Source organism: Vidua chalybeata, chromosome 19 (assembly GCF_026979565.1).
Source record: "Vidua chalybeata isolate OUT-0048 chromosome 19, bVidCha1 merged haplotype, whole genome shotgun sequence".
Classification (NCBI taxonomy): Eukaryota; Metazoa; Chordata; class Aves; order Passeriformes; family Viduidae; genus Vidua; species Vidua chalybeata.
In genome coordinates this window covers 8,758,696-8,877,095 of record NC_071548.1, presented here as the reverse complement: position 1 = coordinate 8,877,095, position 118,400 = coordinate 8,758,696, and the positions used below count along the sequence as shown (strand labels likewise).

The window sequence follows — 118,400 nt, the reverse complement described above, 5'->3', positions numbered from 1 at the left end:
GCTGAGTTAACCAGCTGGAACACAGGGCTGCAGGGCTCGGGGATGAGAAGGAGCACAGCGAGGCCATGGAGCTAAAAGAGCAGCAGGGACAGCACAGAAATCCTCGTGGCAATGTGATTTATGGCACAGTGAGGGTGTCTCTCACTTCCAGTGGCAGATGCCTCACGGTACGTGACATTTAAGCAGGGTGAGAGAGGTTTCACTGCAGGAAAAAAGCTCTGTCTGCCAGGGGGGCGCTGGGCTGAGCTGGTTTGTGGTGGCTGCTCTCGCAGCCGGGGAGGGAATTTTCTAAATCAGATTTTTATGAGGTGTCTAATTGACTCATCATCCCTGCCCCCCCTCTGTGCACAAACATTTGCTCTGCCCTGAAATGTGAGATGAGCAAGGCTGGCGAGAAATGTCTGCGTACAGCAGGGGAGCAGAGGAGGGTGAGGAAAGAGAGAATTCCTCCCTTGCCAATCTTTAAAACAAGACTGTAAAAAATCCCATGTAAAAATAACAACAAAAGAAAGAGCTTGTGGTTTCCTAAGCCAGTTTGCATTTCTGGAAGTTGATGACCCCCTGGATTACTGTTGTTTTTTTAGACCTCTTAATTTTTTTTTTTTTTTTTTTTTTTAGGATAGTTTGTCTGCAGTGTGGCTGTGTGTGGGTAGAGAACTGGAAATATGCAGAGGGAAAAAAAAGCTAAAAATGGGCAGGAAAAGGAGGACTGCATATGCTTTTTTCTCCTTATATATATTAAAAAAAAATAAAAAGAGCTTGAAGTTGCTAAAGATTTGGGTTTGTAGGGGTGGAGCACAGGCAGACGAAGCTGATCCTGAAGACCACGAATAACACAGGATTTTTTTTTTTTTGCATCCCTCCTTGACTGCAGGAGAGCTGTGTCTCAGTTTGCAGAATGACCTCTCCAAACTTCTGATTTACGTCCCTTGGAAGCTGCAGAGAGAAGAGGGGATGCAGCCAAGCCATCCCAGGGAGCTGGATGGTGTGTGTGGGCCTGCAGCTCTTGTACTGCTGCCGCCAGGAAATTGGTTCTTTTTTTTGCTGTCCAGCTTTTGGTGTCACATCTCAGTTGGGCGTTTTTGCTCCGAAAACAGTCTGATCCTCCAGAAATATTTCTCTTTTCTCTGTGGTGCTCGTGCATGTGCTGAGCTGAGCCCTGCTGGTCTCCTTGGGATGGGGCTGTTTTGCAGGAACTCCAAAAAATGGGAAATTCTGTCCCCGAGTGGGACAGAGGGAAAGTGGGATCTGAGGGCCAAGGGCTGCTCCCATCACCGTGTGCAACAGCCAGAGCACGTCCTGCCCATTCTGCTGCTCTCCTGCTCTGGATTTTCATTGCTTGCACTGCAAGAGGGTCCAGGAGGGACCTGTGGAGGGAAATTAGAACAGAAAACCAGACGTTGTATCCTTGTCTGGAGGTGATAAATGCCACTTCCCACTCTGCAGGGTGCGAGTGGCTCCTGGGGACATGGCTCTGTGCTGGCAGGGGTTGGCTCGGGCACCAGTGCCCATTAAATTTTCATTCCAAGCCCTTCTCCACCCCGAAGCTCTGGAGACGTGCCAAGGAAGCTTTTTTTTTTTTTGTTTTATATTTTCCCACTCACCAGCCAGAGTATCCACCTGACTTATTCTGTGCCCATTGCTCCTTTCCAGCACTGAAAGGTTTTATTTGGAAAGTTCAGTTCTGCTCTCTCCCTTTGTTTCCCTTGGCTGGAAGCTTCCCTTTAAAACATTAATATCCCTATTATTTTTTTTTTTCCCCAGCAGGTTAATTAATACTTGATTCGTCACCTTGAAAGCTAATCCAGATCCTGAAGGCAATGAATGCCTGCTATAAATAAATCCCCCCATCACTGACAGCCCATCTTTATTGATTCTCCTTCAGGAAGCCACCTCTGCTTGGCTCTAAAGGAGTTAATCCCAAACTTCTCCCAGGCTTAGTTTGGGATTGGCCTGGCTCCGTGTTTTCCTGCTTGAGCTTTGCTGTGCAAACATGGTGCCTTTTAATGAGGGAAAAGAGCAGATTTTGTGGAGAGAAACCCAGACAGCTCAGCAGGATCACTCCAGCCTGGGTCAGCAAAAGCCACTGGAGATTGTGGGTGTATTTATGGGCTGGCTCTCTCTGAAATATTATTTCGTTTCGGCTCCTGGAAAGCCTTTTCCAAGCTCTCATCTGCTTCAAATCAATGGTGTTTATCATCTTTGTCTCCAGCCATTGTCATCGGTGACCTTAATTAGGTCATATTAAAAATAATGTTGAGTTTGTCACTCATGTAGAATTTAAAAAGTCATTATTTACTTCTGCTGTTAACTCACTCGTTCCTCCTGGGTGCTGCTCTGTCCCCACGAGAGTGTTGGGCTGCTGTCACCTCAGCAGTGACACTTGTCCTGAGGCAGGATTAGAGGAGCCAAACGAGCTCGTCCCTCCCCTGTGGCTCAGAATTGGTGTTTTCCCCATAAGTGAGGCCATTTTTGGGGCTCAGAATTGGGTTTTCCCCATAAGTGAGGCCACTTTTGGGGCTGCCCCCCAGGAAACTCCAGCCTCTGGAATCCCATGATTGCATAACATTCTCTGTTTTTGTACATTTCTCCACCCTTCATGGAAGTGTCAAGCCCAAAGGAGCAGCCAGACATTTTTTATGATTATTTTAAAATCTGTGCTTCTCTGGATGATGAACTTCTTTTTTTTTTTTTTTTTTTTTTTTTTTTTTTTTTTTTTTTTTTTTTTTTTTTTCCAGGGACACTGGCTCATAAATTTTTAATTCTTGATCTTGGCAGTGCTGGTTGAATTAGAAACAGAACAACTGATTTTAATGAGTGCAAGATTAATGCAGATGAGCTTGGCTGGGACTGCGATCCAGCTGAGGTGAGGTGTGTCTCCCCCAGCTCCTTGGTGGACTGGCACATCCCAGCACCACTGGAGCAGGGAATATTCTCATCTCAGCCCTTCACCTGCAGAAGAGATGCTCATTAACCAGGTTCACTCAGGATATTTTGCTCATTAACCCCTGGCGGCTGCTCTGGACCACCCCCAGCCCTGCAAGGTGCAAGGGGAGGAAGGTGAGGATGATGTGCATGGGCAGAGGAGGAACCTCCCTCTGGATGGGAAGGGGAAGATTTTGGCTGTTGTGTGAGGCCACCACAGCTCCAGGAATGGTTGTGATCCACACCTGTTGCCTGTCCCTCTGTGGAGAGATGCTGTTTTATTTTTGGGTCATATAAACAGCAGTTAGTGATAAGAGAGAGCCCAGGACATCCCTCACTGGGCTGAGCTCTCCCACTGCCCCACAGGAGCTCCAGGACTTGCTTTCCCACAAAAAATCCCATATTTGCAGAGTGAGTGGTTTTATTGCCAAGGAAAAATGGAGAAGGCTGAGCTGAACTAATTCCATTTGATTCTGTGGGCAACTGGCAATTTTTTATCCCAGTTTTATTTTTTAATGTGTTCTAATCAGGTGGTACTTGCAGAGATCACAGCACTGCAGGTTCAGCCTGGGCTGTCGGGTGGATTTGTGTCTTAGCTTGGAAATGGAATCTGTCAGAGCTGGGGCAGGTATCTTCTGTTCATTGGGCAGTTTTCTTTGTCTCTTCCACAGCCAATCCTTCCTCCAGGAGATATCTCCTGTTAATGGGCTATTAATTGTTAATTATCTTCTGTTCATGGGCCAGTGAAAATTCCATCATCCCATGGGGAGATGCTCTGCCCAGGGGGAGGAGCCAAGCATTCCTACCTGGATACAATCTGACCTTGGAACAGCACAGCAGCCTTTGCCCACTGCATTCCCAGAGGAGCAGCTTTCTGCCCCACTGCATTCCAAGAGGAGCAGCTTTCTGCCCCACTGCATTCCCAGAGGGAGCCCAGGCCCATCTCCAGCAGCCCTGGAGCTTCAGAGGAAAACTGCAGCCTTGTCCAGGATCCTGCTCCAGCAGAAGCACAGCTGGCACTGCAGGAGGGCTGAGCCCCCATGGAATGGCACTGCTGACACCACCCTGACCCACAGCCTGCCAGGGCCTGCTCTGACTCTGGCACTGGTTTGTTTTTCTTTCTTTTGTACTATTGCATTTGTATTTTAATTTTCCTAGTAAAGAACTGTTATTCCTATTCCCATATCTTTGCCTGAGAGACCCTTAATTTCAAAATTATAATAATTCAGAGGGAGGGGTTTTGCATTTTCCATTTTCAGGGGAGGCTCCTGCCTTCCTTAGCAGACACCTGTGTGCTCAAACCAAAACAGGTGGGCAGGAGCTGAGTGGGATAAATAATGAGGATTCTCCCAGGAAAGCAGCAGGGAACTGGGGAGGAAAAGGCTGGAGCAGCAGCTGGCGAGGTCACCCAGTGATTTGTGTCCAGCTTTACACGGACCTGCCTGACCCATGGCATTGTGACCATAGAAAAGGCACGGATGGCATCATCTCCTGCTTCAATACCCGCCCCCCCCCGAGAGTGGAAGGAGAAGCTGTGACAGATGCATTGGTGTCCCCACACCCTAGGGTTTCATGGTGCCTGCGGGACCCTCTGCATCCTGTGGGGATTAAAAGAGGGGACAAAGCAGTGGGAAGTGGAGGCAGATGGAGAGGATGTTGCTATGGGTCTGTTTAGCATCCACAGGTGTTCAGATCCTCGAGGTCTGATGGATTCTTTGCTTCTTTACGCCAAGGTCAGGATTAAATGTGCCAGAGGGTATTTCTTGTTGGGACTCAGATGTTTGTTAGTTCTGATCTCTGTCACAGTCTCACAAACCCTGAGTTCTGCAGGACTTCGCTCTGACAAACTAAAAATGGAGCCTGGTCTCTCTCTCTAAAGGCCTTTTAAGGATAAACTGTCCAATTAAGAAATGACACCTACATTTTTTTTCACTTTTAACCCAATAACCAACCACCTGTGGTCCACAATGAGGACTTTTTAATCCAATTACACAAAACCACCCAAACCCATGGAGAAGGAAGTGAAGGAGAAGGAGCAACTTCCACCCTAAAACCTCCACCTTGCTTTCTATCTATTCCTGTATTCTAAACCCCAGACTCTGAGTTTTGCCCCCTGTGACATCACACACTTCTATCCAAACTCCACCCCCACAATCCCAGTTCTGTCATTCCATTTTGGAAGCTTGTCCACGGCCTCAGGTCAGTGCAGTGTTCTCCTGGGGGTCAGTGCCTCAAATTCTCAGCATTATCCAGGGTTCCAACAGAGCTCCAGTGGGAAAATCTGTGAGGGAAAAGGGGTACCTGGGCTAAAAGGCATTTTGTCTGGATCTGAGAGCTGGCCACGTCCAGCTCTGTAGGAGCAGCATTGTCAGGATGGGGAGAATCCACCTCAGAGTGCAGTGGTTCCATCTGCGCCTTTTGGAGGCCTGATTCCCAAATATCAGCTCCCCCTCTGTGCTCACAGCCAGGACCCAACCATGGCCAGTGCTGGGGATGAGGTCTGGCTCTGGTGCCTTGGGCTCCACCCCTGTGTACCCCAAAAATGCCTGCCACAATCCCCTTCCATGGCTGGACGATTCAGGGCTTGGAATCACCAAACCCACAGCTTTTTCCTCAGCTCTGTCCTCAGCATCCCCCCAGCCTGGCTGGGGCCACTTCTGTGCTGCTGACCTGGCCAGGTGGAGATGTCAAGAGAAGTCTTTTTTTTTTTTTTTTGGCTTTTTTTTTTTTTTTTGCTTTTTCCCATTTTCAGCTTGTTACAAACCGTTGTTGCCTTCCCATCTGCCAGCTCAGGACAGGAGCGCTGCTGTAGCTCGGTGTCGCCAAGGAGAGCTTAAATATTGTCATTAAAAAAATTCCAGCCTTGCATCATCTTCTCAGACAAACAGCAAGAAACCTTTGCAATTAAATTCCCTGTGCTCCAGCAGGAGGGCAGAAGTGCCTCCTTTTTTTTTTTTTTTTTCCCTTTTCTTTGATGATGATATTCTGGGATTTTAGAGCAGCAGGGGGAAAAAAAACCCCCAAAACTGTTTGATTTTCCTCATTATGTTAAGCTAGGTTTTACTTTCTGATTGCCAAAGCATGATAAATGGAACACAGATTACCCAGAGATTTTCAAAGATTTGCTTTCAATTTGATTTTTCCTGAGCCTTATTAAGCCTGCAGGTTTTATCTACACTTTGTTCTTCCAGTGGGGTAACATTACCATGTATTAGTAGCCATATTTTTTTTTCCCCGTTTGAAATTCAAACCAGACAGAGGCTTCTCATGCTTTGCTTTCAAATCCTATTTTAAAAAATACTGATCATGTGTGTATGTTGTTTTTCCTTTCCCTCTGACCCTGCTGGCTCTATAAAGGACTTTCCCCAGGGAAATGCTTCCAGTCGTGGATCTCTGGGCATTGCTGGGTGCAGCTTTGTGGATTAAGGGATGCATTTTAGAAGGTGTAATGCAGAGATGATTAAAAAAAAAAAGTGGCTTCCAACAGAAAGGCAGGTAAGAAAAGTAAGATTTAAAAGCAGGAGCTGTAAAATCAGGCAGTTCAGAGGAGCTTAGGGAGGGTAAGGTAACCCTTGATGTGCTCAGGTGCATCTTGCAGGAGTTGATGCCGTTGGAAGGGCTTGTCCTCCATTATTTTAGGAGAAACAGCCCCAAATCCATGGCTTTAGGAGAAAAGGCACAGCCTGAGTGCTGCTCTCTGGGAGAGGCTTGGAGGGTGGCAGGGACATGGGAACAACGCAGGACACACAGACAACAGCCACCCTGACACACCTGGTGTGCTCCTTCTGCTGGAGCCAGGAAACTTGACCCACCTTCGGGGCTTTCCAGGGTGGCTTTCAGGCCAGGGAGGATTCCAGTGCATCCTCCTCTGTCTGTGCCCAGCCAGAGGTCTCAGGGCAGCTTAAAGAGGTGATGGAAAATCTCCCTGCACCTGGTGTGGGAAGCAGCTTCCTCGTGTGCAGGGTGACAGGAGCTGGCTGTGTCCAGGGCATAGAACACCCAAGGCAAGCTGCTCTGCTGATGGCCTGAGCAGGAAACGCAGGGGTGAGAACAGAGCATCCTTGGGGTGCCCCAGCCACGGAGCTGGGGCAGGGGTGAAGCCCTCATTCCCAGAGCTGTCTCCACGAGCTGAGGAGCTTCTGGGGATGTTCTCCTCCAGACACGAGCCCAGGAGCCATGCTTGAACTGGAGACAGCTCTTCTGGAGAGGTTCCCTGCCATTCCTCCAGCCCCACTCGATGAACTTGAATTATCACTCACTATTTCTATTTATAAACCAGAGCAGCACCGAGGAGCTCCCAGTGCTCCCAGCCCAGCCCAGCCCAGCCCAGCCCAGCCCAGCCTATCCCAGCCCAGCCCAGCCTATCCCAGCCTATCCCAGCCTCTCTCCCTCTGCCACAGAACTCTTCATCTCCACTGCCCTTCCAGAGCCTCATCCTGCACATTTCCCAGTCTTCTTTCCATTGGATACACGCACGTGGGGTTTTTTTCCACTTGTTTACAAGAGAACGTTTTCTTTTTAAGAACAGGGATTGTTTTTGCAGCAGCTCCAGCCCCACCTCATAAACCAAACATTGCCCAAGCAGTCCACGGCTCAGGATGACGTTGTTGCTGCTGGAATGCCAGTGCTGAATACCCAAAATGTGTTTCTTGGTGGAGCCTGGGGGGTTTTGTGCTCTGTGTCTCCAGATGTGACACAGAGGAGCAGTGGGTCCTTGTGGCTGAGCCAGGGGGATGTGGCTGGACTCGGGGAAGGATTTGTGTTTATTTTAACACAATAACCCAAGGCCAGCTCTCACCACCCTGCAGCAGGGGAGCATCCCCTCCACTTCTGCTGGGTCAGCTCAGGCTGGAGCTGGTCCCAGTGTGACAGGGACCAGACTTTGCTGCTGGTTCTGGTTTTACCTCAGCGTTGCCTCAGTCCCCCTTCCAACAGCATCAAGCACCTGCACTTCTGAGAGAATCCAGAGAGTTTTTCCCCAGAACATCCTCTCACTATCACCACTCCATGCAGGATGCCAGATTTGATGAAAATGCTCTGATCTGTTCTGACAAATCCGCTGTTCCTAAGTAGATAATAACCAGAAAATCTTCCTAAATAAATCCTGGTTTTGGATCTGTGCCCACACTTTGTTATTCTTTCCATACCAATTAACTGCTGCCACTTGCCCTGAACTGGGAGCATCCTCAGCCCCTCCAGGGGCAAAGGAGACACAGGTTTATAGAACTCGGTGTGGGACTGGAAGGAGAGTTATGGCTGCAAAGAAACGAGAGTCTGATTTGGCAGCACGGAGGCACGACTGACCAGAACTTCTCAGCTGAGCAGGGATTAAAGGTTGCACATAGCAATAATCCCAAACTGCAGCAGGAAGGGCTGGGATACCTTCCCATGATCCAGAATCAAAGAGTGGCTTGGGTTTGGATGAAAATCACCTAATTCCAAACACCCTGGCCATGGGCATAGCAACATTTCAGGGAAGCTGGCACTGGAGGAGAGACAGGGATATATTGGAATAACACCCGTTTATTTTCCCCTCTCTTCCTTCAGCATCAAGGGGATATATCTGATATTGATTTCCCTTTGGGCAAAGGGAATCCCAGGACCCTGCTCCCAAAACTCTGATGTCTGCCTCCAAAACTCTGATGCCACTAGTGAGGTCAGAGCTCCACAGGCTGAAGAAGTGAACATCCCTGCTGCTGCCGGTGGCTGCTGCACTCCCGTGGCCGCCAGCCGCATCCACAGCACCTGTGGGGCAGCTTCAGACCTCCCCCTTCCCTCGGCCTGGACCCAAAGCCCCCCAGCGGCGGCACCGAGCTGCCGAAAAGGCCTGGGAATAAAAGTTGGGCTGGCTCAGTTGGGTAACAAAACCAGAAAGTCCTGGCGATGCAGACCGGGGGAGGGGGGCTGGGTTTTGGGCAGGGATGCAGGGATGAGGGGATGCAGGGGATGCAGGGAATGCAGGGATGTGGGGATGCAGGGATGAGGGGATGCAGGGAATGCAGGGATGAGGGGATGTAGGGTTGCAGGGATGCAGGGATGTGGGGATAAGGAGATGTAGGGATGCAGGGATGCAGGGATGAGGTGATGTGGGCATATGGGGATGCGGGGAGGCAGGGATGTAGGGATGAGGGGATGCTGGGATGTGGGGATGCAGGGATGCAGGGATGCAGGGATATGGGGATGAGGGGATGCAGGAATGTGGGGACGCGGGGATGCAGGGTTGCAGGGATGAGGGGAGGCAGGGATGTGGGGATGTGGAGCTGCAGTGATACAGGGACATAGGGATGCGGGGATGCACCGATGCAGGGATGTGGGGATGCAGAGACACAGGGATGCGAGGATGTGGGGACACAGAGATGCAGGGTTGCAGTGATGCAGGGACATAGGGATGCGAGGATGCGGGGACACGGGGATGCAGGGTTGCAGTGATGCAGTGATGCAGGGACACAGGGATGCAGGGATGCAGGGACGCAGGGATGCAGGTTTGCAAGTGATGCAGGGACACGGGGATGCAGGGTTGCAGTGATGCAGTGATGCAGGGTTGCAGTGATGCAGTACGGGGATGCAGGGTTGCAGTGATGCAGGGACACGGGGATGCAGGGATGAGGGGACGCGGGGATGCAGGGTTGCAGTGATGCAGTGATGCAGGGACACGGGGATGCAGGGACGCAGGGATGTAGGTTTGCAGTGATGCAGTGATGCAGGGACACGGGGACGCAGGGATGCAGGGATGCACCGCCCGCTGTCACCAGGAGGTGGCACAGCCCGAGCGCGGATGTCGCACCGGGTCGCGCCTCTCCGCCGCCGGGACCCCCAAAAAAGGAGCGAGGTGATTCATCGCTTCCAGGAATGCCAAGGAGAAGTCTCGCATCATTTTTCTGGGAAAGCCTTTGTTCGGAATTATTTTCGCGTGGAAAACAAACGGACAAATAAAAAGGCACAAACTCTGTTTTGATTGGAGAGAAGGGAAAAACGAGCCCGCAGCTGTCGGGACACCCTCTGTCTGTGTCCCCGCAGAGCCAGAGCCTCTGCTGGCTCCTGTTCCCTCCCCGCTGCCCTCATTCCCTGCTCCCACATCCCAGCTGTGTGGATTTTCCGTGCGGAAGCTGCACCCACGGCTCGTGTCAGCAGCAGCAGCTCGCAGAGGTTTTCCCTGCAGGAGCAGATCCAGCAGCACAAAAAGCAGGAGGGATCCGTGGCAGAGCACGGACGAGGTGGCCCTGAGCATCCCGCCCGCAGTCTCCATCTCTTCCCAGGTGGGATCAGGTGCATTTTCCCCACGGGACACGTTCAGCCCACCTGCCCTTGTGGGAGAGCTCCACAGGCAGCTGTGGCTGAGGTGAGACAGCTGCAAATGGCAAATCAAGTCTTTGTTTTTTTTTTTGCCTCAAAAATGGCAATTTTGCCTTTCTAACAAAGGAAGAGAGGCTGCAAGAGATCAGCCAGCAATGGCTGGGCTTGATCTTAGAGGCTTTTCCCAACCTTATGATGACAGAGCAAAATGTTTGCTTGGGAGGAAGCGCTGACCTGCAGCCCCGCAGCTGGAAAGGCTGCAGCTCAAGAAAATCATTGTTTCACTTGAAGGGATGATTTTGAAGTGCATTGCTATTGCTGGTAAAACACAGAATCCCAGAATGGTTTGGGTTGGAAAGGACCTTAAAATTCCTCTCAGTCCACCCCCTGCCATGGGCAGGGACACCTCCCACTATCCCAGGGTGCTCAGAGCCACATCCAGCCTGGCCTTGGTCACTTGGCCATCACACACTGTGCTACTTTGTGCCCGTGCCCAGTTTTTAATAAAATAAAGGTGATTTCTTCCCCCCCCAAAAAAAGAGTTCCTTCACTCCCAGTTTTCCCTTCTTGGGTTTCCACATCCAAAGTTAACTAAAATCTGTTAATTCCCATCTGTTTGCCCTGTAAGTGCTCTGCCTCAGCTTCCAGGACAGCCCCAGGACAGGGGACGGATGTTCTGCAAACACAAGGAATCAGATGGAGGAGGTGTTGTGCAATCATTTCCTTGTCAGAGCTCATTTCTTGCTCCTCAGTCCTTTGTGAGAGGCAACCACAAATCCTTGTGTGAAATGGGGTGGAGGCCTTGACACGACGTTGGCAGGAGGCTTCTGTCCTCTCCTGAGAAGGAAACACATGGCAGGTTCAAAGCCAGTTATTCCCCAAATTACACAAAAAAAAAAAAAAATTAAACATTCCCCCCACTTTGCTTCTTTTTGTTATTCTTTCTGAATTCCTCCTTAGCATCCTAAGCACCCTTGAGGGATTTACATCTGGAACATAAAATGAATTTCTCACAATGAGACCAAAGAAAACCAAGGTCTGTGGGTGGAGGAAGCTGTGGCTGCACCAGAAGGAAAGGAAAGGAAAGGAAAGGAAAGGAAAGGAAAGGAAAGGAAAAAGGAAAGGAAAGGAAAAGGAAAGGAAAGGAAAAAGGAAAGGAAAGGAAAGGAAAAAGGAAAAAAGGAAAGGAAAAAGGAAAAAGGAAAGGAAAGGAAAAGGAAAGGAAAGGAAAGGAAAGGAAAGGAAAAAGGAAAGGAAAGGAAAGGAAAAGGAAAAAGGAAAGGAAAGGAAAGGAAAGGAAAGGAAAGGAAAGGAAAGGAAAGGAAAGGAAAGGAAAGGAAAGGAAAGGAAAGGAAAGGAAAGGAAAGGAAAGGAAGGAAAGGAAAGGAAAGGAAAGGAAAGGAAAGGAAAGGAAAGGAAAGGAAAGGAAAGGAAAGGAAAGGAAAGGAAAGGAAAGGAAAGGAAAGGAAAGGAAAGGAAAGGAAAGGAAAGGAAAGGAAAGGAAAGGAAAGGAAAGGAAAGGAAAGGAAAGGAAAGGAAAGGAAAGGAAAGGAAAGGAAAGGAAAGGAAAGGAAAGGAAAGGAAAGGAAAGGAAAGGAAAGGAAAGGAAAGGAAAGGAAAGGAAAGGAAAGGAAAGGAAAGGAAAGGAAAGGAAAGGAAAGGAAAGGAAAGGAAAGGAAAGGAAAGGAAAGGAATAAAGTTAGTTTCAAAGCAAGGGCCAAGCTGCTGTGGCCACCTGCAAGAGCAGATTATTTACAGGCATTAGGCAGAAACAGGGACATGACAGCAGTGACAACTCTTGCAGCAAGCCTGTGATATTTCACAGGCACAGTAACCCAGGGGAAGCTGTTCCAGCAAGGCCCAAACCCATGGGAATGGTTTGCCTTTGGCACCCAGTGTGCTGCTGACATCCATCCACCACCTCTGAGCCGAGCCAGCAGCTCTCCAGGGAAATGATGGCCGGTCGTGGTAAGGCATCCCCAGCCAGGTAAAAATTAGCACTGATTCTGTGTGTTACAGAAGGCTGATCAATAATAATCTTTATTAAGAAACCCATTGCTTTTATAGACAGTTATGAGACAGGTTGACCTAATTGGTCCTCCAATCCAAGCACCATCACCACTGGCTGATTAAGAAACCACCCTTTGGTAAACAAATCTCCATAACACATTCCTCATGTTCACAATACCAGGTGCAGCAGGTTTAGATGGGAATTGCTTCTCATTCTTTTCTCTGATTGTCTCACAGCCTTTCCCAGGATGATGCCTGGGAAAGCTGTGTTTCTCTCTGTGGCCAGAGAGCTGCTGCCACACTGGCCCAGATGGTTTCTGGCATTTTCAAACAGGCAAAACTCATCCTGAAAAGCACAAGGCCCTGCACGAGGGGTGGATCCATCCTCCTGCCAGTGCTCTCCACTCCACCATGGACACTCAGGGGTGTTCCTGGCTCAGCTGATGCACAGCCCACGTCCTCCCTCACCTGCCCATAAAACCATCTGATGTCTGTGCCAGGATGGAGATGCCCAGGAACAAATCAAACATTTCCACTCTGCCTAGAACACGAGTTCATGAACTGCTGCTATCATTCAGGACTGTTCTAATTGAAACATCATGTCTTACACAATCATCCCCTTCTCTATCCCCTTTCACTCTTTCAGAAACCATTTCCTGCTTTTCCCAGCTGGACATGCTGTCCTTCCTCCTGCTTTGAAGCAAATATTTTGTTGGGTTTGGCTGCTACCACAGCCACACATTGTCTTCTGCCTGATATTTGAGCCATCTGCTGCTAAAGAGAATATCTGGGGCTGGAAGTCTCCAAAGGGGTTTGAGGTGCTGAGATGAATCAGGAAGCAGCAGAGCAGGAGGAAAATCCTTCTCAGCTTCACCTGCAGAGTAATTCAAACCGAAATGCTTTAAAAAATAAAAGCTGAGAGATGCTTTTCTAACAGCTGGTACTCCCAGGCTGAGGAGCTGATCCACCCTGCTCCCCTCCACACGTGGACATGGAATCCAACCCCCATTTCCTCTTTTGTCTCAAGTGGATGGAAAAAGAGAATTGGCCTCTGAGCTGTGGAGGTTGCCAGCATCTGCCTTGCCTCATTTCTGCTGCTTGGAGTGATGCCTCAGGTTTAGCTTTTATATTTTCTGTGCTGCTTCAGTGTGTGGGTCTGAGCTTCACATGAGGGGATGCTGAGCTCTGTGCACAGAGCAGGGAGACAAAACAATTCCTGCTCCAGCTGGGCACCAAGGACAAATGATCCAAAGCTCAGGCCCAGGAGCACAAACAGCGTGGGCTGGAGAGAGAAAAACAAGCAGGATGGGAGTGCATGGGCTGGAGCTGGAATGGGACAATGAACTGCAAGGTGCAAATGGAGCAGAGCTGATCCCAGTGAGAGCCCCCGGGAGCGCTCGTGCATTTTGGGACCATTTTGGGTTGTGCTGCCCAAGGTAGATCCATTGAGGCCTCCTAGTAAACCCCTACTTTATTCTCAAGCTCTGTCTAGTCTCTGTTCCAGCGCAGCCTTCTGAAGGCATCAGGAGAATATCTGGCTCTGCTCTGGGACAGAGCAGAGGTGCTGCAGGGACAGGAGCTGTGTGCTGAAGGGACTGGAGGTGCCCAGAGCAGGTGACACCCCCTGCTCAGGCTCAGGGTGCTTTTCCTGCCAGGACACACACAGGGAGCTTTCTCCTTGGTGTCACTCCTGTCTCCTGTCGTTTTGGGTTTATTTTTCCCCTGGGTTGCTTTGAACAAAGGGTGGTTTTGTCCAGCTGAACTCCAAGATCTGGAGGTGCCTGCAGGGGGATGCAGGGGGGTCTGAGAGGAGCTGCACAGGCCTGGGGGATGTGACAGGCACCTGCACAGGACACAAAGTCACAGCCCCACCACGGGATTCCTCTGCAGGACACCAGCCCTGGGCTTGGCTTCCCAAACCTCCCCCTCCTCCCACGCCTCAGGATTCTGCCTCAGCTGCTTTGGAACTTGCATCACTGCTTTTTGGGAAGCTTCTTGGACTTCTCAGAAGCACCACTTTTTGCTGGGTTTGCTTCCTTGCACTTCAGGGGTGTTGCTTAATTAGCATTTAATGTTGATTTCCTTCACAGCTTTGAGGAGACCTGGAAAACCCCAATACTCCCGTCCAGACATCAAACACCTCTTTGCTCCCCAAATCTCACAGGGTCAAACACTGTCCCCAAGCTCCCAAACCTTGAGCACACACATGCCTGTCTCTCTTGGTCCTCAATGCTCAAGAAAACACCAACAGGGTGAGTTTTTCTCACCTAGCCTGGAAGGCTTGGGCTGCTCCTCGCTGTCACTCCAGGGGCACAATTTGGGACACGGCGCCTGGGGATGGGTGCTGGAGGCAGCTGCTGAATGGTCCTTTGTGTGCTTTGTCCCCTTGCTGGATAAAGAGGGCATTATTAAATGAGAAATGAGAATCTCCCTGGTGGTCAGCCCGAGTTCTTGCTGGGTCCCTGCGGGGAGCAGCGGGAGCTGCCTCCCCGTGCCGTGCTGGGAATCACAGGATCACAGAATCACAGGATCACAGGATCACAGAATCACAGGATCACAGAATTCACAGAATCACAGAATGACCAGGTTGGAAGAGACCTCCAAGCCCATCGAGTCCAGCCCAGCCCCAACCCCTCAACTCAACCCTGGCACCCAGTGCCACATCCAGGCTTTGTTAAACACACCCAGGGATGGTGACTGCACCACCTCCCCGGGCCATTCCAGAACTTTATCTCCTTTTTTTAAAACACTTTTTCCTGGTATCCAACCCTTGGTGCAGCTTGAGGCTGTGTCCTCTGGTTCTGTCAGTTCCTGGAGAAAGAGCCCGACCCCAGCTGGCCACAGCCACCTTTCAGGAGATGTGGAGTGATAAGAGAGGATGGATTCACCCCCAGGCACGGCCAGCGGGCTCTGCTCCAGCCTTATCAACAAAGGAGGCTCCTGCTGGGCTGGGAAATGGGGAGAATAATGCGAGTTAGGGCAGTTCTGGGGCTGGTTTTCTGCTGGAGCAGGGAACATCCCAGCGGGATCTGCCAGCCCCTCCTCTCACATGTAGAGCTCCTGGGGATGTTTCTCCTCCCTCAGCCTTTCAGCTCAAGGGGGAGAGGCAAATTCCAAAGGGAATATTTAAGGAATCAGTTAATTTCCAGGAAATCCTTCTCTTGTTCTTTCTTCTTTTTTTTTTTTTTTTTTTTTTTTTTTTCCCAATGGAAAAGTCAAGTCCTTGTGAACTTTTTGAAAACTTTTGTTTGTTCCCTCTTGCCAGCTAAACTCTGCTCTGTGCTGGTGACAGAACCCTTTTCTCCCAGTGCTGGCCGCCTGGAACTGTCCCCTGTGTGCTGGCAATGCCACTAGCCCTGTCCCCCTTCCCTCCAGGCTGAGGCAAAGCCCCAGCTCCAGCCAGCTCCTCTTTGGGGTCTCTCTGGGGGTCTTTTCCCTTCTCCTCCTTGTGCATGAGGTGATGGAGTGAGCTCTGCTTGCTTCACCTTCCTCTGCAATGGAAAATGTCAAATATCAGGGGGAATAATCAGTCAGACCTGTGGGAGGGAAGGGTGGTGGTTCCTGGAAGAAACAGCAGCACAAGCGGTGTCAGAAGGAATTCCTCTTTCCCCCTCCAGCTCCAGAGATGCTCTCTCTGGAACAGGACTTGTTTGCTGGGGATTTTGGTGCTGTTTGATTCTTTACATCACACAAAGGTCTGCAAAGGGAGCAGGTCCCATCACGCTGGGTGGCCAAAGGAAGATTTCCCAGATTTCTGCGTGTCACAGCCGGGCACAGAGGGCAGAGCAGAGGGGAGCCGGTGGATTTCACAAACCCACTCAAAGCCCCACCAGCAGCAGCATCTGCAGAGGCACAAACCACAAAATGCTGAGGAAAATAAAAGATCCAACAGCAACGGATCACATAAATGGTATTTATCTCTGGAGGCTCGTGGCTTGATTTCTCCACTGCTACTGATGCCCCCAGAGCAGCAAATTAAACTCTTCCCTGTCAGAGAATCTCCATTTCCCGGGGCTGAGTGTGTGAACAAAGGCTCACTCAAGGGTGACACAAATGTTTGGTGACTTCACTTACCCATTTCTCAGGGTGCAGAGTAAGAAGGGAGAGCTGTTGTGCAAGCAGGAGGGAAACAACCAGAGTGTCCCTGAAGATGTGTCCTCCAACTACCAAAATGTGTTTTGGAGCTGGGTGTGGGACGTGCACAAGCAATGATTGCAACACAGCCACCACTGGAGAGAACTGAGTATTTCCTGGGAGAGTTTTAACCTTTGCAAACGAGCTGGGCACAGGGATAAAAGGAGGGAAGTCATTGAATAATTTGGGTTGGAAGGGACCATTAAAGGTCTCCCAATCCAACCCCTCTGCAGCGAGCAGGGTCACTTTTAACTAGAGCAGGTTATTCCAAACCAAATCCAACCTGGCTTTGAATGTTTCCAGGGATGGGGCAGCCACAGCTCCTCTGGGCACCCTGTGCCAGGGTCTCGCCTCCCTCTCAGGGAAGAATTTTTTCCCAATAGTCAATCTAAACCTGCTCTCTGTCTGCTTGAAACCATCCCCTCTTGTGCTATCACTCCACACCCTTGTAAAAAGTCCCTCTCCAGCTCTCTTCAGCTACTGGAAGGAGCTCTTAGGAATCCCTGGAACCTTCTCTTCTCCACATGGGTGGTTTCCAGGGAAAAGACCAACAATTACTGACCCCAGAGCGGAGGGAGGGCAGGGCAGAGCATTTGCTGAGCCAAGTAAAAACATCTCCCTGCCCTCTGCAGCATCCCCATCCCCAGGGGACGGGGCTGGAGCTGTTCCTCGGGGTCCCCAGCAATGATGACAGATGAGGATGGAACTGCAGTTTCTCTAGAGACATTTTATTGGAAGGGTATAAAGATGGAGTGCAAATTCCAGTAAGAACACGTCGTAGGCAGGCAGTCCCAGACTGGTGGGAGAGGAACCCAGGAGGGCAGTGCATGTCCAGATTCCCTGATGCACCCAGATCCAGAGAGATTTCACCCCCAGAGATGGATTAGGACCCTTCTTTCTGCAAAGCTTTCAGTCCTTCTGCTTCACCCTGCCTGGCTTGGCAAGAGCAGGCGGTGTTTGGTCAGGCAGCCTTTGGAAGTGCAGCCTGGAGCAGGGCTGAGAGCTCTGCAGAGTGCAGGTGAAACATCTGCATCAGAGAGGAGCCTGTTCCCCTCTCCGTGGGACACTGAGAGTGGCAGTAAATATGTGCAGTTTGGTTAATACTGAGCAATGCATAAATGAGTGTTTAACAGTCCTCTTGCTGCAGCTGTTTCCAGTCAAAAGTCCCATCCAAAGTCAGATCAAAATTTTCCTTTTCCTGCTCTCGGCAGAGCTCCAGAAACACCTGGAATGGGCAAGGTAATGCTTGGGTTATTTCTCTGTGATGCTCCTTTGCAGGAGGCACAGCTCTGCAGCCCTGGGAGAGGTGTGGAGAGGCTTTCTGGGGGGAGCAGGGGAGCAGGAGCTGAGCCTCCTGTGCTCTCTGGAGTAACCACACAGGCATCCCCTGCCTGTAGGTATTTCCATACAGGTTTTCCCCACCAAAGGACTGACTTAAACATTCCTCATCTTTGCCACCAGCCGTGTACAAGCAGCAATAAATAATCTGCTGTTTCCAGGACACCCAGAGGGGCTGGCCATGGGCAGCTCCATCCTTGGGTGTGCTGTGTGCCCTTCTTGGCCAAGTGGGGTCTGAGACTTCAGCCAGACTTGTTCCCACCATGAAAAGTTCCAGCAGTAAAAAAAGCCAAACCATTTTCCACCACTTTGCCAGTAGAGAACCCCTCACCCACCACCCTCAGGCAGTTTTTTGGTGGAGCTGCCTTTTGCCTCTGCACCAGCCTGGGTTTGGCTGCAGCTTTTGGCCCTGCTCCTGCCTTTACAGCACAAATAAAAATCACCTGCCTGAGTCAGAGTATTCAAGGAGAAGCTGTACTCCTCGAGGCTGCAGCTTCGTTTGGCTGTGGAGAAATGGGAAGAGGGTTGAAAACGAGCAGTTGCTGTTCTGCCTTTTGAAAAAGTCACCTGGTTTTGCTCTTACCTTCCTCCAGCTTGGAGAAGGACTGGGACAGGGGCAGGGCATCTTTCATTGGGACCTTGTAGACAAGCAAAGAGGGGAACCTTGAGGAAACAGAAGAAAAGGTGATTCTTGCTCTGCACTGAGGTTCTGGGGTCAAACCTTTATGGATGTCCTGCTGCTGGGATCTCAGGAGGGCTGGATGTGGTGACATTATGAAATCAGATCCCCCTGCAGGGAGCTGTTCATGCCTCTCCAGCTGAGATCCTGTGTCTGGCCAGCCCACCAGGGATGTTTTCAGGGATGAGGCAGTGTTGAAACCACTCCTCATCCCGTGTTTTACAGTTACCTCTCCTGGCGGGCTGCACCCGGGAATATCTTCAGAATCTCAGCGTGCAGAGCATCAGTGCTCTCTGGATCCTTGACCTTGATTTCCAGGAGATATCCGTTGCCAAACTTGTTCTTCAGGTACTGGATGGAGCCAATGCACCTGCAGGGCAGGGAGGAAAGGCGATGACAGTGAAATCATTGTCACCTCAGCTCCTGCTCCTTCCTGAGAAGGAGACCATGGCACATTTCATAAAAGCCGTGGCAGGTGAGGCTGGAGGAGCAGCTGGGGTAGTTCCAGCTCAGCCAGGCGCTGTCACCCACCGCAGCTGCCCGGACACCAGGATGGCCACGCGGTCACACACGGCCTCTGCCTCCTCCATGTACTGCGTGCTCAGGATGGCTCCTGACTCCTTGCTTTTCAGGGCATCCTGGATTGTTTTCCTGGGCATCAGAGTGAAAAAAAATAAATCTAAAATAAAATCTAACACTCCCCAGAAATATCATTGTTCTTTGTCCATCCAAATGCCTTTCCCCTAAAATGAGAAGAAAATTTTCACGTGCAGCAAATTTAGATTAATGAGCACATGGTAATGCTTTGAAATAGTGACAAAAAATACTTCTGAGTTTCTTTATGAATTCTCCCAAATCCCATTTAGGACTGTCCTAAATCTTGCAAAAAGGATGAAGGTAAAATAGTTTTTCTCTCTCCTTGCTCATCCCTGAGATAGACAGAGACAAGAAATGTATTTTCCAACAGAACGATTGCAACGTGAGGGACAGCACCATCTGTGGATGGGGAAAAACCCTTTTCATGTAACTTCAAGCATCTCCTTTTGGCTTCCCATCCCTTTCCCATGGGGGTGGCCCTGTGCCCACCAATTTCATGTAGTGGTTTTGGTTTGCTGATTGGAGATTTCTCCAATTTTGAGATTTTCTGGCTAATGTACTGATGAGTGTGGTGGGTTCAGTGCCGGTTAATTCCTAATGCACTCACTTCCTGCTGTGAGGTAGGATTAGGAGAAAGGCAAAGTAGCCTCAAAACTTTAAAAGGGTGCAAAGAAAAATGTATTAGCAGTAACTAAAAGGAAGAGGAATAAGAATCAGAACAAAACTTTGAGAACACTTCTTTTCTCTCTGTAATTGTTGCTGCTCACCAGACACAGCGCTGCCCGTTGGGATCCATGCCGGTGGAGGGCTCGTCCAGGAGCAGCACGGAGGGATTGCCCAGCAAGGACAGTGCCACGCACAGCTGTGACATGGAGAAGGGACTCAGCCAAGCCTCCTGGCACTGTGCCCACACAGAGCTGTGGACAGCACCTCCTCATTTATGGCAGTTGTGATTTATGAAACGCGGGTTTGGGAAAGGCTCATTTCCACCACCCCGCCCAACACGAGGCTCTCCCGCATAACTCAGGGCACAGCTGGGTCCCTCCACTCAGAAAGGGGAGTTTTAATTAGTGCTTGAGCTCATTGTAGGTGACCCAAAACACACCTTTCTGGTTATCCCAGCAGGTAATTTTCTGACTTTTTTGTTTAAGTAGTCTTGAAGCTGCAGAGCATGCACAATTCTGTGGGGAAAATGAAGAAAGAACATCTTTATTACTCCAAATCAATACTCTCATCAAGTGTTCCCAAAATGACAAGAAAAAGGAACATTTCTCCCCTTGCTCTTGACTCCTGCTTGTTCTCATTGAACATTTATTGTGTCACTAAAAGGCAGTGACTATTTGAAGCAGAGTGCACTGAAGAAGCCACAAGCTCTTTTCTAAACCCATCACCAGTGTCAAAAGCATTAGGAATCCATTCCCCCTTGCCAGTGTCAGCTCAGCACCCTTTCTTGTGGTGCCAAAGAGATTTCAGAAAAGCTGCCTAAAGATAACATTAAAAGGGCATTATGGTAAATTTATCCCCACCAAACACACTTAGGAAAATTGGAGGTTTCCTTCACCCACTCACTAAACCACAGCACAAAAGCATATTGCAGCTGAGTTTCCTGCGTTTCCTTCCAGGTTTCCTCTGTGAATTTTGGCTCTCTGGTCCCCTCCCCATGCCTGAGGGGTGGAACATGGGCCATCCCAACCCTCCATCTGTACCTGTGGACAGCAGCAGCCGTGTCCTCCTGGTGCAGCCCCTTCACGGCCGCGTAGACCCTCAGGTGCTGCTGCGGGGTGAGGTCCAGCCAGAGGGGGTTGTCCTGGGGGCAGTATCCCAGGAATGCAGGAGCCTGCTCCAGGGGGCCTCCTCCATCTCCCCTCTTCATCAGCACCTGCACAACCAGGCTGGGCATTGTCCTCCCACACAGTACAAGGGTGTGTCGGGGTTTTGCAGGAACAGGATGGGATTCTGGGATAAGTTCCTTGAGCTTTTATGGCAGCATCAGCCTCACTACATGGTTGAGACAATTGGAAGATGGCAAAGCTCACATACAGCCAGCAGCAGCCAAAGATTTCTTTGTTACAGGGCATTTAAAAAACTTCCTAGCCCATAGCATGTTGCTGAAGCTTACAGACAATTGTTCAGCCAATCACTAAAAGCACACCTAGCCCTGCTGCACACAATGCTGGCTTGCCTTCTCTCTATTAACAACACACAATACTTCATTATTAAACTTAAAACCTTCTACTCTCTTGCTAGGCATATTTTTCTGCAGCCTTAAGGTCTATCTCAGCCGAGCCTAAAACTCAAACTATTGTTTCATGTCCTTGCTTGCTGTACTATTGTAACTTTACTACTTTCAGACTCTGCAGCTGTAGCTAGCTCTGAGTTCTTTTACTCTTTCTGTTTCTGAGCCTGCTGTCACAGCTTTCTGAAAGTCTTCTTAATTTTACTATTTTTTCCCACCCAATGGGTGGTTTAAGGGAAGATTATGGGGTCTAGGTGAGGAAATTCACAGGGAGAGAGTGATTTCACACTGTTCTTAAATATAAACATGGCAATTAGGGCAGATGCATCAGCTTATCAAAATTAGAAGTAGCTCACCATCACCTTATTAATACATTATTTAATAATAGCACGATGAACTCAATTAAAACCCTGATCACTAATAATGCTCTGACAAAAATTGCAGCCTTGATAAAAATGATAGCTTAGCCTGGGTGCAAGGTTTGGATTTTTGTCATGGGTCCATCCCTTGTCTCCAGGTGTCTCCTACCTGCCCAGCAGTCAGGGATGTCTCTCCAGTGATCATTTTGATAGTTGTGCTTTTCCCAGCTCCGTTGGGCCCCAGAAGTCCTAACACTTCTCCTGCAACCAATACACAGAATTTCTTAGGACTATTCCCCATTCAAGAAATGTATCATACATATACAAGAATAATCATCAATATACAAGAAATAGATCAATATATACAGTCCCACAAAAGAAAAAATAGAAAAGGCAGCATACTAATATCAAAGATCATATAAAATAAATGGTTTTATTGTATAAAATACACCCTCAGGGAGCTCATAAGATTTCAACTTAAAGTGATGCTGTGAATTGCTCCCAGGAGCCACTGCTAAAGTGGTCCCCTCTCCCCAGGATCTTTATTTTATCTTTATTTTAGATAGTGGACAGTCACAGACCATTAATAAGATGCACCATTAACACATCAAGCCCAGACTGAAGGTGCTTTAGCAACAGAACAAATAGATTTGACCTTTCTGTCCTGGCTCAGGTAACTCAGAATTAACTTGGGGTTCAACACGGGTTGGGGAGCACAATCCCAGTTCTCACCTTTTTTAACACAGAAGGAAAGGTTTTTGGTGGCTGTTTTCTTCTTCTTCTTAAAAAGTGAGCCAGCTTGCTTTATTTTATATTCCTTGCACAGATTGCTGACTATAATGACTGATTTCTGAAAGTGAGGAGGAAGGAGCAAGATTAATTTATTATCTTGGCTAGCATCCATCCTTCAGTTACTTTTTTCCATTAAAAAGGCAGAAAACCTTCTGAAGATCTTTGTTTTATAGTTCACCACTAATATGAGGTGCGACAGGACCCTTTATTGTCCAGGTTCCTCCTAAGAGCTTTCTTCTCCTGAGGGAACCCTCAGACAAAGACTTTTGTAATTTTGATTTTCCCAGTGAGAACAACACCGACCTGCACTGGTTTGTGTTTTACCAGGTAGAAAATCAAACAAAACAAGAAGGACAACACTCAGGGGTACCTCCTCCTGACTGGGAGCCATCACAGCATTTCTCACTGCTTCCCTTTCAGCTCTGACATCTTCATCTTCCTCCTCCAGCTCCTTGCGGTGCTGCTGGCTGCTTTCTTTTCTTGGGGAAATCCTGAAAACCCACCAGGTTTAGCTTAGGATTTTGTTCTTTACCTCTGTTCACCACCAGTGCATTTTGGATAAACCAAGAGGGAATTTCCCTGGGGTTGAATTTATACAGTATTATAATGATTACTATAAAAATCGTCATCATTATTGTTATTGTTGGGGATGATGATGATAATGATTTATAATCATCATTTATAAGACATCTATAATCTTTGTTTTGTACCAAAAAAGAAGCTGGTACATCCCACAGCACAGGCAGCATCCTATGGAGGCACTACGTAACTTAAAAGCTGTTTTATATTATCACACCACTGCAGTATTTAAGGGGCTATTTAAGTCATCAAAAGATCACCAGTATTAAAAAAAAAAATTAAAAATAGGAACACAGATGCAATGTCTTCCAGAAGAAGCAGTGGGGCAGGAGTTTAGATCTCATATGTGCATGTGTGTTTATACAAACCTAAAGATGGGGTCCTGTCTCAGCACTGCTTTTCCGTATTTTAACTCCAGAAAGCGAAGAAGAAGGATGAACACCACAGAATGGATGTAAGGCTGAAAGCCAGAGGTTGCCACATTAACAGCCTTGCCTTGCCTCCCACCACAGCTGGCACTGAGGTGGTGGCAGTGCTATAAAATACGTGGGGGAAACAGAACATGTGAAAACGGCCCATTAACACTGAAACTCAGGGTAATCAACACTGCAGAAAGCACTAAGGGCAGAAAAAACCCCGGTTCATGAAATAACAGGACAGCATGAGGTGGTCTGGGTTTACTTCATTTTGCTTTTCCTATTTCAAAGGCTTGAAATTATTTTAGCACAGTGGGTAAAATGTCATCCAGACCCACCCAGATCCTCCTCCTGCTTCCTCATACCCGAGGAGGAGCTTTAGGGGACCCACACTCCTAAATAAAAGCAATGTTAAATGTTTTCTTACTGCGAAGACAGCAATCAGTACATGATTGCCTGAAGCCGCACCAAATGGCTCAGTGTCCTGTACTAAAATCTGTAAGAATAAAAGAAAATACTCAGTGAGGACATGTAATTCTTTAGTATCATTCTGGTTAATGCAGTAATGTTCAAAACTGCTTTGAAAAGCTGCAAAACTTCTGATTTTCCCCAGACACTCAGCATACAGATGAACAGATACAGATGTTTGGCTTTGGGAACCCTCGTCCTACACCAGAACATGTCACAGCTCTCAGTACAGACTCTCCTTCCAGATGTCCTGTCCCAGGAAAACCTCTCTGCTTTGGGTCCCAGTGGAGAAGAGGTGAGTGGGACAGGACAGAGGAGACTTCACCCCTCAGTAATTTATCATTTATCAACAGTGCTGCACATAGCTGGGGGGTTTTGTTAAATTCTCAGCTGACTTTCCACCACCCCCATCAGCTGAAATGGAGTGAAGCCTCTTGTGAGTATTCTAAATTTTAACTCAGGTTTCTTTCCATGCAAAGGTAGATCCATGGCTTCAGATTTTCTCTTAGGATTGGTCAAGTTGATTGACTTTGTGGCTGCTCCATCCTTGGCATTGGGCAAGGCCAGCTTGGATGTGGCTTGCAGCAACCTGGTCTAGTGGAAGGTGTCCCCTCACATGGTGGGGGGTGGGACGAGATGAGCTTTAAGGTCCCTTCCAAACCAAACCATTCCACGATTCTATTCTATGACTCTGCATGGAAAGAATTGAGAGTTTTTACCTAATCCGCAGTCACAGCTGCACAAGAAGTCACCCCCAGCCCTAATGAACAGCTGGGAAAATGAGATCTGAGCTGAAAGAGTCGCTTAACGACCCACTCTGGAAAATCCCTTGCAGGATAAGCCTTCCCAGACTGCAGCGTGCATTTACTACCAGACTTTGGGGCAGTTACCCCCAGACTTTGGGACAGTTATCCCCAGATTTTGGGGCAGTTATCCCCAGAATTTTGGACAGTTACCACCAAGACTTTGGGAAAGTTACCGCCAGACTTTGGGGCAGTTGCCCCAGATTTTGCTGCATTTACCACCAGATTTTGCTGCAGTTACCCCCAGATTTTGGGTGCAGTTACCCCCAGATTTTGGGTGCAGTTACCCCAAGATTTTTGTGCAGTTATCGCCAGACTTTGGGGCAGTTATCACCAGACTTCGGTCACAAGGACCAGGGGTTGTGTTTTAGGCCTCTCCTTGCCCAGAAGCAGCACTCACAAAATTGATCGCAAAACCCATCAGGGGGCACACAGGAACCAAGAGGGACAAAGTGTAGAGGGAGGCGAGCCTGTCCAGGTTTTTGATGATTCTGCCGATGAAAAGAGAAATAAAGCACACCTGAAAATAAAACAAGAGGGTAACTCAGCTGATGGGAAGGGTTACTCACTGCTCCTTACAATTGTGTGGGTCTAGCTCTGCAATTCCTTGTTGAATTTATAAAAATGGACAAAAATTGAGAAAGATGAGAGACAGGGCTCAGGAGATCCTCAGCTGTCTCTGTCTGAGGGTTGGCTGCTGCTTTGGGCCAGCTGGGGAGACCTCTTCCTAGGGACAGGGCTGCTTCAGGCAGAAAAGTCAAACATGGGATCCCATCCTATTTATTCCCATCCCAGTCCATGCCAATAATCCACCTCCTTCCAGGTCAGGCTTGGATGATCAGTGTCTAGCCTGATGGTTCCTGTCCCAGCATTTTACATCTCTTGGATGTGGGGTGTAAGCAGAGGGAATGACTCAAAATGTAGCAGGGAGAGAACCTCAGATCCCAACTGCTCAAAATTCATTTTTTGTCTCCATTCCTGCACCAGTTCAGGTTGGATCCAGGTATTCTCCCATGTCACAGCAGGATTGTGGCAAGAGAACACAGTGACACAAATTTAATACAGAACTGGCTGCTATGAATCACACCCAGCTTTATGCTCCACATCTCTGCTTGGTGTTTAGACATCTAGCTCCTCCACAAGATCTCAGAATGTCTGCAATCCCTGCAGTGCATTATCCAACCACGTGCTCACCACTATCAGGATAAAAGACCAAAGATCACAGTTCCATCCTTTGCGAGAGTTGAAGGAGATCAGGTAGATTAAGAGAACGAGGGAAATTCCATAACCAAACATCCCCGTGACCTACAGGGGAAAAAAAAGCTTTTGTTGGAGGAAATGGAGTGAGGTAAACCACCAGAAACCCATCTATAGCAACGGGGAGCAGTGGAAATGATCACAGAGTAAGATCAGGGCATTTAGAAATTACCACAATTTTACTTTGAGGTGTAAAGGAATACATTAAGGCAAGATTTATTGCCTTTTATTTCCAGATGGAGAAACCCAAAGGACAGGAGGTGAAACAAGAAGGTCAGTAAGAGGACCAAGAGTGTTTCAGCACCATCTGCACCCACAGTGTCTCAGCTGCCCCCACACAAAATATTTTCCCTCAATCCCTTCCAAGCAAACCAGCAAGGACCAGAATGGGATGTACCAGCAAGAGGGTGATGCTGGTGTTGCTAGAAATCTTGTTGCTCATGACAAACTGGAGCCCAAGCATGGAGAAGAGCAGGATCCAGCAGAGTGGGATGTCCACCAGTGCCTGGCCACACCAGTAGGCCGAGGGAAAGAGCCCCGAGATCCGCAGCTGGGCACGAGCTCCTGCCTGGGAAGGCACAATTTTAAAGGGTGGTTTATTGCCCCTGCCTGGTTGGCCAACTGCACCCATGGGAATGGCCCCAGGGAATAAAATCAGTCACCGTTGTGATTCTGGGGTAAAATTTGACCTCCATTTGCCTTTCAATATTTTGTGCTGGCTGCAAAATTTCTCATGGGTCGAAACACCCCAAGCTGCCAATCATAGGGCTGGGCTCAGTTACCTCAGAGGTGTTTTCCAACCTAAATGAATCCATGATTCTCTACTCAAACATCCTTCTGGCAGTGCAGTTGTGATCCCTTCTGCCCACCCCAAACCTGCTCCATTCCAAGGAATTTACCTGGCAATCCTGCGTGTAGCCCATCGCAAAGTGAGGAGGAAAACCAGGGAATAACAGCAGCATATACATGAGGTAAATGGGCATAATATAATCCCAGTATCCTGGATTGAGCAGCTGAAAACAGAAGAACAGAGCATTTGTGGAAAATGCCTACAATTCATTTTACCATTCATTTTACTGCATTTCTCATGGATTACAGGGCAGTATGAGCAAAAAGAGAGCTTTGACACAAATCTGGGGAGGTTTTCCCAAAGCAGAGCCATGCAAAGTGCTTGCTGGTGAGGAGAGATGGGTGGTGCAGGTCCCACTCCTCCATCCCAGATTCATGAGGAGCTCTCTCTTCCATCAACTGATGGGCCAAAGCTTGAATAATGTGCTGGAGAGAATAAGGAACCTCCTGGAGAAACCCTCCTATCCACCCTCTCCACCCACCAGCCCTTGAGACCCACATGGGAAAAATCCGGTTTTCCTGAAGTCAAACGTGGTAGTTCCAGAGGCACCGTGAAGGAAGGTGGATTTACATTTTCATTTACAAGGCTCCCCACTAAAATCTGATGGATTAGTGAGACCTTGAACGGTTTTCTGGCAGCTTCTGGCTTCACTTACAGAGAAGAAGGGGTGGCTCCAGACCTGGATGTGCCTGGTGGAGTTGAGGGATCTCAGCAGGGCGTTGCTGATGATGTTCACCAGCACTGGGAAGCAGTTGACAGCCTCCAAGTGGCACAGCACGGTGAACCTGTAGCTCTTCAAAGAGCAGGAAAACAAGGTGAGAACTCCTGGCTTTTCTCATCTGCAGGGAAGCAGCAGAAAAGGAGCACACCAGGAAAATCCAGGCCTGAAATAGATTTGCTTATGCCTTGTTTGCTAAAAAAAACAAATGACGAGGTATTGGAGGTCTGTATTGCTGTGCTAAAAATGTACATTTTTAGGTGGAAGGTCAGGGAGATAAGGCCTCCTCTAGAATGGACTTTACTGCTCAAAACACTTTCTAATTTTTATACCTTACAAATAGTCAACAGGGCCACCCCATGGGGAGAGCTGATGGAGGTACCTTGCTGAATTATTCAATTGTTGTGAGGAGACTGGAGGGAGGGGAGAAAAATCCTCACCTGACCTTCGCGGAACAACCGTAGAGCACCGTTGTGTTCTAGATCCTCTATGATATTTTCCTCCTTTGCTATTTCCACTTGAATATCCTGGCTCTGGACCACATGGATGAAGTCGTCAATGTCTGTGCCTGGTGTGAGGACCAAAACCAGAGGAATTATAACACTGGAAAACAAAAGAGTCTTTGACAATTTGATTTTTATTTTTATTTTTAAATCCATGACCACCAAGCAAAAACAGAAGAAATCTAATAACGATGGGGATCAGCCAGCACACGTGTGCTGGATCACTGCATGTTAGTTTTCAGGAAGTTAATGGATTTCAGACTGAATTTTTGCATTGTCCTTTTTTTCCCCCTAGCCTCTTCCGAAGTGCTACAAAATAAATTTTCCTTTGGGACCGTCTGATGAAGATACCAGTGTCATTCTCTGGCTGAATAACATGAAACATCATCCACTCATGGGAATGTTGAAGGTGAAACTCTCAAGCAGCTCATCAATTTGACTCAGCATGAGTGAGCCTGGAGTGTGGTGCCTGCTTTGAAATCTGAAATTGCTTGGATAGAGACCTGGATTTGTGGATTTGTGGCAGGAAGAGAACCCTGTCCCCACCTTACCTCACCTGCTCTGATACCCTTTTGCACATCTCTCATCAGGGTCTCACCAGCTGCTGAAACCACAGTTCACAACCCTCTAAAGACAATCCCTCCTCCCTCGTTAAAGCCTTCATCCCCCTTGGATCCTCTACATCTACACCCATCTGCTCTCTCCTGCATTTCCTTTGGAGCAGCAAGAACCCAGAACTGGGAAGGATGAGGAGAAGCTTCTTCCCCTCACCTGTGTGGTTGTAGACCAGGAGGGCGGTGGTGTCCAGGTAGGATGTCTTCCCCAGGGGCAAGAAGTACCGTGCAGGAGAGAGCTGCCAGGCACTCACGCTCTGCCAGCCAGCCACCACGCACAGTTGCAACACCAGAGGAAGCAGAAAAACCACGTAGAGCAGCAAACTGTGTTAAGAAAGAGATGAATAAACACTCTGAAAAGAGATATTCAGCAGAAGTGTGTTCAGAATGCATTTGTGTGCTGGAAATTGTGGATGATATTCAGATTACCCAATGCTCTGTTAAAAACCTTTGGCAATTTTCATAGAATGTCCTGAATATTTCATGGAATACCCTGACTTGGAAGGGATCCACAATGAACCAACTCATGGCCCCTGACAACCCAACAACCCCACCCTGGGTATCCCTGGCAGTGCTGTCCAAACGCTCCTGGAGCTCTGGCAGTTCCTGGGCTGTGCCCATTCCCTGGAGAGCCTGGGCAGTGCCCAGCACCCTCTGGGGGAAGAACCTTTTCCTGATATCCAACCTAAACCTCTCCTGACACAGCTCCAGCCATACCCTCAGGCCCTGTCACCAATGACCAGAGAGAATTTTATTTCCAGAAGTATCAAACCTTGATCATTCACCAAATGACTCAAAATGTAGCAGGGAGAGAACCTCAGATCCCGACTGCTCAACTTTTTAGGGCCATTGAATGCCTTTCAGACTTCCATTAGCTACAAGGTTTTCATAAATCAGCACCTTCTAAACATTGTAGGGGCATGAAATACCTTTCAGACTTCCTTTAGATACAAGTTACTCATAAATCAACACCTTCTTTTAGTTCCTTGTGCCCCACCAGGAACTCCAGCTTGAACACCAGTGGGGCCAAATGAGTTCAAACACTGGCAACATGAGAGAATAAAAAAAAAAAAAAAGAAAACAGCAGAGGAAGCCTGAAAGTACTCTCTGTACACACTGACTTATTTTAAATCTTCCTCCAATTGACATGGAAGTATTTCTAAATGATGCTTTTATTTGGAAATAAAATGGATTTCTTTTGCATAAATTATTCAGCACAGAAATGAAAATGCACAAAAGGGAGATTTTGTGTTACTGGCACTGCAAAGCAGAAAACTTTCCCCTCCTCTGAGTCCAGATGACCAAGATCATTCCTAGCCAAGACCTCATATCAATTAATCCAAACTCATTGAAACAGAGGTGTGGAAATTGTCCCCCCTGGTGTGACCGTGTCCACTTCCAGACCTCCAGGAGATAACCCTGTAGCAATGGGTTTGAACAGCCTGGGCTGTGGCATGCTCCAGCTGAACCATTTTTTGGTTGTTCTTGTCAGAGCCCTCTGGAATTTGTCAAGGTTACTGGGACAAAAATTGACAAAAATCTTCTTTCTTTTTTTCTAAATAAAGAAAGAAGAGGCTGAGAATCAAAATGCCAAGACCACAAGAACTAGATAAAGGCCGTGAAAAAGGTGAAAGTCCATGAAGCACTGGACTGTAACCAATCACATATCCTGAAAAGTGCGTGCAGAACCTGTGGACAAGGCAGAGGCACCAATCAAGAAATGCGTGATGGCGTGTGCAGTAGTGTTAGAGTGTATAAACAGAGCAGGATGTAAACAATAAAGTGGCTTCTGCTTAATCACATTGATTAGCTGTCCAGGAGTCCTGCTCGCCCACGGAGCCCCGTTGGCACTTACATGGACCGCAGGTTCTTCACCGAGCTCTTGAGCTTCAAGAAGTGCAGCCATGCCATGGCAGAGACCTGCTGCCTCCAGAGGGCCAGGCCCTGCACCGACACCGTGCCGGTGTCCGAGAGCAGCAGGGAGCCTGGCCTTGCCTCCTCAGGGCTTCCTGGTCCTGCTTCTCCCCACTCCTCCCCAGGGACGGGCTCACCTGCAGAGAGTTTCCACGCGCACATTTATGTCTCAGACCGGCTTCTAGGTGGGGATTCATGAAAGTTTAAGAGGCACCTTTGGAGGTTACTGTAGAGGAGCTGATCTCTTTGGCTGTGGATTGTAAATTGTACCTTCTTGATCAGCTGTGGCTTCCCCCTCCAGCTGCAGGAACACGTCCTCCAGGGTTGTCATGCTGACTCCATAGTTGATAATTCCCTGCTCAGAGCAGCTGTCGAGGCCACTGAACAAATCTGGAGGACAGAGGTAAAATAAAGGCGTAAGCACAGATACCCAGACCACTCTGGCTCAGCTGAGCCAGCCTGACTGCAGCATCTCCAGTGACAGAGAACGCAGCAAAGCAATGAACTGCCAGGACACAAAGGTGTGGAGGAACACAAAACTGCCAGACCCATCCCTCATGGAAGGTGTTTTTCTGCTTAGCACTGACATTTCAGGCTGTTTTCACCCTCTGTGGGATGGTCAGGCTGAAGTGATGGGCACGGTGAGTGAGAAATGGGCAGGGAGCAGCGCAGGTTGTGTGGAGTTTTCTCTTATTGTCTGCCTTTTCATTTAACAGAAAGAGAACTGAACTCTCAGTAACACACATGGCCCAGTTTAGCCTGCAGGGTTTGTCACTGCAAACAGTAGAAAAGCATTTGTTGCACAGTTTGATCTTAAATGTATGATAAAATTGTGGGGAAAACCCAAAATGCAATGGTTTTGAAGTCCTGATGTGACTCCTGTAAAAAATCTCCCTTTGCATTTCTGCTTCAAAATATTTGTCATTATTTTTTTTCCCTATGAATAATCCCCAATTATTTTCATATACATTACCTGGGAATTTATTCATGTTTTCTAAAGGCAGTTTATATCTCAGTTCATACTGGGTGTGTCCTGAGAACGTGGCATTGGGGATGTATCCTTTCACCAGGGATGTCAGATTCTCCAGGTCACAAGACTCACTGACATGGATCCTGTTGTGTGGGAAAAAACACAGATGCTTATGTTTGGAATAAAAACAACCCAAGCCCACCCAGGAAAACAACATCCACCATTTTATGGATGCATAAAAAGAAAACTCCAATATTCTTTATTCATTCCCTGCTCTGGATTAACTAACCCTAACCCTAAATCTTACTGCTTTTTCAGTTAATGGAGCTGGTTTTTAATGCAGGTAATTTGTTTGTTTTGATGACATCTGCTCTGGGCTTTCATTAATTCTGGTGTTTCCTTGTATTTGCATGTTGCCAGGTGTTGTTGGGGCTTAAGGAGATACCTTAAATGATAGCAAATCCCCCATTTTTTCTTCAGGAACAGAGAAGAGCCAACACACTTCAGCCTCCCGTGCGAGATAAAAGCCTTGCGGTCTGGAGAAAGGAAAAGCCAAAGGAATTGCCAGTGCAGAGCAGTCGTTGCCATCTTCTGGGGCTTTATGCCGCGGGGTTTTCCCGCGGGGATGCCCCAGCCAGAGCCAGGATGTCGGCCCCACTCACCTGCCAGGATGTCGGCCTCTTCCATGAGCTGGGTGCTGAACAGGATCACCCTCCCCGCCTGCTGCTCCCGCAGGAGGCTCCACACCCGGTGCCTGGAGAGAGGATCCAGCCCCGCCGTGGGCTCGTCCAGGAACAAAACCTGCAGGAAGGATGGGATCAGACATTCCCCGTTGCCGGAGCGGTTGCACTTTATTGTAAATGCAGGTGAAGCTGGTGGGAAGAAATGCTGATGTGTGACTCCAGTTGAGAAGGCTGAATGATTTCTTTATTAGAACTATGCTAGAATACATTAATATACTATTTAAAGGAGATACTAAACTACAAACCCACTTGTTCTAACTCCCATCTCTAACTCACCCACAACTCGTGACCCTCTCTGAGAGTCCAGACTCAGGTGGGTTGGATTGGATTGGACTGGATTGGATTGGATTGGATTGGATGGGACTGGATTGGACTGGATTGGACTGGACTGGATTGGACTGGACTGGATTGGACTGGATTGGATTGGACTGGATTGGATTGGATTGGACTGGATTGGATTGGACTGGATTGCATTGGATTGGATTGGATTGGATTGGATTGGATTGGATTGGATTGGACTGGATTGGCCACCAGGCTTAAACAATCCTCACCAGAATCCAACCAAGCAATCCCCCCAGGTAAACAATTCTCCAAACACATTCCACATGAGAAAAACAAGGAGCAGAAACAGAAATTGTTTTCTCTTTCTTTCCTCTGTGCTCGTCTATGAAAAATCCTGAAAGTGAGAAGAATGTCCCTGCCAGAGCGCGTCTTTGGGGTTTGGTGTTCTGAAGGCAAGAGACCCAGGGCATCTTTCAGACAAAGGCAGCTGTTCTGGGAGCTGAGAGAACTCAGGGAATTCTGCCTGCTTCAAAACTTGGCTGGCAAGGTGGGTTATGAATTTAAAAAACAAACAAAATGATGAAATTTATTCATTCTAATTATAAGCACTTTAAAGAAGTCTGTTATCCTAGAGCCAAATACATGCCCAAGGTTTTAATTATGCTGGACCTGAGTCTTTCCTACATCACAGAGCCATGCCTGCTGCTTTACCTGGGGGTTTCCAAGCATGGCTATTCCAATGGATAACTTCCTTTTCTGTCCACCACTCAGTTTTTCAGCTTGAGTGTCTTGAATGTTGCTGATATCCAGCAGTTCCAGAATGTTTTGCACCTAGAACAGCACAAGGATGTCCATTCTCAGCAGCCATTGTCCTTCCATCCTTTATTAGGGTAGATTTAGATTTAAATTAGCCATCAGAAGGAAATTATTCCCTGTGAGGGAGGTGAGGCACAGGGTGCCTGGAGAAGGTGTGGCTGCCCCTGGATCCCTGGAAGTGTCCAAGTCCAGGCTGGACGGGACTTGGAGCTTCAATTTTCAGAAGATCCAGGTGGATTCTTTGAGCTTTCCAGTGCAAAAGGAGGCTCTGTGGAATGGTGGGGAACACACACTCACCTCTCGCTCCACCTCTTTGGACTTGATGCCCTTGATTTCCGCAAAAGTTTTCAGGTTTTCTTTCACCGTCAGGACCTCAAACTGCGTGTTGAACTGCGGGCAAATCCCGATCATCCCCCTGATCTCCTCCCTGTCTCCCATTTCAGACAGTTTGTAGTTGTATATGGTGGCAGAGCCTGTTCACGGGGATAAATGGGTGTCTTAGGTTGGAAATGCAAGATGTGGATGGGGCCAGCAATATTCTGGCCATATTCTATTGCCATCTGTCAGAGCTGGGGCAGGTATCTTCTGTTCATTGGGCAGTTTTCTTCATCTCTTCCACAGCCAATCCTCCCTCCAGGAGATATCTCCTGTTAATGGGCTATTAATTATTAATTATCTCCTGTTAATGGGCCAGTGAGTGTCCCTGCATGGCTGATGAAATTCCATCATCCCATGGGGAGAGGCTCCGCCCAGGGGAGGAGCCAAGCATTCCTACCTGGATACAATCTGACCTTGGAACAGCACAGCAGCCTTTTCCCACTGCATTCCCAGAGGAGCAGCTTTCTTCTCCCCTGCATTCCCAGAGGAGCCCAGGCCCATCCACACCAGCCCTGGAGCTTCAGAGGAAAACTCCAGCCTTGTCCAGGATCCTGCTCCAGCAGAAGCAGAGCTGGCACTGCAGGAGGGCTGAGCCCCCATGGAATGGCACTGCTGACACCACCCTGACCAGGGCATTTCTGACTCTGTCAGTGTTGTTTTGTATTACAGCTTTTTTTTTTTTTTCCTAGTAAAGAACTGTTATTCCTGCTCCCATATCTTTGCCTGAGAGCCCCTTAATTTCAAAATTACAACAATTCAGAGGGAGGGGGTTTGCATTTTCTGTTTCAAGGGAGGCTCCAGCCTTCCTTAGCAGAAACCTGGCTTTTCAAACCAAGACAATGGGATGAGGGGGAATTAATTGATCTTTAGAGCTTTTGGCTCCAGGCCACCCCATCCCAGCCTGCTCCTACCTTCCGAAGGGAAGCTGAGTCCACTGAGCACGTTCAGCAGTGTTGTCTTTCCAGCCCCACTGTGGCCCAGCAAGGCGGTGATCTGGCCCTCATAAATGTTTAAAGACAGACCTAGAACAAAAATAACATCAAGTCTGGGGAGAAATGAGGTTTGAATTGCCCTCCTTCACTGTCAGAGGCAGGAGAAGTCAAAAAGTACAAGAATTAAGTGATAATAATTTGCCAAAAGAGCACTGAGTGGGGCAAAGATCTGCAAACCTTTAAGTAAAGGCATAAAGAGTTGGTCTGTATTTAGCAGAAAAGACAAAAATAAAACACTTTTAAAAAACTAAAATCTTTCTTCTCTTTAGTCTTATAAAAACCAGCAAATCAGTAAAAACGTAACGAAATAGTGATCAGTCACATCAGTAATGTTTGACATGAATTTTCAAGCAATGCAAGTGTTTTTTTTTCATTGACTGACTGTTTGCACAACGGTGTCTCCTTGTCTTTAGCAGGAATCAGTCTTTCATACCTCTTAAAGCTTCTGTCTTCTTGTCCTTTTTCTTATAGGCTTTTTTAATATTGTGGAGCCTAAAAGGAAGGTAAGGAGGTTATTATTTGAGGATTTCTGTAAATGCTTTTCCCTGCTGCCCTTTTACATTTTTATGGACCTTAAGTTACAATGACAGAAATGGCATGAAGGAAATAAAAGGTGCTAAGAAACAAAGCTGAGATTTACAGGTTTGACAGGCTCTGTGCCCAGGTGTGAACATCCCAACCTGGCACCAAAAATGGGGCACCAAGACTGGTAAAGGCAAGGCCAAGCCCATTGCAACACTTTTACAATGGGTTAACCTCTTCATTCTCCCTTTTGTCCCTAAAGGACATAGAAAGTCCACCAAAAAAAAAAAAAAAGTTATTTTTAAATCTAATTTTCCCTAAATTTCACCTTTCGTGACCAGTCTGAATTATCATTTTTATGTCTTATTTTTCTCTGTGAAACGAATGTTTTGCAAGAGCCTCACGAACATGAAAACCGCCTAGAAAAGTCCAGCCCAAGCTGATGGAAGGAGTGGGGAGCACTAAACCAGACACAAGCAATGCCTTCTCTCTGAACCTGATGGCCTCTTTCCCCAGGAATTCGGGGGGCACAGGCTCCACATCATCCCCAAGGAGCTCCTCAGGGTTTGCTGTGGCTCTGGGCACGTCCCTGGCGGAGCCTCTCCTGCTCCTCATCCAGTACGAGGCCTTCAGGAAGAACAAAGGAGGGTCTGGGATCCCATATTTGCCTGCCAGGAAAGCAAAAAGAGGGCCTGACATCAACCAAAGGCACAGCCAAGACACCGTCCTAGACTAAACTTTTGGGAGTTTCAAATAAGTACAAAATTGGAACTTCTTTCCAGTCAACCCCCCGCCAGGTTTGAGGCAGAAGTAGAGGAGACAAGAAGGGTGGCTTCAGGGAATTATGTCATGAATTCAGTGCTTTTTGTAATGAATTGAAGTATTGTCCTACATGTATAATCTCCTAATTAGAAAGAAAAAATATTAAATTAAAAAATGTTAAATGCTTTGTTGTCATTGATTCTCTGAATCTGACGTGTGCCAGAAACAGAAAAGTCACTCCATGACATCATAAATTTCTTTTAGTCCAAACCTTATTTTGGTTGAGTCCAAGAAAGGAGCAGCCCATCATTTCCTTGATATAGCCCATGCAATCCATGCAAGTAAAAATAAATCATTCCCACCTGGCAGAATTTTGTCGAAATACAGAGCCAGCAGCATGTACAAGACTGAGTCAAACACCAGCAGTATGTATGTTGAAAATAAAAAGTATGCTTCCCCCATAAGGTTGGAAAAGGAGAAACCTATCCTGTATTTCTCTAAATCGAAAATCTGAAATAAAAGAGAATGAAGAACAAATTTCAGGCTGGAAAAATATGCAGATGCCAGCAAATCATGGATGCAACTCAGAAATCATCTGCAGTACTGACCAACTGTTCTTATTTTCTTTCTAAAGAGGAAGGGGAATAAATTTACTCCATGCAGAGAGATCTTCATGCTTTAATCCAGAATTTTCCAGAACAATCCAGAAACAGAAGAAAATATCAGAGTTTTAGAGGAGATCAATTCCAAAAAAACCTGATATGGGCACTCTTGATGTGACAGAGTCACGACAAAAATGTTATAATTTACATAATGATTGATTTAACCATATGGCGAATTAACAAAAGTCAGTCCCTTTCTCTGCTGGTGCAGAAATCTCCATTCCCAGGCAGATTTTTTTTTTTTTAATATATAACAAGGAATCAAATATTAGATTACCAGAGCTAGCAAGAGCTGTGCAGATATGACTAATGGAAAGCTGGGCAACGGCAGGGATTTCTGCAGGGTGGGGATGGAGGAAGGGCAGCAGCAGCAGCAGGAATCCAGAGCTGGATTTGCACAGTCCCTGCTGCCAGGAGGAGGGGAGTGATGGGCAGCCAAGGATGCTGTCCCTGATGTTCCCGAGGATAATGGGGCTGTTGTGTGCACGATGGGGCCATGTGGAAGCTGCAGACGTGCACAACAGCAGATTTTTTGTGCCAAGGGCCCTGCTTGTCTCTGCATTCCTCTGCTTTTGAAGCAGGGGAATGGGGTAGGGGCGGTGGAGCCACTCTGTGCTGCCCAGCACAGCTCAGCTCACCTGGGGGTTTCAAACAGGCTGTGCAGAGGAAGGGAAAATGCCTGGGTGTTTTCCAGCTGGATTCTTGAGCTAAGGGCAGGAATTCCTGCACCTTTTTCTGCCAGCAGGGGAAGGAAGGTTCAGCTGCAGGGGTGGTGCCCCCATACCTTGGCAATGCCAGTGCTGAAAGCAAAAGGACACATGAGACCAAGGAGCCACTTCAGCGGCTTGGGGACATCCTCGATGAGCACCGCCAGGCTCAGGAACCCGAAGACAAAGATGATGAGGAAGCTCGTGGAGCTGACCAGCTTGGAGGTCCTTAAGAGGGAGCAGAGCATGAAAACCAGGTGGATCTGTAAGGACAGAACTTTCCTTCAACCACTGAAAGAAATAAGTATTCTTAACAGCAGCACTTCCATCTGCTAGGCACCAGATCCCTGCTGAGCTGAGTCTGTAAAATAAAATCCACTAAAGCCCTTCTTAGTGGGTTGATCTGAGTTTCAGACTGGGCCTTTTGTAGGCAAACAAGAGCCTGTCAGCCCTTCAGGCTGCAAATCAAATCTCTGCTGCTGACCTAGAAAAGCCACTCAGATGTTTCAGCCTGTGTGGCCCACAAAGCTCCTGAGCACAAAGGCTCTGGAGCACTGCTTAGGCTCATCAGCACAGTAATAAATCATGTGGGGAGGAAATCTGGCTTTAAAGCCTGACTTACACACGCCAGGCCATAGAGGAAGAACAGGAGTGAGACTGCAGGGAAGCTGCTGGTGTAGAAGCGTTCCCGCAGCACGAGGGCTGTCAGCAGGCAGGAGAAGATCAGCACATAAAGGGAGTACAGCAAACTCCAGGACAGCCTGGGGAGGGAAAGGTGTCATCAGCCCTGTGGGTAATTAGCAGCTCTGCTTACAGCTTTGTCTGCACGTCAGAAGTGTCTAAACTGAAATATTAATTATTTCCCGTGGCAATCATTTCTCTTTCGCATCCTCAGAACAGACAGGTGATCCAGCTTAGGAGGAGATACCCCAGGGAGCAGAGGACACCACTGCCATGCTCAACCCTCTGGATGAGAAACTGAACAAAAGCAGGGATCAGTTGCATCAATTAATATTTGACATAAATTTTCAAGCAATGCAAGTATGTTTCTTCATTGACTGACTGAAATATTTGCACAATGGTGCTTCCTTGTCTCTAGCAGGAATCAATCTGACAGAGTGCTGGAGAAAAGTTACAAGCCCATTTAACTCATTAATTGGCTTCTCAAGTGCCCAGGAACAGACTGATTTTTGGCACATGTATTCCACTTCAAAAAGAGCTCACCAGAATGCAATGTCCTGCAGGCCCATGGTCTTCATCAATTCTTTGAGCTGCTTCTTTTCTCGTGTGACACTCCTTGATAAGAAGTACATGAAGGGCAAGAAGCACATCACGGTAACCATCATGAAGTAGCTGTACTCCAGGCTGACGTAGAAGAGGATGCTCCGGGACTTCATTCTGGCACCAGCAATGGTTTCCATTTCTTCCCAAACAGAATGATTTGACACCATCTAAAGGAATGCAAGGTCAGCAGGAGTGGTTTGCTTATTTTCTGCAGTGAGATGCATTTATGCAAGGGATATTCTTCTTCATCCTCCCTGGAATAAATTTTAAAAGCAGCTTTCTTTTCTGACAAAGCCATCCCTTGCTATTCCCACAGCAGAGTTTGCCTTTCCTGTATTGTATTTAAAATAAAAGGATGTCTCCATCAGTTCCTAAATTGGATTTACCTCTATAATGGCAGCATCAATGCTGGACTGCAGGGACAGGAAGCCTTTGTACCAGTACCTTGGGCTATCACAGATACTCCAGGAGAAGTTGTAGCAGGTGTCTACAAGGCAAAGGGCATCACACTAATGAAAAGTAATTAATTTTCATGATTAAATGTAAGACAAGAACACACTGGCATGGTGGGAAACTCTTCAAAAGGACAGTGACAAGAGAAAAACCCCAAATCCACAATTTATTCCATCACTTAACAAATGTGGATTATTCCCACCCTGTCCACACCAGGCAACCACCCTGAAATTCTCATTTTGCATTACCTACGTATCCAATGACTTCATTTGGAATAATCACATGGGTGGTAGGAAACCTGAGGTGGTAGGAGAAGTTGTCCTTAAACACAACTCCTATCATTTTCCTATTTGAAATCCAGGCTTTCTCCACGGCTCTCTCATCATCCAGTTCCTCTAGTTTTATACCTGTGGAGTGCCAGAAAAATATTGCCATGAGATTTTGTGAGTGTGGAAATGCATCCACAGGCATTGAGGGAATGTTCTGCATTCTCAGCACCACAACTCCTCCTTTTCCAGTTCTCTCTGCCTAGGGAGGCAGCTCTAAATACTTCAGACTTTACCAGTTGAGAAGAAATGCACCTCAAAAAAATGCTTTTTAATGTGTTTTAAAAGTATTAGGGAATATTAGGTAAGGCAGAGCTTTCCACTTCAGAAGAGCACACTGGCCTCACAGGTGGTTTAAATCCTAGAGAAGAAATATTTGTGAAAATGGAGGATTTAGGATGAATTTTGAAACCATCTCCTGATCAAAGATGCTGAAGAACCTCTACAACACAGCACACGGCGCAACAGGTTCAATAATGACAAAATTCAGTATTTAAAAAGCAAAACCCACCCGTCATGACAGAGCTGGAGGCCACCTTGCTCATGATGTGCCTCGTGGTGGCAGTGGCGGGGGTGAAAGCGACGGTGACGCCGGTGGCATTGAAGGCAGGGTCATCCAGGTAGCCCAGGTGGGTGGCGGGCACCTCGGGGTAGCGGGTTTTCATCATGAACACGGACGAGGACACGACGAACACCAGGGGCAGGAAGAGCAGGGACAGAATCCACTCCTACACCAGGGAGAGCAGGGAGGAGAATTTCATGGCAGCATAAAACCAGGTTCTTTGTGGGATTAAAAATGTAAACGAGAGGAATTCAGTCTTTGTGGGGTTAAAATATAAATAAGAGGGACTCGCTCACACCCAATTCATAGGTGTGGATGAAGAGATTCTCTGCATTGTGCCCATCACCTGCTCCAAGAGCCCACCTGTGCCCTCATTTGTCACAAACCAGACATAAATATCACCATTAAAAAAAAAAACCCATCAAGTCTCCAAGTGTTCATTACCAGTCAGGCTTCTCAAAAGTGCTTTAAGTTCTAATTTTACCCAAAGAAGTTGGTGTCTAGAGGCAGGCAGGGATTGGCCACTCTCAGTAGTTAGCTACTATTTTGGTTTTATTTTTAATTTTTTCTTACCTGAAAGCTCTGCATCTTCATCCTCCACTTGATCAGGACATTTTTCCACAAGAGAATTTTAGTTTGCTGGAATACACTGATATTCCTCTGGAGTGCCTTCATTTTTGAACCTAGAGATAATCTCTTTTTGAAAATTGCTTTCAAATACAACAAAAGCCAAACCAGCAGCAACTGGTTTTATTTGCACAGTTCTTGCAGATGAGCAGTGAAACTTTTTCTCCCTTTTAACAGCAAGAATGAGCTGAAGAAACTCAGATGTTGTGTGCTGAGCACAACCACCCCCGCAGCACAGGGTCCAAGAGCCCTCATCACCCTCAACACACTCCAATCATCGCAGCTCAGCAGCAAACACTGATAAAAATCAGAATTTCAGGCTTCCACGCTTCACCATGGGGAGTTTGGGAGGAGTTATTTATGAAATAAAAAAAGGACTATCACATTACATGACCTAATCGGCTTGGGTGGGCTCCATAGCTGAGAAACAACAACAATATAGTCAATTAAAATCCCTAAAATCCTTTTGCTTGCAATTTTAATCTGCTATAGGCTCAACACCAAGAAGTGTTGAGCAACTTCTGGCTGTGGTGCAAGCTGAGCTCTTGTGGAAAACAGCATCTGCTGAAGGGAACTCGGAGCCATGAGAGAACAAATTCTTGGAAGTGCGTGGGAGAGATGTCATTGGCAGGTTATTAATGAAAAATGAGAGAAAACCGAGTGGCCACGAGCATGCACTGATGTGTTACTCCAACAGAAAGGGCAAAATCCTCAAAATGACATGGTCCAAGCAAAACAAGGGTTATTTTGCCTGGTTAATGCTGGTGGTGGGAACTGAAAGAAGCAAAGCATAAAGCTGCCTGTCAGATTTTTGCAGACGAGACGTGTGCTTATTAACCATCCATAAAACATCCATGAGGACCTCCAATGAGCAAAAAGATTCAGTACCTCAGTGTAAAAGAGCTCTGCTCACATGGCCAAACTGCTCTGCTGTCACATCTGGAGCTAAAAACTGCTTTTCAACAAAATCCTGATCTTCTCTAAGTGATTCTCAGGTAGAAAAATCGGAGCTGTTACAGACCTAATCCCTTCAAGCCTTCCTGTCATAAGGAAGGAAGATTTACATTGTCCTGTTCCCCTGGGGGACAATGCCTCATGGTGCTGACAGGCAAGACAGACTTTATCTTCCTCCAAATATTTCTATTCAGCCCTCAGGGGCTGAATCTCGGTGTGGTGAGGCAGCAGGCACTGGAATGCTGGAAAAGCAGCTGCAACAAATGGGCTGCAAACACTTGCCCTGGATTTTGCCATCATCTCTAAACAGATTTTTCCCCCATTGATGGTCTCACTAAACCCAGGTATATAAAAATTTGAGTTTAGCCTGTGTAATAACCTCCAGACTTCCTTGAATAAACTGTGGGGTTTAAACTTGCTATTATTTGGTTGCTTTTTCACCCCACAGAAGTGAGGGTTAGGAGGTTTTGTGCCACCTGAGCACATCTCCACCTCTGCCAGGGGGTTTGTGTCACAGCTAAAGCTGCACCAGGCTGTTCTAAGAGTCCCATGGAGGAGACTCAGCAGGCTGACACTCCCAGGAGATCCCGGCTGGGGTGGAGAGGTGGCACACCAGGAGCTCATCCTGGACATCCCACATGTCCCTCGTGTGGTCACCCCTCAGTGCCCGCTGACCCTGTGCTGCTGCAGAGTTTGGGCAGCTGAGGGAAATGTGGCACAGCTGATTTCTTTGCTCCTGTGGTATTTCAGGTGGAATTTTTTAGAGCATTAAGATGGAAAGAACTTTTAAATTCAAACTTTAGCGTACACTGGAGGTAGGGAAAGAAATCTACTCCTCGTACGTCCTGGATCATTTAAAATACTGAGCTGAAGCTACTGCTTCCCTGTAGTGCTGAGAAACACTGGAAATAAACCTCTGCCATAAGCTGAGCTCCATTTGTGTGTTATTTCATCTCAAAGTAAGCTTTAAAAGACTCTATTGCCTTTAAACACCCCTAAGCTTGACTCAACCTATTAGAAAGATGCCCCGTGCCCCACCCACGCATTTGTACCCTCACCCAGTGTCATTAACAGCATTATAATTTATATTATAGCATTATAATTTAAACAACATTATAATTTACTGGGGGTTTTCATACCTTCAAAATAACATTTGTTATTTAGGCTTAGGAAGAATGCTTCAGCCTTACCTCAACAGGAAGGTCTGAGAGGAACCCAGAGCTTGTCCTGGAGGAGCAGAGGTGCTGAACCTCCCTGGGCTGGATTGCTGACTGTCCCAGAGACTCACAGCTCTCCTTCGTTGTTTTTTTCCCCTCAGGCACTTCTGCAAAAGATATTCCTCACACCATGGCTTCTTTTTTCCCCCTGGCTTCCTTCCCTTTCCTCCCTGGCATGGCTCCAGCCTTATTTGTGTCAGAAAACGCAAACAGAGCACATCGCTGTTGAGGCGCTGGAGCGCGCTGTCCGAAAATTTAACTTGGGACATTCCTGAGTGGTGGCCAAGAGAAGAAAACCAAGCCCCACAACAAACCACACAAAAATCCTTTCTCTGACAAACTCTGCTGTGTTCCTCAGTGCAGCAAGAGGGGCTGAAGTCAACAGCGATGTCACAACTCAGGCAGGGGAGGACAAAAGGTGGCAAACTCTTCCCATGGCATCAGCCACAGAGCAGGAACAGCAGAGAAGTGCTGCCTCCTGGAGAGCAACAGCTCTTCCAGCTAAAAAACATCTTGGAAACGCTGAAATAAACGTCTCCTGAGTAACTCTGCACTTCTAAAGGGGATGGGTTTGGTTTCAGCCCAGGCTCTGGAGCGTGGCTGCCCCTTGGTCGCCCACAGCAGCATCCCCAGGCTCATCCTGGCTGAGGGACCAGGGCTGGGAGGGAGCCTGAGCAGCTGGGACAGAGGCTGGGCTTGGAAAAGTGGAGCAGCTGGATTTACTTCCTTCCTTAGGAGTGGAAAAAAAAAAAATCCTAAGATTTAAATCCCATTCAGACGTGTCAGAGAGAGGCAGACAGCAGAGGTGCAGTAAGTCAAGGCACGGGATGGAGTTAAACATCTTTAAAAAGTTAAACCCAGGAGAACATCTCCTGGGTGCCCAAATCTTCTCCTCCCCTCCTTGCAAAAGGAAAAACAACAAGCCTAACATGAAGAGAGGGAGATGCCAGGTGCCAGCCAGTGAAATCTCAGTCTCCTCCCTGCCCACCTCCTTGGCAGAGCCCTGATGTCGGGAGATCCACGTGGAAAGCAGAACTCCGGGGTGTGGGTGGCTGCTCTGGGCACTTCTCCTGGCAGGAGCAGCCCATCCGTGAGCCACGGCAGCCACCTGCTGGTACCTGCTTGCCCACATCCCTGCCTGCAGTGCCCAGACACGCATCCCTGCCTGCCTAAAGCACCTGCAGAATTCTCCCTGCCTGTGTCCCAGCCCAGCACCACCCCTGCCCGCACCCCCAGCATCATCCACAGCAACCAGGGCAGCTCAGGGCATGGTGAGGGTCGTGCTGCTGTGTCCATCCCATGGGATGGCACTGCCCCTGGCCTCCAGTGGGTCCCCAGCCTTCGCCAGAGGGTGCTGGGGGACAGGGGAACAGGGCACAGGGGGAAACACCTGAATGCAGGGAGTTCCTGTTTTATTTAGTTTATTTTTTTTTTTAATTTACTTTTTAACTCTAGCCCTGGCAGGCAGGTAATCCAAGAGGAGAGGCTGATCTGCTCAGACAGGGTCAGGGTGCTGGTGCTTGCCCCCAGCTCCCCATCAGTTGCCTCATTCCCCCCCAGGGACCCACAGAGGGGTGGGTGCTGGTGAGGAGCCCCCCCCTCTCTTCCCAAAGCAAGGCTCAGCCTGCTGTCCCTCTTCAGCACTATTTTGGGTCAAAGCACACCTTATTTTGACTCTAATTGATAACTGTGTTTTATAGATGACGATATCAGAGCTGCCAGTTTTCACTACATTTATCCAGCCACTGCTGAGTCCTTTCCTCTGTCCCTGGCCTCAGTGAAGGGGATGAGATGGGCCACGTTGGCCTGAGCTGGAACTCACAGCAAGAGCAGCTTTTTGGCTCAAAATACAGCCAAAATGTGCCCCTCTCTCCCAGGAATCAGCAGCTCTGCTGGCCACATCCCACCAGCCAGAGGGTGATTCTCAGGGCTGACAAGGCAGAGACCTGGTGTCCTCCTGCCCTGGGTGAGCGAGGTGTCAGAGCCTTCCTGGGGTTTGCTCCTGGTTCTCCCCAGGGACTGAGCCCCCTTTCCCAGCCACAGTCTCCCTCACAGCCCCGGGCTCATGAATTCAAATCTCCATGAGACAGTCTGAGCAGGGGCACAGGAGAGCGTCAGGCATCCATGTGTCAAAGGATAAAGGCTTTATTTATTAAAACAATAACTCTTTTTTTTCTCTGTGAGGCAGAACACCTGCAGGGTTGTGCGTGCTGTGACGTGGGTCACCGAGTGCTGGGGCTGCAGCTGATCCCAGCTCCCAGTGACACTGATGAAATACATGGAATATTTCCCACTGTGGCTCCAAGACTCAGGGGTGAAGGGGTCTCTGCTCCACAGCCCCGTTGGATGCCACCTCCAGGTCGTGTTCCTCTGCATCCCTGGTGAGGTCTACAAACACCTGCAATGGGACACGGTGGAGAGCACCCCATCATTGCCATGGACTGGCTCTATTTGTGCTGGTCACAGGTTATTTCTTCCTTTTTCACAGGCAGTTCCCAGCCTGGAGCTCCTGCATCAGCCTACCTGGTGCAAAGTGTTCAGTGACAAGCTGTACTCCTCAAGCTTGAAATTCCGTTTAGCTGCGGAGGGATGGAGAAAGCATCCTTAAAAACCAAATCCACATAAACCATTTGAAAGTGATTTCCTTATTTAACTGATGGCTTCCTTTTACCTGCTTCTAGCTGCGAGAAAGACCTGGACAGAGGTAGTGCATCTGCCGCTGGAATCTTGTAGGTGAGCATGGAAGAAGTCCTGAAAAAGTAATAAAAAAGAAGATTTTTTCATTTGTGAGTCAGCATTGCAGTTTGGGGAGGGTTTGTAGGATAACTGTGCTCCAGGTAAATCACTGAGCAAGGTCAGTAGGAGGAAGAGAGCATCCCAAGCCAAATCCAGGCTGTGGGCAGCCCATGGACACTGACCTTTCCTGCCGAGCTGCGTGGGGGAAGAGTTTCAGGATTTCGGTGTGGAGAGCATCGCTTTGCCCCGTGTCTGTCATTTTGAGTTCTAGGTGGTAACTTGTGCCAAACTTACTTTTGAGATCCTCAAGGGAACCGATGTACCTGCAGAGGGGAGAAAACATTGCTGAAACCACCATAACCAGCAAATAAATCAATGGCTTGAGGGGAGCTGAGGAGTAGCTGTACGTCCTCTTATTCATCAGCTCTTCATACCGTGCTACCTCACAAAACTGATTGTTACACACGTGGGAGCATCCAAACCAGTATTTGCCATTAGATTAAGAATTGGAAAAAAACAAACTAACCCCAAATAACCCCAAACTAATCCAAAACTAACCCAAACTAACCCCAAACTAACCCCAACTAACCACAACTAACCCAAACTAACCCAAACTAACCCCAACTAACCCCAACTAACCCCAAACTAACTGCAACTAACCCCAAACTAACCCCAAACTAACCCAAACTAACCCCAACTAACCCCAAACTAACTGCAACTAACCCCAAACTAACCCCAAACTAACCCCAACTAACCACAACTAACCCCAACTAACCCCAAACTAACCCCAAACTAACTGCAACTAACCCCAAACTAACGCCAAACTAACTGCAACTAACCCCAAACTAACCCCAACTAACCCCAAATAACCCCAACTAACCCAAACTACCCCCAAACTAACCCAAACTAAGCCCAAACTAACCACAACTAACCCCAAACTAACCCAAACTAACCCCAACTAACCACAACTAACCCCAACTAACCCAAGCTAACCCCAAACTAACCCCAACTAACCACAACTAACCCCAACTAACTCAAACTAACCCCAAACTAACCGCAATTAACCCCAAACTAACCCCAAACTAACCCCAAACTAACCCCAAACTAACTGCAACTAACCCCAAACTAACCCCAAACTAACTGCAACTAACCCCAAACTAACCCCAAATAACCCCAAATAACCCCAACTAACCACAACTACCCCCAAACAACCCCAAATAACCCCAACTAACCCAAACTACCCCCAAACTAACCCAAACTAAGCCCAAACTAACCGCAACTAACCCCAAACTAACCCCAACCCCCAGACTAAACCCCCAGCTCGCGGTGCCCACCGGAGCCGGCCGGACACCAGGATGGCCACGCGGTCACACATCGCCGCCGCCTCCTCCAGGGACTGCGTGCAGAGGATGGCTGCCCTCTCCTTGCTCTTCATGGAGGCCTCAATCATCTTCCTGGGAACAGAGGGATCACAGTCACTTCCTGGGAACAGCCACAGAAAATCTCCTGGTCTGCCAGTTCCCAGTTTCTTTTTCTACCTCTGCCAAGGTCGGGATTGAAGCACTAGAGATGGTATTTTGTGTTCAGGCTTGGATGTTTATTATTTCTTATCCATATTACAAGTTCTACAGCTTGTTCTACTAACAAGCTACAAAGTGGCTAACTATCTTTCTATACAAGGTCTTTTAAGGCCAAACTGTCCAATTAAGAAATGACACCTAAATTATTTTCACTTTTAACCCAATAACTGATCACTCGAAGTCTGCAATGTGGACTTTTCTGTCCAACTACAAAGTACCACCCAAACCCATGGAGAAGGAGGAAGAAGAAGGTGAAGAAGAAGGAGCAGCCTCTACCCTAAAACCTCCATCTTGCTCTATATCTATTACTATATTCTAAAACCTTAAACTCCAAGTTTTCCACCCTGTGATATCACACACTTCTAATCAAACCACACACCCATAATCCCACTGCTATCAATCAATTTTGGAAGCCTTCTCCATGGCCTCAGGTCAAATATAGTATTTTCTTGCGGATCTGTGCCCTTCGACACAGAAAGTTTAAAATTCTCAGCATAAAGGACTCCAACACTGGTCTATGTCTCCCTCCCTAGAAACAACTTATTAAAGTTATTAAAAAGCAGAGAACTATTTAAAAGATTTCAGTTTTCTTGTTTAAAGATGACCTGGATGCCACTGCTGTGCTGTAATTTGTCGTGTCAGCATCCCTCCAAATTTTGCACTGGTGATAAAACGCTAAAGCAAACACCAGCCCTGAATGATTAAAGGGAAGAGTTCCTACAATTTTTTTCTCTTGCTCTGAAAAAAACAGGAATTTGTGTCTTTTGTACCAAATGCATGGATTCAGCTGGTGCCTACTGAGATTTTTTGGGGTGTATTAATGACCTTTATGGGGTCATTCTTTGGGGTGTATTAATGACCTTTATGGGGTCATTCTTTGGGGGGTATTAATGACCTTTATGAGGTCATTTTTTGGGGTGTATTAATGACCTTTATGGGGTCATTTTTTGGGTGTATTAATGACCATTATGTTACAGGGCTTGCTGCCAGCTGAGTGAGGAGCTCAGCAAGCTCTCCCCATCCCCTGGGCATTAGGAAAAAGGGAAAAGACAGATCTACACTGTCACCTCTGCCTGCCCAAGAGTTCCTGCAATGGGGAGGGTGAGGCCCATCCTGTTAAACCCGTCCCACATTCCCATTTCTGCCAGGCCAGGGCTGCTCACCACATGCGGCGCTGTCCTTTGGGGTCCACGCTCACGGAGGGCTCATCCCAAAGCATCAGCGCTGGGCCTCCCAGGATGCTCAGAGCGAATGACAGCTGGAATGGGAACAACATCAGGTCAGGGCTCCTTTATTTACCTGCAAAACTGGTGCACCTTAATACCTGTGAATTTTTCAAAGCTGAAGCTCTTGATTGCAAAGTACAAAAGGAACAGGGATTAAAAAAAAATAAAAATCCCACTTCAGGTGTTCTCAGTTAACGTTTTAATCTCTCAAAATAAGATTTCTCCAGACCTCCTGAGCCTGCCCAAGATGTGAAAGTGGTTTTCCATCCCATTTACTGGCAGATGTAGGTGGTGGGGCGTGAAGAGGTGATGGTAAATCCAATTTGTGGTTAGCACTTATTAAACACACAGTGCAGAGGAATGGGAAAAGAGGGTGAGGAGGAGGGAGGGAATCCTGTCAGGATGGATTCAAAAGGTATTGATGAAAATGAATGATGCCAGGAAACCACTCAGCTGAAGGTTTCCTCTGCACCACGTCCAAGAAGGAGCGAGAAGGGTTTGGTTAAGTAGGGAGGACAAATCCAACACGTACCTTTCTGGCTTCTCCAGCAGATAAACTTCTTGCTGGGGTCTTGAAATGCTTCAGGAGATCCAAGGTCCTTCCTATGCTGTGGGCAATGGAAAGGGAAAAGCCCCAAATGACCATCTTGGTGTGCAACCTCTGCGGTCAGGGGGGCTGAGGAACCAGACACTGGCATGTTTGGGTTGATATCCATCACCTTGGGTTACCTGGGGATTCTGCTTCTAACTTGGATGTTAAATGGAAGAATTTTTGCAGAAATTCAAGGCAGGAAGTGTAGCTAATGGGAGAAGTGAGTTACTCATGGAACTAGCCATGAACTGAGACAAGTTTGATTTTTTTTTTTCTGAATTTTCTCAGGTAAACTTGGGCTACAGTCTTCATAGGCAAGGGACTGAGAACAGTATAAAATAGCAGAGCTTATCAGGAGAAGCCACCTCTCTAAGGTGAGAGGCATTAAAGATGTTGTCTCTTAACCACACGAGCCAGTTTCCCCACCCTATAAAATCACAGAGTGATTGGGCTGGTGTAGGAATCAGAAAAACAGAAACTTCCATAGACACTGAGGGATTTGATCTACAGCCTTAGAAGAAAGTTAGATTGATGTAAAAATACAATACACAGATATTAAGCAGAAAAATCATAAACTTGTATTTTTATAGTTGTAGATGAGAATTTGCCTTAAGTAAGTGAGAAACTTTATTAGTAAGAGGGTGAAGGGTTTATAATGTAAGGGTGTGGTTGAACAGAGTAGCTAGGAGTTTAGAAGTTGCAACACAAGCAGATGTGTGCAAGAGACAGAAGCCATTGGACAAAAGCGGAAGTAAGGGTGGTAGGTTAGAAAAGTAAAATAAACCCTGTGGCAACTGTCTATTGGGTTAGAAAAGTTCTATATTGCCTTGTAACGAAGAACTTGTGACTGCTCTTGAGCTATGGCCAACTGCTTGCTCCTGTAAAAACTCACAGCCTCTGAGATGGATCTTTATCTGAGCAATAAATTGTTCTTAGCTTGAAAATTGTCCCCTCCCTTCATTTCTAGGGGTGACAGTGATAGGCTGGAAGACTCCCTACCTCTGGAGGGAGGGAGAACCAACAGATGAGATAATTTGGCTTCCTACCAGCTGATGGCAAGAGCAGCATCTTCTTCCCTCATTCCCCTGATGGCAGTGAAGGCCTCCAGGTGCTGCAGCACCGTCAGGTGTGGCCAGAGCGGGTCCTGCTGTGGGCACCAGCCCAGGGCCCCCGGGCACGGGGGGGCTTCATCCCGGCCCCTGAGCAGCACCTGCACAGACACAGCTCTGCAGTTGTGGGGTCACACAGTCACAGGGTGCTTTGGCTGGGGGGTACCTTAGAGCTCATCCCCTCCCACCCCTACAACGGGCAGGGACATCTTCCACCAGCCCAGGTTGCCCCAAGCCCTATCCAGCTGGCCAAGGCAAGCAGTTGTGTGGTCAGTAGCCACTTGTGAGTGGTCACTGTGTGGCTCCACGAGCAGGGTGATCCTGTTCCATCTGCCTTTTCACTTTGGGTAATATTACCGACACCAGCCAGTCTTTTCCTAGTAATACTTTCCTATTTCCAACCTTCAGTCCCAAATCTGTAAGAGCAATGGCATTTCCCCTCCCCCAGCACATGCCATTAATCATTCTGCATGTAATTAATGATGGATTGTTACTGGCCCAACGCTGCTCACATGCGTTTTCAATTTCCTGGTTTTGCAAGGCTGTTTATGGAGAGTGTTATTTTTGGGTTTTTTTAGATGTCAACAATTCTTACAAGGCTTTAGACATTTCACAATGGGTTTCCAATGCCAGCTGAAGATTTCCTGTTGCTCAAACTCTTAAATCTGTAACACTGACTTTGATGAATGCTAGAACTTATGCTTGGCATAAATCAACAATTTTTCTCAGCTCTGTAAAGATCCAGGACACATAAATTTTACATAAACATCCATAAATCCCCTGATTGTAGGAAGATTTTGCTGGCTTGCCTTATCACATCCTTAATTTTCAAAGGCATCAAGGTCATCTCTGCAGCTGCTCCAAGAAGCCACCTACCTCCCCAGCAGTCACTGCTACACCTCCAGAAATCATGTTCAGAGTTGTGCTTTTCCCAGCTCCGTTGGGTCCTAACAGACCTAAGACTTCTCCTGGAAAAAAATATACAACAACTGTTAATAATATTTATTGGTAATATGACTTCTCCCCTGTATTCTATGTAATATTTAAAAGTACAGTAGGAGAAAGGGTTGTTTTATCCCCATAAATAAAAACTTTGCATGCAGGAGTCTCATGCATGTCAGGTCTCAATGCCCACAAGAAAATTCTAACAAAAATACTGCCTCCAAATGAGGCCTTCCCTTTAGATTTTAGTCAGTTATATTATGGGGAGTGCAGAAAAGTACTTGAACCTTTTTTAACACCAAAAGAGAGATTTTTGACAGCAAGTTTCCTCTTCTTCTTAAAGATGGAAGTGTCAGTCCTGACTTCGTATTCCTTGCGCAAACAGTTGACAACAACCAAGTCCTGTGAAGAGACAGAGAGGGAAATAAAAATTCTCCTCCCACCCCATGAGACAGCTGATCTGTTCTTACCATTAAGCAGGATTTGAAAAAGAGAAAAATTCTACATTAAAAAGCCATGAAACAGAGGGAAAAAAAAACCCAAAACAGGAAAATATGCAGGATGGGAATAAAAATAATGGGGCCAGCTAAAGTCCTTGTGGTGCCAGGGTGACCGTGGGCTGGACGGTGAGATCACATCAGAAGATCTGAGTGCATGAGCTAAGAAAGCAGAGGCAGATGAGAGAATGAAAACGATGGATGTGGCAGCAGTTCTCTGGCACAGACTGTCCCAGGCATTTTCCCAGGGAAGGCTGTGAGAAGATCAGAGAAAGAATAAGAAAAAATTCTTATCTCCACTTGTTGCACCTGCTGTTGTGCACATGTGGAACGTGTTGTGGAGATTTGTTTACCAAAGGGTGGTTTCTTAATTGGACACTGGATGGTGTTTGGATGGATTGACCAATTCGGTCAAAGCTGTATTGGACTGGCTGGAAGGGTTACTGAGTTTGTTAATTAGTATAATATAGTATAGGATGATATAATAAAGCAATTGATCAGCCTTCTGCAATCATGGAGTCAATGCTAATTATTACACGTCTGGGGGCCTGCGGGGACAGATGGAGAATGGAAAGCAAAGCAGTGCAGAGGGCTGGGTTTGGCTTCACCTCCTCCTGCTGCAGCGAGGCCAGCGCGCTCCGCACCCTGTCCCGCTCCGCCTGCACCTCGGGGGGCTCCTCTCCAGCCTGCTCCTTGTTCTGCTGGGGGACCTCTCTCCTCTGCTGGATCCTACAAGTGCAGGAGTGTCAGACTAAGCCCTTTTCTGACCCAGAGATGGGGTAACTGAGAGGCCTTTTAAAAACTTTTATTCCATTTTCAGTCTCATGAGAAGGGTGAGACAATACAGATGTTATAATTCACAACATCACAATCAGAAGCCAACTATTTCCTAATTACAATACACTATAAGCATTTCTTAACCTATCAACTTTGACCACACTGCATTATAAATGTCTTAACATCATGTCTAATCATCTAAAATTACCCCTCGTGAATCCTACTACAATGCATCTTTCATAATTCTATTTCTCTAAAGTATCTAGTCTTGTTTGCAAAACCATCTTTTAAAACACATTTCTACTTCAGTTTCTTTCTCAACAATGTCTATCCTATTCTATAACATTTCAAAGTCAATATTTCTTATCTCAAAGTTTAAACACAGATATGAGCCTATGTGAGCCTTCTGTAAAATTTTCTAAATTTTCTACAAATCCTTTTCCCACAGACGAGGAGAGATGCTTTCACTCGGAATCACTTCCAAAAAAAGGTTTGCATTTATAAGTTTTTTCCCCAGTATAATTAGAGAGGACATAAATACATCTTTATATCTAGAAATAAGTATAATAGTTCTCAAATTTATCTCCCAGTGCACAGACTGGGGCCTGAACTACCCACCACAGTGGCAGGAAGGAAATAAATAAAATTGCCTCAAAGCATCAAATCACCTATTTTTTTTTTAATTTAATACTTTTTTGCCAGCTGAGGTTGAAGCTGGTGACACAAACATTAGAAAAACCTGTGAAATGGCACCTTCCAGGCTCATATTTTGCCAGATAAGTGTTTTTGATAAGCCCCAAACCTCTGGGGCAGTGAAATGTGTTAACTGAGGGTCACACTTTTAGTGCTGCCACGTTTTAAATTTATTGCAGGGCAAAGTGTGATCCCTTAAATTTATTTTGTTGGCAGCGCCAATGAAACCCAAAATTTATTTGCCCTCGAGGAGCTCAGAGGCTTGGAGTTGGAAGGGACACACAAGGATCACTGAGCTGTTCCCCCGGTGGTGTTTGCTCAAGTATTTATTCCTGGGGAGGAAAAGCTAAAATTCACTGGCACGGCTGAGAAAATGAAGGCCAGCTTTAGCTTTTCCTTCATCTTTAATTATTGACTGGTTCCCTGCTCCAGCCATGCCAATCATCTGGTCAAGGAGAATTAAAATACACACGGCAGGTTTGCAAACCAATTTGGGCATTTAAGCCCCACACTTGGTAATGTTTGGTAATTAAATACTTCTTATAAATCTTCTCCCATGTGACTCAGGTCCCTTGTTGTTGGTGACAGTTAAGCAGGGAGCACTTAGACAACCTCAACCTGATGAAGATTTAGGGAAAGTCTCCATCCTATTTGGAGCAATACTGATGAAACATAAACTTTAAGGGATTTAAAGATTTTAGAGGAGCTAAGATTTTAGTTAGAGATAAGCCTTACTAGAGTTGATTAAAATAAATGAGTAGGCCTTGATGAAGTTAAGAGTTAGTAGTTAACTAAGAATTGATTGCTTGTCAATACAATGTTTAGTTAGCTGGGTTTATAATGAGGAATATAGAAACTGACAAACAGCTTTTAGGAACATAAGACAATTGTGGGCCTCCTCTGTTCTGAAACCAATTGAAGACAAGGAATGGGAGTTCTACCAAGGTTCATTTCTCATATTTGCATTGAAAAGGCAGAAAGGTCAGAATGAGGAAGACTTCATTTACTTCCTCATTTTGGGACCCCTCCCCATGGAAGGGACCACCGACCCATTTCAAGGAACAAACTACGCATGCTTAACAGCTTTGGGAATGATTAGCATACAAAGTGAGGAATGGGATGGACCAAAATGATGAATATGTATTTGTATTTTGGGTATTCAATCCTTGTGTGGATAAAAGGACTCTGTAATCATCTGAAAGGTGCAGTGTGTATTTGGGAGCTATCCCGCACGCTGCCCGGCGCCGCAATAAACATACACTTTCTAACTTTAAACTGTTAGAGAGTTTTTGTCTGTCACAGTTGGATATCGGTACTAGATCAATATCCATATTTCTCTAATAAATCACTGACACCTTTGAAAAAGAGCTATTTTTTTTCTATTTCAATTTGGAACTATTATTTACCCCCTGTAGAGAAATGTCTTGAAATCTTAGCTATGAACCTTAAAAAAAAAAGCTGAAATCACAATTTTTAGCCTCTCAAGAACATAGAATAAAATTAAAAATACTAGTTTTGCCCACGTGCTGACAAACATTTTTCACATAACACGTTTTTCCCTCCTGCTGTCAGGAGGCCGTGCAGCTCCAAGCCCACCCTGGGATAGCTGTGGCTCACCAGGAATCCCTGGGACACACCTGAAGATGGGATCAAATCCTGGGACTGCTTCTCCATATCTCATCTCCAAACAGCGCAGGAGGAAAGCAAAAATCACACAGTGGATGTACGGCTGAAAACCAGACACTCATCAGGTTTGTGTGGAGACGAGGTAACAACACACCCCGTTAATTTTAATGATAAAGGGATGCAGTAACCTATCTTATTAATTTCAGCTGTTGAAAAGGTCTGCAGGGGCAAGGAGCTAAACTGATGCTTTGCAGACATTCCTCTCTGATATGCAGATCATTTGCAAAAGCCTTGATTTCTCACAGAAGCTCTAGCCCAGATAATCCACCTGCACCCCAACAGACATCCCGTGGGATGGGTGATCCTCTCATCCTTTTGTAGAAGCAGCACTGGCATGATCAGCTTATTAATAATATCTCTGCCTTCTACATGAGCTCCACTTAAGCCCCTGCCCCATTTTTGCAGCATCCAAGGGCCACATCAGGCACAAGCCCAGGATTTCTTGGAATTTACTTCCCCTGCCAACACTTAATGGGAAATTTTGACTACAAATCCCATCCTGTTTTTTTATGGGGAGAGTTTACAAGCCCAGTGCAAGCCCACTGCATCAGTGACAGTCATCCCTGCCCAAGCAACCATCTCCAAGTCCCTCCTTACTGCAAAGACAGGCAGGTAGACGTAATTCCATGTCTCAAAAATGGTGTAATCATGGTACACGAGGAAATTCTGGAAGAAAAGGAGATCAGTCAATTAGAAAACTCCTCAGCACCGTGTGTCTCAGGGCAGGGTCAGAGCGAGTGTGGCAGGTAAGGATGTTTATCTTTTCTTCAGGATGGGATAAAGGAGCTTTGATTTGTCTTTTGTTTTTGGTTCTTATTGCCTCGATGGATTGTGGCTTCCTTGGCTACAGAAGTTCAGAGGCCTCAAATCAGTCAGGTTAAGTTGACCTTTTCCATCACTGCTTCTCTCTTCCCAAGCTTTGGCCTTCTCCCAGCTCTCTTCCTCCTGCCTGGTTTTCCCACTCCACCACTTTCCCCTCCTATGCCACCCTTGCTGCCAAAATACAGCCACTGTAGCAGCTCTCAGTGACTAAACAAACCAAAAACATCCCAATCAAACCAAAGATTAACAGGTCAAATCTTGGCCTCTTCTCTCACTTAACAGCCTGGAACTTCTCTTCTGTTTTCTTTTCCCACACTCTCCTTTTGACTAGGAATTTGGGAAGTGCCTCTTGCTTTGCCAGTTTGCACCATTAGGATAATTATTGAGTTTAGTAGGATGTGTTTTGCTTACTAGTCCAGAGAACATGATCCAGCCCACAGGTGGAAACACAGGAATCAGCATACAGATGTAGTAAAGTACTTCATGATGGTCACTGTTCATAAAAGCAGCATAATTCACCTGGAATAAAGCAGAAAAACTATTTCCAATATTGATGTATTGGTGCTAAAACACCAGGATATTTGTCAGTGATTCAGGTTGTTCTGCTGAATATTGATATAAATTGAAATTTATTGATGCAAATTTGAAATAAAGCCCCAAGTGGCAAGGTGTGTAAATCAAACATTTCAGAGTGAAGGTGCTCCTCACTTACCAAAATGAAGGTTAAAGACCAAATGAAACGATTGCTTCGCCCCATGCGAAATTTGAAGGCCATTAAATAAACGAAGAGGACAAGAGATATTCCATAACCAAAGATGCAAATGAGCTGGGGAGAGAGAGAGACATCAGTGACAAGGAGGTGCCTGTGGATATATGACAACCTGCCCAGAGAAACCCATTGCAAATCACAGAATCACAGAATCACAGAATAATGAGGTTGGAAGAGACTTCCAAGATCATCAAGTCCAACCTGTGCCCTCAACCAGACTATAGCACCGAGTGCCATGTCCAGTCTTTTTTTAAACACATCCAGAGATGGTGATTCCACCGCCTCCCTGGGAAGACAATTCCAGTACTTTAGTATCCTTTTGGTGAATTTTTTTTCCCTAATATCCAACTTTTACCTTCCCTGAAGCCAAATCCTGTTGTGCCATGAGGGAAGGGAGTTATTCCCATTCACCCATCTTGCCCAGAGCTCACCAGGGTCAGCACAGCGCGGGTGTCCAAGGGGCAGATGCGGGTGAAGAGCACCAGGAGCCCGAACATGAGGCATATCAGGCTCCAGAAGAAGGGGATGTCCACCAGAGCCTGCCCACACCAGTAGGCCGAGGGGAAGAGCCCCGCAAGCCGCAGCTGGGAACGAGCCTGGAGCTGCAAAAATGACAAAAATGAGAAAAGGGAGAGTCTAAAACATCATTCCTGCTCCTTCTCTATTCCCTTGCTCCTCCCTCCCTCTCCTTTCCAATTCTTAATTCAACCATTTTTTAAAACCACGTCATTCCTAAGAGGAAGAAGAATTAAATTATTCAGATCTCAAAAGCTTTATTAACATCCACATCATTGTGAGCCCCAGCTGGTTCCCTGGGATGCAGAGAAGTGCACTTGGGTGCTAATCTGACTGATTTTCCTCTATCATCCTACCTAGAAACCACAGAATCATGGAATGATTTGGGTTGGAAGGGACCTTAAAGATCATCTCTGCCATGGGCAGGGACACCTTCCACTATCCCAGGCTGTTCCAAGCCCTGTCCAGCCTGGCCTTGGGCACTTCCAGGGATCCAGGGGCAGCCACAGCTTCTCTGGGCACCCTGTGCCTCCCCACTGGCACTCTCCAGACAATTCTGCATTGCATTCACTCCTTAGGTTCTTTACCTTGTAATCCTCCACGCTGCTCATTGCAAAGAGAGGAGGCAAACCAGCAGCCAAAACCAGCAGGTAGGTGAATAAGCCGAAAAAAATGTAGTTCTTCACATCTGGGTTTTCTCCCTGTGGGGAGAAATTCAGCCATCCATGAGTGATGCTGCCCAGGGAAAATCTGGCTGGCTCGATGCTCGTGAGATGGTTGAACACACCAGTGAGCAAGAGCACAAATGGTAAGTCAGTGGTGTTTAAGAACAGAAAACAAGGCAAAAAGAATAAAATAATGACATTTAGCGTCCTAGAATTTGCAGAAATAATTTGGATTATTGTAAATTGTTGAGGATGGAGACCAACTTTTTATTGCTGAGGAAAGGTGGGGTTTGCAAAGATCACTGTTGCATTCCCACCATGCTCATCAGCATGGCCTGGCTGGAAAGGACCTTTTAGATCATCTCATTCCACCCCTGCCATGGACAAGGACACCTTCCACTATTCCAGGTGGCTCCAAGCCCCATCCAACCTGGCCCTGGAAACTTCCAGGGATTCAGGGGCAGCCACAGCTTCCCTGGGCAGCTGTGCCAGGGCCTGCCCACCCTCCCAGGGAACAATTTCCTCCTAACATCCAATCTAAACCAGTCTGGCTCAGTGGGAAGGCATTCCCCTTTGGCCCTGTCACTCCAGGCCCTTGTAAACAGTCTCTCTCCATCTTTCCATCAGGGACTGGAAGGGCACAATTAGACCACCCTGAAACTTCTCCAAGAACAATCCCAATTCCCTCCAAACAGCACAAATTTCTTACGGTACCAAAACCCCACAGAACCCTTGGACGCCGCAGGAGAAAATCACCATTAAACACCCCCAGGAACCACCAGCAGTGGGACCACTGCCCTCAGCCCTTGGAACCTGCTCCCCCAGCCCCCCAAGCTGTGCAGTCCTCATCCCTTCAGCTGTCCCAGCTGATTCTGGCCCAGCAGGGCAGGGCCCTCACCGTGTAGAAGAGCTCGCTCCAGACGCGGAAGCGCGCGGTGGAATTGAAGAGCCTCAGGAAGGTGTTGCTGAGGATGTTTACGAGCACAGGGAAGCAGTTGACGGGTTCTGGGCTGCACATGACCGTGAACTGGCGGCTCTGAAGATGTCACAGAATCACAGAATAATGAGGTTGGAAGAGACCTCCAAGATCACCAAGTCCAACCTGTGCCCTCACACCTCAACCAGACTATAGCACAAAGTGCCATGTCCAGTCTTTCCTTAAACACATCCAGAGATGGTGATTCCACCACCTCCCTGGGAAGACAATTCCAGAACTTTGTTATCCTTTTGGTGAATTTTTTTTCCCTAATATCCAACCTGTACCTTCCCTGATGCAGCTTGAGGCTGTGTCCTCTTGTTCTGTCAGTGCTGCCCGGTGGAAGAGACCAACCCCACCTGTCTGCACCTCCCTTCAGGGAGTTGTGGAGAGCAATGAGGTCACCCCTGAGCCTCCTCTTCTCCAGGCTGAACAACCCCAGCTCCTCCAAACGTTCCTCACAGGGTTTGTGTTCCCAGCCCCTCTCCAGCCTCGTTGCCTCGTCTGGACACGCTCAGCGTCTCAACGTCCTTCCCAAACTGAGGGGCCAGAGCTGGACACAGCCCTCGAGGTGTGGCCTCACCAGCACCGAGTACAGGGGGAGAATGACCTCCCTGCTCCTGCTGGCCACACAATTCCTAATGCAGGCAAATGTCGAAACAAAAGGCCTTCATGTCCCTGACAGGTGTGAGCAGCACTACTGAAACTCTTTATTATGCCAAAAAAACATTCTCCTTTTTCTGGTGTGTTTATTTCTCTCATTTAAATACTTCTTAGGAAGTCCTGTTGATCTTCAGGATGAAAGAAGGAAAAAAAAAAAATATCCCTCACCTTGCCTTCCAGGGATATTTTTATAGCTCCATTATAATCTGGAAGGCTTGTGATGTTTTTCTTCGGAGTTATTTCTGGGGTTATGTTTTGAGTCTTCAAAGCAGCAATGAAATCCTCGATTTCTGATCCTGAAATCAAGTCAAGGACAGAAATTAGAGTCATTAAAGGGATTTTTTTCTTTAAATAGAAACAGTTTCATATAAACAAGTTCCTACTTGCAAAGTAGAATTATGTTAAAACCCCAAATATTGAGATTCTAAGCAAACACATACTTCCTATATCTTTTCTATTTATTTAAACTGGTTAAACAAAATATATGTTTCAAACTTAGTTTATTTACTGCTTTTTTTTTTTTTTAACTTGCCTGGTTCATTACTCTTTTACATATCATCTATATCATCACTAGAACTGCATTTGCTTTTGCTCAAAAGAAAACACTCAATGCACATTCCTTTATATATTTGTGCCATTTTCATGGTTGCTCTGTCAATTATAATAAAATTCACATTGATGCAGAAAGTGAGTCAGCATCACATGTTGTTCCTCACCTGTGTCATTGAAGATGAGGAGGTTTGTAGACCTATTTTGAATTTTCTCTTTTGTGGGAAGAAAATACGGGCTAGATGTGATTTCCCATCTGCTGGAGTTGTGCCACATATGAAACATCATTAAAACCATCAGTGGTGGAAGGATAAATATTCCAAATAACAGCAATCTAGATGGGAAAACAGACCACAAGTGAGACCAGGGGAAATCCACCAGTAAGTAATTGTGTGATTTATGGGGAAATTTAGAACTTCAGCAAGCCAGAGTTCTCCTGCTAAGTCCAGACTCTATTTTTGCAGCTTTGAAACATTTCCCACCTAATTCTCTGCTTCCAAACATCTCCAGCAGTATTTAAGCCTTCCCTCAGCTGCTCCAGGGCAGGTGGGAGCTTCTGTACTTACATGCCCCTGAAGAATTTTCCTTCGTGCTTCATTCTGAGCAGGCGCATTCTCAGCACAGCACACACCTGCTGCCTCCAGAGCATCATCCCACTCATGGCCAGGATCCCCTGCTTGGAGAACCACGGGAGGTTCTGGTCCCTCTCCTCGAAGTCTCCCTCTCCTGTGTGTTCACCATGAAATGCCATTACCCACAAAGAGCCTTCCAAGGATGCCTTCTAATCCCAAACCATCATCAAGGATCTTCTGCTCTGAACTGAGGAACACTTTGATTTTTTTTTAATTATCTTTCTTTTTTTTTTTTTTTTTTTTTTTTTTTTTAGAGAGAGAAGAGTTAGAAGGGCAGAGAAAAAGGGCCATCATTCATCCAGAATAGAATTTATATTGGTGAATTCAGACTGGCTGGTGTGGCAACACATCCAAGACCTTCACTGGCCTTGGGAAGTGCCTTCTGCAAACTTTATCCCTTCCCACCTCCTGGTCTGGGCTGGACAACCCTTCAAAGGCAAATAAATACCCTTTCAACACAAGCCTTAATTCTCATGCTTGAAACCCTTTGGGAAGCCACGACAGAATAATTTGGGCTTCTCTTTTCACTGAAGGCAAGTGGGATACAACTGCCACTCTAGGCCTATCAGTATTCACATTTAGCAGAAATTTATTAGATACTCAATTGAAACACACGTTTAGATGGAACTTTGAGGATGCCACGCTTGCAAAAGGGAGTCAAGGCTTTACCTTCAGGATCGATGGCTTCCTCGCCCTGCAGCTTCAGGAAAACATCCTCCAGGGTTGTCCTGGTCACCTCGTAATTAACAACGCCCTGCAAGAGCCTGCTCTCGAGGTGGCTGAACAGACCTGCACGGGAGAAACAGCCAGACTCAGCCCAGGCACCACGGCCAGTGCTGAGCACAAACTCAGCCAGTGTTAATGAACAAACTCAGTCAATTAACGCTGGATGTTCCAGCATTCACGTCATTAATCCCCGTGACCTGAAAGTCATCACAAATTTATTGTGTTCTTTAGAGGCAGCTAGTGGAAAATTCTAGTGGTTTTGGTTTGCATGGACCATCCGAAAACAGAAGAGGGTCAGTGGATTTTAGTTTGTAGGTTAGTTGGTGGATTTTCTTTTTTTCATCTTCATTATTAATATTAGCATGTGCACTGAAGGCTTTCTGTAAAGCTGATATTTGTGCAGCTTCCTAATACCACACATTATGGACCAAGGAATATAATTATTCCTTTCACAGTAACTTTGATTTCTGCTTTTCCCACCAGTGGGTTTCCCTTTAAAACCCAGGCACAGGGACAGGTTTCTTACCTGGGAAGCTGTCAGTGTTTTCCAGAGGCAGCCTAAAACACAGCTCATCCCTCTTCTGCCCCTTGAGCACAGCATCAGGGACGTACTGTCTGACCATGGATGACACAAGCTCTGGGTCACACAGGTCATTTATGTGCATCCTGTTAAAAAAAACATTGCTATTATGTTAAATAAGAAATAAAACATATGTGCCTCATCTGGTTGGAGTACGGAGCCAGTGGTGAGTCTTCCATAGGGAAACCTCCAAAACTGGGCAGAACTTCAGTGGGAATTCTTACAGCCCTCTGCAGTGCCCCTGTTTCTGCCATGCATGCACAAAATGGTTGAGATCAAGAATTATGATCTTGGACAATGCTGCCAAACCAAGAACTCAGGAATCAAACTCCTAAGAAAAAGAACTTTGCATCAAAGCCATCGTACGTCACTCTGGCACCACGGATCACCTCACTCTGGTTCCCTTTCAGCTGCAAAGTCATTTTAGCTGCGTGCTCAGAGCTTTCAGGGTTGGGTTCCAAAGAAAGGCAGCTTGCTGTCCAAAGCAGGGAAATTTTGGCAGCCTCAAAGGTCTTCTAAAATGAATTGTCAGTATTTCTATTACTGTCTAGATAAACTCTACAAAAACACAGATTCTACAAGAAAATATGAGAATGAGAAGCTTTTCACAAGAAGAGTGATGACCAAAACAAAAGGTTTTACCTTAAGTGATAGCCAATTCCCCACTTTCTCTTCAAGTAGAGAGATGAGCCAACACTCTGTAATCTCCCACAGGAGAGGAAAGCTTTCCGATCTAAGGAGGAGGGAATGCAAAGGATTTAGGGAGATTTACAAGAGTGCAGCAGACTGACCTCACTCTGCTCCTTCTGAACTCAGCAGACTTTTTAATAATAAATTGAGAGGAGTAAAGCCAGGCCAGCCCTGAAGGTCTTCTTTTTTTTTTTTTCATTTTTAAACCAATGCCTTTCTCCTTAACATCATGGTTAATTCTTTCAGTTCTGCATTCTTGTGGGCTTGTGGAGAATTTCCCACGCAGCACAGGAATAATATGGAAATGGGAATAGCGGCAAGTGAAATCCAGGAAAATAAACCAAGTTTTACTGACACAGAGACAAACCCAGATAAAGTGGAAGTGCTTTATCCAGAAGAAGACTGCTTTATCCTGGAGAGAAGCATGAGCAAAGCCTTGGAGGGACGCATCAGCCCAGTTTTAACCTTTGCCCAGCTCGGCTTGGGTGGTCACTGTCAGACAAAACATGTCCAGCGAGCACCAGCCGTGCCACAGCGGGACCCACACGTGGGCTGTGCCCTGGGAACCCCAGGTGTGCACCCCCAAGGCGCCAGTCTGGGCTCACCAGCCTGAGCGTCCGCCTCCTCCATGGACTGGGTGGCGACGAGCGTCACGCGCCCGGCGCGGCGCTCCCGCAGCAGGCTCCAGACGTGGTGCCTGGAGCAGGGATCCAGCCCCGCCGTGGGCTCGTCCAGGAGCAGCACCTGCAAAGGACAACGAGGTCAGAGCTCCCCACGCCCCAGCCTGTGGGAGAGGTTTCACAGCCACTTCTGCGAGCCAGAGAGGAGTTTGATAAGAGGATCCATGTTTACCCCTGGAAGAATTTCCTACCAAGGTCGTTGACACAGAAACCAAGAAAGAAAGAAGGATAAATAAGAGAAACCTGCAGCTGTCTGTTCCAATGAGCATTTTGTTTGTCTCTCATGACCAATAAATGTAAACTCATGAGTTGTGTAAGAATGTATAAAAAGCATGCATGCTGGAATAAAATCAGGTTTGAAGCCTTCTGAAAATGAAGTGTGCTGCTTTGTACTGTGACTGTCTCAACTACAACACCAGCCGTGTCCATGTGGCTCAGCCCCACACTTGCATCTCTTGTTTTCATGCTTTTAATGGTCCTGCTCAGAGAAGAGAATGCACCCTCAAGTATGGCTCGTTTTTATTGCTCCTTCTCCTGTTGCAATATTACCACCCTTCTAATTAAAAGTGTGGCTCTGATGGAACCAGATTCCCCAATTCTCCCAGCAAGTGAGTTTTTAGCCTGGAATGGCAGGGGAAAAGCACAGCAAAGTCTCTATGCCAAGTCAAAATGCAAAGCTATGTCCCAAAACAACACATGCTGTGTGTGCATAAACACAACCAGTCCCTACCTGGGGATTCCCTAAAATTGCAATTCCAAGAGACAATTTTCGTTTTTGTCCCCCACTCAGGGCTTCAGCACAAACGTTCTGAACGTCGGTGAGGTCCATCATGACGAGAACTTTCTGCACCTTGGGAACACAAGAAGACAAGAGTCACATTTCCAAAGCACTGGTCTGAATTCCTAAATGGCTACAAACATTACAACTTTAAGATTTCAAACTTACCTACCCATAGTGGCTTTGCTTGGAGATAAATAAGACAAGTCTGAGTTTTAACTCATGACATGAGGATAAGAAAGAATTGGAAAACCACTTTGCCACTAAATTAGGCTTGTTCTCATTTCCACAGAACAAGATGCAGATGATCATCTTTTATCAATAAAGCAAAAAGTGCCCAAGATGCCATAAAAGAGAAGTCAGTGGCTGAGAAGGACATACCAACCTCTTCATCTACTTCCTTCCACTGAATCCCCTTGATGTGAGCAAAAATTTTCAGGTTTTCCTTCACTGTTAAAGCTTCAAAATGCAAATTAATTTGGGGGCAAATCCCAACCCTTTCCTGCATTCCTTCCATATTCCACATTTCAGAAGCATTGTAGTTGTAGATCATTGCAGAACCTGCACAGGGGGGTGAATGAACCACTTGACATTAATTCCAGCACCATGGATGTTTCCCAAGTGTTAAATTAAAAATTCAAAAGAACAAAAAAAGCAAAATAACTGGATAGCCCAAAGATTTAATACCTTTCAAAAACATTTCAGAGCAGCAAAACCCTCCCTTACAAATAAAACTGTGTTTCCTAAAGGTGTGCAGCTCATGGAAAGCACCAGGTCATCCAGATGGAGAAATGACCATGGTGCACACATGAGGGATCCACCATCCCTGGAGCTCGTGCTGAAGGAGAAATCTGCACTGACAACAACCCAGCACAAATGACTGAGGGAAAACTTGGAAATTTTTTGCATATTTCTCCCTTACACTTGAAAAAAACAACAGCTCCTCCTCTTCAGCATCCAGGCCCATCATCTCACCTGCTGAAGGCTTGGAAAATCCACTGAGCACATTTAACAGAGCAGTTTTCCCAGATCCACTGTGACCCAGCAGGGCAGTGATCTGGCCTTCATATATATTCAAGGACAAACCTGGAATAAAAACAGGACAACAGGAGGATGGAAGTGTGTGAGAAGTGGACTTGGACCTGTAGCTGTTGCCACAGGTGACAGAAGTGACATTTCTTCAGAAGCTGAGACGCAAAACCAGATCGAAAAGCACAGGTTGGTTCTTCAGGACTTAGGCCTAAGCTTAGTAAGGAATTATGTCTTGATCAAATTGAGGGAATAAATGCATTATCTTCAATATTTAAAGGATTTTGACTTCAGTTTTCTGTGAGGGTCATAACATTTTCTTTTAGTGTGGCTCAAAAAGAGCCCTCAGGAAGAGAAGAGCCCAGAGCTTTTCCAAGATGTGAGACTTCAAGACGTATTTCAAAGCAGCCAGACTTTGCCCCCTCATTCTCTTTTTAAAAAAATACTTTGTCTTTCTGTGGGTTGTTCAGGTTGTGTTTGTTTGGTTTTTTCCACTCAACATAGACCTTTGAGGCCATACTGATATTTTTAATATTTTTGTATTTTTAAGCTTTGATATTTTCACTCGGAGTTCTTGTTAAACAAAGGCATTTAACAAATACCCCATGACTTTACTATGGCTGTGTCAAATATTTGCATTGGCAAGTGCTTGGAGAACACAGCTCAGGCAGGGACAGCAGATTTGGCCATAAAATCCCAAGTTTGCCCAAAATAGTCTACATTTTGAAAGGGAAGTTTGAGAGGGGATTTCTAGAGTGGTTCATAACTGCAAAAACAGAGCTTTTAAGGAGATTTCTGCTGTTGCAAAAAATAATAAACAGTGATTTTCCTGGAGGGAACAGGGAGATAATGGCCTGGTAGAAATTTGCCAGTAATTTACCCCAGCAGAAATAACCATTGCACAATATAATTTAACAGGCCCAGAGGCAGAATTCAGTACAGCCAGTACATTTCCAAACATTTTGGGTTCTTATCTAGTGAAAAACGAATAAAAAAATGACAAAGCCTCTCCTTACCCTTTAAAGCTTCGGTGCTCTTGTTGTTCTTCTTGTATATTTTTTTAATATTGTTCAGTCTAAAGAAAAGTAAGCAAGCCATTTACTTATTGAATCACAATTTGGGGCTGTTTCCCCTGCCTCAAATTAAACTTTGTAAACTTTTGGGGGAGTATTTCCCAACCTCCTCCTCCAACTGGTCCTGCAGAAGGAATCACTTGATGTAATTAATTTCTTGCACCTTTAAAGCAGGATTGGGCCCTGTGCTTTTCTAAAAGCTGTTTAAAAGGTTTCAAAGCCAAACTCGAGGAACTTTTAGTGAGTGAAGGAGGAGGATATAAATGTGGATATTTAATTAGGAGTGATGACCTAGCTGTTATAATGGCAGATCTCTGTTGGCTTTCTGGTAACAACCAGAAGGCAGCACCAGCCACGAGCCCACCCAGCCCTGCAAGGATGCACAGTGCAGCATTTTCTGCAGCACGCTCTGTGCTTGAAGATGCAGGGGAAGGGGAACTGCTGAGAGGGAAATGCAGGAAAGGGAGTTGGAGGATGCCCCACATCCAATGAATGTTCAAATCCAGCTCTGGAGCGGGAGGAAACACTGAACAACCCCCGCCTTTCACACATTTGCATTAATCTCATCCGCAGTGCCAGCTGCCAGCCTCACACTCACCAGTGCAGCGTGGCTGTGCTCTCCAGAGCCAAACGACCCACGCAGAGCTGGAATTTTCTCACCAAAAGGAGCTCCTTACCTGATGGCTTCCTTGCCATCGAAGCCCGGTGGCATCGGCTCGGTGTCACCGCCGAGAACGGGGTCGTGGCTGATGCCAGCTCTCACCCCCACGTACCCACTGCTGCCCCTGAGCCAGTACGAGGGTCTCAGGAAGAAGGCAGGAGGATGTGGGACCCCGTACTTGCCTGAATCAGAGGCAGAGAAGGTGAAATGTCAACCCCAAAACCTCCGTCTGTCAACTCCAATAAATGCCCAGCCCAGCCACCTCTCCCCCAGTAGTGCAGAACGTGAACTTGCAGCAGAGTGAAAGAATTGATAAACTCTGCCATTTAAATTGTCCATACCTGTAAATGCAGGTGGGGAATAATCACAGCCATTTACAACCTCTTTGGTTCCAAAACATCAAAAAAAATCCTACAACAACCTCCCAACCCCAGTGGTCAGGGCTGTCGGAGCAGGATCCCACTGCAGGGCTGCAGTTTGCTCTCCTCCCACCACCCCTTTGGTAACTTTCTCTCTGCAAAGCAGGGAATTATAGAAGAAAAAGCAATGCAGTTTGCTTTTTTCCCCTCACATTTTCACTCACCAGGCAAAACCTTATCGAAGTAGATGGCCAGCAGGAAATACAAGACACTGTCGAGGCTCAGGATGAGGTACAGGTTATAAAAAGGGTACAACTCTGGGGTAAATGCTGGTCCATGTTTTTCTAGTTTTACCATCTAGAGGAGGGAAAAAAAGAAAGAAAAAAAAAGAGCAAAATTCAGATGCAACATTTCCTTCAGACAGAAATACTTTGTGTGAGCTACTGCTGTGTCATCACAGCCATTTTCACTGAAAACCAATTCACTCGTGACCACGACGCTGTTTCCAAGGAGGCAAAGGGTTTATTCTGACCACAAGCACCAGAAATGCCTCAGTAAGCTGAATTTCAGACCATGCAGAAGTTACAGAGTGCTGTTTGCAAAGACAGCACTTCCAGCCCTCAGTTCCTGCAGCCCCTGGTACCCACCAGCCGCATCCCACTGCTCATTTTACAGAGATTTAAATCTGTTGCAGTAAAATTTGTGATGCAGTTGAGCGTCCAACCATCTCTGTCACGATTTAGCACAAATTTTTTAGATTTTTTAAAGATTCTTTGGAGCTGAGTGGGGTGACTGCGTTGTTCTGGTGATGCAAATTGTGGATTTTGCTGCTCTCTGGCAGAATTTTGGGGGCTGATCTTTTGTGATGCACTGGTTTTATTACGGACATACCGTTGCAAGGCCAGCTGTGAAGGCAAAAGGACTGAAGAGGTTTAAAATCCATTCCAAAGCCCGTGGCAGTTTTTCAAACAACGTCAAAAAGCCCAGTGCCCCAAAGAGGATGTGAAGGAGAAATCCCACAAAGCTGGAAATGTTTGGCTGCTTTAGCAACGAGCTGAGCAGGAAAGTGAAGTGAATCTGCAGCAGAGAAAACCAGTAGTTAGCAGGATGCATTTCTGCTGCAATTAAAAATAAAACAACGTGAAAACAGGAGCAAAATTGGAGACCCAGCTGGGTTGCAGTTGTTCCCTCCAGATGCACAAGGCTTTGTCTAGCAGACAGTTCTGAGATTTAGGGCAGGTTTATAAGGAGAGACAAATCACTCCCAGCCTCATTTTAGCACCTCTCTTTACTCTGATTTCGAGTCAGAATCTCCTAAAATATAATGGGAGTGGTAAAAAAATATACAAAAAATAACCTAAAATCTAGCCTGTAAAAAATAACAATAAATCACAGTAGGGTATTTTTGTTAATTTCTCATAATTCCATAATTCTGTAATTCCAGCCCTAAAAAACTCTGCAGTCTTTCAGATATCTTAATTAGGAAAAAAAAAAAATGAATGGTGCATCATAGAAGGATACAAATGTAAACTTACAGATGCCATGCCGTAAAAGAAATAAAAAAAATACACTTCCAAAAAGATCCTGTGATTAAAAACTTCACTCAGGGTGACCCAGGTCAGCAGGCCGGCTGTGATGGAGACGTACACGGTGTACAGCAAGCTCCAGGACAACCTACAAGGGAAGGCACAGTTACTTCTGTCCCTGAGCATGACAACGCTTGCCATGACATAGCCAAAGTGGCATGAATTCAAATATTTTGGATTTTCAACCATTTCCAGACTGTACAGGTGCAAATATCAGAGAGGCACAGGAAGGGTCAGGGTGGAAGGGACACGGAGGGGCGATGTCTCTGCTCAAAAAGGGACAACCCAGAGCACACGGCACAGAAATGCATCCAGGTGGGTCTGGAGTATCTCCAGTGAGGGACACTCCGCACCCTCTCTGGGCAGCTCTCGGGGTCCGGGTGTCGAGGTGACCCCAAGAGTGTAAAAGTCCTCTTTTCCCAGCCCGTGCAGCCAAAGGAGGAGTCTGAATGTGCAGGGTCGGCTTCTCAATGTTTATTTTCCTTTCTCTAGAACATTCTCTCTTTGCCCTGCTGAGCTCTGTCCAGCAGCTCGGCCATGGCATTCTGTCTGCCCTCAGGGTGGTGTTACCATTTTATACCCAAAACTCCGTGTGCCGTGGTTACAATAACGTGCCAATGTCTGTCATTGATGTTGGACAGTGTGTCTGTGCCTTAAACCAACAGAAAAGTGTCACCAGCACAGCGAGACATGGAGGGCAAGGAGAAGGAGAAGAAGGTCAGGACACGCCCAAATCCCTCCACCTTGTCCCCTTGAACCCCATTCTAAAAACCCCAAAATTCTACTTTTTCACCCTGTGTTAATTCAACCACCACACTGCTCAAACCCTTGTGGTTTGTAATTCCTCACACAATGTTGGCAGTTTTTTCCATGGGCTAAAATCAAACCCACAGGTGATTTTGACTTTGTGCCAAGATCCCTGAGCCCCCTGCCAGGGTCTGGAGCCAGCCAGGGCAGCCAGAGGGATGTGCTGGATTCCCACAGGCATCCTGTTCAATGCTTGGTTACTGCTCAGGAAAAAAGTTCTTCCACAAATTCAGGTCTGGCACGTGCCCAGATCTCTGCAGACACAGTGATGGCAGCAAGGGGACGCAGGGAATCTGCAGCCAGGACCTTCTATCCATGTGCTTTCCTAATGATGTGAAATATTAATGCCCAGATGGGTTAGGAAGCCTGTTTGGAAAGACCCTGCATCCGTCCTCTGCTTCAGCATTTAGGGGTTTCTCCAGAATTTGTTGTTTCTTTGCTTTTTCTGCGTGTTCCACCCATTTTCTGGAGCCAAACCCTGCTGCACACACCCCTGCTCCACGAGGAGAGCTCCTCCTCTTCTTTGGGGAGGAGAAGAGCAACAAAACAACTACAAAAAAAAACCTGCCTCAGACCAACAGGCTTGGAAACAGAGCAAAGACAACCCCAGAATGGTTTAGACACCTCAAAAATCCCCTAATCCCACCCCTGCCATGGGCAGGGCCACCTCCCACCAGACCAGGCTGCTCCATACACTTGATAAAATAATCCCTGTGATTACACATTGATTTCTGAGGCTTACCAGAAGGAAATATCTTGCAGACCCATTGCTCTCATCAATATCTTCAGCTTCTTCTTCTCCTTGAGAACTTTCACTGACAAAAAGTGCATGTATGGGGAGTAGCTCAGTATGGCACAGATAATGAACCAAAGGTAATCCAGTTTAAGCAGAGGTTTCATCACAGTTTCCAGGTGAACTCCAGTAATTGACTTCATTTCTTTCCACACAGAGTGGTTGGTTTTCATCTAAAGGAAATTAGAAATTAAGTTAATTTCATTTTTGCAGTGAAGTAGCTGACATCAGAACAAGCAGGGGGTTACAAGCATTAAAATTATTCATTTGTCAATAACAGGGTTATGTTTACAAGCAAATAACCAGTAATTAGTATTGTTTTGTGCTGACTTGCAATAAACACTATTAAATCCTTGTTCCATTCACTGCCTCGAGCCATGAGGATGATTTTACATTTGGAATTACACTAATTATTTAAGAAGTTGCAGAAAATCAGAACCCCAGAATGGTTTGAGATGGAAGGGACCCTAAAGATCCCCTTGTTCCACCCCTGGATAGTGGGACCCCTCCCACTATCCCAGGGTGCTCCAAGCCCTTTTCAGCTTGGCCTTGGACTCTTTTAGGGCTGGAAAAATGAACTGGCTTGGTGGTTTTCTTGGTGTTTGAGTTTTTTTTTTTTTTTTCCCCTCTATTTTTGGTTTAATCAGTTTGGGTTTTAAGTTTACACAGAACTGGGGGGAGAACAGCAAATTCCACCATGAGCACACTTACCTCTATGACTGCTGCATCAATGCTGGACTGCACAGAGAGGAAGCCACCGTACCAGTACAGAGGAACTTTGCAGTGCTTTGCTGAAAAATCCCAGCAGGTTTCTGTTGGGGAAACAAAGTTTTAAAAATAATTAATCAATATTAATTAGTACATTTCCATATACACGTGCATATCAATTCTTGTGCGTGACATGTGGGGTTGAAAATGAGTTTTACCTCAGTGTGAGGAAACCAAGATTGGGGTTTACTCAGCCTTTTATCTCTTAATGTGTTAAATCTCTGGCCAGGGACATTAATGCACACACAATTCTCATTTTCCAGGCATGATTTGATGTGTTAAGGCACAAAAGGGAGAGGGGCAAAAAGGAACCGGACAATCTCTGAGCTCCCTTCCACCCCAAACCATTCTGGGCTTCTCTGACTGTGGGTGACATTTATGTCTTTATAGCTTTTTTCTCTGATATTTTATTTTTTTTCCTTTTACAGACACAAACCCTCAAATTTTAACTCATGTCTTTCTGGAGCCATTTGGCACATGCAGCCTCCATCCCTCTGGGGTGGCACAGCAGCACAGAAATGCAGCTAAACAGTTTTTAATGCAAAACCAAAGCCTGGGGTTTCATTTATTTTGTTACCTATGTGCTCAAAGGCTTCATTTGGAAACACTGCGCTGCCCACTTGAAATCTGAGCGTGTAGGAGAAGTCATCCTTAAAAATAACACCAATAGTTTCCTCTTCCAAAAGTCCTTTTTCCTCCATTTTTGCCTCAGTTTCCACCTCTTCTATTATTACACCTGCCATTGGAATAAATAATTAATATCGAAAAAAGGAAAAAAATTAAAAAGACAGCCGAACCTCTGATTATTCAGACAACAATGAAAAAGGGGATCACCACAATTTTTTTCCCCTCAAAAAATCACGTGGGACAAATGCTCTTGCCCCTCCCTACCATGAGGGTGGGTCAGATCCACTTCAGACACTGCAGGAAGATGGGTTTAAGAGCTTTTACCCCTCAGCGACGAGCTGGCAGCCACTTTTGCCATTATTCTCCTGGTGGTGCTGGTTGCAGGGGTGAACATGAGGGTCACCCCCGAGGCGTTGAAGGCGGGGTCGTCCAGGCGCCCCAGGGGTTTGTAGAGGAACTCCTGGGTGGGGTAGTACATGATCAGCGCCGCGGAGTCGTGCAGGATGTAGAGGAACACCACCGAGGCCGCCCATTCCTGGAGGGAAGGAAGGAGAGAAATGCAGAGCTGAGCGGCCCCAGGGAACTGCTGCTGCCTCAGGATTTAGCTTTTAGATTTTTCAGATACACTGCTTTAGGGTATCACTCTAAAACTCCACAGCTGCTGTGCTCCCGTTTTATCCAGACAAAAAATTCCTCTCCAGGCCTGGCAATCAAGGACACCTCACTGCCTCGGGCCTGGGGAGATGCAAACAACAGTGAATTGGGGGGGAAAACTTGGAGTAAATGACTTTATTACCTGTAACTGGAGGATTAACCCCTGATATGTAAATGGACCAAGCTTATAATTGTCTGAAAAACTCGTGACCATCGTTCATCTTGGGTGCAGCCCCTCAGAGGCTTCTGACTGCCCAAGGCGCATTTATTGGCAGCCTTCAATAAATACCCACTTTTATCCTCTGAATCTTGCCTCTCTTTTAGGTAACCACTCCAAGGCATCAGAGAGGCTCCTCCAGGACCCTTCAACCCAGCTCTGACCCCACTGCCCAGTCCAGCTCCAGGCCTTTCCCCTGTGCACGAGGGAGAGCTGTTCCACAGGTGTGATGGCTTTCAAATCCCAGCAAGGTTTCAGATGGAAAACATGTTTTCTTAGTCCCGGAGCCAGCGAGGTCTGTGGATAATTTGACACTGGAGCCATGAATTGGACATTGTGTTCCTCTGCACAGGGCAGGATCAACAAGCAAAAGCCAGCAGCCAGCTTTGTCACGAGGCACATTTGTAGTGTCACAGGAAGAAGGAACTGCTGACATTTCCCAGGGAGCCACAGCTGAGCCTTCTCACATCCCCTCACACAAAAACAATGCAACGTGAAAATACTTTGTAGTAGAAATCCTGATTTCCCTTTGGAAGAACTGACACTTGCCTGAAAACTTTTTGACTTCATCCTCCACACCAGAAGAATATTTTTCCACAGGAGAGCACAGGTTTGCTGAAATATTTGTGAGGCTTTCTTGGATGCCCCCTGCATTTTTCCAGCTAAGATGGGAAAGAAAATGATATAATTTAGAATAAAACAGGTCACTGGCAGTTAAATACCACTTCAGAGGAATCCAATAACATGTCAAAGGGGGAGAACTTATCTCCTTAACTTTGGACAACTCAGATTGAGAGGAAGTAGACCAAGATCATGCAAGGGAACAGAGAGCTGGGCTGGACTCTGAGCTGACTCTTCCACATCCACAGATTCATCCTTCTACATCCAGGTTCATCCTTCCACATCCAGGTTCATCCTTCCTCAGCCAAATTCATCCTTTCTCACCCAGATTTATCCTTCCTCACTCAGGTTCATCCTTCCTCACTCAGGTTCATCCTTCCTCAGCCAAATTCATCCTTTCTCACCCAGATTTGTCCTTCCTCACTCAGGTTCATCCTTCCTCAGCCAAATTCATCCTTTCTCACCCAAATTCGTCCTTCCTCATCCAGGTTCATCCTTCCTCACCCAGGTTCATCCTTCCTCATCCAAGTTAATTCTTCTTCACTTAAATTTATCCTTCCTCACCCAGGTTCATCCTTTTCACCCTTTCTCATCCAGGTTCATCCTTCTTCAACCCAAATTCATCCTTCCTCACCCAGACTCATCCTTCCTCACCCAAATTCATCCTTCCTCATCCAACTTCATCCTTCCTCACCCAGATTCATCCTTCCTCATCCCCAGGAGGCTTTGTGGAACGAGACAACCGCTCACTTTCCACGTCCCACTGCAGGAAACGAATTTGTGTCTGGCCTCAGACACGTGGTTTGTTGGCAAAGCACAGCTCACGTGCTCTGGGTTCTGAACCAGACCCTGAATCACGTTACAAACACTGGGCAGATGCTAAAAATAACCTAAAATAGAGGCTGCCACTGCCTGCCTTCACCAGGCTGGTAAGAGACAAATTTGTTCTGTTTTCACCCAAATATTAAGAAACTTTAATGCATTAGAGCAGGGCAGGATTAGAACACCCATGTGCTCCTTAATATCCTCCTAAATGCTTGGCAGGGAGTATTTCTTTGGGATTTTTATTTCAGCTCCAGATTTAATCCTGTGGCCCAGCAGCAAGAACAGGAGCAAGTTCAGAGTGATGGGTTTCACCTCCTTCCCAGGGGAGCAGGGCAGGGAACCTCCCAACATGTTTTTGTGCTTTAATCCTTTCAAATGGCTGAAACCCAAATTCAAAAAAGCCTGAAATCAAAGCAGCCTCAAAGGCAGAGTGCTCCATTCCCCTTGGACAGCCTTCCTGATTTCATGGATTGGGCAGCTGGAGTTAATAAAGGGTTCCACTGCTCTGTTCCCATCACTGCTTGTTTTTTTGGAATAATTAAATATTTGTGTACTGCGGGGGCAAGGGATCCAGGATCCCAATTTACCTTCTGTGTTATCACAGGGCTTACCTTATCTTATTTTATCTCTCTTTCCCTGCCCAAGCTTCCTCCCACACTTCCTCCCTGCTGCGTGCACTGAAGGTTAAAGGTAAATAGGAAGAGATTTCTAGGAAGTGTCACTTTTTTCCTTTTTTTTTTTTTTTCCCAGGTCTGGATTTCGGTCATGAACTGAAAGCAGCAGCTCAGCCCAGGATGTTTGGGTAGTAAACAAAGTGTGGTGGTATTTGGATAACAAGGAAAGCATGATGGTCTTTAAAAGATGCATGGAATCTCTACAGTCACAACAAACAATTTCAAAATGATGGAGCAAATCTAAAACTTTTTAGAAAATTTTAACCAAGTTTCTACCAGTTTTAATTTACTTTTTGCCTGTGGAGCAAGGAGCAAATACCACAGGGAGCCAAATATGAAGCCAGGAATTCAAACAAGTGATGCTGCCTACAAAGGCTGTGGAATTTAACTTTCAGTCAGATACCTAATAAATATTACCTATTATTAACTTGAAATTAGGTGTCTAATTAATCTATTAGATAATAATGAAAAAGATAAAAAATACAGCCAAGAGAGAATCCTCTGTGTGGCCTGAGGCTCAAAACTTCAGATGCAGAAGGCAAAATAAACACATCAGAAACTGGAGGCAATGATGTTTGGGAAACTTTAATCCAGTTAAGAGCATCACTTGTAAAGCTGGATGTCTCCTGGGGCTCATTAAGTGCATCCAAACTTCCTGCTCTCCAGGAACTCCCTGCCAAGGTGTTGCAATAACTTTTCCTGGATCCTGCATGCAGCTCTGCTCTACCAGAAGCCGTCCCAGGAAGCACATCCCATATAATCCCTTTATTTACTATCTCAGGGAATTCCTCCTCGGCACCTCTTCAGACTGTTTTCCTCTATAAATGTAACTTTTTGAGGTCTGTTTGAAGGTGTCCTGCCCATTGTAGGGGGTTGGACTGGGTGACTTTTAGAGGTCCCTTCCAACCTGAAGCATTCCTGGAGTTTATGATTTTAGTTCCTAGAATTGAGCTGCTCTTCAGGAGCTCTGGCAGGAGCCTCTCAGTTTTGAGTTCAAAGGGAGAAATCCATGGTGCAACCCACACTTCCCAGAGGATCCACTGGCTTTCCCAGAGCCAAGGATGAATCCCTGCACGTGCAGAGTGCAGAGGTGCTCTTTCCATCCCCTCCTCTTTGCCAGTTCTTGCAGTTTTTTTCTGTTTGCATCTGACAAATCTGAGACAGATTTGCACTGACTCCACTCCAGCTCAGACTGGAACAGGTTGTTTCTTCCTACTCTCAACTTGAAAATAACAACTCCAAGCCTGTCCCTAAACAAAGCTCAACACTTCAGCTCATAGAGAGAAGTGAAATTTGGGGGTTTTGTATTTTTAGATGCCTTTAGTGACAGCAAGGCAGGAGGAGGAGAGCAAAGGGAGGGATCATCACCCAGTGCTCAACCTGCAGCTCTTCACCTGCAGCCACGGGGAGAACAAAAATACACACACACCCAGAAAAACTGAATATTTTTGCTCCTTTTCCTGTAAAATATTTTGTTGTGAACTTATAGTCCACCAGAAAACAGAGCTAGAAGGTGCAACTTTTATGCATTCAGCATCATGAAGCATTTATTAGGAAAAACTCATCATCCCCTCATGAAAACTCAAACCCTGCATGGAGAATTTGTCCATCTCTACTTCTAAATTAATTTTTCCGTCTCTGCTTCTAAATTAATTAATGAAAAAAAGGAGAAATCGGTGACTCCTTACCTGGTGGTGTGTTTTCCATGGGGACCAGGTCTCCTCCAGCTCTGGGGTGTCCGGGCTCCTGGTCCCTTTTCAGCCCCAGGGAGGCTCAGCTCGGTGGCCCAGCCCGGTGGCCATGCCCCTCTCCAGCCTGACGTCACCCGGGCAAACCCTCCCAAAACTTCTGGAGCGATGACCCAACCTTGGAACAGCACCTACAACCAGCTGGCCCCGAGCCTGGGGATGTTTACACCACGCTTTGGAGGAGCTCACTCCACTCCTGCAGATGTTCCCGGCAGGCAGCAGAGTTGGGGTGGCCTGGGATGGGGTGAACCTTCCCTCCCGAGAGGTGGCAAAGCCACTTTGTCCCTGGCCCAGCTTCTCCAGAGGGAAAACTCTGCTGCCTTGTCCCCATCGTGCCCAGAGCCTGACTCAGCAAATGCTCCTTCCTCTGCTGAGGCAAATCCTGCACCCCAGCTCCAAGGGGATTTTAGTTCTTCTTTCTCCTTTCCCCGTTGTTTTGAGCGGGGTTTTTTCCCAATTTCCACTCCTTTTAATTGCTTTTCCAGCAGCTGCCGCGCAGCTGGAAGCAGGATGGAGCGTGTTGGGCGTTTAAAAACAAAACATCTTTCCAGTGGATCTGCACTCAGAACAGGGAGGTGAGGAAATCAGAGCAGGCAGGGAATCCAAACGAGCTGGGAGGGTGCATGGCCACGGGATAATTCAGTGAGTTAAATGAATTTGACTGTCCCGGAACTTCCACAGCTCGAGGATTGTGCATCTGATTTGCAGAGCTGCCTCAAACCACAAGGTTGTTGCTTAACAAAAGGCTGGGGCTCTGCTGCAGCTGCTGATTTTCTCATTTTCAAGGCATGAGCTCATTTAGGAGAGGAGCAGAAGCGTTTTCTGGCATCCCTTCGTGTTGGGCAACAGGGGAGCAACGGGCAAGGCTCCTTGTGACTGCAGAAAGCCCATCTGAGGTGCACTTCACCAAAAAACAGCACTTTTCTGACCAAAACTCAGTGTGGGACCCAGCCCTGACTGCACATTAGCTACAGAAAAAGGCTTTTTCACAGGAAAATGACACCTGCTCCAAGCACCCCTTGGGGTTCCCCACCCTGCTCCTGGCCCTGCTGCTGAAGTGGGACCCCAACCCCTCAGGGCTTCACTGAGCAGCAGCAGATATTAAAATATCATTAATTAAATCCCCCCCAAGCAGATGCTCCACAGGATTTCTGAGAAGGGGACTCAGGACCAGCCTTTGTGTCTGCCAGGAGGAAGAGAGGGGCTGGGAAGGGAGCCAGACCCTTCCAGGGGGACATGCCAAGCAGAGGAAAAAGGAACAGCAAGAGCTCCAGGAAACCCTTATCAAAGGGAAATTCAGCATGTTAAATCAGGGACTTTCTGGACATCTCTTAAAAGAAGCATTATAAGGGAATGAATTAATTTTACAGCTTAAAAAAAAAAAAAAAAAAAATCCATGGCACACTGCCCTTCCACACCATCAGAAACAAACGAGTATGAACTGCTGGGAACTGTCCCCCAGCTCAGATGCAACTTCTTTGGGGTTATTTCCTCTCCACTGAGGAGCTCAGGGAGCACAAACCCCTTTTGTTTTGCGGCACCCTTCACTGACCCATGAGGCTGGAGGCGAGCACCTCCTCCTCTTCCTCAGCAGGGTCTCTCCAGGGACCTGGCAGTCCCACAGGACAGCCCAGGAGCAGACAGTGCCCTCCATCCCTGCAGAGCACATTCCACGTCCCACCTTCGGCCAAACCTCCCCCATTCCACTGCCCCTCACCCCAGGGCCAGCACCCACCCGGCGAATTCACCTTGGGCACAGCTCCAAGCACAGAAATGAATTGTTTTTTTTTTGAACTGGGGTTAATTTTCCAGTGGCTGGAGGTGATTCACCCCTGCAGATGGACAAAGTGCCATGCCAGGAGCACGCAGCTGCCGTGGGGTCACTGCGAGCCCGAAGCTGGGCTGAACGGATCCGGCTGCAAAGCGCCACTGCGGGCGGTCGGATCCTCAGTGTTGCAACACTGCAAAAATCCCCCAAATTCGCTTTAAAATATGTAAATACTGCAGCCCCAGAGCCTGGCCATGCCAACAGCCAGGGCTCTGCCTGAGCCCAGCCACCTGAAACTCTGGTGCACCCCAAAATCAGCCCAGGCTTTGAAAACCATCCCCATTTCCAGCACAGCAAACCAGCCAGAAAGACAAGAGTTTAACAACCCAATCCACCTTTATTTTGGGAGTACTTCCGGCTGGGAAAGGAAAATCCTCACCTTTACAAGTACAGCCAAGTGCTGAAGGAAAGGCAAGTGTGTAAAAGGAACTGCACGTGGTCCAGCAGCAGGAGGAGTGTCACAAATGTGTCGCCTTCAGGCTGGCACCCTCTGCTTCTGCTGCCAGAGCTCTGCATGCTGGCTGTGCAATAAATCTCACTTGCTGAACAAAGATACTTTTAAATAAGGACTTTTTTTTTGGGAATGTAAACAAAACCAGACACATGAAACTCTCCATAGAAAATCACAACCTTGTAACAACAGCACGAAATGAAGGCGTTTTCCAGGCTTTGGATCCATCACAACAACCCTGCAAGGCAGCTCCAACCATCTCACCTGGGAATGGTGAGCCAAACTGGCTGGATTTACCCCAAATCCCCCCAAATCCAGTTTATCTCTGGGAGCACAGGCTGGGTGTGTGTTGGATGGATGGGATTTGGAAAGTCGGTGATAACAGCCAAACAAAGAGCTTCAAATGCCAGGAATAAAGATCTGCTGGTTCCTGGTTTAATTTTGCCTGTTTTTTTTTTTTTCCTATTCTGGCAGTTACAGACGTCTTAGGACACTTTGAAACACTTCTGATATGAGGACAGTGATGTTTTGGGGTGGAATTTTACCCCACTTTCACACATAATGTCACCAGGCCGAAAAGATCCCACCCGAACAGGGAATTAATTTAATGAGCCAAATTCCCTGTCCTGTCTGTAGCTGCACAAAAACCAGTGCCACCATCCACTGGGCTCCTCCAAGATAAACAACAGCACCAAACTGAGCTAATCTGGCTTCTAATCCAAAGTTTTCCCATCTGAAATGTGAGGAAATATGGAAATACCTGAAACAGACAGCACAGAACTATTTTACAGACTATTAACTCCAAGTGAAAGAATAAATTCAAGGCAGACATCAAGGCTGCTCACAGGTCACACTAATTCCCTAAATCCACGTGACAAGAATGTGCAATTGATGGGCAGGTGACACTTGGCTGAAACACCACTGGCAAAAAGAGACCAAAGAAATGTAGGGTCTGGGAAAAATGCACTCAACTTGTACACAACTGCAAGGGAAAGTGCCAAGAGAATTCTGAGTCCCAAACTGCTCCAAATCAAGGCAAAAGCTCAGAGCTCCCAGCCAGCAGCAGGGCTGGGGCTAAATAAATATAACATCTGAATTTGGGGTTTTTTTCCTTTTCTGACAGGGAAGTTTCACCCCTGTCAGGCAGTGTTGGAGCTGCAGTTTGCTTTAATCCTGTCCTTTTAATCCCTCATTTCCAGGATTATGATTCCCTGGGATGTCCAGGGCTTTCTGTAGGGCTTGGCCTCAAATTTTAACTACAAACCCAAAGTTGTGCATTTCTATGCAACCTATGGGTACAAAAGAGGAAGTACAATTCTGCATAAGGAGTTCACATTTCCCTATATACGAAACTGATGGAAACAGATTTTGGCTGAACACACTGATCAACCATTATCAGACATATCACACACATTATTGCCTGATGATTACAAACAGTTGGGACACACAACTCCAAATTTACCAATTTTTTTTTGAGTTTTCTCAAGAAAAACCAAGGTCTTTTCTAACTTTAAGGTGAAGATACACAAATGATACGAATTATGAAGGCAGTGTCTCAATAGAAACATATCTGTATCTGTTCATTGCAGAGCAAAATGAACTGGGAGCAATCTTTAATTTCCCCTTATAAAACTAAAAAAAATGTGATGATAGCTTTGCGTAGAAAAAAACAAAAAAATAATATATTTTCAACATCCATCTGTCATATTTCAGGCTAAAGGACGAAATATTCTGCTCTTCTTAGTGCTCCTATGCAAACCAAAGGCACCTTTCTTATGGGTGAGGCTCTGAACTGGGACCGTTTGATTTGGGGTTTTACAAAGGGGGTGACAAAATGGGCCCTGTGTTACTGACAACCACAACAACGAGGGATTGGGAAACACTGGAGCTCATGGATGCACTGGCAAGGAAAATGCAAACAACTCCAAAGCACTGTGTGTGAGGGCAGCTGGCAGCACACACGCTGTCACAGCCAGGGGAAGAATCACGCTGCTCTGGATGGAGACAGGGCAGACCCACATCCACTCTGCCCATCCCCCCGTGCCCCCCAGCATGCAGGACAAACCCCAGTGGCACCCACAGCTGCCAGCCTGCAGGGGAGAGGACTGGCAGTGCCAGCAAGCACCACTTGTGATCTGCAAATGAACATTTTCAGGCTGGTGGGGCGCCCAGCTGAGCTGGCCGTGCGGTTCAGGGCCCTCCTTGCAGTGGGACGGGGACTCTGCAGTGGTTTTCCCCCCTCTCTTCTAAGCAGGTGCATCTTCAAAGCAGAAGCAGGCATGGCTGAGCTGCTGGAGGAGCAGGGATGGGTGTGCAGGACGGGCACAGCCCAGCCAGGGGCACGGCCAGAGCCTGCAAAGCCCCGGGGCAGGACGCTCCAGCGGAGCCTGGCTCTGCTCAGACCCAGGCTTTTCCTGAAGGACAGCCCAGCCTCCTGCCCAGCAGAGCCAGGGGAAGGCAGGTGGGAGCTCCTGCACCAGCCACCAACTCCAGGAGATGCCGTGGCAGCGCCCTCCTGCCCAGCACAGCCCGGGAGCAGCGAGGGGAGCGGGGATTTGGGGTCAGCCAGAGGAGCAGTGGGATGCTCACGGCTCCTGCGGCATTATTCCCAAGGCCAGGACGGTGGGACGCGCTCAGGGCTGCCAAACCCAGCTGTCCTTGCCCACCCCAGCTCCAGGAGCAGAGGGAGGATTGGTGCTGGCACCCACAGGAGCACGGGGAGCTCAGAAAATGACTCGGTCCTCCTGCGTCCTCTCCCACCACAGGCTGCTGTTCAGGGTGCCAAAGCTGCTGTCCTCCTCCTCCTGCTCTTTAGCCAGCTCCACAAACACCTGGAAAACATGGAGAAGACACCATCCTCCTTGTAGGAGCTTCCTGGGTCACTAATACAACTCATGCTGAAATCCTCATGAGTGTTCAGTGTATTGCTTCATCTCTGAGTAAGACATTTTTCGTATTTTTAGTATTTTGAGGTTTTTCTCCTTACTCCTACCCTCCCACCTCTTTTCTTCCAAGAGCACAAATTCAACACTGAAGGACATTAATTGTCAGCAATAATTAATCCACAATAAGCAATTACAAGTCTGAGCTTCACCCTCCTTCCAGCTACGAACAGCAAATGTCTGTTCTTGGAATAAATCAGAGCAGCTTTTCCACTAATACCACACATTTGCTTTCTTCCAGTCACTGCAGTCGGCATCTTATTTTTAGAGGGAAAAATGGGAATAAGAAGGAGCTGGAGAGCTGGCAGATGTGATTCACTTTGCAAAAAGGGAATTTAGTTTCCCAAAAATGCCCCAACAGGCATCAGCAAAGCAGCCCCAGAGGCCTGAGAGCAGAGTTTGGGGGATGAGCTGCCTGCACAGGGCTCTGGGATCATGGAATGCTCTGGGTTGGAAGGGACCTTAAAGCTGATCTCATCCTGGCCAACCTGGCCTTGGACACTTCCAGGGATGGGGCAGCCACAGCTTCTCTGGGAATTTTATCCCAGCCCTTTCCCCACCCTCACAAGGAGGAATTCCTTCCAAATATCCCATCTACCCCTGCCCTCTGACACCTTCACCTGGCAGGGTTTACACTCACAAAACAGAATTTCACACACCTGTTCCAGTGTTGCTTGAGAAAAGCTGTAGTCCTCGATGTTGAAGGCATGTTTTACTGGTGAAAGAATCAATAAGAGCAGATTTAGGGACACTTCACTTACTCTTGATTTCCCAAGAAACAGAGTTGGGGACAAACACCAATGAAAGAAAATTAAGTTAAATAAATTTGGAACAGAAATGGAGGAGTGACATTCACATGGCAGAAGTGTCAGAAATGGGAGACAAAAGGATTTGTGTGTGTGATGTATGGCAAGTCCTTCATTACCTTCCTCCAGCTTGGAAAAAGAATGTGAAAGTGACTGTACATCTTCTTTAGGAATTTTATACGCCAAGATAGAAGCAAAACTGGAACAAAGAAGCAAAACAAATTTAGCTTCAAGCAAAATCACTCCAAGTAAAAATATTAATACCCCGTGGGAAGGATTTAAACTCCTTTTCTGAAGGCTACTGCAGGCATCCTGACTGTCACCATCACACAGGAGAAGGGCAGTGATGCAGCTCCAGGTGCATCAGCTGAGACCACCCGAGACTGCTCTAAGTTCATGCTCCTCCACTCAGATTCAATCATTTCTATTCTGCTTACTCATGGCAGATTTGCTTCCTGGAGCTCCCAGACTCCTGAGCTTTTGGATTTCAGCTGAGCTGGGAGGTCTCAGCACGTCCTGGAAGTTTGCATCACACGGCCGTTCCTGCAACCCTGTCTGCAGCACAGGGAGCTGCTCTGCCCTGCACAGGGAACTCCCCTCCCTCCTTCCCATCTCCCACTTTTGAGGAAGGATCACACTCATGATCCCTCAAGGATCACACTCCTCTGGATGCCTGCAGTGCCCTTTGAGGAGTCTCTCCAGCCACCGAGCCAAACCCGCTGGCACAAGCTCAGAGCTGCTGGTGGAACAGCAGCCAGCCCACCCTGGAGCTGAGACCCCCAGAGACCTCAGGCATTTCCAGGTAAGGGCAGTGAGTCAGAGACTCGGATTTCAGCCCTTTCCCGGGGGCCCTGACCCAGGAGGAAGCTGTCAGGCAACAGCTATGCAGAAATCCAGTTCTGCTTCCTCTGTGCCAAACATCTGCGTGGGCTGCCGGCCCCCGCCCTGCCAGCCCGGGCTCTGCTGCTTTCCAGATCCCTTCCTTTTTTTATTCTTCATTTTTTTTAAAGCTGTGTGTAAATATTTACATTCCTTCCCCGGTGCCAAGGAGCTGCTGTGAAATCAGAGGGTTTGATTCACATCAGTATTTTCTGGATATCTGTCAAACCTCACCTTTCCTGGCGGCTGGCGTTGGGGAAGATGTGCAAAATCTGGCTCTGCAGATACTCCACCTGCTGCACATCTGCTGCTTCCCTTAATTTCATTTCCAAGAAGTATCCTCTGCCAAACTTGCTCTTCAGGTGTTGGACAGTACCTATACACCTATAAATTACAGACAGAAAACACAAGTTGTACTCAAGAACAGCCTACCCTCAAACAGATCCTTTTTGCTGCTAAGGATTAATTTAAGGTACCAAATTTATGTTTTTTCACAGAAACAGATCCCAGGTGCCAGCTGCCTGTGCCCCCTGCCCCAGGGGGGATCTGGGGGTACCTGAGCTGCCCTGACACCAGGATGGCCACACGGTCACAGACAGCATCTGCCTCCTCCATGTAGTGTGTGGTCAGGATTGCTGCCCTCTCCTTGTTCTTAAAGGCTGCTCGGATCGCCCGCCTGCAAAACACAACCAGACCAGCCCTGAACAAAAGCATCTGGCAGGGAACAGCAAATCCTGCCTCAGTAGGAAAGGAGGGCTGTCATGGGCCCTCTATTTATGGTTTAATGCTGCTCCCACAGCAACAATTAACACCTGAATTTCCTAAAGACAGCTCCAGTCTGTATTCCTTGTATTATTTTAAGGATTTCTTTCAGCCTTCAAGCCTGTGATTCCCAAGCTGCCCTGGGAGAGGACACAGCTGTGCTGCACCTGGCACTCAGGTTGGGCTGATGCTCCCCTTCTTGTGAGACCCCACCTGCAGTCCTGTGTCCAGCCCTGGGGCTCTCAGCACAGCAGGAGCTGCTGGAGCGAGTCCAGAGGAGGCCACGGAGATGCTCCAAGAGCTGGAGCCCTTCAGCTATGGACACAGGCTGAGTGTTGGGAGTGTTCATCCAAAGAGAAGCCCTGGGGAGAGCTCAGAGCCCCTCCCAGAGCCTAAAGGGACTCCAGGAGAGCTGGAGAGGCACTTGGGGCAGGGATGGAGGGACAGGACGCAGGGAATAGCTTCCCCCTGCCAAAGGGCAGGGTTAGATGGGATATTGGGTAGGAATGACTCTGCTTTAGTGGAAGATATCCCTGCCCACGGCAGCGGGGTGGAACTGGATGATCTTCATGGTCCCTTCCAACCCAAGCCAAGGCGCTGTGTTTTTCCCTGGCTGTGGCTCACAGGGAGGGATACCTCAGCAGGGATAACTCCCCCCAGAGCAGGCTGGCCCCTGGAGCCATGGCCAGCACTCACCACATGTGCTGCTTGGCTTTGGGGTCCATCCCGGTGGAGGGCTCGTCCAGCAGCGTGACCCGTGGGTTGCCCAGCATGCTGAGGGCAAAGCAGAGCTGGGGGAAGGCAGAGGGGCAGGGTGAGGACAGGGAGGGTGCTGGGGACCCCCCAGGTGACCCCAGAGCCCCCCATACCTTGCGTTTCAGCCCCATTCCCAACTTCTTTGTCATCTTCTGCAGGTGGTCCTTTAAATCCAGCACGTTGGCGATGCTGGGGAGGGAAGGACCAGGTTGGGAGGGGGATGGATTGGCTTCCCCCTCACCAGAGAATGAAAACCAGCTCCTTTTGAAGAGCTCAGTTACAAATATTTGTGTATCAAGTATAAAAAAAAAAGCAGAGCAAAAAGCAGAATTGGAGCTTCCAGACAAAGCCACCTGTCCTGGAGGAGCCTTGGTGAGAACAGAAATAGCTCCAAGCCCAGGATTCCCCATCCCTGCAGCTTCTACAAAGGTCACTGTTAGTACTTATAACCTGAGAAAAGTAATTTTAAAACAACATCTATCAGAATTAAAAATCCCAGCTGAATTTTGTGTGGCTGAACCTTCATCTCCTCATCTACGAATTCACAATCGTGGAATTTCAACCAAGCTTAGAACCAAACTTAAATGGAAACAAAAACTGCATTAGGAAAGGTGAGAAGAGAAAAAAAAAAAAACCACAAAAAAAATAAAAAAGCCAAAATCCCTCCAGCAATAAGCCAGAAGATAAAAAAAGCTAAAGCAACTTCAGTTCAGCCCCAGAGATTTCTGTAATGAACTACTCACCGCTTGATGACCTCTTTAACATCAGACTGGCTCATGCCTTTGATAGCACCATAAATCTCAAAGTGCTCCTGCACTGTGATATCTGGCCAGAGAGGATTTGTCTGGGGACAGTACCCCACGAATTTCACTGAATCCTCCTCACTGCTCAGCCCAAAGGAATTATCTCCCATCAGAACCTGCGAGGAAAGTGCCCACAGCTTAATCCAGAATATTACAGATTCCCAAACTCTTTTTTGCATGGTTTTAGCAAAATGCCCTCAGGAGTGCTTGCAGTAACAACAATAAAATTGAAATATGGGTTGATTTTTTGTGTAACTGTGGCACAGAACATACCTGCCCACTGGTTGGCTCAATCTCTCCAACGAGCATATTAATTAATGTGCTTTTCCCAGCTCCATTGGGTCCCAACAAACCCAGGATTTCTCCTAAAAAGGGACAACACAAACATTGCCCACGAGATCAGATAAATGCTTCCAAGAGCTGTTTTCATAAAAAAACCAGCTCAACAGCAAGCAACTGAACTCCAACCTTTCTTCACACAGAGGGAAACATGTTTGGTCGCCACTTTCTTTATTTTTCTCCCCAGAAGAAATTCCTTCTTTTCATCAAACTCTTTGTGCAGGCTGCTGACCAGGATGGCTGGCATCTGGCAGAGAAGAGGGAAGTGGCTGCAGATCCCAGCAGCTCTGGGGGAGCCTCCAAACTCCCAGTTTGGGGGTTTGGGCAAGGCAAGGTTTTACCTCCTCACTCCTGGGGCTGCTCAGGATCTCTCTGACTCGCAGCCTCTCTGCCTTCACATCCTCGTCCTCGTTCTCCTCGTGAGGCATATCTGGGAACTTCCAGGGCTTGGCTTTGGTAAAACATTTCCTAAAAGGGAGGAAAACAGCACGAGGCCCCTGCTCAGCTCTCAGCCAAGCTTGGCTCAGGGCTTTGGTGCTCAAAGGCATTTGCAGCTCATCCCAGAGCAGGAGGAGCTCAGGGACTGCCACTGTGTCACCTCCCTGCTGAGCTCTTGGTGGGCTGCAGCATCCCTGGCCGTGCACTGGGAATGGCAATTCCCTTGTTTTTACATAGGGAACACCCTTACAAAATTCCTGATTTTGCAGTGATGGAACTCGAGAGGAAATAAACCCCCCCATTTCTGCACTTCAGTGACAATTCCCGATGGGATATAATGAAAGATATTTTATTTCTCCCCCTTCACAGCCCAGTTTAACCACCACCAGCACCTCCAAAACCAGTTTTTTTTGGACAACGCCATGGATAAAAACCATTCAGGAGACACACCTGAAGAAGGGATCTTCTCTCACCGTCCTCCCTCCGTTCTTCAGCTCGAAGCAGCGCAGCAGGAACAGCCACACCACGCACTGCAGGTAGGGCTGAGGCAGACAAAAACCACCCTGGTCACCAGCCTGGGGACCCTGGGGTGACCCCACCACAGTGAGGAGGGACAAGAAGCTCCAGCCCTGCACCACCACACAAGTGGTGGTGCTGCCAAGAAGATTGAACACATCAGTACGTGCTGCTCAGCGGCTCTGAGGATGCACAACCAAAGTGGGTTTAGGTTTAAAAGCAATTATTTGGGGTTTTTGTGCAGAGAAGGGGCTGTGCCTGCTCTGGAGCTCTTGCTCCATCAGCAGGGATTCCCACAATAATCAGAATTAACACTGGCAGTGTTGATCAGGCCATAGGGGGAGGAGATGTTGAGCTGGTGGGCACAGCAGCTTTCCTGACTCTGCCTGTGCTGCAGGCTCAGCATCAGAGCAAATCTTGCCTGATCAAGGTGAGGGACAGCAGGGCATCCCAGCAGGAGCCACAGGAGGTGTATTTATAAAAACAGAGAATGCAATGCCATGCTCACAGCCACAACTGCCACCAGCAGCCTGTCCCAGGGGTCGTGGTATCCCCGACTCTCACTCTTGCCTTTCCATGAGACCTGGGAATTCAGGGAAAAGCATGGTCAGGTAAATCAGCACCTGCAGAGAACCCATCTCCTACACTGTGCTTTCATCTCCTTCAGGCTGTGGTGCTCAAGCTCTTCCTGAGCTCTGCAGAGACTCTCCAAAAAAATAAAAAAAAAACAAATAAAAAAATCAAAATCAAAAAATCAAAAACCAAATCAGCTCCATCCAAACACTGGAGCTGCCCCTGCTTTCAAGCCACCCACTCCCAATGTACCCTTGTCCCAGCCCTGGCTTTGCTCACTGAGGAACACGTGGTTTTCCTTGGAATATCCCAGAATCATGGAGTGGTTTGGGACCTCAAAGCCCCTCTCATTCCACCCCCTGTTGCTCCAAGCCCTGTCCAGCCTGGCCTTGGACTCTTCCAGGGATGCAGGGGCAGCCACAGCTGCTCTGGGCAGCGCCTGCCCACCCTGACAGGGAGGAATTATTTCCCAAAATCCAATCTAACCCTACTCTCTGTCAGCTTGGAGCCATTCCCCCTTGTCCTGTCCCTCCATCCCTTGTTAAAAGTCCTTCTCCATCTTTCTTGTAGGCTCCCTCCTCTCAGAGAAAGGACATTTCATGGAAAACTTGTTGCTTTCCCCCTTTTAAAACCAAACTACTTCACTTAACAGGAAAAAGGTGATTGTTCTCCATCTGCATGTGAAAAGTGACTGCAGAGGACACACTAAAGACACCCACCCAAGCCCAGCCACCTCCAAGGGCTCTGGAAAGGATCCCTGGAGTCCCCTTACCTTTATAAAGCAAATCAGGCAGCCAATAAGGGGATAAATAGGAATGAAGATGGAGAAGACATAGTGCAGGATGGTGGTCACCAGGTAATGGTCCAGGAAAAAGGACACTTCAGTGACTACTGTGCAGAGCAAGGCTGTCTGTACCAAAGAAAAGGGGGAAAAATGTCCATTTTCATCCACTTCAGACTCTCCAAGCATAAGTTAATCATTTTAAGGCACTTTTTCTTAAAGCTGTTATCACTCAGGATATGGCAGTGAGTAAAAATTTCCCATTTCCTGGGCACTAGGGACACACAGCTCAACAAAACAGCTGGGATTTTTTGCTGTGCCTTTGGAAATCACCAATCTTCCCACTTATCCCAGCTCCAGGCCAAGTCACTCACCACTGAAAATATAAATGACCAAAATTCCTTCGTGTTCTGGACTTTTTTGAAGGTGAAGGAGACCACGTAGGTGAAGAGCACGACTGAGGGGACATAACCAATCAGGCAAAAAATCTGCAGAGACAGGAAAGGATTCTCAGGGAATGTGCAGCAGGAATTTTTTTTTTTTTTGCATAAGGATCAACTGGGATTACCTCAGTGTGATACAGAACTCTGGATTCATCTCTGTCTCTTTATTTGATGTGTTTTGCTGCCTTGGTGCATAGAGAATGTATTATTAAAGACACAGATTAAAGAATGTGTGGAGAGGCAAAAATTCCCCTCTCCTTCAGCTTCCTTTAAACTCTTTCCCATTCTTTTTTTCTTTTTTTTTTTTTTTTTTTTTTTTTTTTTTTTTTTGTTACAGAGGCTCACATAAATGCTGACCTCAAGATTCTGGCAAACAGGAAGAATTCCACCATGGCATTTTGCATTTTTGTAGGGATTCAAACAAGGGTAGAAAAGCAGCCCTGCAGCCACATCCCAAACGTGACTGACTCTGGAAAAGCAGCTGGGAAAAGCTGATTCCTCTCAATTCCAGCCAGTATCACAGGGAAGCCTGCTCTGAATATCAAAGACATGAAGTCTTGTGCTGCCCTGCACTTAATCCCATCTGCAGCTCTCTGCAGAGATGGGCTCTGCTCAGTGTCACTGTGCCCTTGTGATCAGCAGCAAATCACAGCACAGAGCAGGCTGAGGCAGCAGGAAGAAAGGAGCATTCCCTTGGAAAATCCTGCTGGTTTAAGGATCAACAAGGCTGGAAAAGAGCTTTGAGATGTGAGTGCAGCCTGTGGCCATGCCAGCCATGGCACCAAGAGCCATTCCTGAAACAGGGACAGAGACTCCAGCATCTCCCTGAGCAGCTCCTACTGCTGGGTCAGAGATGACAGACTGGATCAGGAGGTAAAGTGGTAAAAACTTTATTTCATCCTCTCTCTTCTTTTATAGCTTAGTTCGCTACAGGTGGACTTGATTTTTAATTAATACATTTCACTTGACTGGTTAATTAACAAGGCACCCATTTGTAAACAATCTTATGAGAAAAAGAGATTATTAGAAAAACACTTCTTGTAGGTTGTTTTTAATATTTGGTTATCACTGTTTATTTTTAGCTCTTTAAAGCATCTCAGGTCGATTCTGGGAAGACTTATTTAGCTTTCTTTTTCTCTGACCAGGCTGTCACATCCACAGGCAGCCCCTTCCAGGGGACATTCCTCCTGTGTCCAACCCTGGCACTGCTTGATTTTATTCCAGTCCTGAGTGAAACTCCCAGCTTGGAGCCATTTTCCCCATGAAAAACATTCTGTCTTTGCTGCAGCAGCGTTTTCCCTGCGTGGGAAAATTCAGCTGAATGGGTAAGGGAAATAAAATGGGTGTGGGGGGGGGGGGAAATTCAGCTGAATCAGGTAAGGGAAAAAATCCCAGCTGAATTTTGTGTGGATGAACCTTCATCTGTATGAACCTTCATCAATAAAAGACTTGCAGAAAACAAGGTAACCCTGCTCTCAGCCCGGCCCAGCCTCACCACAGCGAGGAACTTGCCCGCGTAGAAATAAACGCCGTAGTGGAAGGCGAAGAGGCTGCCAATCATCAGCATGAGGATGAAGAAGAACAGAGGAAGGTCCACCACAGCCTGGCCAGTCCAGTAAGCCGAGGGATAGAGCCCTGCAATCTTCAGCTGGGTGTAAGCCTTGATCTGCAGCAGGGGAACAGAGCACAGAGGAAGTTTATTTTGGGGCCACAGACTTCCAGGAAACACCAGTTGTAACTTTTTGTGGTTTTATGTTACATATGGGAACTGCTCGGAGAAAATCTGCTATTGTGACACTTTTTTTTTTTAATGTTATAGTGTTTTCACTACCGTGTATGGACTGAAACTGTTTATAGGGTTCTTTTAAGGATGTTTTGCTAAGGACTAAAAGAACAACAGCTTTTTATTTTGGGACTATAATATTTTTTTTTTCTCTTGGGGCTGAGGGTACAACAGTTTCTCATTTTTGCAACAACAGTTTCTTTTATTTTCTCTTTTCTTGGGGCTGAGGGTCTAACAGTTTTTTATTTTTGGGATAAGAGTCTTCTTTATTTTCTTCTCCCCTGGGGCTGAGGGTCTCCAGAACAGAGATTTTTTTCTTCTTGAAGATAGAGGGTACTACTACACTTTCTTTAACTTTTTTTCTGTTCACTCTACTTATGTTACTTTTAGTTGTTGAAGCAGATCACTCTTACTCTTGCACTTTTTTGGCTTAAGTAATTGCATTTTCTTAAAAATGCAGTCTCTGTGTTAATTAAAATCAATGTTTTGTGAATCCCCTCCTGTGTTACGCCGTTATTGCCAAGCTTGGCCTGGCACAGAAAAGCTTCTCCCAAATCTGCTCCACCCCAGTGCCACCCCTGGCAGTGTTTTAAACCCCTCTTTGGATCTCTCCCCAAATCCCAGGGTTTTTAACTCCCTGTGCCTCTCTGCAGGGACACCTGGGTGTTACCTTGTGGTTTTCTGCGTTGTCCATGGCGAAGTAGGGTGGCATCCCAGTGATGATGATCCCCAGTAACACGGCTTCAAAATAGACCTCCAGCCTGAAAATCGTGTCTGGAAGGTCCTGGGGCAAAAATCAGATTTATTCAATGCCAGAATGTGACAAAAAAAAAAAGCTATGTTAGGAGTTGGAACACGGCTGTGAATGCTAAAATGAAAAGTGTGTGGATGTCCAGATGACCTGAGCTGCAGCAGGAAGAAAAACACCTGTGGAAGTTTTGGGAGAATTTAGATGAGGAATATATAATAACTAAAGAACTTTTCAGAGCATTTATCTCCTGCAGCAGGTCCTCTCCTCTCCCAAAGGCCCCTCCAGCTCTTCGCAGACCAAGAACTGCAGGCAACCTCCAACAAACCCATAATTAATGAATGAACCCTTAATTAATTAATTAATCCTCAGGACAATGGAATGGTTTGGGTTGGAAAGAACCGTAGGGATCATCTCATCCCAACCCCCAGCTCCTTCCACCAGACTGGGCTGCTCCAAGCCCCACTGAACCTTTCATTCCTGACACAACATCCTCTTTCCCAGCCCCTTTTTCCTCCCCTTCCACAACCTGCAGAGCAAAATGCCAGCACCTTTCACATCCTCCTAAACCCTGCAGACAGCCCCAGCCAGCTTTTCCCTGGGTTTGTGGGGTGTTCCTGCCCTCCCCCTCCCACCTCAGGGATGCTTTGCCCTCTCCCCAGTGTTCCAGGGTGATTTTTGTGGGAGCTGCTCACCTGAATCAAGGGGTTGCTCCAGATCTGGATGCTCTCAGTCACGTTCAAACTGCGCAGGAGGAGGTTGCTGACAATATTCATCAGAACTGGCAGGGAATGCACCATGGTGCTGTTGAATATGATGTTGAAAACGTAATTCTAGGAAGAAAAATATGTGCTGCGTTAATCCCTCTGCCCTGAGAGGCCTCTCCTTAATTAAACCTGAGCATTGGGATAAATCTTTGCATAATCAAGTGCTTTGCAGGAAGCTCTGGGCTGCTCAGGGTGCTTGTCACACACAGCCTAATTCGGGAAATCAGTCCTGCTCTCAGAGAAGAAACTCCTGGGAATAAATTCCCAGCATGTTTCACGGAGCAGTGAGGCTCTGGCAAATGGCACTCCAGACAATTACAGCCCAGGAAACAAAACACACGAGGAGCTGCTCTGGGATGATCCTGCTAATGGGTTTAAAACCAGACAGGCAAAGATGTGCAGGAGCTGCACTGTCACACTGCTGGCAGCAGTGTCAGGGAATAAAAACGGGGACAAGAGCCAGAGCTGGCACGTTGTAAAGCAGTTCCCTTGCTGGGGATTAAATGTGATCCCAAAGTTCAGATCTTCCTGTTACTGTGAACACGTACAGCCCAAGAAACTGATTTTTTTTTACACACAAGAGCACTGTGGAATTATATTTCTGTCAAACCGTAATTTAGTTAGCATAAATAAATAAAAAATCATAAAAAATTCCTCTGCCAGGCGTCCTGTGAAGCAGAATATTTCTCCTGACTCTCTGTGTCCTTGTGGGGAAGAAAAGGGGATGGAAGTTTGATTGGCTTCCTGTAATTGTAATTATATAATTATATAATTATGGAAGAAGATTTATTTTGCTAATATTCCCACTCTTTCCTCTTTGCAGCCTCTTGTGTAAGCAATATTATATGATATTATTTGATTCCATGACTCCAGAGCTGCTTTTCAGGTGAGAATTTCACAAACCAGCCCCAGCAGCTGCTCTTTGGGCACAGCCCAGGCAGTGTGTGCCTTACCTGCCTGGACTGCAGGGCAAACACGTTCAGAGCTGCACTGTGAGGTGCCACTGAGACATAATCACTGTCATTGAACATCTCCCAGAGGATGTTCATGCTCCCGAGGGAGTGCACAATGTCACTGATATCCGACTCTGGGGAGAGAAACCAACATGGAATCATTTAAACTGGAAGAGACCGTCAGGATAATCAAATCAACAAATCAATCTTTCCCCTGTGCCCAGCACTGCTGAGGGCACACCTGGACCCTCAGTTTGGGAAGGACATGGAGGGGCTGGAGCACATCCAGAGGAGGCAACGAGGCTGGAGAGGGGCTGGGAACACAAACCCTGTGAGGAACAACTGAGGGAGCTGGGGGTGCTCAGCCTGGAGAAAAGGAGACTCAGGGGTGACCTTGAAGGTCCCTGAAAGGTGGCTGTGCCCAGGTGGGGTTGGGCTCTTTCTCCAGGAACTGACAGAACCAGAGGACACAGCCTCAAGCTGCACCAAGGGAAATACAGGTTGGATATCAGGAAAAAGTGTTTTACAAAAAGGAGATAAAGTTCTGGAATGGCCCGGGGAGGTGGTGCAGTCCCCATCCCTGGGTGTGTTTAACAAAGCCTGGATGTGGCACTGGGTGCCAGGGTTGAGTTGAGGTGTTGGGGCTGGGTTGGACTCGATGGTCTTGGAGGTCTCTTCCAACCTGGTGATTCTCTGAATTCTGAAATCCAGCCACGTCCATGAGTGCCACATCTCCCTGTCTTTTAAATCCCTCCTCATCAGCAGCCTGGAGTATTTTACACAGAATTATCAATGCACAGCTCAAACAGGTGCTGGTTTCTACTGCCTGGGTTCCTGCTGGGCACTTTTAAAACATCCTCAGTTGAAACAAAAAGGGATTTTCCCAGATGTGTTCCAGCAGGATTTTAACTTGTCTCAATGTTTCTGGCCACTTCTTTCACCTCAATCATCTTCTGACACAGCAAGAACAAGGTCCTGGAAATGGGAGGAGGATCTCCAAACCAAACCCCATGGCACAAACTGGCACTTTACCACCCCTGGGCACTTGGAAACTCTTCATCTGGGTTAATTGCAAGGGAAAAGTTCATTCCCAACCCCAAAACTCGGGAGAAGGAGAGAGGTGGAGTCAGGAGCTGCTTCCCTACCTGTGGAGTTCTGCAGCAGGAGCCGACTCCTGTACTTGTGATAGTTCTCTCCAGGCTTCAGCAAGTACAAATCTGGGGAGAGTTTGATAGCAGCTACAGCATTTTTGATGATGTGGTGTATGAAAAACAACAAAATCTGAACTACAAGGAAAATGAGGAAAAGCAACAACCTGAAAGAAATAAAAGTTTGGGGTTTGTTACAATTCAGTGAAAGCCAACCCAGTTTTATGTGCATGCTATTTAAAAAAAAAAAAAAAACATCTCCCTCACCCCTCCCCAAAAAAAACATTCATTAAGAGAAATTACAGCTCCACACTTGCTCTTTTTTAAATGAGGAAAAATGAAGGAGAGGATGTGCTTTCTCTTGGTGCCATTCAGCCAGGTTTGGGACTCCCACACAAAGCAGGAGCCCCAGTACTCACATAACTCTGACACATTTGCTCTCCCGTTTCAGGCTGAGGAAGTGCACTTTGGCTATGGTGGAAACCTGCTTCTTCCACAGGGCTGAGTTGCTCATGGCTGGTGCCTTGGCCTCGGAGAGCATCAGCAGGCTCTGCTCCATGTCATCCAGGGATTTCGTGTCCACCTCCTCCTGGGCTTGCTGCGAGTGGAACACGCTGTAATCTGAAACAGGGCAGGGAAACGCAGGGCATTGGTGCTCTGACAGAGCTGGGGGTGCAAATGGGACAGGAGGGGGAGCCAGGGGCCAGAGACCCCGTGCTCTTCCTGTTGTAGAAGTCACCTCACCCATCCCATCCCATCCCATCCCATCCCATCCTATCCCATCCCATCCCATCCCATCCCATCCCATCCCATCCCATCCCATCCCATCCCATCCCATCCCATCCCATCCCAACCTCAATCATATCTCATCCCAGTCCTATCCCATCCCATCCCAATCCTATCCCCATCTCAATCCCATCCCATCCCAATCCTATCCCCACCTCAATCCCATCCCCATCCCAATCCTATCCCATCCTAACCCAATCCCATCCCCATCCCAATCCCATCCCCATCCCAATCCTATCCCATCCCCATCCAATCTCATTCCTCCCCATCCCAATTCCATCCCATCCCAATCCCATCCCAACACAACCCCATCCCCATTCCCCTCCCAATCCCCTCCCAATCCCATTCCCATCCCAATCCCATCCCCATCCCAACCCAATCCCATCCCCATCCCAATCCCATCCCCATCCCCATCCCAATCCCATCCCCATCCCCATCCCCATCCCAATCCCATCCCCATCCCCATCCCAATCCCATCCCCATCCCCATCTCAATCCCATCCCCATCCCCATCCCAATCCCCATCCTCATCCCCATCCCCATCCCATCCCAATCCCATTCCCATTCCCATTCCCATCCCAATCCCATTCCCATCCCAATCCCATCCCCATCCCCATCCCCAATCCCATCCCCATCCCCATCCCCATCCCATTCCCATCCCAATCCCAATCCCAATCCCATCCCCATCCCAATCCCATCCCCATCCCAATCCCAATCCCAGTCCCATCCCATCCCAATCCCATCCCCATCCCCACCCCTCCATTTAACCCCAAGGTCAGTGACCCTGACCCAGCCCAACCACACCCAAGGCAGGTATTTGAAGCTGCCACAGCAGAAATAAAGGAGCATTTCCTTGGAAAACCCTGGTGTTTTAAATCCCAGAACCAACAAGGCTGGGAAAGACCTCTGAGATCCTGGAGTCCAGCCTGTGACCAAGCAGACCGTGGCTCCAAGGGCCACATCCCCTCCACCAACACCTCCAGGGACAGAGTCCAGCACCTCCCTGGGCAGCCCCCTCCAGTCCCAATCACCCTTGGGACTTGATGATTCAAACTTCTGCCACCAAAAGGTGCAGCTTTGCCCCAGTTTCATACCCTGGGCCTGTGGGTGCACCTGTACTACCCAGCACCTGCAGATTCAGCTGTCAAATCCTCTTAAACCCACCCAGAAACTCTCTGAGTCAGTCTAATTAGGGAGTCATTTCCATACCAGTTACAGAGTAATAATTCTGGATCACACAGAAAGCTCTAGAATAATTTCAACAGCTCAAACCATTCAAAACTGATGTCAAAAAGAAAAAAAAACAACTACTGACTCATTCTGGAGTAATATAAAGCAGTCCCATCTTTTCTTTTGGACTGAAAGTTAATTTAAAGTGAGACAAGCTGAGCTGTTTCAGCCCTGAGTGCAGCTACTCTTCACACAAAAGGCTGAAAATTAATTTTACCCTGCACATTTATAATTTCTTGAAAGCAAACTCCATTAGGAAAATAAAGGGCATTTCAAAAGGCAAAGTAAACTGTAAAGCCAAGCAGTCAGATGTGAGCTGGCTGGATGAAAAATTAATAACTAAAAAGCTTTTCCCCTGGATGCTTCCAGAATCAATCCCCACCCAATTCTCTGCCTTTTCCTGGTCTCCATGTGTTGGAGCTCTGGATGCTGAGAATTTTAGACTTTCTCTGCTGGCAGACTCTGACCCCCAGGAGAACACTGCATTTGACCTGAAGCTGTGGAGAAGGTTTCCAAAATTAATTAATAGCACTAAGATTAGGAGTGTGTAGTTTAATTAGAAGTGTGTGATATCACAGAGTAAAAAACTTAAAGAGTTTGTGGTTTTAAAATATAAATATAGTAAATAAAATATAAAATAGAAAAATATAGTAATATATATAAAAATAGTAATATATATTAAAAAATAATAATATATATTAAAAATAGTAATATATATAAAACAAAATAAAAGTTTTAAAGCAGAAGCTATTCCTTCTTCTTTACCTTTTTCTTCATGAGTTAAGTAGTATTTTGTAATTGAATACTGAATGTTGCATATTGAATATATAATAATATAATATATAATATATTGAATATATAATATAATATATAAAATGTATATAATATATTAAATATATAATAATATAATATATAGAATATATTAAATATATAATATAATATATTATATATATGGTATATATAATATATAATAATATATATATATATATATAATATTCAATATATAATATTGAATATTGAATATTGAATATTGTATTTGAATAATTCAACAGCCTGGAAGGTTGTGAGAACCAAAGGATGCCCAGATGCTGGAGCAGCACCCTGTGAGGGACGTTTTCCTTGCTCCCTCCTTCTGGCAGTGACAATCCCACGGGAACTGAGAGCAAACCAAAGCTGAGGGGAGCCAAGGAACAGCCCTGCTCCTTCCCACCTGCTTGATCAATCTCTGCCTCCACTTCCAGCTTCAGGTAAACGTCCTCCAGCGTGGTCATGGACACGCCGTAGGTGATGACCCCCAGGTGGGAATGGGTGTCCAGGTCAGAGAACAAACCTAGGGACAGAGGCAGCTCTGAAACTCGGCTCCAGCACCTGCCAAGAGCGCTTCAGGCACATCACACCCACCCCCAAACCCTCCTGCTTGGAGGGAAAATCAGCCATGTGGGAAAATAGCAAATAAACCAGAAGGTCGTGGTTTGAGAAGCAAGGTGGGACAGGCTCCTTTTAGCAAGAAATTGTGGTCAGGAAATGTGGTTTTGCTGAAGTTGTGGTGCTTCTAAAAACTGTCTCAGCATCCCGAAGCTGCTGGGCTCAAAGTTTCCTCAGGGCAGGTCCAAGGTGACCTCTCCTGGAAAAATCATACCCAGGACAGCTCATCCTACCTAAATCCCAGCCCAGGCACACAGGATCTTACAAATGAAACCACTGAGTCATTTTGTGTCTGTAAAAATACACATATATCTATATCTATATCTATATCTATATCTATATATCTATATATCTATATCTATATCTATATCTATATCTATATCTATATCTATATCTATATCTATATCTATTAAAAAGAATTCCCAGGTGTTTAAGGCCAGGTTAAGCAGGCAGGAGATGCTGGACAGGGCACAGAGCTTGAAGCCCAACGTGAGGTTCAGAGTGGGAGAACTTCACAGCACCTTGGGGTGGAAAATGTTACTGGGTTTTTGTCAATCCTATAAATAAGGCCCTAAAGAAAAGAAGCTTCAGAGCCAAGGTGAGGCTGAAGGGAAATTCAGATGTATAAAATGGGAGGAGCACTTGGATATCTGACAATACTCCTCACCCCTCCACAATTTCTCCTGTCCCAGCTGACAAGGTGTGTTCCCAACCTCAGCTTCTCCCTGAAACTGTTTGGGGGAATTGATTCAATCTCAGCCTTTTTGCAAAGCTCATAAATCATTAACTCCAATGCAATAGGGAAAAAAAATAACATTTATGGAATATCAGCTGCATCAATATTAATGCTCCATTAGCTCCCCACACGGTGCAAAGAACACAGGATTTATTCCAGTTATTTCTGGGAGGAAAGCAAGGAGCACTGCCCAGGACTGCTCAGGTAATTGCTGCCATCTAGTGAAATCCTCCCCTCTGCTCCCTGCTCCCTCTCTCCATGGAATTTCAAGGCAGTCACACGATGCTCTTTGCAGTTCACAAGAGTTTGTAGGGTTTCTGTAGGATTTTTGTGGGATTTGGGGCTTTCCTGCTTCCTGCTGCAGGCCAGCCCTGCTCTTTGGAACCCTCTGCAAGAGGATGGTGATTCTGCAGGACCAGGGGATGCTCAGGTGGAAGGGACTCCTCACCACAGAGGCATCTCCCCTTGCTGTTGGGCACCCACAACCCTCACACCCCACTGGAAGAGGTGACAAAACCCTCACTCACCTGACAAAACCCTCCCTGACTCCCCACCAACCAAATAATAATAAATATAAAAAACCACAAAGGCACAACTGACACTTTATCAAGAACATCAGCCTAAAGCCACGCTTAATAAACATCCCCTGTTGCAATCACTGATCCCTGCAACACAAAGCCCCACCAATACCTGCAAACTTGTCCATGTCCTTGAGAGGGAGGCTGTACACGAGCTGCTCGTCGTTCTGCTGGATCAGGCTGGCTGCAGGGATGTGCTGCACGATCAGAGACGTGGTGGCCTCTGTGTTGCAGTAGGCATCGATGTGCATGCTGGAAAAACACAGCAGGAACTGGGGTTTAGAGCTTGGCTTGCTCCTGACATGCACCAAACATTCAGTTGTACTGCTCTGATGCCTCAGGTTTGAGCTTTTCTGTTTTTCACATTCTGTGCTGCTTCAGTGTGTGGGTCTGGGCTTCACATGAGGGGATGCTGAGCTCTGTGCACAGAGCAGGGAGACAAAACAATTCCTGCTCCAGCTGGGCACCAAGGACAAATGATCCAAAGCTCAGGCCCAGGAGCACAAACAGCGTGGGCTGGAGAGAGAAAAACAAGCAGGATGGGAGTGCATGGGCTGGAGCTGGAATGGGACAATGAACTGCAAGGTGCAAATGGAGCAGAGCTGATCCCAGTGAGAGCCCCCGGGAGCGCTCGTGCATTTTGGGACCATTTTGGTTCCTCTTGGGTGCAGCCCTGGCTGGGCTCTGGTGCTGCCCAAGGTGGATCCATGGAGGAGATCCTTTTAATAAATCCCTGCTTTATTTTTTAGCTCCATCCAGTCTCTGTTCTAGGTCAGCCTTCATCAAGGCATCAATTCAAGGATAAAAGGAACTTTCTGGGGGGAGCTTTCTCAGAGATTCCAACAGAAAGCAGTAATAAAAGGAAGCATAAGGCACCTAAGAGGTACAAAAGTGGGCACAGAATTACCTCAGGCGGTAGCCAATGCCCCACTTGCTCTTGAGGAAAAGAGAAGAGCCGAGGCATTTCAACATCCCTTGGGAAATCACAGCTTTACGATCTGGAAAGTCAGGAAGCAGAAAATGGACCATTTCCTCCCAAACCCCGCTCTGGGATGCACACCAGTGGTGTCCCAGGGCTGGGGGCTGAAGCTGGGCTGGGGCAGGGCTCACCAGCCAGGATGTCAGCCTCATCCATGAAGTGGGTGCTGAACACAGTCACACGGTTGGCCTTCCTGCTCCTCAGCAGGTTCCAGACGATGTGGCGGGAACAGGGATCCATCCCCGCCGTGGGCTCGTCCAGCAGCAAAACCTGGGGGCAAAAACCACCAGGGCTTCTCAAAGCCACGGCCCCTGAGCTCAGCAATCCCTCCCCAGCACACCCAGAAGGGTTTGTTTGAAACCTGCCAGTTAATTCCTGCAAAATAGGAAACAACCCAGACTAACGAGGCAGCTTTTGTCCCTGTGCTTTGAATACATCCAGCTCCCCTTGTGACAAGTGGAAAAATCCTGTAAGAAATTAATGCCACAGCCTGCTTTATTCTGCTTCCAACAGAATTCTGTAGTAGAGGCACAACTCAGCCATGGATTCACTCTTTCTCCTGAGGGGTGGTTAAATGCACACACCTGCTTTTAAAACCCCCAGGATGTGTCACACACATCATTTTTAACCACAGATCTCAAAGCAGTCCCTGTCCTCACAGGCCAGAAATTACAGAGCTGCAACACAAAAGATCTCTCTGGCTCTGTTCCTGCTGCCAGCTCCTGGATGGCTTTGGAAGGAAAGCATCCAACAATTTCACTGCTGGGGGGATAAATGCTACCTGCCAGAAATGACACACAAAACTTGCCACACTATTTATTTGCCAAAGAGATCAAATCCAAGGCTGCTGCTATTACCTGAGCCTCAGGCACAAAGGCTGAGAGATTGAAATGATTGCAATTAAACCATAAACGAAGAAAAAAAGGTGCTCAAAGGAACAATTTCTGCATTTTTTGCACATTAGTTGGTTTTGACAAGAGCGACCAAGCCTTCCATGGATCAGCAACACCAAGCTGAGAATAATTCCACCCCTCTCACCTTGGGGTTCCCAAGAACAGCAACTCCCACTGACAGCCTCCTCTTCTGCCCCCCACTTAATTTTTTGGCTTGATTGTCCCTGATGGGCTGCATCTCCAAATCCAGCAACACCTTCTGCACCTTGAAAACACAAGAAACACATTTGTCTTTAAAAAAAAAAAAAAAAAAAAAACTATAAAATTTTTAAACCAGATTGTTAACAATTAACATTCAAATTAACTGCTGCTGGCTCCCAGTGTGTTCTGTATCTGAACTGCCCAACCTACACACAAAGTTTAATGGTGTCTATAAATGGACCTGGATTTAAAATATTTAATGGGCATTTAATCTGGGGAAAAATTAAAGGTTTATCCTTATCTAAAAATCTGCCTGTACCTCTTTGTCCACTGTACCACGAAGGAATATTTCCCTGCAAAAGGAAAAACCCCGCAAGGATTAACAGGTTCAAAACGTACATGTGAGACAACACCTGTGCCCAGGTGAGTTACCTCTTGTATCAAATCGTTCTGAGGGATGCCCTTGATGGCAGCAAAGATGGAGAGGTTCTCCTCCACAGTCAAAATGTCAAAGTGGATGTCGGCCTGGGGGCACACCCCCGCGATCTGCCGCACCTCCAGCATCTCGTCGATCTCAGACACTCTGTGCCCATAGACTGAGACAAACCCTAAAAGAAATGAACATAAAATCATGCAATGGTTTGGGCTGGAGTGGGCCTTAAAGCTCATCTCATTCCAAGCCCTGCCATGGGCTGGCTACACTAATATTCTATAATATTCTGTAATAATATAATATAATATAATATAATATAATATAATATAATATAATATAATATAATATAATATAATATAATATAATATAATATAATATAATATAATATAATATAATATAATATAATATAATATAATATAATATAATATAATATAATATAATATAATATAATATAATATAATATAATATAATATATTTATATATTATATAAAATATTCAATTGCCATCTGTCAGAGATGGGGCAGGTATCTTCTGTTCATTGGGCAGTTTTCTTTATATCTTCCACATATAATCCTCCCTCCAGGAGATATCTTCCGTTAATGGGCTATTGATTATCTCCTGTTAATGGGCCAGTGAGTGTCCCTGCATGGGTGAGAAAATTCCATCATCCCATGGGGAGATGCTGCGCCCAGGGGGAGGAGCCAAGCATTCCTACCTGGATACAATCTGACCTTGGAACAGCACAGCAGCCTTTGCCCACTGCATTCCCAGAGGAGCAGCTTTCTGCCCCACTGCATTCCCAGAGGGAGCCCAGGCCCATCTCCAGCAGCCCTGGAGCTCCAGAGGAAAACTCCAGCCTTGTCCAGGATCCTGCTCCAGCAGAAGCACAGCTGGCACTGCAGGAGGGCTGAGCCCCCATGGAATGGCACTGCTGCCACCACCCTGACCCACAGGCTGCCAGGGCCTGCTCTGACTCTGGCACTGGTTTGTTTTTCTTTCTTTTGTACTATTGCATTTGTATTTTAATTTTCCTAGTAAAGAACTGTTACTCCTAATCCCATGAGCCCCTTAATTTCAAAATTATAACAATTCAGAGGGAGCGGGTTTCCATTTTCCATTTCAGGAAAGGCTCTTGCCTTCCTTAGCAGACACCTGTCTGTTCAAACCAAGACAGCTGGAAACTCTCCACTGGAAGGGGCAATCAGCAGAGAGGGTTTTACAGCCCTGCGTGGACAGGAATTGCTCTTTCAGACTTTAACCAAAGGAATTTTGGTGCATCCTGGAACAACCACCAAGGTTCTCAGGCTAGGTTCTGAAGCAGGGCAGTGCTAGGCCCGCACTCACCGTCGGTGGGAGGGCACAGCCCGCAGAGGATGTTCATCAGCGTCGTCTTCCCGGTGCCGCTGTGGCCCAGCAGCGCCGTGATCTGCCCCTCGTAGATGTCAAAGGACAAATCTGCTCCGGGGCACAGCGAGAGGAGGTGTCAGGCTGGGATCCTGGCCCCCAGAGCCAGCTCCTGCCCCAGGCTCGATCCCGATGCTCACATTCCCACTCTGCCTGGGGGACACCCCATGGCCGGCCTGGCACGGTCCCACAGCCACTGTGGGGTGGCCACGTCTCAAAGCCACCCAGGGAAAGGAGGTGACAACATCAGGGAGGTGGGGCAGGGGAGGTTACATCACTAGATGGGCACTGGGAATTGGGGATGATGCCAGCAGGCTTTCCTTAGGGATGGAGGGCTCATTTTTGGGGCGCTGCTTTAGACACCACTGTGTGAGAGAGGACACACACAAGCACATCTGGCATTCGTGCTCCAGGGCCCCACCCCTCCAAAAAAAAAACAAAACCAGGCTGAACTGAAACCCAGAAGATCACTCAGCAACTCAGCTACTGCTCCTCTGCATCCCAGCAGCAGCTAAAAAGCTGAAAGGTTCTTACTTCTGAGAGCCTCCACGGTTTCCCCCTTTTTCCTGAATGTTTTCTGAACGCAGCTGATTCTGAAAGAAGACACATCATGGCATTAACTAGTTCAGCACCTTTGAAGGCATTTTCAGTCATCAACAATCACAACAAGCCAACCAGACTGAAGTGGCACCATATGTGTTTAAAGCTCATGGAGACAAGTCAAGAGACAGGACAGGTTCTCCCAGAACTTTGCCCATCTCCACCCTGGCATCAGAAGGCTTTTCCCGGTCACCTTCTAAGGTATTTCCTGTGATGGTAAACTGAATTATTTCAAATCTGAGTCTCTTTCACATGGTGGAACAATGCTCTAGAGGCTTCCCAAGCTAGCAAAGGGAACAGCTACTCCCCAGCAGCTGCACAACACAACAGGAGACTCCAGAGACGTGACATGGAAAAGAGGTGATAGCAGAATGGACTCCAAAGATGTGATTCCTGACAGCTCTTGATCAAAATCAGGTAAAAGAAAGCAGGTATTTTTCTTTCCAAGAGAGGTAAAAACCTTAATTCCAGACCTGCTGTTTTTCCAAATGAAAAGAACAGCCAGTTGATCTGGAGGCACCAAATCAAGGATGGATTTTGGAAGCCTCATCACCCTGAAAACGAGGATGGTGAGTGGATTATGGAGGGTGAGTAATGGGGAGGAGAATGAGTATGAAAGCAAATGAAACTTGCACGTGGAAAAATGACAAGGCTGTGTGAAACTGCTGGAGCTGGTGGAGGGATGGTGTGGACAGAGTCCTGGGTGGATGAATAATGCAACAACAGCCACCATGCTCTCAGGGGAACATTTGGATTAAAACTGGACTCCTGTAGATAATAAAACTGAACCTGTAGATAATAAAAACACCTTCCACGGCTTAAAAAATAACTGTGCATCTCGTCCATCTCTAGCAGAAGATTACAACAACCAAGCCCCTCTCCTTAGGTGATTTCTCCCTGGCTCCACAGCCCTGAGGATGGGGATTTGCTGTGTGGAGGGCTTGGCAATCCATGTGCTGTTTGAGCCCCAGCAGTGGAGAGCCAGGAGGGATTCTCAAGCATTGGAATTCCCCAGGCAGGGCAGGGGCTGTACCTGATGGCTTCCTTGCCCTGGAATTCTGAAGGCACAGGCTCCACAATCTCGCTGAAGCTCAAGCTGCCGTTGATGCTGCTCTCGTAGAGCTCGCTGTAGTTTTTCCTGTGCTTGGACCAAAAGGAGGGTTTCATGAAGAAGAAGGGCGAGCGGCGCAGGCCAAACTCCCCTGGGGGACAGGACAGAAGGCAACTCCTGAGCAGCAGCCACAAATATTCTGTATTATATTCTATATTATATATATTCTGTATTATATTCTATATTCTATAATATTCTGTTATATTCTATAATATATAGAATATATTATATTATATATTAATATAATATATAATATATATATTAATATAATATATATTACATATATATTATGTAATATAGTATATTACATAATAATATACTATAATATACTATAATATACTATAATATACTATACTATACTATAACATAACATAACATAACATAACATAACATAACATAACATAACATAACATAACATAATATATATAATTAATATAATAATATGTTATGGTATGTTGTATTATGTTATATTATATATTACATACTATATTATATATGATATTGTATAATATATAATATATTACTATATATTATATAGCATATATAATATCATATATGCTATATAATATACATTATATAGCATTGTATATTATACTATATTATATATGTTAATATATATAATATATAGTATATTATATATTATATATTATATATTATGTAATATATTATGTATTATATGGCATATAATATATGATGTATCATATGAAATATCATATAAAATATAATATTATATCTGTTATATTATGACATATTATATTATATTATATTATATTATATTATATTATATTATATTATATTATATATCATAATTATATCATAATCATACCATATTATATTACAAATCTCAGCTTTGGGCTTTCAGCAGCAACCACAAATACTATATATTATATTATAATATTATATAGACCACAGCTCTGGGCTTTCAGCTCCTCCCCCAGCCAGCCCACACCTGCTCCTGAGGAATTCCATCAGCCAAATTTCCATTTAAGCCACGATTCCCCATCCCCACTGCTGGCAGGCTCCAGTTTTGCTGAGCATTTAAATAAATGTGCAAATCTCCTTCTCTCCCAGAGAAATCCCCAGTGCTGAATGAGCAGTGACTTAAACGTGGCAGAGAGAGAAGAGAGGGCTTGGAGGTGAGCAGAGCTGAGGGGCTTAACCAGGCTTTCATCCCCAGATTAACAACTTTATTCTGTGTTTTAGGCTCAACTTCTTCTGCCACAGGGAGAGATCTGGAAGAGGAAGAGCAGGCTTTGATTTCCAGCCCTCCAAGAGGAAATTGGAAAGGCTGAGGTTGTAGTTAACTCAGAAAGGAAGTTTTTCCCCCACAAAGAGGGAAAATTAAGCTTTTTAAGGCCCGGCCAAAACCCCTCCTCACACCTCACAGTTTTGACAGAATATAAATTATTTCAGCCAGAAGTGTGAAATTCAGAGTGAGAACAGCATCACCTCCTTTCTGCAGAGGATTTAGGGAGGAGATGCCAGCAGCCTGGGGGGCTCAGGATTTCAGGATGAGCTCCCAGAGCCCAGTTTCTGTCAGGAACTCACCTGGGATCACCTGGTCAAGGTAGACAGCTACAAGCAGGTAAAAGATGCTGTCCAGCACCAGGAGAACCAGAGAGATACACAGTGGGTAAGGACCAGCATTGATGTTTGCAAATGTTGCCCCATCCTCATAATCCTCCAGATGCATGACCTGCAGGGAGAGACCTCACACACCAAAAAGGCAAAATGGCACAGCGCAAAAAAAAAAAAAAAAAATCCAAAACTTGGCAAAAAACTTGGCAAAAACCCCCAAAATAATGAGAAATGATCCAAATGGACACAAAGAATAACAGCTACTTTACGGTGCTGGATATTAAACTGCTATTAAAAAAAAAAAGCATTTTCCCCACCAGCAGATATTTTATTTTGAATAAAATAAAATATCTGCTGGTGGGGAAAATGCTTTTCTTTGAATAAAATGCTTTTTTTGAATAAAATAAAATGCTTTTTTTGAATAAAATAAAATAAAATATCTATTTAAACCCCCCATCAAGGGCTGTTGATAAATGATGCATGGCTGCTGCTGCAGGGGCAGGCAGGGATTTACCTGTGCAACACCAATCAAGAAGCTGCACTGACACAAAGGGCTGAGGATCCACACGAAGGATTTGGGGAAATCCTCCAGCAGGACGATGTTGAGGCCCACGAAGCCAAAAACCAGAGTTGCCAGGAACTCCACTATCCCCACGTGCTTGGACTTCTTAAACAGAGGGGTCAGCATCAGGGCAAAGAAAACCTGAGGGCAGAGGGAAAAACAGACAGGAAAGTACTGTCATAATAATAATAGTAGTAATAATAATGATATATTTAAAGAAAGGTAATTATAATGATAATAATATAGAAATTGTGTAGAAAAACTAAGGGAAAATACCATAGCTGCCTCTGACAATCGCAGAATTTATAATGTAATATAATTTTCCTGGTATAGTCACCACAGCACAGATTCATGGAATCATTTTCAGCTGGAAAAGACTTTCAAGATCGAGTCCAACTGCTCCTCTTATTAACTCAGACAAGCAATTGGATCCATAAATACATTTATGATGTGGTTTTTATCCTTCTCTGACAATTTATTAGGTTCTTAAACTCTGTAGTAACAGGAAATGTTTTGAAGAGGACCCGGGCTGCAGAATGGTTCTGTGGAGGGTTGAAGATTCAAAACTTGATGATTATAAACTCAGATATTCCAGGAGGGAAAAAAGCATTTTTCATGGTGATGGGTGACACCTGTACAACATCCTAAAAACAGGAGAAAAGCCAAGGAAGGGATGGGACAGCTCAGATTGCCAGCACTGCTCAACCCTCCAGAAACAACAAATATTTTGGCAGAGGGTAACAGGATCAGGTGGGAAGGGAATAAAACCAAGAAACCCCCAGGGATGGGATGGCTGAGTTGCTCAGAGCCAGGAATACTCACAGAGGAGACTCCATAGAGGAAAAAGAGGAGGAATATGACAAAGACACTGCTCTGGGGGAAGAGGGACGAGGCCGTGGCGATCACGGCCATGAGGATGGACATGACAAAAATCAGGCTGACATAGAGCAGCACCCAGGACAGCCTAGGGAGAAAAAAGCAGAAAAATGAATGAATCCCCAGCCACACAAACAGCAAAACCCAGCACTCTTCAATATTCCAGACAGACTTCTACCTCAAATTAATTTCTAATTCTATGTCTCACTGCACCAAAGGCCAAGCATTAACAAAACTTAATAAAACATCCTGGGGCTGTTCTTGGCACACAGCGAGACCCAGGGCAGCTGGAGATGCACAGTCAGGTGATTCACCTTTATTTTTTTGCATAATTAATTCCCTGGTATAGGCAAAAGAGGGTAACAGAGTCGTAGGTTTCAATAATTCAAGAAATTCTGTTTAAAATTTAATACAGGCTGCTGGGCAGGGTAATAAAATTCTACTCTGTTGAAAAACAGAGCTGTGAGTCTGAGAGCAGCTCTGACCTCAGCAAACAGGGGTGGTTTGTGTCCAGGTAGCAAAAAAATGACACATTTTCTCTAAACAACTAAAAAAAGAAAATCATTCCATCCACCCCAGGTGGCTGTTTCAGTGCAGATGTGAAAACCCTGCCAGAAAGGGCAAAGCAAAACCTGGTTTTATCCCCTCAGCTATCAAGGATTTCAAATTAACACATCATTTGGGAGAAAAATGAAATATTCTCTTGCCCAGGCCGATTTTTGTCAGGGTGAGGAAACAGTTGAAGACCTGTTGCTGAGACTGCTCTGGCACGTTCACATTCTAGAGCTGGATTAATTTAATTATGTGCCTGGCTGCAGGTTACCTGTTGAGCTTCTAGGAAAGGAGGTAGCAAGCCAAAAATGCTTAAAAACCTCCATAAAACATCACACATGATGAGGTTTAATCCCTCTAATCTGGTGGAGCTTTACATGAATAAATGCAGCAAGATTACTTATTAAAATATTCATATTTTCATGCTACTGCAAGTGACTCTCTGCTTGATTGTACAGAATATCTCAGTTTTTGGTTGTTTTCACTTAAAACAATTTAAGAACTGGAGGGTGGGATGGAAGAGGTTAAATAGAATTTTTTTTTTAATAGAATATTTTTTTAATATAATAATTTTTCTTTACATATATTTAAATTTTTTCTCCTTTTCTGAGGAGCAGGTTACACCAACCACTCACATACCAGAAGGCAGTGTCATGGAGTCCCAAAATTTTCAAGAACTCCTTCAGCTTCCTCTCCTTTTCTGCCACGATGTGAATTGCCAAATAATACCCGAAGGGGGAGAATGCAATCACCAGGTAAATTAAAATGATTGCACGAGGGAAATTATCAATTTCCACCACTGCAGCCTCTCCCATAACCATGGCTCTGGTCAGATCCAGCTGTTCCCAAACAGAATGATTTGTCTTCAGCTGGAAGGAAGAGGAGGAAGAGTTATTTTGACATTTTCCCTGACTTTTCAGCCCCATCCCAACCACTCCACCCTTGCTGTCAGGGGGAGATTTGGAAAGCCCAAAACCTTCCTGACCCCAAATTCCAGGCCAAAAGCAGGACTAGGAAACACCTGAATGCCTGGGGATAAAATGAGGAAAAGTGGGATTTCTGTCACTTAAAAAGACGGAATTTGCTGCCACCATGAGCAGGGTGAGGGGAGGGAAATTGGGGAAAATTGCTGAGCAATAGTGACACCAAAATAAGGTAAATTCTGCAGCCCCTGCTGGGAATGGCATTTTGGGGTGAGCTTTTGAGGAGGGTTGTGCTGCATGTTCAGCATCTCTGGGATGCAAATGGAGGCAAAAATCCTCATAATCCAGCCCAACAGGATTGGGGAAATCCTGGATAAACGGTCCTGGACAGAACATGGCCAAACCTGCCCCAAAACTTCTGCCTTCTCATCAGATCCAGCTGAGATCTGACACAGCATCTCCAGGCAGATTAAGGAACCTGGGCAGCCCCTGGATCTGCCCTTTTTTGGGGTGAGAATGGGATTTTATGGGATTTTCCCAGTGGTACTTGGACAAAACATGGCCAAACCCACCCCAAAACTTCTGCCTTCTCATCAGATCCCAGCTGGGATCTGACACAGCATTTCCCAGGATTAACAGAGAGATTAAGGATTAGCAGGCAGCCCTGGATGTGTCCTTTCTTGGGACGAGGATGGGATTTTGTGGGATTTTATGGGATTTTCCCAGTGGTACCTGGACAAAACACAGCCAAACCCACCAGGAAACTTCTGCCTTCTCATCAGATCCCAGCTGAGATCTGACACAGCATCTCCAGGCAGATTAAGGAGCCTGGGCAGCCCCTGGATTTGCCCTTTTCTGGGGTGAGGATGGGATTTTGTGGGATTTTATGGGATTTTCCCATGTTTTTCCTGGACAAAACACAGCCAAACCCACCAGGAAACTTCTGCCTTCTCATCAGATCCAGCTGAGATCTGACACAGCATCTCCCAGGATTAGCAGGCAGATCAAGCAGCCCCTGGATCTGCCCTTCCTTAGGGTGAGAATGGGATTTTATGGGATATAGTGGGATTTTCACAATATTCACAGAGTCACCAGGTTGGAAGAGACCTCCAGGATCATCGAGTCCAGCCCAGCCCCAACACCTCAACTCAACCCTGGCACCCAGTGCCACATCCAGGCTTTGTTAAACACACCCAGGGATGGGGACTGCACCACCTCCCCGGGCAGCCACTCCAGAACTTTATCTCCTTTTTGTAAAACACTTTTTCCTAATATCCAAATTTATTTCAATATCCAAATATCCAAATGAATTTCCCTTGGTGCAGCTTGAGGCTGTGTCCTGTGGTTCTGTCAGTTCCTGGAGAAAGAGCCCGACCCCAGCTGGCCACAGCCACCTTTCAGGAGCTGTGGAGGATGATAAGCTCACCCCTGAGTCTCCTTTTCTCCAGAACACCCCCAGCTTGTGTTGCAAGCCTGATTCTATGGGATTTTATGGGATGTTTTGGGATGCTGTGGGATGCTGTGGGATGCTGTGGGATGCTATGGGATGCTGTGGGATGTTGTGGGATGCTGTGGGATGTTTTGGGATGCTCTGGGATGATGTGGGATGTTTTGGGATGCTGTGGGATGCTGCAGGATGCCGTGGGATGCTGTGGGATGGTTTGGGATGTTTTGGGATGTTTTGAGATGCTGTGGGATGCTCAGGGATGCTGTGAGATATTTTGGGATGCTGTGGGATGCTGTGGGATGTTTTGGGATGCTGCAGGATGCCGTGGGATGCTCTGGGATGCTGTGGGATGGTTTGGGATGCTGTGGGATATTTTGGGATGCTGTGGGATATTTTGGGATGCTGTGGGATGCTGCAGGATGCTCTGGGATGCTCTGGGATGTTTTGGGATGCTGTGGGATGCTCTGGGATGCTGTGGGATGTTTTGGGATGCTGTGGGATGTTTTGGGATGCTGCAGGATGCTCTGGGATGCTGTGGGATGTTTTGGGATGCTGCAGGATGTTTTGGGATGCTGTGGGATATTTTGGGATGCTGTGGGATGTTTTGGGATGCTGTGGGATGCTCTGGGATGCTGTGGGATATTTTGGGATGCTGTGGGATGCTGTGGGATATTTTGGGATGCTGTGGGATGCCGTGGGATGCTGTGGGATGGTTTGGGATGCTGTGGGATGCTTTGGGATGCTCTGGTATATTTTGGGATGCTCTGGGATGCTCTGGGATGCTGCAGGATGCTCTGGGATGCTCTGGGATGCTGTGGGATATTTTGGGATGCTGTGGGATGCTGTGGGATGCTGTGGGATATTTTGGGATGCTGCAGGATGCTTTGGGATGCTGTGGGATATTTTGGGATGCTGTGGGATATTTTGGGATGCTCTGGGATGCTGTGGGATGCTGAGGGATATTTTGGGATGCTCTGGGATGTTTTGGGATGCTGTGGGATATTTTGGGATGCTCTGGGATGTTTTGGGATGCTCTGGGATGCTGCAGGATGCTCTGGGATGCTGCGGGATGCTGCAGGATGCTCTGGGATGCTGTGGGATGTTTTGGGATGCTGTGGGATGCTTTGGGATGCTGTGGGATATTTTGGGATGCTCTGGGATGCTCTGGGATGCTGTGGGATATTTTGGGATGCTGTGGGATGCTGTGGGATGCTGTGGGATATTTTGGGATGCTGCAGGATGCTTTGGGATGCTGTGGGATGCTCTGGGATGCTGTGGGATATTTTGGGATGCTGCAGGATGCTGTGGGATGCTCTGGGATGCTGTGGGATATTTTGGGATGCTGCAGGATGCTGTGGGATGCTCTGGGATGCTGTGGGATGCTCTGGGATGTTTTGGGATGCTGTGGGATGTTTTGGGATGCTGTGGGATATTTTGGGATGCTGTGGGATGTTTTGGGATGCTCTGGGATGCTGTGGGATGCTCTGGGATGCTGTGGGATGCTGTGGGATGTTTTGGGATGCTGTAGGATATTTTGGGATGCTGAGGGATATTTTGGGATGCTCTGGGATGTTTTGGGATGCTGTGGGATATTTTGGGATGCTCTGGGATGTTTTGAGATGCTCTGGGATGTTTTGGGATGCTCTGGGATGCTGCAGGATGCTCTGGGATGCTGTGGGATGTTTTGGGATGCTGTGGGATATTTTGGGATGCTGTGGGATATTTTGGGATGCTCTGGGATGCTGCAGGATGCTCTGGGATGCTGCAGGATGCTCTGGGATGCTGTGGGATGTTTTGGGATGCTGTGGGATATTTTGGGATGCTGTGGGATGTTTTGGGATGCTGTGGGATGTTCTGGGATGCTGTGGGATGCTCTGGTATATTTTGGGATATTTTGGGATGCTCTGGGATGTTTTGGGATGCTGTGGGATATTTTGGGATGCTCTGGGATGTTTTGGGATGCTGCAGGATGCTCTGGGATGCTGTGGGATGTTTTGGGATGCTCTGGGATGTTTTGGGATGCTGAGGGATGTTTTGGGATGCTGTGGGATGCTTTGGGATGCTGTGGGATATTTTGGGATGCTGTGGGATGTTTTGGGATGCTCTGGGATGTTTTGGGATGCCATGGGATGCTGTGGGATGCTGTGGGATATTTTGGGATGCTGTGGGATGTTTTGGGATGCTGTGGGATGCTGCAGGATGCTGTGGGATGCTGTGGGATGTTTTGGGATGCTCTGGGATGTTTTGGGATGCCATGGGATGCTGTGGGATGCTGTGGGATATTTTGGGATGCTGTGGGATGTTTTGGGATGCTGTGGGATATTTTGGGATGCTGTGGGATGCTGTGGGATGCTGTGGGATGTTTTGGGATGCTGTGGGATGTTTTGGGATGCTCTGGGATGCTGTGGGATGCTGTGGGATATTTTGGGATGCTGTGGGATGTTTTGGGATGCTGTGGGATGTTTTGGGATGCTCTGGGATGCTGTGGGATGCTGTGGGATGTTTTGGGATGCTGTGGGATATTTTGGGATGTTTTGGGATGCTCTGGGATGGTTTCTCACCTGGATGATGGCCGCGTCGATGCAGGCCTGCAGCGCTGTGAACCCCGAGCTCCAGTAGGTCAGGGACTCGCAGCCCTTCCGCAGGCTGGAGCACGTGGCTGGGGAAAACAGGGAATTGTCACCTCCAGGAGCCCACCCAAGCCAGGCCAGGCCATAATTCCACATAAAAATCCCAAAAAATTGTGTTACAGCCGCTCCACTGCCTGATAACACCACCACCAACCCCACAAAGCAATACACACAACAAAAAAAAAAACCAAAAATGAAAATATGGGATGATTTTCCAGGTTATTCCCGTGCAGGTTTACCTCTGGATTCCTATTATTATCTGGATTTATGATTAAATAGGGAATAATCATCTTCATTTTCCCTTCCAAGCCAGGCCATGCCACGATTCCACATCAAAATCCCAAAAAATTGAGTTACAGCCGCTCCACTGCCTGATAACACCACCAACAACCCCCACAAAGCAATACACACAACAATAAACCCAAAAAAAAGAAAATATGGGGTGATTTTCCAGCTTATTCCCGTGCAAGTTTACCTCTGGATTATTAGGACTATCTGGATTTAAGATTAAATAGGGAATAATCATCTTCAGGAGCCCACCCAAGCCACGCCATGCCACAATTCCACATCAAAATCCCAAAAAAACTGAGTTACAGCTGCTCCACTCCCTGATAACACCACCACCAACCCCCACAAACCAATACACACAACAAAAAAAAAACCCAAAAAATGAAAATATGGGGTGATTTCCCAGGTTCTTGCCCTGCAGCTTCACCTCTGGATTCCTATTGCTATCTGGATTTAATTTTAAATAGGGAATAATCATCTTCAGGAATCCTTCCAAGCCAGGCCATGCCATGTCAAAGTCCCAAAAAATTGAGTAAGAGCTGCTCCACTCCCTGATAACACCACCACCAACCCCACAAACCAATAGACACAACAAAATAACCCAAAAATGAAAATATGGGGTGATTTCCCAGGTTCTTGCCCTGCAGATTTACCTCTGGATTCCTATTGCTATCTGGATTTACTACTAAATAGGGAATAATCATCTTCAGGAATCCTTCCAAGCCAGGCCATGCCATGTCAAATTCCCAAAAAATTGAGTTAGAGCTGCTCCACTCCCTGATAACACCACCAACCCCCACAAAGCAATACACACAACAAAAAAAAAAACCCAAAAAATGAAAATATGGGATGATTTTCCATCTTATTCCCGTGCAGGTTTACCTCTGGATTCCTATTATTATCTGGATTTATGATTAAATAGGGAATAATCATCTTCATTTTCCTTTCCAAGCCAGGCCATGCCATGTCAAAATCCCACAAAACAGAATTACAGCTGCTCCACTCCCTGATAACACCACCACCAACCCCACAAACCAATACACACAACAAAAAAAAAAAACCCAAAAAAATGAAAATAGGGGGTGATCTGGCAGGTTCCTGCCCGCAGCCTCACCTCGGGACTCGGTGCGGACGGAGGACGCGGCGCCGGCGTCGCGGAAGCGCAGCTGGTAGGACATGGGGCCCTTGAACACCACCCCCACGAAGTTGGAGGGCTTGAGAAAACTCGCCTCCTCCAGCTCCTCCTCACTCAAATACTCCTCGGTGATGAGGCCTGGCAGCGTTCAGATGGAAACAGGAAAAGAGAATAGAAATAGAAAATAAAATTGTATTGAAATATATATATATATAAAATATAGAAATAGAATATAAAATTAGTGTGAGATGATGTAACATAATGTAAAAATGATATAATAATAATATTATATAGAAATATTGCGATAATACAATATAGAAAAATAATATGATATGATATGATATGATATGATATGATAATAATATAATATAATATAATATAATATAATATAATATAATATAATATAATATAATATAATATAATATAATATAATATAATATAATATAATATAATATAATATAATATAATACAATATGATACGATATGATATAATATGATACGATATGATATAATATGCAATAGAGTGTAATATAATATAATGTAAAGTAATATAATATAAAAGAATATTATACTGTATAATATGAAATGATTAATGAAATAGAATAGAAATAATAAATATAATATAATAAATATATAATGCATATAATGTAATATAATATGATAGGATATAATATAATAGGATATAATAATATAATATGATATAATATGATATAATATAATATGCAATAGAGTGTAATGTAATATAATGTAAAGTAATATAATATAAAAGAATATTATACTGTATGATATGAAATGATTAATGAAATAGAATAGAAATAATAAATATAATATAATAAATATATAATGCATATAATGCAATATAATATGATAGGATATAATATAATAGGATAGAATATGATAATATAATGTAATATAATATAATATAATATAATATAATATAATATAATATAATATAATATAATATAATATAATATAATATATTTGTTCATTTTTTATTAATTCCCTGCCACTGCTTGGAATAAAAATGTGCAGCACTTTAAAGAAATGGCATAAAAATTATTAATGATTTATTTGGGTTTGGAGACCCTTCCCACCCAAACTGTTCCAGAGTAAGTTTGGAGAAATAAGTTTTTGTTGTGTGTGAGGTGCAGGAAATACTGGGGGAAAAAAAGAGAAAAAAATAAAAAAAAAAAAAAAAAGAAAGAAACCAGGAAAAACCTACACAGATGGGAAAAAGAAAGTGGAAAACCCCAAACAAATGAGAATAAAAACATACAAGCAAAAAAAAAATCAAACAAGTGAGAAAAAATCCCAAACAAAGGAGAAAGAAACCCAAACAAAGAAGAAAAAACAAGCAAAAAATATAAATAAACAGAGGAACAGGAAAAACAAACAAGGATAAAACCCAAACAAGTGGAGAAAAAAAACCCAATAAGTGGGAAAAACCAAACAAATATGCAGAAAACAAAATAAGAAGAAAAAAAAAACAGGAAAAAAAAGCCCAAACCAAACCAAACATTAAAAAAACGAAAACAGGAACAAGGAAAAGGAAAGTTGCTTTCAAAAGAAGAGGTGACAAAGAATTAATGAGAATCAGCAACTGAAATAAATTAAAATTTTGGGTTTTTTTGGCACAGGAGAAGCACAATCAGCCCCAGAGCTGCTTTTTTTCCTTGGGGCTGCCCCAGGAATGGGAATCACTTGGAAATGGCAGTGCCAGAATATTTTATGCCATAAAAAAAACCCAAACAGTAAAAAAAAAACCCCAAAACTAACAAAAAAAAAAAAAACACAAACCAACCCAAACCAGCAAAAAAACCAATAAAACCAACAAAAAAACCTGCCCAAAACCACCAAAAAAACCCCACTAAAACCGACAAAAAACCCCAAACCACCAAAAAAACCCCAAAACCAGTAAAAAAAAACCCCTCAAAACCAACAATAAATGCCAAACCAGCAAAAAAAACCCCAAAGCAACAAAACTCTGTATAACCACCAAAAACCTACAAAACTAGTAAAAAAAACCCTAAAAAAGCAACAAAAAAAACCCCTAAAAGCAACAAAAAACCCCAAAAGCAACAAAAAAGCCCTAACTCCAGCAGAAAAAAACCTTAAAACCAGAAAAAAAAATCCTAATACCAAGAAAAAATGTTAAAACTGGCAAAAAAAAACTAAAAAAACACCAAAAAAACCTAAAAGCAGAAAAAAAGAAACTCAACCCCCCCCAAAAAACCCCTACAAACAGAAAAGAACAGCAAAAAAACCCTAAAACCAGAAAAAAATAACCTCAACACCCCCCAAAAAACTACAACCAGAAAAAAAACAGAAAAAAACCCCCTGAAATCAGAAAAAAGACCCTAAAACCAACAAAAAAATCCCAAACTAAAGAAAAAACTAAGACCAGCAAAAAACCCCAAAACCAAGGGAAAAAGCCCTAATACCAAGGGAAAATACCCCAAAAACAGCAAAAAAAAGCCAAAACCAGCAAAAAAAAATCCCCAAAACAGGAAAAAAAACCCTAAAAAATCAACAAAAAACCCTAAAACCAGAAAAAAACCCCAAAACAACCCAACAAAAAATAACCCCTATAACAAAAAAATCCCTAAAACCAACCAAAAAAAACCCTAAAATCAATAAAAAACGCCTCACATTCCCTTTCTGTAAAATACAGATTTTTCCTGTTGCAGCACCACAACACAACACAAGTCACAGCATGAGATAGGAGGGGAAAAAAAAAGGATTTAGGGTGTTAAAAAAAACGGATTTAGGGTCTGAATACCATCCTCAAAGTTATCAAAAGCCGCTTTCTTCATGGTTTCCCGAGCCAGGGGTATGGGTGGCCAAAAAACAGCAAAAAAAAAAAACCCAAACCAGCAAAAAAAACCCTAAAACCAGAATAAAAGACCCTAAAACCAACAAAAAAGAAACAAACCAAAGAAAAAACTAAGACCAGCAAAAAACCCCAAAACCAAGGAAAAAACCCTAATACAAAGGGAAAATACCCCAAAACCAGTAAAAAAAGCCAAAACTGGCAAAAAAATCCCCCTGAACCAGGAAAAAAACCTAAAATATCAACAAAAGACCCTAAAACCAGCAAAAAAATAAAAAGGAAACCCAACCCAACAAAAAATTACCCCTGTAACCAAAAAAAATCCCTAAAACCAACAAAAAAAACCCTAAAAATAAAAAAAAACGCCCAACATCCTCACATTCCCTCCTCTAGAAAATACAGATTTTTCCTGTTGCAGCACCACTGAGCTCCCCCTTCAAACACAAGTCACAGCATGAGATAGGAGGGGAAAAAAAAAGGATTTAGGGTGTGAAAAAAAAAAGGATTTAGGGTCTGAATACCATCCTCAAAGTTATCAAAAGCCACTTTCTTCATGGTTTCCCGAGCCAGGGGTATGGGTGGCCAAAAAACAGCAAAAAAAAAACCCAAACCAGCAAAAAAAACCCTGAAATCGGAAAAAAAGACCCTAAAACCAACAAAAAAAAAACCCAAACCAAAGAAAAAACTAAGACCAGCAAAAAAACCCCAAAACCAAGGAAAAAACCCTAATACTAAGGAAAAAAACCCCAAAACCAGTAAAAAAAGCCAAAACTGGCAAAAAACTCCCCTGAACCAGGAAAAAAACCCTAAAATATCAACAAAAAACCGTAAAACCAGCAAAAAAACCCCAACCCAATAAAAAATAACCCCTATAACAAGAAAAAATCCCTAAAACCAACAAAAAAAAACCCCTAAAAATCAACAAAACCACCCAATACCTTCACATTCCCTTTCTGTAAAATACAGATTTTTCCTGTTGCAGCACCACAACACAACACAAGTCACAGCATGAGATAGGAGGGGAAAAAAAAAGGATTTAGGGTGTTAAAAAAAACGGATTTAGGGTCTGAATACCATCCTCAAAGTTATCAAAAGCCACTTTCTTCATGGTTTCCTGAGCCAGGGGTATGGGTGGCCAAAAAACAGCAAAAAAAAAACCCAAACCAGCAAAAAAAACCCTAAAACCAGAATAAAAGACCCTAAAACCAACAAAAAAGAAACAAACCAAAGAAAAAACTAAGACCAGCAAAGAAACCCCAAAACCAAGGAAAAAACCCTAATACAAAGGGAAAATACCCCAAAACCAGTAAAAAAAGCCAAAACTGGCAAAAAAATCCCCCTGAACCAGGAAAAAAACCTAAAATATCAACAAAAGACCCTAAAACCAGCAAAAAAATAAAAAGGAAACCCAACCCAACAA

General features: G+C 46.1%; 4 protein-coding genes and 1 long non-coding RNA gene across 8 annotated transcripts; 1 reads left to right on the top strand and 4 right to left on the bottom strand.

The window, feature by feature from the left end:
- The first annotated feature begins 5,107 nt into the window (after positions 1-5,107).
- LOC128797697 (uncharacterized) lies at positions 5,108-8,681 on the top strand. The gene is made up of 3 exons (XR_008434208.1): positions 5,108-5,124; positions 6,283-6,420; positions 8,473-8,681. It is a non-coding gene; the product is annotated as an uncharacterized LOC128797697 (long non-coding RNA).
- A 94-nt stretch (positions 8,682-8,775) lies between these two features.
- On the bottom strand, positions 8,776-10,356 carry LOC128797673 (uncharacterized). Its single transcript, XM_053960444.1, is given in 6 exon segments — positions 8,776-8,833; positions 9,060-9,179; positions 9,244-9,409; positions 9,504-9,723; positions 9,725-10,137; positions 10,140-10,356. Coding segments are annotated over 6 exon segments (1,035 nt in total). The 5' UTR covers positions 10,198-10,356.
- Positions 10,357-17,069: 6,713 nt separating this feature from the next.
- LOC128797627 (ATP-binding cassette sub-family A member 10-like) lies at positions 17,070-42,788 on the bottom strand. 3 transcript variants are annotated; one of them, XM_053960365.1, is made up of 39 exons: positions 42,716-42,788; positions 40,518-40,627; positions 39,894-40,110; positions 39,305-39,463; positions 38,990-39,090; positions 38,544-38,770; positions 37,942-38,080; positions 37,397-37,582; positions 36,313-36,460; positions 35,685-35,856; positions 35,100-35,158; positions 34,586-34,696; positions 33,594-33,769; positions 33,192-33,311; positions 32,118-32,256; positions 31,901-31,991; positions 31,459-31,598; positions 30,756-30,875; positions 30,427-30,622; positions 28,729-28,895; positions 27,895-28,022; positions 27,392-27,529; positions 26,786-26,899; positions 26,284-26,454; positions 25,824-25,934; positions 25,030-25,149; positions 23,786-23,854; positions 23,311-23,402; positions 22,734-22,854; positions 22,304-22,421; positions 21,741-21,832; positions 20,683-20,855; positions 20,082-20,157; positions 19,744-19,838; positions 18,911-19,030; positions 18,609-18,749; positions 18,284-18,363; positions 18,148-18,203; positions 17,070-17,587 (listed from the first exon to the last, which is right to left on the bottom strand). In XM_053960365.1, exons 2-39 carry the CDS (start codon positions 40,617-40,619, stop codon positions 17,489-17,491), a joined length of 4,884 nt encoding a protein of 1,627 aa, XP_053816340.1. In that variant the 5' UTR covers positions 40,620-40,627; positions 42,716-42,788; the 3' UTR covers positions 17,070-17,488. The 3 variants fall into 3 exon arrangements, with proteins under 3 accessions (XP_053816340.1, XP_053816341.1, XP_053816342.1); XM_053960366.1 differs by lacking the exon at positions 25,030-25,149; XM_053960367.1 differs by lacking the exons at positions 17,070-17,587; positions 18,148-18,203; positions 18,284-18,363; ... (3 more) ...; positions 20,082-20,157; positions 20,683-20,855 and adding an exon at positions 20,875-20,974.
- Positions 42,789-44,867: 2,079 nt separating this feature from the next.
- LOC128797720 (ATP-binding cassette sub-family A member 9-like) lies at positions 44,868-76,072 on the bottom strand. Its single transcript, XM_053960518.1, has 39 exons — positions 76,009-76,072; positions 72,750-72,862; positions 71,654-71,864; positions 71,280-71,438; positions 70,646-70,746; positions 69,884-70,107; positions 68,284-68,422; positions 67,640-67,825; positions 66,973-67,105; positions 66,406-66,571; positions 65,672-65,730; positions 64,602-64,712; positions 64,012-64,187; positions 63,579-63,698; positions 62,774-62,912; positions 62,121-62,211; positions 61,425-61,564; positions 60,842-60,961; positions 60,107-60,266; positions 59,708-59,874; positions 59,160-59,287; positions 58,251-58,388; positions 57,275-57,388; positions 56,603-56,773; positions 56,115-56,228; positions 55,814-55,921; positions 55,178-55,246; positions 54,532-54,623; positions 52,033-52,153; positions 51,215-51,329; positions 50,862-50,953; positions 49,923-50,086; positions 48,817-48,892; positions 48,222-48,316; positions 46,813-46,932; positions 45,661-45,801; positions 45,414-45,493; positions 45,266-45,321; positions 44,868-45,140 (listed from the first exon to the last, which is right to left on the bottom strand). The coding sequence occupies exons 1-39, from the start codon at positions 76,025-76,027 to the stop codon at positions 45,051-45,053; spliced, it is 4,818 nt and encodes a 1,605-aa protein (XP_053816493.1). The 5' UTR covers positions 76,028-76,072; the 3' UTR covers positions 44,868-45,050.
- A 2,141-nt stretch (positions 76,073-78,213) lies between these two features.
- On the bottom strand, positions 78,214-117,527 carry ABCA5 (ATP binding cassette subfamily A member 5). 2 transcript variants are annotated; one of them, XM_053960502.1, is made up of 37 exons: positions 117,502-117,527; positions 114,130-114,288; positions 112,659-112,756; positions 108,367-108,596; positions 107,122-107,263; positions 106,252-106,440; positions 105,708-105,855; positions 104,082-104,250; positions 102,983-103,041; positions 102,389-102,499; positions 101,044-101,219; positions 100,556-100,675; positions 99,649-99,787; positions 99,446-99,536; positions 98,651-98,790; positions 97,010-97,129; positions 94,204-94,405; positions 93,782-93,951; positions 92,637-92,770; positions 91,612-91,749; positions 90,839-90,952; positions 89,881-90,051; positions 88,317-88,430; positions 87,934-88,071; positions 87,097-87,171; positions 86,523-86,614; positions 85,976-86,102; positions 85,764-85,881; positions 85,569-85,660; positions 85,236-85,411; positions 84,606-84,681; positions 84,433-84,527; positions 83,531-83,650; positions 83,209-83,358; positions 82,215-82,294; positions 81,949-82,004; positions 78,214-81,178 (listed from the first exon to the last, which is right to left on the bottom strand). In XM_053960502.1, exons 2-37 carry the CDS (start codon positions 114,191-114,193, stop codon positions 81,071-81,073), a joined length of 4,542 nt encoding a protein of 1,513 aa, XP_053816477.1. In that variant the 5' UTR covers positions 114,194-114,288; positions 117,502-117,527; the 3' UTR covers positions 78,214-81,070. The 2 variants fall into 2 exon arrangements, with proteins under 2 accessions (XP_053816477.1, XP_053816476.1); XM_053960501.1 differs by lacking the exon at positions 117,502-117,527 and adding an exon at positions 116,930-116,958.
- Between the last annotated feature and the right edge of the window lie 873 nt (positions 117,528-118,400).

Excerpts from the sequence above, each read along its gene's own strand:
- LOC128797627 (XM_053960365.1), bottom strand. The coding sequence starts at position 40,619 with ATGAAGGCACTCCAGAGGAATATCAGTGTATTCCAGCAAACTAAAATT. Across the intron at positions 35,159-35,684 it reads CTGGGGAAAGAGGCCATCAG|GCTCCACAATATTAAAAAAG; the intron begins GTTCAGAGAGAA and ends CCTTCCTTTTAG. Across the intron at positions 31,992-32,117 it reads AGAGGCCGACATCCTGGCAG|ACCGCAAGGCTTTTATCTCG; the intron begins GTGAGTGGGGCC and ends TCCTTTCTCCAG.
- LOC128797720 (XM_053960518.1), bottom strand. Across the intron at positions 66,572-66,972 it reads CTTCGATAAGGTTTTGCCTG|GCAAGTACGGGGTCCCACAT; the intron begins GTGAGTGAAAAT and ends CCTCTGATTCAG. Across the intron at positions 59,875-60,106 it reads GGAAAATTCTTCAGGGGCAT|ATTGCTGTTATTTGGAATAT; the intron begins GTAAGTACAGAA and ends TTTCCCATCTAG.
- ABCA5 (XM_053960502.1), bottom strand. The coding sequence starts at position 114,193 with ATGTCCTACCAGCTGCGCTTCCGCGACGCCGGCGCCGCGTCCTCCGTC. Across the intron at positions 101,220-102,388 it reads GCTGTGCCCTCCCACCGACG|GGTTTGTCTCAGTCTATGGG; the intron begins GTGAGTGCGGGC and ends CATTTCTTTTAG. Across the intron at positions 99,537-99,648 it reads TGAGGCTGACATCCTGGCTG|ATCGTAAAGCTGTGATTTCC; the intron begins GTGAGCCCTGCC and ends CTGACTTTCCAG.